The sequence below is a fragment of the Camelus ferus genome, chromosome 25 (genome assembly GCF_009834535.1).
Source record: "Camelus ferus isolate YT-003-E chromosome 25, BCGSAC_Cfer_1.0, whole genome shotgun sequence".
NCBI lineage: Eukaryota > Metazoa > Chordata > Mammalia > Artiodactyla > Camelidae > Camelus > Camelus ferus.
This window is the reverse complement of record NC_045720.1, coordinates 7,005,002-7,146,988: the sequence shown is the minus strand read 5'-3', so window position 1 is coordinate 7,146,988 and position 141,987 is coordinate 7,005,002. Positions and strand designations below refer to the sequence as shown.

Sequence of the window (141,987 nt, the reverse complement as noted above, 5' to 3'; positions counted from 1 at the left end):
GTAAACGTTCTCTGCCAGGATTTGGTCTTTGCAGGTTGGGATCTCGGGACAACAGCAGCAGGAGAGGCTTAGTCTGAGATGGCAGAGGCGAAGGTGGACCACAACCTGGGCCCGTGGCCACAACCGACGTTCTTTTGTCTATTACAAGAAATGAAATATGCAATCGATCCTTCGATGTGGAGTACATGCTGCAGATGATTTTTGGTTGCCCTACATTCAAATCCCCGATGGTATTTAAAGGAAGTTGCTGGAGAAGACTTTGCCTCAATCTATAGAAGCTATTACTCGGTATGTAGTAGGAATATGGGCTCTGGAGAAGACAGACGTGGGTTTGTAAATAATTAACTGAACTCCATGAAACAAGAATTAAAATGGGATCAGAAAACATTCTTGACTGAGATGAAGGCTCAGTGCTAAGAAGAGTCTACTAGAGGAAAGAGAGACACATTTCGTTGACGGCCTCTGTTTTTTTCTTTTAAGATATCTGTTGCATTTTAAATTGTGAAAGTCACACAAATTTGTTGTGGGAAATTTTTTAGATGTAGATATTGTATGAATAAAAAAATTTAAAGTCACCCCAAATCCCCACCCTTCAGCTTCTCCCAGCTTTATAGATGAGGGACACTGAGGCCGGGAGAAAAGAACGGAATTATCCGAGGTATCAAATAAGAATGTAAGCTGGGATTGGAAGCTTCTTCCGAATGGTGTGACTGGCCTGGCTGTATCCTACACCTGCCCGTCAAACAGGTTCATATGAAAGTCTGCGTTTCTCTTTCCACACTAGCCCTCAACCAGGACAGAAAGGGAGTTGATTGATACACATTCCAGGGTCCTCCCTCCGTGGCTGGGGTAATTTGGAGGCGTGGCCTGCACTCTCCCAGATCTTGCCCTGGGGAGGGGAATAGACCCATCCCAGAGGTCCTGCTGTATCCATAGTCCATGGTGTGTGGGATGGGAGGAGGGGGGTTCCCATGCATGTGTGAGACATGTGGATCTGGGCACGCATCCTTGTGTGCGTGTGGGTGGGTGTCCACATCTGTGGGCCAGCCCATAAGTTAAAAATAGGACAGGAAAATGCAAGCAGCTTCTTATGTAAATAGCGGGCAATCGGAATACTTTTCTTTTGCTTCTAGTCATTTCAGTTTCTGAAACTTTGCTGCTCCTCCCCTTGGATGGAGGATTGGAGTGGAGGTGGGGGAAAATGAGGTTATTTTCGTCCTGGGGATTTCAGGGTCCCTCCATTTATGCATGTCTCCCCTCTCTTTCCCACCCACCTGAGCCCCCAGAGGAAAGATCTGCTGAAGAGCAGAAGTTCTTGCCACCTTGGTAAAGCAGGTGGTGCCTCTGCTCCTCTGGACAGCTGAGGACCCCCTGAAAGGCCCTGGATCACCCAGCGGCTCTGCCACCCGCTCCCCACCCTCCCACCATCTTGCGTCTGTTATTCCCACTCCAGGGAAAAGGGGTGGGCGGTGTTGTAGGAACCAGGTCACCTCCATTAGTGACAAAGCTAAGCCATTCACCCTCTCTGAGTCTGAGAAAGCGGGTGGTGGAACCTGCCTCCCGATCCCACAAGGTGGCTGTGAGCCTCGAACGTGCTCAGGAGCCAGTGGAAAGTGTTCAAAAGAGCAGGTCTGAGAACCAAAGAGACATGTGTTCAGATCTTGACTCTGCAGTTCCTCTGACCTTGGGAAGTAAATGAACCTTCTGACTCTGTTTTCCCATCTGTAACATGGTGGTTAGATTAGCTCTCATTTAATTAAATAGGGTAACATATGAGTTATGCAGTCTATTCTCTAGCATGTAAAGTGTGTCCATTTCATCTTTCTGCCTCCCCATCTACTTCCTGGGAGAGCAGGGGAAATAAAACAAGTGTAGGTAGAAAGAAATAGAGTTTTGAAGTATGGAGCATTTTTCTTTGGGTTAACTGATGCAGAACTCATTAGAGTATTAATCTAATATGATTCACAAATTTTTACTGCAGCTGATGATGAAGATAATAGGAGAGGATGAACAGCTGTCATATGCAGAGATCTCTACACCAAATTGACAAGAAAAACGCAAACCACCCAATAAAACGGGTAAACGCATAAAACAAAGCAATCCAAATGAACGAGAAGCATATTAAAAGATAATTAAACTCACTAAACATCAGCGAAGGAAAAATTAATGTAATAATGAGAGCATTTTACATCCACCTGATTGGCACGTCTGAAAAGATCAGTAACACCTGTGGTTGATGAGAATGATATAAAAAGAATGCTTCTTGTTAGCCCTTATATATAAAAATAGATTTTAAAAACTCTTCTGTAGAGCACAGGGAACTATATTCAATATCTTGTAATAACCTTTAATGAAAAAGAATATGAAACAAATATATGTATGTATGTGCATGACTGGGACATTGTGCTGTACACCAGAAATAGACACATTGTAGCTGATTGTACTTCAATTAAAAAAAAAAAGAAAGTTTCTATACGTTGCTGAGGAAGACACAAAATTGTCATAGCAGTTTTACAAAGCAACAAGTCAAGACCTATTAAAAACGTTAAATCATATATTCCTTAAGTCAGTGATTTCACTTTTGGGACTCAATTCCATAGAAATGAAAGAATCAGCACATCAGGGCGCGCGCACACACCCGCGCGCGCGCACACGCACGCACACGCACACGCACATACTCTTAGGTGAATGATTAAATAAATACAGTTGACCCTGAACAACATGGATTTGAACTGTGTGGGTCCACCTATAGGCAGATCTTTTTCGATAAATATGTTGGAATTTTTTTGGAGATTTACAACAATTTGAAAAACACCAACAAGACCCTTGGCCTAGAAATAACTGAAAAAAATTTTTTAAAGTTAGGAATTCCTAAAATATATGCAGGTACTAGTCTATCCTTACACAGGCATGAGGTGAGTGATATTTAATACAACGTTAATAATGTTTTCTTACTGTTTTATAACTCGGCTTTCAAAGAATGACATTACCACATAGTAGGTCTCTCTCATAATTAGAGAAAGGGCCTATTAGCCTGTCATCATAAGTAAATGTATTTTTTAATGTAACAATGTTTCCAATACTGTATAATGAATATGACTGTAATATTGTAAACAATAAAGATTGTTTAATGATGCCTTCATTAGTGTGTAGTCCAGGCCACTGTGAAACAGTCGTATCAATTACCCTAGGCTGCCTGCCATCAAGTAATCACATTGCTGCTTTTTTGTTATCAGTGTACGACTTATTATACCTGTAAATAGATATGAATTTATTTTGCAAGTTAACGTTCCATTTTGGATGCCTGCTGTTAGTACTCTGTATCACACCTACAGTGTTTTGTATCATATAAGAAAATATTGACGCAGATGCTGACAGACGATTCATCTTATAAACAGACAACAGAAAATTAGTGTCAATAAATGTAGTGCTGCACTACAAATGTATTTTTCCTTCTTTATGATTTTTTAATAACATTTTCTTTTCTTTTTTTGAATTATTTACTTACTTATTTATTTTTGAGGATTTTTTTTTTTTTTGGTGGGGGGTAGGTAATTTGGCTTATTTTATGAGGCACTGGGGATTGAACCCAGGACCTCGTGCATGCTAAGCATGCACTCCACCACTTGAACTACACCCTCGCCCAACATTTTCTTTTCTTTAGCTTGCTTTATTGTAAGAATATAGTATATAATACATACAACACACAAAATACGTTGTGTTAATTGACTTTTTATGTTATTGGTAAGACTTCTGGTCAACAATAGGCTATTAAGTAGTACAGTTTTGGGGGAGTAAAAAGTTATTTGTGCATTTTTGACTGTGGAAGGGTTCCATGCCCTTAACCCCTGCATTGTTCAAGGGTCAATGTTAATGCTGCATTATACCATGGAAGACAATGGAAGTATTAAAACCCATATCTGGCAAGACTGGACTATTGTGCCGTACACCAGAAATTGACACAACATTGTAAACTGACTATACTTCAATTAAAAAAATAAGATAATGGAAAAAAGATTTTTAGTATAATAAAAACCATGTTTGATTCTGTCATTTGGATTTATGGGACATATTGCTGAGTGATAAAATTGAGATGCAAAAAGGAATGTCTACATTATATCATGTCATTTTGGTAAAGCAAACAACGATCAAAAACTCTGCATGGACACACGCCTACGTGGCTGATTCTATGAGCAGAGTGGACGGGGGATGAGCATGTCAGGAATCGTACTGATTACTCAGGGTGAGTGGGGTTGAGGGGTGGGGAGCCCTAATGTGAAAGGAAGAGGGTGAAGGAAGCAAGAAGGGCAAGGAAGAAAAAGGCAGGTCAGTGAGACCAAAAGCACGTGCAATACTGTCTCACTTCCATGTGTGTGTGTCTATGTGCATTTGAAAATTCAGGAAAAAATATAAGATTCCATTAGAGGTAAAACCGACTGATTGCATGGAAGGAAATTACACCTTATTGAGTAAAATAAAAGTAATAACTATAGTGAAAATACTGATGAGTGGGGCTGGACCATTAAGGGATGTAGGGAAAGGACAGTCCTGCCAAAGGGAGGAGCAGATGCAGAGACACAGACGTGAAAATGCAGGGTGCGCCCCTAGCTTGGAGAAGCAGGAGAACAGGTTATAGGAGAAACGGCAACAGGAGGGTAATTAAGATCACGGAAGTTTTCCCCTTTTTGTTGGCAATGGAATGGCCAAGAGAAGCTGTGAAAGGGTGGGGAATGGGGGAGCAGAAGGAGTGAGACAGATGTCGGGAGTTTGGGGGGGTTCCCATCCTAAACAATATAAAATTAATAGGCCCCATGCAAATCTGATGAACTGGAAGTTATTAAAAATGAAAAAGAGTGAGAGAGAGAGCCGATGAATGTCCTACCTCTTCATTAACCAGCATCTTCAAATGACTAGAATACTCCAGTTCCCAAATATTCTGGAACTGCAAAGTTCATCACTCCAACTCATTTGCAGACTCATTTGAAATGAACAGGCTTAGAAATCCCACAGATGCCAGTGTATCCTGGGTCAAAAGAAACTTCAGAAGAGGTTTGGATCTCTTATCCCAGGTCTTAGCAAATTCCCCCGTGCTGATTCAACTCCATTCCCTCTCTCTGGCGGATCAATGAGCTGGCTTCCGCTGCCATCCAGGGCGGAAGCTTGGACCAGAATGGTAGGGGTAGGGAAGGAAAGAAACCACTGGGTTCAAGACCCATTGAAAAGGTAAAGTCAAGAGGATTTGTTAAGAAGTTAGAAAAGGAAATGAAGAAACAGCCCCGTTTTTCTGGCATTAGCAAATGAGTAGAGGGTTGTGGCTTTATTATCACGGGAAGACTGTGGGCGGGCCATTTTGGAATTTCCACCAAGAGCTCAGTTTTGAACATGTTGTCCTTGCAATGTCTATTTCATATCCATTAGACACATAAGCCTCACGCTCCCGGGAGAAGGCTTGTCTGGAAGTGCACATCCGAGAGTCTCTGGCATATGGTTGGTACTTAAAAGCACTGGAATGTATGAGGTCACAGATGAAGGCGTGAAGAGGCCCTTAAAAATTTCAAAAACCAACCCACTTATTTCCAAACAAAATACCCAGATCCTCCTGGATTTTTTAAATAAAGGATTTGGCAGGATTTCCTCCGAGGTTCTGGGATCTGCTAATCATCTTTGGCTGCAGGAGTGATGTTGCGGCCCCAGTCCTTGGCTGGCCCACGCGGTGCAAAGCCGGCTTGGAAACCACGTCTCCTCCCACGGTCCCCGTGCCAGGTCCTATGATCCCACTTCACCCCTCTCCCCCTCCTTCCACTCCACCTCTGCCCCGAGACCACGGGACTTTGGTCTTAGAATTATGGAAGGGCTCTAAGGATTCTACGAGACTTTGCCTTCTTGTTCATATACTCCCACGTCAGTTCATATTAGTCACAAGTGTCTAGGATGGAAATGACGAAGCCAGGTCTGTGCGGTTTTGTTTTGGGGAAGCCTCAGTTCCAGAACGAATGGGTGCTGGAGGAGGTCTGGTGAGGGCGACGCAGCATAAGGTAGGGTCTGGTGTCAGGGCAGGTGGAGGTCACTGCAGAGAAAGGAAGATGGTGTGAGCTTCTTTCTCAGGTAGAGCACGGCTGCAGAAAACCAGCTCCCTTTCTGTCTTGCCTCCACGTTCAAGTGTGACGGGACGCCTTGCCCTGCATCACTGGCTGCCTGCCTGGTATTTCCACTCAGGTTGTCTCAGAGGCTACTCACCATTAACACCCGAAACGAAACTCAGGGTGCTTTTTCCCTCTAAAGCTTACCCTCGTTCAGTCTTGCTAATTTCTGTTAATGACACCCTCATTCATCCAACTGCTTCAGTCAGAAGGAAGAGACCCCCTCAGCTGAGATTCCTCCCCCTTCCCCAGCATCCACAGTCAAGCAGTCTGAATTCTCTGCACTCTGACTCCCTGAGGGATGCTCGGGACAGTCCTCTCTGCCCCACACTCCCCATCACTGCCTCAGCCCAGGTTTTCAGCAGCCCTTGCTTGTGTCTCTTTGCCAGGGGGCTCACCACCCTAATTCCCTCCCCCCCCCCCACAATCCATCCTCCACTCGGCTCCCTGATCTTTCTAATTCATCCATCGCATCCTCATTCTCTAATATAAACCCTGCCGGGTCCTCCTATTCCCTTGGGAGAAATTCCAAGTTTCCTAGCGATCCAGAGGCCCCAGTGTCATGGCCACGGCCTGCCTCCCGGTCTTCTCTGCCCCAATTTCCTCCCACACCTCTCTCTTCAGTCTTAGGGAAGTATGTGTGGTTCCCCTGATGCTCACCGTTGTCCTGAGCCTCTGTCTCCGCTCATGTGCTGTTCCTCTTGCCCGGTGCCTGTTCCTCTGGCAACATCCTTCTCCTCCACCCCTGATTTCCTCCCCTTGTCTGACTTAGATGCTTCCTCCTCTGTGACTCTGTTATTATACTGTCCTGACATCTTTCACACTGTGCCGTGTTCTCTAACTTAATCAGCGGCATCCCCTGCCTGCCTGTGTGTTCTGTGAAGGCAGGAGCCAGGCCTTTTTGGACTTTGTGTTTCCAGTGTCTGACACAGAGGGATCATTGATGAGTGTTCATTGGATGAGAGAATGAATAATTGTGGTAACAACTTCATGTGTACCTCTGTCAAGTTTCCTGCAGGAAACAGAAAACACATACAGAGGGGGGTTGGAATTGGCATCAGTGGATAGACCTGGAGATTGTCACTCTAAGTGAAGTAAGTCAGAAAGAGGAAGAAAAATACCATATGATATCGCTTCTATGTGGAATCTAAAAAAAAGACACAAATGAGATTATCTACAAAACAGAAACAGACTCACAGACAGAGAACAAACTTGCGGTCACCAGGGGTAAAGGGGGTGGGAAGGGATAAATTGGGAGTTTGAAATTTGCCCCTCTTGGGGACTGATGGAAATGTCAGCTATCTTGATTGTGGCGGTGGTTTCATTGGTACATACATCTATCAAAATTCATCAACTTGTACATCTGAAATATGCATAGTTTACTGTGCAGGATCCACACCACAATAAAGGTGTTAAAAATAAATCAGCCCTTCTTTCCAGGAGGTGAGGATGCAAAGGTCACTGGAGTTGAAAACGTCAACTGTTTTCTGAACACTTATTCTCTCATTTAATCTGTCCAACGGCTACTCTGAAGTGAGCATTTTTTTCCACTTTGCAGATGAAGAGACTGACAGTCAGAGCAACTGACAGACTCACTGGAAGCCACACACTGAAGTGGCGGACAGGACCTGTACCCACCTGACGCTAACAGCAGCGCTCAGGCCCCCGCGTCATGGCACCCCCTGTTACATTTGGCCTGTGGGGTTGGGCACCTAAGCCAGCTTTCTTTGTCAGTTTCATATGAGCCACTTTTGGCCTCTGTCCTCCCATCTGTGACACAAGTGGATGGTCTCGATACCGCCCCCCAGCTCTCAGCTCCAGTCTGTGACCCACAGCTGGGCTGTGAGTCCCGGGGGGGCCTGAGGCTGGTTCTCACTCCATTCCTGGGATGTTCCGTTGTTCTTCCAGAGTTACTCCTGGCAGGGAAACCAAACCTACAACTCAAGTACGTGAGGTTCAGGAGATTTAAGTCTGAGGTCAAATGCTGGCTTTGGGTGCCTCTCCCCAACCGCAGATCTGCCCCAAGCCCAAGGCAGGCTTGTCTGACTCAATGTCCATGGCAACTTGCATGGCTCATGGGTGAGCTCACAGTGGGCGGCAGTGTGGGGACCACAGGACTGGTTCGGGTGGCTCCAGCACATGGTCCAGCCATGCGAGAGAACCCTCTTCCAGTGCATGGACTGGCCTGAGACCAGGGATTTGCTATAAAGATACAAAAGCCTGGAAAATGTTAACTCTGAGGCATGATCAGCCAGACCTCAGCTCTGGCCATGGTTGGGCCAAGACCGAGACAGGCAGCAGGAAAGAAGGAGAAAAGGGAATCTCATCACCTCATCTTGGAAGCAGAGCAGTGGTGGGAAAGGGGTTGATGTGGGGGTGGGGGCAGGGGGTCCCACAGCCTTCCCTGCTCCTCATTGAGCCCCTATCCAGGCCAATCTTGCTAATTCTGACTGCTCCTTCAGACCCAGTCTGTAGACACCTGATTTCTTTTCTTTTTCCCTCTTTTTTTTTTCTTTAATTGAAGAATAGTTGATTTACAGTGCTGTGTTAGTTTCTGATGTACGTCATAGTGATTCAGTTTTATATATTTATACACACACACACATATGTATTCTTTTTCATTATAGGTTATTACAACATATTGGGTATAGTTCCCTGTGCTGCACAGTAGGACCTTATTGTGTATCTCTTCTGTATATAGTAGCTTGTATCTGCTAATCTCAAACTCCCAATTTATCCCTCCTCCACCCTTTCCCCTTTGGTAACCATTAGTTTGCTTTCTATGTCTGTGAGTCTGTTTCTGTTTTGTAAATAAGTTCAATTGTGCCATTTTCTTATTTTCCACATATAAGTGATATCATATGTATTTGTCTTTCTTTGTCTGACTTACTTCCCTTAGTATGTTCATCTCCAGGTCCATCCATGTTGCTGCAAATGACATTATTTCACCCCTTTTATGGCTGAGTAGTATTCCATTGTGTATATATGCCACAACTTTTTTATCCACTCATCTGTCTATGAATATGTGGGTTGTTTCCATGTCTTGGTTACTGTAAGGACATCTGATTTCTAATGATGATGAGGCTCCATACCATTTATTAAGTAGCAGAATAAACTTTTTTAAGTACCCACAATTGGCATCAGAGTCTCTTCAATTCATTCAGTTCAAGTTATCCTTGCAAAAGATATCTGTGGGGGCCTTTTGATGTGCCTACACTCTTCTGGCCTTTATGGATTTAATAGTAAAGTAACGAAATCTCTGCCCACCTCAAGTTTACCTTCTGATGGAGAATGAGCCAATAATAAACACATAAACTATGCATAATACCGTCATCCCTCGGTATCTGCAGGGTATTGGTACCAGGACCCCTAACAAGGACCACTATCCGTGGATCTCAAGCTCCTTGCATGAAATAGTGGAGTACAGTCAGCCCATCTTACCCTCTGGTTCTGCACCTGCGGATCTAACCAGCCATCTGTGCTTGATGCAGAGAGCCGACTCTATTAGGTAGGAATCAGTGCTTTGCATAAAATAAAGACTAAAGGGTAAAGGGCTAGAGAGGAGGGGGTTGATTTTTGATATGATAATCTGAGAAGTCTCTCTCAGAAGGTCACATTTCAGCACGACTGTTTGTTTAGAAAGCGCCTCTGGTCAGCAGCTTGAGGTCGGTATTGGAAACTGAGGGTGTAAATGAGTAAGAGACAAAGAATCAAAAAGTGTTGGGGTAAAGATGGATGGGGTCAAGGGTCGGGGGGGAAAGGGGAGAGAGAGGCCAGGCCACATGGCAGAGAGGCTGGTGGCCCGGTAAGATGAGGGAGGGGTGTAAGTCTATTTTATTTTGTTTGTGTTACTGTGAACATGTTTCCTTTCATGTTCTCAAAGCTCAGTGATGCGTTCTGCTACACACAGAGGCACCATGTATGCATGTTTGTGTGTGTGCACGTGGGTGTGTTTGCGTGTGTGAAGGAAAGAACGGAGCCCCAAGTCTGCATCCATCCCGGCACAAGTTGCAGGACACAGACCAGAAATACAGAGCGGCAGGGGGAGGTGACGGCTGGAGGCGAACACCTGGTAGAACCAGCCGTCTTTCTGAATGCCTCCTTTATTCTCCGAGGCAGAGGGAGTTCAGTGAGTGTGTCATCCCCACGGACAGTGGGCGTTTTCTGTGGATTTTAAGAAAGGGGATACAGTGGTCAGATTTCTCTTGTAGGCCGATCGCTACGGCAATGGGGAGAGAAGGAATTGGTGGAGCAGGGCTGCAGAAAGATCAGAGGAGCATGCGCTGCGGAGTGAGAGGTGGACACTCTGAGACTGGTCCTGGGAACCCGTCCACGCCCAGCAGGAAGGTGCTTCATCCTGTGTTCATCACTATGTAGTCCTTCCCAGCCCCTAGCAATGTTTCCTGAAGTGTGGAGTAAATACAACCAGAAACACATGGTACTGGGTTTCTTGCATTTAGGAAAACAAAAGCAGATTTACAAGATCAACTTCTGAAATTGTGCTTTGAAGCTCTGGGCCAAGCCCTGAAGGACAGGGAAAAAACAGGATTCTTAGCAAATACCACACTTTTTACCCATGTTTCTGTGGCCTCTCCCCTCACTCTTCTTCTCCCTAAAGCCCTTGATCTTCTCCCCTCCCACCAGGCTGGCCATGTGGGGAGGGAGTGGGTGCAGCTTCTCAGGAGGGCACATCTGCAGCTCCTTAGTGAGATGTGAGCCGTGGGTGGCGAGCAGACTAATAGGTTTCTGGAGGGAGGCCCAGAAGGGAGCAGTGGGGGAACACAAGCCAGGCAGAAATGGAATTTGAGAAACTCAGAGAAATGGACAGAAACCGAAGCCTCAAGCTCCCCAGGAAGGCCTTGTGGATAATGCAATCGTCCTGGACTTTGTTCCCAGACAGACCTGCGTTCACATCCTGAGCGGCACTGGTAGAGTGGTAGGAGGCTGGAAACAAGCTAAGTGTCCAACCATAGGGGATTGTTTTTGTAAGTTACAGTGGGTCAACACACGGGATGTCATCCAGCCAGTTCACACTGGGCCTTCCCAGGAGAGGCGCAAAATGCTTAGCTTTAAAAATCAAGTAAAAAGCAAATAAATAAAAGTAGCAAGACTTCATTTTCTAAATATAGATGTAATATATACACATATATAGAAAAATGACTGAATGTTACTCAAAATGGTAGCCAGGCTCGTCTCTGACCACATCACTGTTCTGTTGACACCTTTTCAGTGGCTCTCTCAGCCCTCAGAGGGACACCACCCCCCTTAGTAGGGCCAGAGGGTTTTTGAGATCTGGCCCTTTTGCATCTTCCCCAACCCCTCTCCTCTCAGAGTCCCCTCCCCAGCCAGGCTGGACTCCCTGTGGCCCACAGAGAAGCAGTGCCCTTCGCTTCCATGTCCCTGGGCCACCTGCCCTTCCTTCTGCCTGGAAAGCCACGTTCTCTTGCTCGGCCTTACTAAGCTCTACCTTTCATGTCTCTGCTTCCTCCACCTGCAAACTCCCACCCACCTCTGACCCCACATCCCACACCACCCCCAGGCTGAGTGTGTCCCCATAATTCCCTGAGTTTGCCTCAATGGCAACCCTGCTGCACAGTATTGAAAGTGACTGCTTCCTAATGTCTTTGGGGGCAAGGGCTGTAACTGGCCACCCTAACCCCAGTTCCTCCTAGTGTCTGGCACATAGTAGGTGCTCAGAGAACAGCAAACAGCAAATGGGAGAATCACCATCAGGCCTGTAGAACACTAGACTGGCATCATGTTAAAGAGGTAGACTTGGAGCCAAGTTCTGTGGGTTCAAATCCCATCTCTGCCACTTACTAGCCATGAAATTTGGGGCATGTGGTTTCATTTATCTGTAAATATAAAATGGAGATAAAAGGATAGCTGTGTTTTGTTTTGCAGTGAAGAATTATTGAATGAATATGTATAAAGTACTTTAAAAGTCACCTGGTACGAACGAAGAGCTCAGTAAATGCAGGACTGCATTGTGAAACTGTGCACTCTTTCCTCCACCTGGAATTCCAGTCCCTCTCCATCCCCTACGTAATGACCAAACTTTTATTCATCCTTACGTGCCCTTTATGGCCTGTACATGGCATTTCGAGATTCGCTCTCCTTGATCCAAGGGACAGGTGACCCCCATCTGCCATACGGGAAGCTGCATGTGGACCTGCTATGATCACCTATGACACTGCAGTGACCAGGACCAAGGCCTGCCCTCTTATTCACCTTGGAGGTCCCCCCTGTAAGTGTGCGCCTGGCTAGTGGGTGGGTCTGTAGACACTGTTGAGTTAAGTTCACTTACTTTACCCAGATGCTAGTGAGAGATTCAGCAGTGGGGAGAACGTTTGAGTTGGTGCAGAACTAACAAGGGTAAGGAGGCTGTCAGCTTTCTTTAGTGACATCTGTGTCTCCAACTCTGTCAAGAAAATGGGACACAGAACTGGAGAAGTTTGAGACCATCTGGTTCTCAACCACCAGATTGCCCAGAGTGCGACATCACTGCTCAGGGACACTGGGAAGAAATCATGCCGTCTCCAGAAGTCCCAGATGGGCTTGGCAGGACAAGGTGCTAAACAGGGATGCTGTCTGACTCCTAGAATCTCTCACGTGTTCAGAACGCAAAGGAATCGTGTGGAAATCCAGCCAGTTGGCCCCTGTGTTGAAGCAAGTGGAGCATCATGCCCAGGGGAGAGAGATCCTTCCAGCCCTGCTGCAGACAGGCCTCGCATCCCCCAGAGCAAGCTCTGCAGAGAGAGCACAAAACCAGTAGCCTCCCAGCTTCCCCAAACCTCAGCCTACACTCTGCTCGGCTGAGTCAAGCGTGGCTGGCCTCGGCCCTGCCTCTCACCACGTCCACTCGCCCGTCCCCGGAGAATGTGCACCGATGACTGATTCAAGGGAATTTGGCGAGAACGCACGCGGGGAGTCGGGGCCAGCCCAGCCGCTCAGACACAGTCAAAACAGACAGGCTCATGAGGATAGAAGGGTGAGTGGGGCACCGACCGTGCCGTGCCGCGTGCGCCTTGGACCAGGGCCGCCTGGGGTGGGGGGAGGGCTGAACCGCCCGAAGGCCTGGGCTCAAGCCCAGCTCTGTTGATTAGCAGGCGTTTGTTATGGGCTGAGTTGAATCCCTCTCTGAAACTGATAGACTGAAGACCTCAGAACGTGACTGTATTTGGAGGCAGGGTCTTCAAAGGGGTGATGAAGTTAAAATGTGACCTCTAGGGTGGGCCCCAATCCAACGTGACCGGCATGTTTCTGAAAGGAGATTGGGAAACAGACCCCTACAGAGAAGACCGTGTGAAGACGGCCAGCTACAAGCCAAAGAGAGAGGCCGCCGAGAAACCCACCCCGTGACATCCTGATCTGGGGCTTCCAGTCTCCAGAAATGGGAGAAAATAAACAAATGTTGGTTATTTAAGACACACAATCTGCGGTACTTTTTAAACAGCAGCCCTAGGAGACACTGTGATCTCCCAGAGCCTCAGTTTCCTCATCTGTAAACTGGGCACCACAATACCTGCTCTCTTAGGTTTGGGTGCGAACAGAATGTGTTGTGAACTTAAAAGTGCCTGGAACGTGGGAGGTCCCCCCCAGATTTTACTTTCTCCTCTTCTTCTCTGTGATCCATTTCTAACGTGTTCTTCTTTTGTTGCTGAGTAGCAGTCCACGGGGTGGCAGACCACAGTTGACTTAAACATCCACCCCTTGAAGGGCATTTTGGGTGTTTCCAATTTGGGGCTATTAACAAACAAAGCAGCTGGGAACCATCCCGCACGGCTTTTTGTGCGGACGTTCCTTTTCCTTCCTCTCCCCTCCCCTCCGCCCCCTCTTTCTCTCGCCCACCCCGCCACCTCCCTCCTCCTTCCCTTTTTCTTTTCCTTCTAGTCTCTTGCTTCTTCTTCTATTTCTCTTCCTCCTTCTTTTTTTGGATCTCTCTTACATTTGTTTTGTGGCCTGGGGTTGCAGACGGGGCGAGGTTAACTGCATTTTCCGGTCTGTGGCTCCCGTCCATCAAGGCTTTCAAAATGCCTGTCTTGGTTTGTTGTGTTCCCCTTCCTCCTGGTCCCACCCGCTCTCCTCTCCTTCACAGCCAAGGGCAGCATTTCTCCCTGTGTCCATGAATAGGGACATATCCTTGTAAAAGAGTGTGGTTTTGTGCATCTGACTTTAATCCACATCAGCAGTGCTGGCCCGAAGCCTCCGTCCCCATAAAGTCTTTCATTCAGCTCTAGGCTGGACATTCTCTCCTGTGGCTCCGGGCACATGTTTCTTCACGGTTTGCATCGTCCACAGTTTACATCCCCATTTTCCCACCACCTCAAACAAAACCTGGAGTAACACCTCCCCACGTAACCTTTTATAATATTTGGAAAATGTCACAAGAGCACTGACACAGGAGTGGGGCTGCCGTAGGGCGCACGCCTGTTTTATTGGTCTTATTAAGAAGTGCCAGATTGCTCTGCGAAGCAGCTGCCCCAGCCCACCCTGGGAGGGGGTCCTGGTCATCTTCAGCTAAAGCTTCATCTTTAGCAGATCATCTCCAGGAAGCAGGGGGAACAGGCGGATATGGCTTTAAGGAGGCAGTGACTCCCAGCTCTTGTTCCCAAGCATCCAACAGTTGACAGACAGGACTACCCATGGCCAACACCCACATTCCCCATCCAGAGCTTGGGATAACCGAGTATGGCGCAAAATGTCGTGGGTCTAGAGTGTCTTTCTCCTTAGAACAGGGATGCGAACCAGGAGGTGTGTGTATGTGTGTGCGCCTCTACTGTGGTCCCGAAAGAAATCCTTTGTCTTTTGCAGCCACAAGGATGCAAACCAAACTCTACACTAAATCCTGGGGTGGCTAGATTAGAATGCAAATTGAATTCACCATCTTGCAAGGAAGAAGAAATGGGGAGACTGGGACCCTCGGTATCAGAATGAGGACACAGGGGAATATTCCAATGAATCTGAGGGCCATGAACGCCCTGCTTCTCTAAGCCTCTTTTTCCACATAGAAACAAGCCTTCCTCCCCATGTGAGGGGGTCATCTGCCCTTGTCTGTAGAGCCCATGAAGAAAGGTTCGGAGGTGGCTGTACGTGAGGGAATGCCAATCGTCCCCACGGTCCGCCTCCACCCCCTCACGTTGCTTCTGGGTTTAGAGCCAGATGCAACCTCCAGCAGCACTAGGGGATACACTCTGTCACCTGTAAAACTTTGCTAATTTCTATCAGCAGGTGCTTGAGTCCTGTGTATGTAAGGGACTCATAAGGATGTGGGATCCGGGTGAAAGGAACACGATCGTGGAGCGGGTCTTACTTGTTGATGTGATCTCACTAACTAGAGATTGTATTTAATGGGACTTAACCTGTCAGCTTAAGCAGCTGCGAGTGATTTTAACAGTTTACTTGGTAAAGTCGCTGAATCCTGGACCCAAAGGTGGCCAAAATGGAAAGAAGTTGGAATGCCAGAATTTCTTTGGTCTTCCATGATGGACTTAGGGAGATGAGGTTGCTGGAAAGAGTTTATTTAAGACTATCTGTTCACCCACCTCTGAGTTATTTTATTTCTCTGAATTCTTTCTGTGAAGAGACAAGAACCTAATCTCTGGCAACAGTCCAGCCCAGCCAAGACCTTGACTTCTGATTGCTGACCCGCAGAACTATGAGAGAATTCATTTCTGTTGTTTTAAGTCACCAAGTTTATGGTCACCTGTTAAAGCAGCGCTAGGAATCTAACGGAGTTGTTTCACGTCATCCTCATGGCCCCAGGGGAACATATCTTATTACCCTGCTCGACAGATGAGAAATCAGAGGCTCAAGAATGTCAACAGCTCCTCCAAGTCCAAACACTGGCAAGAGCTGGGACCAGACCCAGGCCTATGTGCATCACAGCCCAGGCTTGTATACTTTGCCCTGTTTTTCAAAGTAGGCTCCAAGGAAACCACCTTCAGACTCATCAGGAAGCGTTTGTTTAAAAGCAAATTTGCAGCCCCTCCCAGACACACTGACTCAGAACCTCTGGGTTGCAGTCCTGGGAATCCGTACACTTTAAAATCTTCCATGTGAATCCCGTGCACAATGTCTTTAGAGAATGCCCAGTCAATACCGGGCTGCGTCTGAGGCTGGTCGGATGCCCAGACGCTCAAGAACAAAGACAAGCTGGCTCCCCGAGTGTAGCTCAGATGCTGGGGTGTCTCCTGGCACAGGCTGGCGTGGAACCTGCTTCTCCGACATTCCTTCCACGAGTGCTTTGGAAAGCCTCAGTGCCAAGGACAAGTGTAACATGATGCCCCTTCCACAGCAGGGCTGCTCACTGCTTCCCAGCCTGGAGCCCAGCTTCCTTCCTACCCGCTGCCAACCCAAACCTAGTGAGTCGCCACGACCCAGCGTGCACATGGTTTTTCCACCAAACGTGCCCTGGGCTCGAGACCATGCTCTGCCTCCTCTGAGCACTCAAGAGCCCTGGAGCCCTGAGTGCCCCTCCTCCCTGACAAAGGCACTGGCATCCTGGGGTTCCAGCCGAGCTCCACCCGTCATGTGACTTGGGGTCCTTACTTCTATGAACCCAAGTTCCCGCCTCAGTACAGTGGGGATGATGTTAGCACCTGTCTATCCGATGGCTCTGAAGTCGTGAATTAAAACATGAGGAGGAATTAAAACAACAGTGAGATGCTACTACACACCTACTAGCCTGGCCCAAATCTGGGACACTGACAGCATCAAATATTGGGGAGAAGGTGGAGCAACAGGAACGCTCAGGCACTGCTGGTGGGGATGAAAAATGGTCCAGCCGCTTTGGAAGACACTTGGGCAGTTTCTCACCAACCTCTTAACATGCTCTTAAGTACAATCCAGCCCTGGTGCCCCTTGGTATTTACTCAAATGAGTTGAAAAGTTACAGCCACACAAAACCCTGCCCACAATGTGTAGTGCAGCTTTATGCACAATTACCTACAACTGGAAGCAACCGAGATGTCCTTCAGTGGGTGAATGGACGAATAAACTGTGGTGCATCCAAACAATGGAATACTATTCAGCACTAAAAAGAAATGATCTATCAAGTCATTAAAGACAAAGGAGGAAACGCAAATGTGTATTACTAAGTGATGGGAACCAATCTGAACAGGCTACGTACTATGAGATTTCAACCATATGACATTCCAGAAAAGACAGAACCATGGAGACAATAAGAAGATCCGGGGTTGCCAGGGGCTGGTGGGGAGGGAGGATGAACAGATGGGGCGCAGAGGATTTTTAGGGCAATGAAACCACTCTGGACCATTCTATGATGGCCGGTACACGTCATTATACATTTGTCCAAACCCACTGAATGCACAACACCAGGAGTGAACCTAACTTTGGATTCTGGGCGATAATGATACTGAATTGTGAATTTTGGTTCATTCTTGGTTAAAAAAAAAGTACCATTCTGGTGAGTGATCTTTCTAATAGGGGAGGCTATGCATATGTGAGGGAAATGGGCTTATAGGAAATTTCTGTGCCTTCCTCTTGATTTTGTTTTAACCCTATAACTGCTCTAAAAACTAAACTATTGAAAAAAAAAAAAAAACCATGGAAGGGGCTTAGACGAGGATCCAGCACATAGAAGTGGCCTGTGTCAGCTCCTGTCTCAGGGACCTGAGAGATTTGATGCTCACAAAAACCCCAGGAAGTAGATGGCACTATTCCTTTATAAGAAGGTGACGCAGCTTTATTTTTATAACTAATGCCTACTGAGTGACTGCTGAGTGCCCGGCCCAGGGCCAGTTCCCAGGGGGCATAGAGATGACCAGGGTGTCTTGTGGCCTTGTGTCCCTGCCACCACCCACGGCAGAGCCTTGCTTCTGGCCGGAAATCCTTGTGGCTGGAGCCCAGGTCCGGGGCAACGGGAGTGAAAGCCGGACCAGAGGCAGAGTCCCAGCTGCGTCCCCTCCAGCAGAGGACGGGGGGAGCCTGAAGGCCTGGGTCTGTGGCCTCACCACCCAGAACTGGACAGCAGGGACACCACAGATCCAAGGCCGTGCAGACTCACATGGCGATTCCCACAGACACAGAGTCAGAACCAAAGGCAAAAGGGCAGGATCCGGACGCCTCCACGTGTGCCACTCCAGAACAAAGTGAGTCTCTGAGGACAGGGGCCGTAACTGTGACTTCCGGGGGTGAGCACGAACCGGGGAGAGGGTGTGAGGGGCCCTCCTACCTTGGTCTGGGCGAGGAGTCCACGGGCATGCTCCAAATTCATGTGTAAAATTTGTCAAACTTCACTCTTAAGATGTGTGAGTTTCCTGTGCATTATACCTCATTAAATAGTTTTTAAAAGAATGAACTTAAGCATCTGCCTGTTGTAGGGACGGCCCGTGGGGCAGGGAGGGCCCTGCGGAGCCCTGGTCTGGAAAGCCCAGAGACACCCAGATACACCAAGCCAGCGGCCCCCAGACACCCTGCGGTTCTGGGCTGGGAAGGGGGTCTCTGGGTGGGAGAGTTCGGGGAGAATTTGCATCGGGTCCTGAAGGGGCCCTCAGTGAGCTGACCCTGCCTCCCCTCTAGGGGAGGCGCCCCGGGCTGCTGCCAGGACCTTCAGGGAGAGGGTCAGGCCAGGCTGGCCCTGCCGCCTCTGCCTCACTGGTTTTCTTTCTCTTTGCTCCTCAGCACACCCCGCCCCTTCCAATAGGTTTCATCAAAAAGACCAGCAGAAACACACCCTGAGGACTGGGAGGACTGGGAGGTTTTACTGGAAGAGGCGGGGCAGAGAAGAAAAGGGAGCACTGTGTACAAATCTCAGCCATGCTGAGCGGAGAGGAGACCCCTGGGCGGGGGACAAGGGAAGAATATCTGTGATGAAGAGCAAAGAGGAGTGTTAATGCTGCCATTTATTCAGCATCCACCCCACGCTGAGCCCTAGATCCATCTCCAGCTCCACACTGGGAGGCAGCTATTAGCATCACCCCCTTTTTACCGATAGGAAGACTGAGGCTCAGAGAGGTGCAGTGGCTTCCCCAAGGTCTCCCAGCTTGTACATAACAAAGCGAGAGTCTGACACAGGTCTGCCTGACTCTGAAGCCCTTGCCCTTCTCTTCCACCTTCCCAGGTGAGAAATGGGGAGCCCAGGCTGGTGCCAGAGGTGAGTTTCTGCCCAGGGCAGTCATAGAAATGAGTAGCAAGCAAAGGGGCTGGCCAGGGGCTGCCCAGTGACCCTCCCAGAGCAGACCTAGCTGTTGAGACTGGGGCATGTGGGACAGTGACCTTGACCCACTGGCCTCTAGGCAGACCTGGAGCCTGGGGTCACCCTTCATGGATGCCTCCATTCCAGCTGAAGCCCCAGGAAGAGAGGCGGAGCCGCACCTGCACCACTGAGCCAGGCAGACAGGGAGGCGGAGGACAGAGCGGACCAGCCCCACCTCCTCCACTGCCTGCAGCATCCGGGCTGGTTCAGCCCTGGTCTCTGCACCCCTGACTCGGCCTGGGGCGGGGAGGGGGTGTCTGAGTAGCCCTGGGAACTGGCACCGTGCCGCCTGTGCTGTGTGGGCGTGTGCAATCCATGGGACCAATAAATGACACACAAATAGGCTGCGAGCAGATCCGGGGCCTCTGGACGCCTGGTCCCGAGAGTCTCTGGAATCCTCTGTGCATCTGGCTCTGGTCAAGGAGGCCTCACTGTCTGGCGTAGGAATGCTCTCAACTGGGCTCTGTTCTTGAACCCCCTCCACCAGCCCCTCTTTGGAATTTATTTACAGCTGCTGGGGGAGGTCTGTTATGGAAACCGCTGGGAAGCTGCACTCAGATTGAGGGAGAACCCACGAACAGCTGGAGGCGGGGACCCGGGGTGGGAGAGGCGGGAGTGGGAGGCACAGACCCGAGGGGAGGGAGGCCCGAGCCCTACATGGTCCCCACCCAAGCGCCCTGTCTGTCTCCACACACAACCTAAGTGCTCGCTGTGTGTCAAGTTGGGATACCGGGCAGAGAAATGGCCCAGTCCAGACCCTGCCCTTGAAGCGCTCCCACGCAGAGTCCAAGTAGGAATATTCACCATGGGCCAGGGGTTTTACTGAGCATTCATTACGAGCTAAGCATGTTTAATACATCCTTCCACGGCACTTACCCTGTGCCAGGAGCAGTTCAGAGTGATCAGTTACCTCTCATTCCCATTTTAGAGACAAAGGAAACCAGCATACAGAGAGGTTTTGTGACTTCTCCAAGGTCACACAGCGGGTGACTGACCCAGGGAAGGGGTCCAACAGGCAGCACTGAAGCATCTGCCTCACTGCCTCTTTACATACATAATTTCTATGAATCCCATGTTAAATAGGCTGATTTGACTCCAAGGAACAAATTACTCTTCACCTATGACTTAGGGGATATCATCAAATTAGTTCACGCGCCAAAAGTCTGAAGGTCCAGGTTTGGTTCAGTAACACTCGAAGTTCCAAGAGCCGAGGCTCTTTCCCTCCTTCTGCTCTAGCATCCTCAGCATGTAGGCTTTTCATTCTCCAGCTTGTACCTTATACACCCAAAGTGACTGCTGCAGCGCCAGCCATCAACTTTGCCCACAAAGGAAGATGAGAATGGGTAGAGAATTTTTTTTCCTCCTCTCGAGGAACGGAATCCTTTCTGGGAGCCCTGGCAGGTTTCTCTTTATGTCTTGTTGGCTAGAATTGGGTAAGAGGCCCACCCTTAGGTCAATGAATGGAGAGCTCCTCGGAGTCACCTCTTGTGGGGTCACGTCCATGGTCAGAAACTCCTTCCACAGCCACAAGCCTACTGCTACCTATAAGCAGCCATGCATGCTCCAGCAGCCCCCTTGCCTACATTCCAGAAAAGAGAAGAGAAGGACTAACTCTTATGAAAACCACAGGGGGAGAGTTCCCGCTGAGGCCCAGAGATGGGACCTGCTAGGGTGTGCGGGGAACAGCAAGGAGGCCCTCGAGGCCAACGGTTGTGCAGGAGGGGAGAGTGGAAAGAGGAATGATTGGGGAGGCAGCTGGCCTCAGAGGCCACGGCAGGCCTGGGGAGTCCATGCTAAGTCAGCAGGTGGACTTTGGGAGGCTGGACCCAGGAGTGCACCATCACCTTAGTTCCACTCCCCAAGGATCATTCTAGTGGCCCTGAGAAGTGTGGGCAGTAACGTGGAGGGGAGGCTAGGGGACCAGTCAGGACGCTATGGCTGAGGTCCATGCAGGGATGAAGGGGCTGGATGAGAGCAAAACAGGCTGCAAAGGAGACCCCCTCACCAGTGTGGCAAGGGTCCGGCAGGGGGTGAAAACCAGGCACCTGAATCCCACCAAAGACAACAAGGGCCCAGAGACGGGGAGACAGCTCAGCCCCAAAGCTGTCTTTAGGCTAGAGAGCAGGGGAGGAAGGTCCACACACTGGAAACCAGGGCTTCAATCTGTAGCGGAGCCGACGATGGTAACCAGAGTCCCAGCCCTGAGCTCATTTCCCAATTCCTGCCGTTGCTACATCAGTAGACTGAAAGCCATCCTCCTTTGCTTACAGCCAGAGAGAGGAGTGAGAGATGACAAATGCAAACCAGAAGTCAGAGCAGCCTGAGGGGATGGGAGGGAGTTTATTTTTCCCACTGGGAGCACTTTCAAAGCCCCTGCCAGAGGCAGCCCTATAACTGTATCTCCCCAGCCTCCACTCCCACCCTCCCCCATCCCCCCCCTCCACCTTTGAGAAATGCCCAGGCAGGGTGACCCCAGCTCCTTCTGCCAGAGCTCACCGCCCCGGTGTGAAATCACAGCCCTGTAGCTTTCCCTTTAAGAGCTGTCAGAGCCGGGGAGGCCGGCCAAGCTTGGGCTGGAGGTGGGGACAGAGGGAAGAAAGAAAAAAAAGAGAGAGAGAGGCAGGAAAAGTTTTTTTTCAGAGGAAAATGCAGGGTTTGTCCTTAACCCTGACGTCAGATCTTGCTTTAATAAAACCCCCCAAGAGCCGCGGGGAGAGGCGTATCTGGCGCTCCTGATGGGCCGGGTCAGTCTCGGCCCCGCTCCCCCGAGAGGTGGCTGGATCCTCTGGGCTGCTCCGTAGATGCCTTTGCCACTGACTTCCAGGCATGAGGTGGCTCCTGCCCTGGACGCTGGCAGCAGTGACAGCAGCAGTGGGCAGCGCCCTGGCCACGGTGAGTCCTGCCCGGAGGGGAGCAGAGAGGGGTCCCACCTGGTCCTGCTGCCTGGGTGGGTAGCATGAGAAGGGCTGGCACGCTGCAGGGCAGGGAGGTGCCCACTGAGGGGCAAGGGCGAGGCCCAGGATGAGGAGTAGGGCTGCTGGGGACAGCTGATCCTGACTGGGTTAGGAGGCAGGGCCAGCACCTGGGGAAACTAAACAAACAGGACTCCCACGTCCTTTCGTCGCACTGGGAACTTGGCAGAAAGGGGTGCCCGGAGGAACTGGGAGTCAGCAGGCTTTGACTCTGGGCCTAGGTCTGCCCAGACAGGCTGTGTGGCCTTGGGCTAGCTGCTCACCTTCTCTGAGCAGCATAAAGTGAGGAAGACTGTTGTTAGGAGACTTCTAGAGTTCTTGAGCTTGGAAAACAAGTTGCGAAGTGTTGGAGGTGCGACAGGGAGGGGAGACGGAAAACTCCAAGAAAACTTGGAAGGAAAAATGCCACCTTTCAACAAAAGCAGTCACTTGAGCAAACAATACTTGTGGCGAGTCTCTAACCCCAGCTGCTGCCGCCTTGGCCTTACACAGCCCTCTGCAGTTTAGGAAGCGTGCACATTCAGGTCCTGCATAAGAAGCCCGCTGTCTCGGGGCGCCTTGTGTGTTCTGTCTCTCTGACCTCCATCCCAGGGCGCACCGAGGGGAAGGGAGGGAGGTCAGCACCTCCAAGAAGCCAGGGAGTGAGACACGTGGCAGCCCAGAGCCAGCCTGTTGGCTCCCCGTGTGGAGCGGGCACAGGGCGGGCAGGAGGTGGGCAGCTGGGAAGAGCTTCTGGATCCAAGATCCCACAGCCTGGGCCGGGGACTGCTGCCAGTAGTGAGGCCGCGAGACAGAGGGAGGATGGCAAGGGGGAGTTTGCTACCCACTCACACTGACAGCGTTCTCTGGGATCCATGTGTCCCATTGATGGATGAGGAAACTGAGGCTCAAGGGATAAGCTACTTGCCTGTGAGCTCAAAGATGCTGGTTCTGACTCACCCAGATCTGAGGTTGAGAGCTGATGGCTGACCACAGGCCAGATGCTCGTACGTAGGAGCAGGGTGAGAGACATTCCACCAAGTGCAGTAGTCTGTATAATGAGGGCAGGGAGTGTGTCTGTGTGACTCGCTGTTAAATCCTCTGTATCTGGCACGACTCCTGCCCACAGTTGGTGCAGAACCATCCTACTCCCTCCCGCAAAAAAAGGATATTCCACTTTACAAATGAAAGAAATGGAGACAAGGCAAGTAAGGGGCTTGCTCAGGGTCTCAGAGTTAATAAGTGAGAGGGTGCAAATCTTATTCTGCCGAATCCCGCTTTCTTCCAGAGTTTTCCTACAGACTGGAGCAACTAGGAGGTGCCAAATCAGCCTTTATTTCAGGGTTGCTATGTCTGGGAGGACAGGGGGTGGGTGGAGAAGCAGTCAGAGGGGTCGGGTAGCGAGGTCAGAGAGGAAGAGAAGGAGATAAGTATGTGAGGGGTCCAAGTGCACGGGAACCCCACTTACCACCTCAGAGGCTCCAGGGAAGAGGGGTTACAGGCCCCCAGGCTCAGCTAAGGGGACACGCAGCACAGGAGCTGGGAGCCCAGACGGACCCAGGCAGCTGGATGGAAGGAAGGCTTCTGGGAGGAGACGAGGTACCTCTCTTCTGTGCGGCCCCTGCCTGGGGATCTTCTCTGGGGACCCACACTACTCCCCAACACTGTTCTCCAATTCAGGAGCTCCCCGGGCAGAGCCATAACGACCCCAGTGAGAACTGGGGGACAAACGGCAACCCGCACGTTGCTTTAGAGCCAAATTCCATACGTGGCCATCCGCCCCAAACTTACACATAAACAGAGCGTGAGTCTGTGCAGGGTCCCACCGGGAATTTACTGGGAAACATGATTATAGATGTTCATATGGAAGGAAAAGTGTCTAAGATTCGTCAAGAGGGCTTCGAGGAAGTCTAGCTGTGGAGAGGACTTGCCTTATCAGATAGTAAAACATTATCAAAAGGTCCTGTAACTGAAGGAGGACGCCAACCCAGGAAGAGAGAAATCCAGGAGCCCAAAGGCGTAGCCGAGCACCTCCAGGGCTGTGACGCAAGATAGAGGCGTGCTACAGACAGGACCTGGTCCCCCACCTCATCGCTCTTTTCTTCCTTTTACCTGCACTGAGTGCCAGCCACATGTGAAGAAAAAAGCATTTGGTGGGCACTGCCAAGCACTGTGCCAAAGGCTGTATATTTACACACATAACTTCCTCAGTTTATCCAAAGGACATTTATTAACAGTTCTTAAGCATCTCCTAAATCCTCAGCAATCCTATTAAGCAGATGTAATTATCCTCCTTTGTAGATGCAAAAACTGAAGCTCAGAGAAGTTAAGTAATGTGCCTGAGGTCACACAGCTAGTAATCAGCGGAGGTGACATTTGAACCTAGGTCCCGCTCTCAACAATGCAGCCTCCTGGCTCTCTGATCCACATGCTTGTACAGGGTCTGTGCCCCTGCAGAGCTTCCAGGCTGGTGAGGCAGGTGACAGCCACTCACGTGTTGGGATGAGAGGCAACAGGTGTGATGCCATCCAGGAGAAGGAGGCAGGGTGCAGGCTCTGCCACTGGCTGGGCCAGCTTCAGCAAGTCCCCTAACCGCTCAGACCTCCGTGTCCCCTCTTGTTCATCGGGGCTGATGACCTCAGCCCCACTAGGCTCCCTGCTGCTGAGGAGTGAGCACAGGACTGCTTGAGGGAAGCCTCTCAGAAGCGCGGGACTGGTAAACATCGCTGTGCTGATAAATGCCGAGGCACACACTAGGTGCCTGGTAGTCAGTATACGGCTGGGACCCGCATCCCTTCTCCCGCAGCAATGAGTCTGGGTGTGCACAGGTGTATAAGGGTATGTGAGTGATCGTGGCTCGTCTGAACATGTAAATCCCCCTGGTGTGTGTGAGCAGGAGGCGATGCCCATGCTGGGTGTGAAACGTAAACTCATTCTCAGCTCCTCGGACCAACTGCAGAATAACGTGACCCCGGGTACGAGGCACATCCCTTTTAAAAGACGGCAGGACCATAAATGACATGGCTGTTTCACACCTCCTGTCCATAGTGGGGATCTGAGCTAGCACCTCCCCCTCACCCCAGGCCCCACACCACCAGCTCCCTGCTCAGAGCCTCTTCCAGCAACTTGGAGATTCTGTGCCCAGTTCCGGACCTCTCCTGCCACGCTTGTCTAGGACGCTGGCGAGAGCTCGACTTGGACGGGCACTTCCCACCTGGGCCCGGCCCTCAGTGAGGGCTCGCCCTCTGGAATGGGCACGGGAGCGGTGCTCCTTGGGAAACCAGATCCTGACCACGGACAGGGCAGTACCTCCAGACATCAGCAGATTCACCTCCTGTGGTTTTAGAAAAGGCCCCTTGCCCCTTGCCAGCAAAGGAGCTGAATGCCAGGTGGCTGTCTTTATCCAAACAGAAACCCTGGAATTCCTCCCAGGAACTTTTGCCATCTCTCTGAGTGGCTGGGAGGGGCTGCCACACACATGGTGGGTTCCACATGGGAGCAGGGAGGCGAGCCAGCAATGGTCCAGGGTGGGATCCCGGGAGGAGCTGGGGGGGATGCCAGCCACAGCCTGGGAAGCAGAGCAAGGTAGGGAGGCTCACCAGAGAACCGCAAAGCACTGCGGATGTCTGGGGCGGGGCTTCGGCTCGCTGGTCATTCATCCAGCACCTCCTACGGAGCGCCCTCTCTCCCAGGAGCGTGGACGACGATGAAGGCTAACACTGATCCAGTGCTCGCTGTGTTCTGGACAGTGTCCCGAGCATGTGCATATACTGACTCACTTGAAAACCACACACCTACAAGGCAGGCGGCATCATTAGAGTCTAGACCAGCATCGTCCAATTCGTAGCCACTCGCTACGCGAGGCTCCTGAGCACCTGAAATGCAGCTGCTCCCAGCTGAGCTGTAAGAGTAAAATACACACTGGATTTCAAAGGTTTAATGTGAATACAAGAATGTAAAGTTCTCATTATTATTTTTTTTCTTGACTCAGTGTTGGAATAATACCCTTAATATATTGTTAAACATAATAGATTATTAGAATAAATTTCACCTTTACTCTTTTAGTGTGGCTGCTAGAAAAGGTAAACTTCCATCTAGAGCTCACATTATGTTTTACTAGACAGTGCTGGCCTGGAAAGACACAAGGGTACAGAGAAAGGCTGTAACAGGTGGGGAGGGGAACATACTGAGGGCTCTGATCCTAGCTTCTCCACTTCTCAGCTGTGCACCCTTGGACAAGGAACCCAGCCTTTCCAAGCCAGGTTCTTCATAGTAAAGAGGCATAATACTAGTATTTGCTTCTTGGGTACTAATCCTCTCAGGAGGGTTAAAACATGAAAGGGAGGTGAGGCACACGAAGCCCCAGCTCACCCAAAGGGAAATGGGGACTGGTCCCCATGGTTCTGATAGCGGGGCTGGGGGCATGCCAGCTGGAGTCAAAGCAGTGGCTGCAGACAAGTGCCAGCTCCAAACAACTGAGCAAGCAGGGTTTACAAGGACCCCATGTTCAGTACCAGGTGGGCAAGAGGAGGGACAGAGTAATTGGTGGGTTGTGCTGGGCTCAGAGCTGAGGTTGTTCTTCTGAAGATCTCGAGGTTTCCATATCCTGGCCAGCTTCCTGGTACACTTGCAGGGAGTCAGTAAACACGTCTGGATTATCATGTAGGAGAAAGAAATACTGATGATGGTGATGATGACGATGCTGATGGTGGTTATGATGCTGGTTGTGGTGATGCTGGTAGTGATGCTGGTGATGATGGTGGTGGTGATGCTGGTGGTGATGCTGGTGGTGGTGATGTTGGTGGTGGTGTTGCTGGTGATGATGATGGTGGTGGTGATGCTGGTGGTGATGCTGGTGGTGATGATGATGGTTGTGATGCTGGTGGTGATGGTGGTGATGATGATGGTGGTGGTGATGCTGGTTGGTGATGATGGTGGTGGTGATGCTGGTGGTGATGCTGGTGGTGGTGATGCTGGTGATGATGATGGTGGTGGTGATGCTGGTGGTGATGCTGGTGGTGCTGCTGCTGGTGATGATGATGGTGGTGGTGATGCTGGTGGTGATGCTGGTGGTGGTGATGCTGGTGGTGGTGTTGCTGGTGATGATGGTGATGATCTTGTAGGTGAGACTTGTGTCTTACAGCCCCAAGTCAGGGTCCCTTGTCAATGACAGTGGTTTTCACAGCCTATCCACTTCCTTGTTTCATAGATGTTAACACCCCTCCCATGTATCCAGCCCCTTCCTATTTCTAGAGATGTGAGTAACAAAACATTCAGCTCTGTTCCTACCATCGAGGATGGCTCACATGTTAGAGACAGATTTTCACACTAGCACAGGGGACTGTGTTGAAAAATTTGAGAGGGAAGCTTAGAGGGCTGCAGAAGCGAAATGCCAGCTCTGGGGCCCTGAGCTGGAATTTCTGGGGAGGCTTCCCCCCACCCCATCCCCAGGCACCTATACTGTGACTGACACCTTGAGATTCTTATGGGCACTTGATTTCCTGAACCACTGAATTAGAGAGACTCTGGTCTCTCCTCCAGCCTTGACATAATCAGCTCCTTCCATAACAAGGGCAGGGTGGAGGGGGGAAGAGAGAGAGAATCAGAGAAGGAACTGGGCCTCTTAGATGTGAGTAATGAACATTCCAGGGGAGGCGGTAAAGTCTGCCTGCTCACCCCACTCCCCTAATCTGGAGGCAAGTCCAGGCTTGAGGCGTGGACCGTGGCTCTGCTCAGCCTTGGTGGGTGTGTGGGGCGGGAAGGAGAGGAAATGAGAGCCCAGGACCAACGGAGAGGAAGGGAGGGGGAGGGGCCCTCCCCTGCCCCTCCCAGAATCCTGAGTTGAGTCTTGGAGTGGAGAGAAGGGGTGGGCCTGCGCCAGGACCCTGCCCAGGGCTGGGCGGGGAGGAGGAAGGAGGTGGTCTAAGGGTAGAGGAATATTCTGAGCAAGCAGGGACTGGTACCCTCCCCTTGGGGCAGAGGGTCGTCTTGCTCAGACAGCTAGAGGCCCGGGGAGACTCATCACGGAGACTTTAGACAAGCTACTCGCCCTCCTGGTGCTCATCTGCTAATCTTGAAAGTAAGGAGGTTGGACTTGACCCCAGACTCACTTCCAGCTGGAGCCCCTGTAAGACCTAGTGGCCGGCACTCACACACAGGTGGGCCAGCAGCAGGGCGCAGGTGCCCTAATTCCCGTAGGGGAACTCCTGCTAATGACGCTCTGTGAAGGGTATTGTTGGCCTTTGCGCCTGTAAAGAGGTGTCCCATGTTCTGGGATGTCCCTCTAAGTACACTTCCTCCCTTCAAGATGTGCAAACGTCTTCTCCTCTTGGCCCGCATCTCCTCTTTCAGCCCTCAGAGTGCACCCCTGCTCTGGTAAAACTGGAAAGCAGCCACCAGCTTCATCTCTAAGGATCCCACCGTCCTAGTGGTTCCCAGCCAGGCTTGGTCCTTAGATCCCCGGGTGCGGCTGTAAAGAGCAATGCCGGCTCCCCCAGGCCTACTGAGCGGGCTGGCCAGGGGTCCAGGACCCCAGGGTTTTCACACTTTCCACCGCAATTGATTCTCGAGGTCTTGCAAGTTTGGGAAGCATCCTTGTAGATAACAGGTACCACTGGAGAGCTCTGTCCCTGCCCACCTCCCCATCTCAGTGGACAATGCCTCCATCTGCCCTGTCAGCAACCTGGGGCCATCATCCGCCCTTAGCTCCCCAGACAGTGCCTCCAGCTGCCCACTCCTCCCGGCCGCCAGTGGGAGCAGGGCCCTCCTTCGGCAGAACCCTCCCTCCTGTACCTCCACGACGTTCGTCTGGCCTACAGGTTCAAGTCCAATGAACTCTGTCATCAGAATGATGTGGCGTAAACCACAGAGTTTGAATTTAGAAAGGAGATCATATTGAGCCTGTTTCTTAACCTTTCTGAGCCTCAGTTTGCTGGTCTGTGATGTGAGGGCATCTACCTCTGAATGTAGTTGTGCTGGAGGACGGGTCATGTTGAGCACAGAGCCTGCAGCGCACGGGCGCTCCATAAGCATCTCTTTACTGCCTCCTCCAAGACTGGCCCAAGCCTGTTTCCAGCCTCACCCACTGGGGCTGCCCTCCTTCACCTTCTCTCGGACTTCCGTGCTCACATCTGTCCTCCCTGCCGGAGTCCAGGCCCCGTCCAGGAGCAGGGAAGGGAGGTGGGTTGGACTCGGGGCAGTGGAGGGAGGAGAGACCTTATCTGAGGCCCGGCTCAGTCAGAGCTGGAAGGCGCCAGACGGATGGCCTCGCCCCAGCCAGCCCCATCGAGGGGCCACAGTCTCGGCATAGGGGCTCGAGCCCAGGGCCTCTCACTCCAGGTCCAGCCGTAAGAGCTAAAGATGGTCCTCTGGGTCGTACTGGACAGCTGTTCACCTGTCCCTCATATGCAAAGTAGGCCTGAGCTCCACGGAGGACAGTTTCTTCCACCAATGTCTGTCTGGCTGTTACTCCAGGGCTGGTCCCCTCCTTGGTCATCCCACAGAAAGTCTTGGGATGTGAAGGGTCTCAGATCCTTTTGGTGAATCGAATGAACCAGAAATTAGACAAGAACAGGGTCCCTTAGAGGTCATCAGAGGAGTGTGAGATCCAGAGTCAGTGCTGAGTGTGTACTTTCCTTGCTGGTCTCTTAACCTCGATGGGCCTCAGTTTCCCCATCTGTCAAATGGAGACCATCAGTGCTGCCCATGCAGGGGTTTTGCTCCCCTCTGGCACACAGTTTGGCTGACCCAGGAAAGACCCCCATCTTCTCTCAATGGGCGCACACATCCCAGACATGGCCCTCGAGTCCTTTGGCCGTCGCCTCTGACTGCCATCTCCATGTTCTTGGACCCTAAGCCCCAACAACAGTGGCCACTGGTCACACCCCTGCTCATGCTGCTTCTCAGCTTGGATGCTTTCTCTGCCCTGCTGGTCAATTCTCACTTATCCTTTAAGATGAAGAGCAAATGGTTCCTCCTCCAGGAAGCACTCCCTCCTGCTACACCCCCGCCCCTTCCCTTCTCACCTGGCTCTCATAGCCCCCTCCTAGACTCTGCTGAGACACCCTGCAGTGGGGCCCTTGGGTGTGATGCCTTAGGAGACTGATACTGGGTTCAAATCCCAACTGTGCCACTTGCGAGTGGCCTTGGGCAATTGATTGGACCTTTCCATGACTCAGTTTACTCACCTGTAAACTGGGGAAGATGACTGTAAAAGCAGCCTGCCTCTTAGGCTTATTACAAAAATTAGATGACTTAGGGTATAAACTCATCAAAGAGTCATGAAAGGAAAAGTGCAGGACACGGAGACCTCACTTTTGATCTTGATTCAAAGAAACCATCGCTTTTTTTTTTTTTAAAGCTTTGAGATAACCAGTCAAGTCTGAATAGGGACTGAGCGTGCCCTGTAGAGAAAATGACAAAATTGTAACTGATTTTATGGATGTGAGAATGGGGTTGCTTCTTTAAAAAAAATAAAACTTCTCCGTACTTTAGAGACACTCTGTGAAGAATTTCAGGTAAGATCACATGATGTCTGAGATTGCTCTGAAATCCTCAAGAATGAAAAATTACGTGGGTTGGTGGGAACAGAAGAGGAAACAAGATTGACAGGAGTTGATAATTATTGAAGCAGGAATAAGTAAGTGAGGTTCATTATATTATCCTCCCAAATTTGTGAGTATTTGAACACACCTCTAACACAGAATGAACACATTTTAAATGTGATTATATACAGTGCTGATTATATACAAATGCCTGCCACTTGCTCTGAGCTCCACGTCAGCGCTTCTCAATAGCGTGGTCACTCTGTAACGGAAGTTAGTGGATGGCTTCTATAAAAGATCGGGTAGTAAATATTCTCAGCTTTGTGGCCTACAAGCTCTCTGTGGAATATTCTTCTGTTTGTTTGTTTGTTTTTGGTTGTTTTACAACCTTTTAAAAGTGTAGCACGCACTCTTGGCCCTTACACAAGTGCTGCGAGCTCGACGTGCCCGTGGGCTGGTGTCTGGTCCTTGCTTTATAACACAGTCACCTTCTTATAGCCCTGTCTCCTCAGGAGGCTGGGCGCCCCCGAGGCTTTGCACTGGGAACTTTGTAAGACACTTCGTGTATGTTTGATGAATGAATCAATGCATGAGGGCTCATCATCTGGAAAGAAACCTGGCTTCCTGCCCCGTCTACCCTCCGTAGAAAGTCGACTTCCCCAGCCAGAAGCTCACAAGACTGCATGTTTATAAAACCAATTAGCAGAAAATCTCCACAAACCTTCCACATCCCATGATGCGCAGCCCGGCCAGCGCTGAGTCAGCTGCCAGGCCTTCAGTTCCCTGGAGATCCCGCCGGAGATCCAAGCGTGGCAGGCTCCGGGCAGGGCTGGGGCCTCCGAGCACTCAGGCCAGGCGACCTCAGGGGTTTGAAGCTAAGAGCTTCCCCAGACGGCGGCCCCACGGGCAGGGTATTCCCACCAGGGTCCCAGGAACAGATCCCCAGGGGTACACGCCTCAGGTAGTGTCCACCAAGTCGCACTGTGGCTACCTGTGAGTTACACCAGAAATGTGAAAACGAAGCATGGGGCAGGGTGGGCTACAGGGCATCCCCAGCTCTGGGCCCAGGCCCGGGTCCGCCGGGCCTCTCTTTTCAGTAAAGGCCCGAACAGAACCTGTTTCCAGGCAGGGGAGCCCTTTCCTAAAACCCCCAAGGCCCGGCTGGACCGGCTCAGACCATTTCTGTCTCAACCCTGCCCCCTGGTGGAGCATCTGGGTGCGGCCACCCAAACCCAGGCATGCTGTGCTCTCACGACATCCTTTCTGTTCACTGAGCATTGCCTGGGGTCTGCCAGGAGCAGTGCTGGGCCTCCATGAGACGAGAGCTGAGAGGTGAGCAGACAAAACCGGGCAGGAGCCTGAGCGGGCTCTGGATGCCCGGCCCGGGAATCATCAGGGTACCACCTCCACCTTCCCGTCTTCCCCCGTAAACACAGTGGTGTCTGCAGGGAGTCTACTTGCAGAAGCACATCATAAAAAGAGACTTTTATGTGAACAATGGCAATTTGGAAGCGCCCAAGGCTGTCCTCGACTCTCTCTGGCCTTCCCCCCGCTTTCTGCTCGCTTTATGGTTTTCTTTTTTCACTCATAGCTTCTGCTGTGAGAAAAACGATGTAGGCACCCCATGGCAGTGGGTTTGCAATGGCCCCCATACCAAGGCCAAGGGCAGGTGGACAGGTCATGCCATCTTGGGCATTCAAGGTGGCTGATGTCACGTGTGGGTGTGCAGTCACTTTCCCGGGTTGTGGATGTTTGACAAGGCAGCCGGAACTCCAAGGGTCATGCACCAATCCCAGGGGTCCTTAACCCTGCGATCTGAAGGTCTTCCCGCCCTACAAGGACCTTCTCCCGGGATGAAGGTCTGGGAAGTTTTCCACCACTAGATGGCGCCAATGGCAAGGGCTTGGCTCAGCCGAACCAGAGCCCATCCCTCCAGGGCCCCGGGGGTGTCATCACCTACTTTCCTTGTCCAAGGGGGCCTTCTCTGAGCTTCCCTTGAGGAGCTGCATGCCTTGGGGCTCTGGTATGTACTTGGAAAGGAGGCTTCCCTCTGGGGAGCTTTAACTTGGTATGGAGACAGCAGAGTGGATAGTATCCATTAGGAGATGGGAACCTGCCAGATTACAGCCCATCCCAGCTGCACCACAGGCCTCATTCCAGGTCCACAGAGAGAAGTAAAGCTCACATTTTAATAGGGGAGGCAGCACCTGTAACACAACCTGGGAAAGGCATGGAAGGCTTCCTGGAGGAGAGGGCTTTTTTTTATGTCCTCTGCCAACAGTAGGTCCTGGCGGTCTAGGGACTGTCAGAGATGGTCTGGAGGACTCCTAAAGCTCTGGGCCTCCACTGTCACAGATGACAAGGAAAAGGCTCTCTCCATGGGGCCAGAAAGAAGAGTGTGTGTGTATGTGTGTCATTGGTTTCATTGATTTGGAGGTTTGGGGTTTTGTTGTGTCCTGTTGTGTTTTTCGAGGAAAAGCAAATAAGGGCCCGCAAACCAAATGCTTCCCAGGTGAACATAGACTAGCACTTGCCACCCTCCAGAATAATTTGTTCGCTGCCAGCAAATCTGCCTGAAACCAAGCCTAGAGGTAACAAAAGCCTCAAATCAAAATTTGTGTAATGAGCTTTCAGAGGCCTTTTATTTGTCACATCAATATTTACTATACTTGTTATGGGCCAAGCCCAGAACCAGGAGTCCAACTAATCCAGCACTTTGACCTGGACCATCTCTCCTGGCCTCCGATCCTCACAGCCAAGGGCGCATTCACTCACCTCGGCAGAGAGATTGCCGTCCTGGTGTTCAGACAGCCCCCGGGGCTGGCTGGGAAGCCCAGCACTCTGCATGCAGCCTCGCACTGAAACATATCACCTCTCATGACTATCCCTCCTATAAGCTGTGGTCCCATAAGCACAGTAAAATTTTAACTTCATCTTCAAATGCCTATAACTTGAGAGAGATTGTGAGCTCACTCAGCAAATGTTTGTCGAGTGACTGAAAGATCCCAGAGAGGCAGAGGTAAAGGGTGCAGAAATGAAAACTCGGAGAGTCGTTCGTGGCCAGGCCCTGACGTGGGCTGTGTCACCCTGGACATGTCCCTCTGCCTCTTCGAGTCTCGGTTTCCTCCTCAATAAAAGGAAGGAAGAATCTACCTGAATATCTCAGCCTCTGCTGTTCAAGGAATGAAATGCAGATCTATAAATCCACAGAGCAGGGCTCTTCTGCTTCAAGATGGAGGGGGCAACATGTGGGGTCCCCCCACAAGCCCTGGCCCCACCTCCACTAACCTCCGAAATCAGGAGCAATGGTTGAGAAGCCCGGGGACAGGAGGCTCCCTAGTGGGGACCACTGGCCTGGGAGTCAGAAAATGGCCAGAAGCTGCCTTCAGCCCACAGTCTCTGTCCTCAGGCACCGCCCTTCCTCCCTGGGCCTCAGTTTCATCCATTGTAAAGAGTGAGGGGCCGGGATGGCGGTTCAGGGAGGATGCTGAAGGGGGTGGGCAGGTGACTGCATCCCTGAGGTACAGGCAGCTTGAAGCATCTCACACTGGCCTACTCCCCAGAGCAGCTTCCTGTTCTGTTTTTCACGCTGGCCTGTCATCCCGTCCATCATATTTGCCAGATGAAGATGAACATATTGGCTGGGGGATGGGAATGGGTTCTGGCAGGGAGCACAGGTAGGGGGAGTGGAGCGGTCATCCATCACCCTGAGCGCAAAATGAAAAGACCCCCTCTACAAGGCTCGCTCCGGCAAAGGAGCATCACTCCCCTCCCCATGGGGCTCAGGAGCCGTGAGGCTACACACCTGCCACCTGCCGCCACCCACTGCAGCCCTTTCCTGGTGCTCAGAGGGTAAAATAATATTAGGATAATAGGTCAGCTGGCTGAAACCTGGCGTTAAATGTGAGCCAGCTGGCTCTGCGCGCTCTTAAAGGGCCCTTCATGGGGTAGAGAGGGCAGACCTTTAGAGAAGAGCAATGGGGTACTGGCCACACCCCACAGTGTGACTCATCAGAAGGCAGCAACTACAAGCCTCAGCGCCCCCTGTAAAACGAGGACACTCACCACCCTCCCAGTTTGCAGGGTGGTCAGAAGGGAAGGAAACACACGGGGCTCAGAGATCTGGGGGAGAATCTGCGCTCACCACCCACCAGCAGGGGGATTCTGGCAACTGACTTAGCTTCTCTGAACTCCAGGCTCCTCCGTCCTGTTTGTTTCATTGAGGAGAAAGGAAATGTCTGGCTACCAAAAGCACAGTAGAAAAATATAATTTGGTGTAAACCTTTTGAACAGCATGAAGCTGGAAAGATGGCTGCAGGCCTTTGGGCTTTGAAACCCCCGCGGGGCAGCCCCGTTTATATCTGCAATTCCCCCACAGGCCCTCTCTCCAGCCCCCACGGCCATGGCCTCCACTCCGGCACCACTGGAGGACACATCTTCACGCCCCCAGTTCTGCAAGTGGCCGTGTGAGTGCCCGCCGTCCCCGCCCCGCTGCCCGCTGGGGGTCAGCCTCATCACAGATGGCTGTGAATGCTGTAAGATGTGCGCTCAGCAGCTGGGGGACAACTGCACGGAGGCTGCCGTCTGTGACCCCCACCGTGGCCTTTACTGCGACTACAGTGGGGACCGCCCGAGGTACGCAGTAGGAGTGTGTGCACGTAAGTGAGACCCCCCTCCACCTTCTGGCCAGCCCCCAGCACCCCCAGGTCTGGCTCGGGGCCCCCGCCCATAGCCCTTTCTCTGGCCAGGCTCCAGTTTTGTGGGCGGTACCCCCCACCCCCACCCCAGTCCATGATTAGAGGCCAGAGGCTGGGCCCTTCCTGAGCAAGGACGGATGCTGCATTTCTCATGTGTCCAGAACCTGGCTTTCTTTCTCTTCTCCATCCTGGAGACACATCCATGGCTGACTCCAGGGAAGACAGAGTCATCAGGAAAGACCAAAGCCTGATTTTGTCCTCTTAGTGGTAGGACATTTTGCGGGATGCCCATGACCTCCCAGGGGGCACTAGGACCCTGCAGAATTCCAGATATTTCAGTAATATTTTAAATTAAAATAATATGGTTTTAAAACATATAGTAGCCTCGACAGAATAAAAACCAGCAGCCTGCAACCATCCCTTCCTACCACCCACCCCTCTTCCTCCAGTTACTACGGTCACTTTTAACTTTTTAGTCCTTCCTTCTGGTAGTTGTGACTATTCAATATATGTATGTCTTCTGCTATATCTTGACTGGCTTAACTGTGGATAATCTATTAATAGTCCTATATGATAGCTGATAACTTAACTCCATCTTCCAATACCATTGTCAATTTTTGGTTATAAAACACTATCTAACCACTGTTTACAGTATTACGACTTTGTAAATGTTTTTCGCCACAGCATGAGACAGTATATTTGTTTGAATTTCCTTTATGATGAAGCCTTTTGTTTTTCCTGGAGTTTCTAGTTGCCTTTGTTTTTCTTTACTCTCGATCTTTATAACAGCCTCATGTAGGGGGAGAGGCTGTTGTTGTTGTTGTTGTTGTTGTTGTTGTTTGCCCTTCAAGGGCTCTATCATGTCCTTTTTTGTTCCCAGAGACCTCCTTTCTGGGACTTTCTGGTCTCCTGAGTCAGGACTGGTATTCACTTAGCTTGAATCATCCAAGCATTTGTTCAAGATACATGATCTGGCATGATGAAGAGAGGTAACTAGGCATCATGACGCAGAAGCCTAACTTCTGAAAAGTTACACAAAGCCTCATAAACCCAAGAACTCCTTTCTTCCTTCAATGCTGAATCAGGTTTTCCCCATAACTATGACTCTAATACAATCCATTACATATTCCCACACAGCAGAGTCTCTCAAAGCCAGCTAACCCATTATATTTCCTGAAATGGGTTGTTGATGAGGGTTATGCCCATAATTCCAAGTCAGACAATCATGGTTTACCTATGAGCCCTTTCTGCTCTTTTGACATTAGTTCATCCTTCAATTTTGATACCAAGTCATCTGTCTTTAGTTTTCCAAGTAACCGTCATTGATTCTCCCATCTTTCCATTTTTCCCCTCTTTTACTCAGACTCATCAGTAGCCTCACAAAACAGTGTGTTCAAAGAGAACTTGCAACACCATCCACAAAGACACATCTGATGTGTTGATTAAAAATGTGTTTCCTGAGCCCTACCCCAGACTTACTGATTCAAATTCTCTGGAAGTGGGGATGAGACTCTACATCTTTAACAAGCTCCTTCAGTGATTCTCATGCCCAGGTTTGAGCTGATTGCTAATAGATACATCACCCATTGACTCTCCCTTATCCAGGAAAGGAAACCAGGCTGAGCCTTCCTGCACTAGAATCCCCTCCAGTTCTATGAGACTGTCTCATCATCTCTTTCCCCTTTTACAGCTGTTCTTCGAGGTCATTAAAAAGGTAATTCACTGTAATTTTAGTAACCTCTAAAGCTGCATTTATATCTCACCATATGCCTGGCGCCATGCCTTTGTAAACATTCTCTCACAGGCCCAGAGACCGTGCAGCCCCTGGAGCTACCTCTCCTGCCTGCCTTTACCTCCAGGGGCCTGGACAATCCCAACCCACCCCACCCCCACCTCCACTCACCACAGCCTCCCAGCTCCTCCGCGTCGTGGGTCTCGTGTATTTCCTTTCCTGGCCTTTGGAAAGAAAACTATGGTCTTCGAAGGATTTTAATAAGTCTTACACTTGCCAAGGGTCCTCTGGTCATACAGGTTTGCAGACATTGGAATAAATAAAGTTACACAAGTGTTACAGAACTTTTCAGAGGTTTTGTCAAATTCCAAAGGGGAGCCATCGTAGAAAGGCTTTTCTTTCCAAACTTATTTGCACAGTGAGCTCTTGTCCAGGCAGATTTTTACCCAATCAGCCCCCTCCACCATACACACATACACACACACAGAGTCAGATACACACACAGCATGCATACATGTGTAGGTACACACACACACACACACACACAAATTCACTAGTGTTCTACTGAACATCTTCCCAGAAATGCTGCCATTGTGTCTGAATTCGTGGGACCTTAATGCAAGAAAGAGGGGAATCCAGGATCTGAAGTCTATAGAGAAGAAGGTGCTTCAGGGCCAGAGGAGAAAGAGGAATAAAAATTCCTCTACATAAATAATCTTTCAGCAAATGGCCAACAACCAATAGACGCTCCCCAGGACAGGGTAAATCTGTCCTTAGAGGTGTGTATGTAACTAGGCCAGGACAAGGTAGTGAAAATGAGCAATTGCACCAGTAACTCAAAGAAAAGATGGTGGGGACCATGGGAAACTACTGAATGCAAGCTTTGGCTATCGGAGGTCAACCCTACTGGGCTCCAGCCACTGTGGCAGAAAAGTGAGCTCGGTCTGGTCCAGTTCGCTCCATTTTCAAGAGAATCCAGGAATCCAGACTTGTGTATGATTTGGCAACATTGGCAACACATTCAAAAAAAATTTGTAGAACATTCCATGGGCCAAAATAAATACATCTGTGGGTAGAGAGTGACCTCTGAATTAGACTGTTCGGCTATTTTGGCTGTACAAACACGACTCTGCACTCAGTGCAGCTGGGTCAGGCTGGAGGGTGGTGTGGTTTGCTGGAAGGATCATGAAACTTACAGGCAGACAGACTGGGGCTTTGAATCCTGGCCCTGCCACTTGCTGGCTACGTGACCTTGGACATGTCACTTAAGGAGCTCACCTGGCAGTTGAGGATAAACCAAGGATTTTGTTAGAGCCCGAAATGTGATTGCCTGCTTTTGGTTGTTGTCTCATGTGCCTCAACTTTTCTTCATTGAAGTCACTTTAGCCCCATTCGTGGTCACCCTCAGAGTCAGGGGGCAAGTTGGGTTCCAAGCTCGGACTCCCCAGGCTGAAGAGTGAGGGAGCAGAAAACTCACCCATGGTGTTTGGAGCTAGACAACCTAAGTTCAAACCTCAGTGCCATAATTAACTAGTACTTTGGTTTTAGGAAAGCTGCTTAACCTAAGTGTCAGCTTCCTCATCAAGGAAAATGCAGCAAATAATGCCTGCCTCTTTGGGTGGCTGGGAAGCCGCACACTAGACACATGGTAGAAACCCAGTACAGAGTAGGGCTCAGCCCACCTGACATCCATCCACCCATCCATCCACCCATCAGTTCATTCGCATGGTGAATGCAGGTTAGTGATAGTCCAACAATGCGGGTACAAGACATGGCCCACGTCCCTGCTCCCAGGCAGCGGACAGTCCACTGGGGGTTGGTGAGAGGAGGGAAAGTCCAGGCGGCACAGCAAGGCGACCTGAGCTCCTGGAAGTCCTTCAGTAAGAGGAAAGCTCTCCAGGCCGTGCCTGGACTCGCAAGTCTGAGATTAGATAGGAGATGGTGAAGGGAACGTGGCCGGCTTCACCTTCTAGCCTGGAGCTGGTCTTTCAACTAGTTAGAAAGTGAATAAGGGAGGGGCCCCAGAGTCCACCGATGCATAGCGTCCCTCCCTTGCCCCACCCCCAAAGCTCCCAGGAGAGCAGGAGCAACTCTAGATGCAGTGGTTCCCATCCTGGCTGCGAACTAGATTCACTTGGGGAGCTACCAAGGCAAATAAAAAACAACCCCAAAGCCCAGGTCCGCTTCCATATACTGGGGCATGGCGTGGGCATCAGAATTTTCAAGAGCTCCCCCGGGGGCTGCCGTCCTGCAGCTGGAGATGAGAACCACTGTGCTAAGCACTCCCGGGCACCCAGCACTGCCTTCTGCATCCAACGTCCACCCACACAGGGCAGAGACGTGGGCTTTATTTAGCACACTCCCTTCTCCCGCACCACCCTGCCGCCAACACACCCTGGCACAGGCAAGCACACACTCCCTGGAGAGCCAGAGAGTGCCATCAGGGGTGACGCAGAAGGCGAGGACTGGTGATTCACCCCATGCTTCCTCTGCTTTGTTTTGCTCTGTTTTCCTATTTCCACTCCTTTACTGGTGCCTGGTGGAAGGAAATGGACAGTGGAGTCAGAGCCCCTGGGCTTGGGGCACAGCTCCATCCTTCACCAGCTGGGTGACCTTAAGCTGATGAATCACTGTCCCTCCTGGCCTGCCAAAGGAAGACAACAACGCTCTCCTGGTGGAGCCACCGGGAGCACTGTGTGAGAGAATGGATCAGACTGTGCCTGGCCCGAGATCAGATGGGCAGTGATTGTTAGTGCCTTTCCTTCCTGCAATTCCTCCGGCACAGTCACCTCCCAGGAAACCCAGCAGTCGCTAGGACATTCCCACAGGCTGTGATCCTGCCCCTGCTGCTCCACTGAGTCTCGCTCTGCTGCCTTGGGCACATGACTTAACCTCGCTGAGACTTGGTTTTGCCACACATAAAAATGGAGGTGATGACACGGTAGATTTTCCTTATGGGATCAAGTCAGCAGTGCAAGGAAGCCTAACACAAAGCAGGTCAGGCAACCGAGAATCTTCACTCCTGTTGGATATAGGGGTTATTATTATTATTAATAAGCCACCTTCAGGTGACACCAGGAAAAGAGCTGGAACTACTGGCAGATTGCAGATGCCAGACTAGCCCTCCTTGGGGGCATGCCCTTGCTGCCCTGGGCTCTCTGCCTTCACTTCCACTTCTCCTAGGGTGGGACCTTGCATCAAGGGTGGGGATGCTGACCGGGGCCCAGCAGCCCCACATCTCTCCTGGAACTTGCAGAACCAGCTCCACCCGGCCACTCTGATGTCAACCAGGTACCTCATGTCTAGTGAAGAACTTGAGTCACCCCACCCCACCCCAACCCTGCTCTTCTGAGGACAGAGCATCACTCTCCTGCCAGGGCTCAGGACCGGGAACTAGGAGTCACTCTTGACTCCTCCCCTCTCATCCTGGCATCCCATCTGTCAGCGAGCCCTTTCTCTTCAAGACTCTCTGTCCCTCTCTGGTCCAAGCACCACCATCTCTTACTTGGATTACTGCTGTGTCCTTATTCAGTCAATCTAGTCTCAGCTCAGCACCATGAGTGATTTCGTGAAGCATAATGCGTATCCTTGATTCAACAGTTACTGAACACCTACATGTCAGCTTCAATTCTAGGCACCAAGAACTCTGCATTTTCCTCTAAGCTGCAGGGAAGCTGTCTCTCACCGCATCTCCTGCCTCCTGCCTTCTCGCTCTCTCCCCTGCCCTCCCCCACATCCTGGGGTGCTCCCACCTCAGACCTTTACACCTGCAGCCCCCTCCCTGCCTGGAAGGCTCCTCCCCCAACACCTGGGTAGCCTACCTCCTCACCTCTTTCCCATCTTTGCCGAAGCATCATCACCTCAGCAAGGCCTTGCCTGCCCACCGATTTAAATCTGCGACCCCTCCACCTCCCCACCCCCAACTCCCTCCAGCTTTACTTTGCTCCCTAGCACTTGCCCCCATCAACAAGTATGTTGATCTTCTAGAAGGAAGATCTTTTGTCTGTCTTCTGTCACCCCCACTACAACGTAAGCCCTATGAGGCCAATGTAAGCCCTATGAGGCCAAGACAGTCACAGCTAACCCCCCCCCCCCCAGAACACTCGTAGATCTGCACTGGATGAATGAAGTCTTTGTTCCAAAGTGTTGCCGTTGGTTTTACATCATATCTGGCCCTTCTCAGAACCATGATCTAAAAGCAGACAATTACCAGGACTTGGCTTTGTGCCACTTACTGGGGACAGGACAAGGGGCTCGCCATATGAGTCCTGTTGACTGAAAAAAAAAAAAAAGTACAGCCTAAAAGTTAAGAATTATGTTTCATTCAGAGGACTTTCTGAGCACTTCAAGTCCAGGAGGCAGCCCCGCACATCACTCTGAGGGGCTGCTCCGAAGAGGTAAGGGAGGCGCCAGGATGTAGAGGAGATTTTGCAGTAAAGACTGGGTATTTGGAACATCAAAATATAACTGGGAATTAAAGAACACAGACATCTCAAGTTAATTAATTAAGTACTTTTCTATGTGTGGGGAGGTGCAAAGGTCTGGGCTCCCTGAAAACATGCCTTTGATATGCACTTTGGCTATTTAGGGCCACTATCCTGTTCTTTCCCATCCTGAGTCCCCTCGGGGCACTATTGGGGGCAGCTGAAGTGGCTGAGGGCCTGGCAGCCATCCCGACTTCCCCCCAGCGCACATCAGGGGCAGCGGTAGTGGCCAGTGGCTTCATGGCTGTAGCATCCTTTGTTCGCTGATACAGCCATAAACATCTTTCGTTCACGGCCCTTATCCCAGGCATGCGATTGCCTCTCACTCCAAGGCCAGCCCTCCAGTCCGGCACCGGGTGGTATGCCAGGGGTGGCGACTGAAGCTGTACAGGAACTGGCCCTCCGTCTGCTCAAGTCCCACCCAATTCCGCGCCGCGCCACCGCTCCACACTGCTCTGCCTTTGCCCTCGGCCCCTGCCCCTCGGCCCCTGCCCCTCGGCCCCTGCCCCTCCAGGACGGGGGAGCCCTGGAAGGGGGTGGGGGGGTGGGGGCTGGGTCCTGCCGGGCCCCCCCCCCCCCCGAGCCAGCTGGCCTGACGCAGCCGCGCCTGTGTCCGCAGAGGTGGTCGGCGTGGGCTGCGTCTTGGACGGAGTGCGCTACGGCAACGGCCAGTCCTTCCAGCCCAGCTGCAAGTACAACTGCACGTGCGTGGACGGCGCGGTGGGCTGCACGCCGCTGTGCCTGCGGGCGCGCCCCCCGCGCCTCTGGTGCCGCCGCCCGCGCCCGGTGCGCGTGCCGGGCCGCTGCTGCGAGCAGTGGCTGTGCGACGACCACGACGCCAGGAGGCCTCGCAAGACGGCGCCGCGCCACACGGGTGCCTTCGGTGGGTGCGGGGAGTGGGGCTGCGGGGAGGGGCGGGCGGGGTGCTGCCTCGAGCCCCTGAGTCCCATCCCCCGTCCACCACGCAGGAGCGGTGTGACCTCGGGAAAGTCGCATTTCCCCTGGGACCTTATTTCTCCGTGGGTGAAATGAAAATGCTGCCGGCTGTCCTGTCTGTCACATGTGATGCTCCTTGCGGAAAATGAGGAAGTGCTGGGTGAGGGAGGAAGTAGACACCTGCGATTGCCTAGTTTCCTATTTAAGAGGTTAGGTGGGGAGGGGTGGAGGTGGTGTGTGGGTACCCGGAGGAGAGGCTTGAGCAGCAAGTGCAAGGGCAGGAGAGGGAGTCCACGGCTTCCCCCTCACTAGGGATGGATGGACAGGTGAGGCTTCACCAGATAAGCCAGCCCAGAGAAAGCTCCGGAAAGGGAAGACTGGGGCAGGCCTGTTTGTTTCATCCACAGATTATGGAGCCTGCCCAATGCCAGACACTTAGCAGGGACCAAATCAATGTTGGTCATACAGACGGATGAATGAATGCATGCATGCGTGGATGGAGGGGTGGGCTCAGGAGACCTCAACAGGGGCAGTGGGAGCAGAGGCTTTAAGGAAGGAGCAGATGCAAGCGCCATTGCCTGAGTAAGACCGAAGGTCTTGGTGTCAATGCAGTGCGTGGGGTGGAGGAAAGAGAGGGGCAGCAGATGATTCCCAGGGCTGGTGGTTCCCTAGGACAGGATCCAAGGAGTACGTTTGGGAGGAGATCTCCCTTGTTTAAGATGGGTTGAGACTGAGGCTGGGCGGGGTGCCCTGCCCATGGGTAGGATCACCCAGAAGCATCCTTGGGGACAGCATTGGAGGCGGAAAATGGGGTAGAGAGAGAGCTCTGAAGTCACCTGGAGCTGCTGACGGCCTAGGTGTAACGTGTAGATTGAGAGAGAGGGGCCTGGAGTGGACGTCTTGGGGGGCTGACGTGTGAGGGTGGACAGAAGAGGAGGCCGAGAGGGGGACAGGAAGCAGAGCCAGGGATGTTAAGAGGAAGACCAGGAGCATCTGACGACATGGAAGGCAGCAGATGAGGACACTTCTGGAAGGAAAGTGTCTATCAGACAAGTGACATGATGGGGCAAAGAAATGGCAATGGAGTTTGGGGGTTCTGAGGGTACTGGTGACTTTGTACAAATTACAAGTGCACGGAATTGTTCAGGGAGACTGCATAGAGCAGGGTTTCTCAACCTTGGTGTACAAGGGTCAGCCCGGACGGCAGAGACCTGCCCCCAGGCTGCCCGCCTTCTGTGGTCTGACTGGACCAGGAAGGAGGGTGCCCCCCCACCTACCCCTCATACAGGGATGCACAGCCTTTCTGGGTGGGGCTTGGGGTGCCCCCACTAGGCTGAGCAGCCCCATGGAGCAGCAGCCCCCTGTCCCTGTAGTGGGGGGGAGCTCTGTCCCCAGCAGGCCCAGACAGCAGTCCCACCAGGAAACTCAGCAGAGCCACAGGAGGGTCACGGTGGGGGTGGGGGCAGTGGCTGTCTGCCCATTGTGTCATTGTGTGTGGCCCAGTGACCCCATTCTGACCGAGCACAAGCAGAGCCCCTGCCGAGTGGGTGACCCAGAAACCAAAGCTCCTTCATCCTCCGAAGCAAATCCCTCCCCACGGCCTGCCTCCCTCCCTCCCTCCCCCTGGTTCCCAGCCCCAGCTCATCCCAGCCCAGCCCCTCTTCTCTTCTGTGCTCAGAGGCCTCTCTTTTCTTTCTCCTGTCTCTCAGAGGTCCTCTTCTCTCACTCCTTCCTTCCTGCACTCATTCATCCACGTCCCCTGCACACCCATCATCTCTGCCTGCACCTCTCTGGCTTCTGTGCATGTGTGTGTCAAAGTGAGACTGGCTTCTTTGGGTCTTTCTCCTGTGTCTTGTTCCCTCTTTCTGTGGGATCTCACCTTTGTCTTACTGATTTTTTACCTGCCTCTGTGCCTAGCTCACTCCATTCTCCACTTCCATTTTCTTACTAATTGAGCGCCTACCACGCAGAGCAGGATGCCGGGATACACTCATTAACAGAACCATCCAAGAGCTGGTGTTTATTTGGCCAACAGTCAAGCAACTGCACAAGCTCACATTTACCAAGGGCTTACTGAGGGCCAGGGACAGCTTGAGTGCTGTCACATATGTGCGCTGATCTTTTCTGTCCACCGCCAAGGACAGGCGGGAGGGAGGTGCGATTGTCAACCTGGGGCATGGAGGTGGGAGCTAGCTTATTGGAAGCTATCCAGCTACTAAGTGACCACACTCAGAATTGAACCTAGGCCATTTGTCTCTGAAACCTGGGTGTCCCCTGAACCCCTCAACATCACCCAGATGAAATGCTAGTACCAAGGTGCTACTGCGTAGTCTCTCCCCTGTGACCTTCCCCAGGTAAACATAATCTCCGCAGGGACGGGGATGGTGTCTTTTTAACCTTTTATTCCCAGCACCTTGCAGATGTCTGGTGTGTACTCAGTCAATATCGGGACCGTTTTACGGCCATACCAGCCCCACCAGGCAGATGTTACTGCTCCAATGAGGAGCGCGAGGCCCAGAGTGAGTTGTCTAGGATCGCCCAGTCTGTAGGTGGTCGAGCAGGAACTGAACTCTGGTCCACCTGTCTCTTCAGATGGTCTTCTCTCCGGAAAAGCATCAGGAGCTCAAGACAAGTCCTCCTCTCACTGGGAATCCACTCTTGGTGGTGGGAACCCACCCCCTGAGTTAGAGGCCAGCTTGCCCTCCTGTGGGGAGGGGCACCCCACCTCTCTCCTCTCCGAGGTTCAGGGGCCCCAGCCCTTAGGGCGGTGATGGTGGGGACTGGGGGCTGGTGGAGGCGGGAGGCTCACCAGGAATCTGGCCTCCTCCGCAGTGGCCGCAGGTGAGGTAGAGCCCTGGCACAGGAACTGCATATCCTACACCAGCCCCTGGAGCCCCTGTTCCACCAGCTGCGGCCTGGGGGTCTCCACTCGGATCTCCAACGTCAACGCCCGGTGCTGGCCTGAGCAGGAGAGCCGCCTTTGCAACCTGCGGCCGTGTGATGTGGACCTCCAGCCACACATTAAGGTGGGTCCACCTCCCAGGGTGGGGCAGGCATCCTGGATGTAACAGACAAGCCTGGCTTTGAGCCTGGCTCCTGAGCGTCCTTGTGGGGGTCATTTGTAAAGTCGGAATGATCAAGCCCACATTGGAGCAGTTATTTGGGATAGCACGTGTCACCAGGTTGGCTGGGTTGTGAATTTCATTCAGTGGAAGTGGTAACCATGTTATTAGAATCAAGGTCGCTCTGGAGAGAGCCCGGGGATCCTCAGACATGCTCTCCTGAGACGATTCTGAGGGACCCCCCCTGACTGCCCCTCTGCTCCCGGGCCAGCGCACACCCGCGGGCTCGGGCATGACCACCACACTGGGGGTACGGGGCAACAGGGCTCAGGAGGGCTGGAGTCAAATGCCTGTTTGCTGCTGATTGCATGTGCCTGTGGCCAATCTCTTTGCATCTCTGAGCCCCAGTCCCCTCATCGGTAGAATCTTAGAATTGAACTCAGATATCCCTTCTAGCTTTGAGAGTCAAAGATAATTAAAATAAAGGATCAGGGATGTAGCGGAACACAATAGACTAAGACCCAGTTCTCAGAGTTAGAAATGGATCTGATTTTCTTAACTTAGGGCCTCCTCGCTTATGCCTTAGACTGGTGTGATATGTGATATGCCTTGGTATCATTCAAAAAATAAAGAAAAAGAAAAACTCAGCCCTGATTCCATTTTTGGAGCTCCAGTGATTTCTTGGATATGCTGAGGAGATGGTTGCCCTGTGGACAAGACAGCCTGCTTCCCACATTTTCTCCTGGACAATCATCTCCATGGCAGTCAGCTGGGCCCTTCTGCCTCCTCCTTGTCTTTCTCCTCTTTGTCTCGCTTCTTCCTCTCAGATTATTCCCCCTTCCAGACTAGCCTTTGTCGTCTTGGTGCTTGGAGCACAGTTGGTACTCAGCAGACATCTCTGAGTTACCGGCAGCAGGAGAAACAGGAGCAGAGTCCTAAGCTGGGTGAATGCACAGTGCATTCGAGGTAGAGGTGGATTTACCGTAAAGCTAATCCAAATTCCCTGCTGTTGGCTCATGATTTCCATCCAAGTTCATTTCCGTAATTATGTGCCTAAGATGGCTCTTAGATTGTATAAACCTCAGGCCCCAGACTGTAGCCTGGGTCTGCTCTACCTCCATTTCTGGCATGAAGCTGGTACGTTGTAGACCCCAACAACCAGGAGTCCAATGAGTTTAGTAAGTGCCTACTGTATACCAAGCACAAATTAGACTGGAGAGACACAGAAAGAGCCCCACTCTTGAGTGGCCTGCAGCCCAGGGGAGAGACAGAGCTCTCTTTAAATAATGCCAGTCCAGCTGAATCAGTTGCACAGGAAGGGTGTGTGTGAGAGGCTGTGGGAGGCAGAGGAGGAGGGGGTAGGGTAAAACGCACTTCCCCAGTCATGGAGGCCATGCTGGCTCTGCCACTAACTAGCCGGGGGCACTGGGTTGCCTGAAGGAGCCACAAAGGCAGTCTGTGTTGGTGAAACTGATGAGGGACTGGGTGTTGCCGCAGAGGAGATGCAGGAAGGAAGGGAAATTGGAGGTTGAGAGGTACCGTCTCAGCAAGGCTGTCCCTTTCTGTGGTCCTCGGTTTCTTCCCGCATAATACAGCGGGGTCTTGCTGTACTGGGGGCAGTTCTTCCTACTTGGAAGATGCTGCGAATCTGCAAGTCAGGAGTGCGTGGAGAGTGAAAAGGGAAGGCTTGAGGGCTTGGAGGGAAGAAAGTGGTTGTTGATCTCAACTGAAGCCTCCTTTTCCTGCAGGAAGGGAAGAAGTGTTTGGCTGTGTACCAGCCGGAAGCGCCCGTGAACTTTACGCTCGCCGGCTGTGTCAGCGCACGCTCCTACCGGCCCAAGTACTGTGGGGTCTGCACAGACAGCAGGTGCTGCATCCCCTACAAGTCCAAGACCATCGACATCTCCTTCCAATGCCCCGATGGGCCTGGCTTCTCCCGCCAGGCCTTGTGGATCAACGCTTGCTTCTGCAACCTGAGTTGTACGAATCCCAACGATATTTTTGCCGACTTGGACTCCTACCCTGACTTCTCAGAAATTGCCAATTAGGCAGGGACAAAACACGGGCTTGAGACCTGGCCCAGTGCTTGCAAAGCAGCCAGCCTTCTGAGGCCCTCACTGAGCCTTCTTTTGTCCACCTCCCACTCATTTCTAATTACCCTGATCCAGACCCGTGGGCCCCTTTCCTGTCTCCAGCCACCCAAAGCACCCATTATATTATGATGCTGCTGAGGCCCAGACCGTGGGTCCTCTCCTCGGCAGCATTCTCCATACCCTTCAAAGAAAGTGGCTGTCTCCAGCTGTTCTGGACAGTACCCAAGCTGGATCCGGCCCATCCAAGTCTCTGCAAGTCCTCCTGGATCTTGCCCAAGTCCCAAGGAACAGGATCAGCTAGACATTCAGTATCACTCGTTCCCTCTTTAGATGCCAGGCCACTAGGCTCCTTGGGTCCATTCAGAAGGACAGATGGGGTTTAGGACAGCAGAACGGTCCATTATTTGCCAAGCAGCACTCTAACAGACAGTGCTGACTGCAGCACACCAAAGTGTCTCTCATTCCAAAGATTTGTGCATCCTAAGGTCCCCAGGCACATGCCAAGTGAGGTGAATGGTTGTTTGGTTTTGTTTTTTAGTGGAAAATTGTATTCATTAATCTGGGCATTGTTGAAGTTAAGTTTCTCTTCACCCTTACACTGTGAAGGGTGTAAATTGGGTTCATCTCAGTCAGAAAGGCAACTCGAGAAACTTCATTCTTATTCCTGGGAAAAGCTCCCAGTCAATACTCCAGGGTCAGAGCAAGGCCAGTTTTCAGAAGGAGCGATTGAACTCAGCACTGGATCTGCCGCTCGTGGACAGGGCGTTGGGCAACTAGCCAGGCTCTTCCTCACATCTGGCCCCTCTCCCTGCTTGGGGGCTCGTGGGAGTTGGTGGAGTCCCCTGGGATGATGTCTCTGACTCCTATGACATTTCTCTGCTTTTGGGGAGTCTTGGGAGAGGCCAGACCTGCCTGCAATGATGGAGACAGGTCCAGGTGAGGTTGAATTAAACCAAGAAGTGGGTCTCTTTCTGCCTCAGTGACCCATTTCACAGACTGTGGGTCTGCTGACCCAAACAACCCAGTTCTGGTGTGAAGACAGAGGTTTACCAGTTGTTCTGAAACAGAATTTTATTTAACAGGGATGAAAAGCCAAAAGGGTTTGAAGCTAAAAGGAAGAGAAAGTTGTTATTAATGGAAATGAGGCTGTTATTTATTTTATTAGTAACGCATAGGTACTTACGGCCGGAGTTCTCTTATTTAATACCTTCTGCACATCAGATGTTGTTCTCAGCGCTTCACATACGCCATTACCCTAGCTCATGGGAACTTCGAGGTCATGTTGAAAAGTGTCTGTTGTTATTTCTGTTCTTACAAATGTGAAATGGAAGCTCAGAAAGATAAGGGAGCTTGACTAAAGACACCCAGCGGGTCAGTGGGGGAGTTAGTCCAAGTCAGGCTGACTCTGTAACCCATATTTCCCCCCTATTTTTAGAGCTTCCAAATGTGTCTGAGCAGGAAAACATGCTGGGCTGAGCGACTTCTCGCTGTCGTTGTTGGCTCTTATTCCTGTCTTTCTAGCTCCTTTCCCAAGACAAGAGAATGTCTGATTATTTAGGTCCCTACTCACCAAACAAAATATGGGATTAAACAAAAATCCATGAACCCCCAGCACATCGTCCCCTCCTTCCGAGCAGAACCAGCTCTCATCACACATTTAAAAGGATGATTTTGTTTATCCAGGGCTGCAGACCCAGTGAAGCTGCAGTTACCCATGAGGGAGCTCTGGGTGGTGTGCGGAGGGATTTCTAGACAGGGAACAAGGACTGAGAATGTGCTCGCCTTACTGTGACCTCCTGAATGCCCAGTGCAAGGCATACAGTGGTGCTTAATATGTATCTGATGAATAAAGGAAATTGTATGTGTTCCTGCTTGCATTCAGGTCTCTTCTTCCAAAGGTACATGACAATCTAATTTTTATCAGCCAAATCTTAAATGCCAAAGAAAAAGAGATGTTTAATATTAAAGAAATGCACATTTTTATTGAAAAGAAAAACACCTCAGGAATTCTTGTGCAAAGAAAATTTATCCCATGAATAATCTCCACTATAAGTCTATGTGGCTCATGTTGGATTTTCTTAGAGTGACATCACCTACCATCTACAAATTACAAGGACCAGGTGAGGACTAATCTCATTTGAAATTTAGCAGACACCCAAGAGCTAGGTCCTTACTGAATCTGCATCCCAATTTGGGTAAGTGAGCATAGCTTCCAAGAACACGGAAGCCTGGTTGGAGGAATTGGGAGTGATCCTGAGAGTGGGTTGGATGGGGTGGCTGGAACACCCCCGTTTGAGAAACGAATCTGTCCTATGCAAGCCCCAGAGGGCAAGTCTCAGCTCTGTGCTTGGAAGTCACAGAGAAGGAGACATGGGCCCAATGTAAGGAAGCTCTTGCTGGCAGTCAGAATTATCCAGCACGGGTGTGACCTGCTTCAATAAAAGTTAAGAATAATAATCATATCTAATTCTATGACCTAGCTTAAGCAACTCTTCCCTGTATTTTCATGGAAACTCTGAGATGCAAAGAGGCTGAGAAATCAGTCCGAAAAAATGGAAGCCCAAATCCTGGCTCATTCCACTCTGCCTTGTCCTCAGGGAGGCCTCCAGGCAGAGCTCGAATGAACCCTATTGGAGTGCCACATTGGCAAGGGGACCAAATAGAGCCGAAAGATCGCCTCTCTAGTCCCTGGTAACTCCAAGTTCAGGGATAAGGGAGGGTGCGCCAAAGATTAGTCAACCTTTGGTGAAGAAATCCACGCAAGTGCTTAAAGTGAATTTCTCTTGCGTGTTTCAGTGTGGGAGAAAAAGGAAACCTGAATTTACCAAACCACTAATGTTTGCTAAATCTTATCATTAGCATTTAATGAGCACTTACCAGGCCTTATGCTAGGTGCTTCACTGCCATATCTTATTTAATCCTCAGAGCAAACCTATGAGATGTTATTTCCCCATTTTAGAGATAAGATAGCTGAGGCTCATAGAGGTTACATTATTTGCTCAATGTCTTACCAGTTAATGAACTGCAGACCAGGATTGCAAACCAAGGTTAGTCTGACACCTGAGCCATCTCTCCTCACCCCAAGCCCGGTCAGCCTGCCTCCCCAAAATCAGAAGGTAGAAGAGATGCTTTACTGATAACAGCTTCAATTTTAACTTTGAAAGTGAGTCAGACTGTGATCAAAGCAGGTAGATTCAAATGCTATGATTGCCTATAATCTCGTTAACATGGTACGTATTTTGTATAGATAGAATTGTGGGACATAATGCTGCCCGTGATTATTAGATTGACTTGGGTCACTGATTTATAAAGACCTTTGATCCAAAGCAACTGCAGTGAAAACCTTGCACAGCTGGGAATCACGGATGGCGAGAATGGTCAGCTGTGTAGCTCTGCACATACACATATGCATGTGTTCGTATATACATAGGTATATATCTATTTTCAAACTGTGACTCAATATTTAAGTATTCCTACTGCCATTTTTGTAAGCAACTAAAAATGCATATGAAGAAATGTCTTGGAATTTCCCAACAGAGGAAGAATAGCGCTTGGGCAATCTGTCATGTTTTACAGCGTTCCTCATTTTTCTCATGATTTGTGTAGCGTGGAACGTGTTTATTCAAAGTGAACGGTTTTCATTGCTCAGATTCCCTGTTTATAGCCTTTTTGCCTTAAAGCAATAAATCATCAGTAAAGTGACTTACTGGATTTGATGAGTTTTCTTGTAGATTCACTTATGAGGAAATGATGGAACATTGAACACACTCAATAAATGTGCGGATGGTGGAAATTAGGTCCCGGATATTTTATATATGGCAATAAAAATAGCTGAAAGTTTGGAAATGCACCAAGAAATATGATTTCTGGCATTCAGAAAAGACCAGGGGTACACCATGTGTCCAAGCTGGAAGTCATCTCACGTAAATCTAAAATGAACATTTTGGCATTCATTCATTCACTCACTTACTCATTTACTCAGTGCCTTTATATATCCCCAGCTACCCTGTGGGTACCTAGAGGTCAGGGACCTTGAGTGCATCCTCTGAGCCCAGCACATGTAAGGGAATGGGGAGCAGGGGTTTGATGGATGGAGAGATGGGTAGATAGAGTAACTGTTGCCAGCTGCCTTAGGAACCAAAAGGAATAAAATGAAGTATAAGGGAGGTTGCATCATACAATGGGAACAGTTCTGACCATGGGAGTCAAGAGGGTCTTTATATACTTTATTCTTTACTGGAATTCCTCACTTACCCTATCTATGCCTCTGTTTCCTCAGCTGTGAAATGCAAAAAACCAAATGATTGTATTTTCCTTACTGAGGGTGATGACGTGATGACGAGAATGCATATGGCAGGCAGAGTTTTAGACTAGAGCTTGGCACATGGTGAGCACTTAGCAAACATGTCTATTATTAGCTGAGTCTCAGTTTCCTCAAGAGCCAGGGATAATCCACAAGGCTATAGTAAGAATTCAACTCAATATATTTTGTGTCTGTATATTTTACTGATTTAGTCAGATAGTAAATATAAAGAACAAATGTCACCAATAGTTGAATGCTTTTGTACTTTAATCATAGGCCGCTTGATCCCTTGATTTTTTATCTTTATCTTTTCATATTATGCTGTAATTTGATTAAACACCCAGTTTCTTTAAGGCAGGAAGGATGACATGCTTTTCTGTGTCTCCCAAATCCAGCACAAAGCATGGCACACACTCAACTACTTGAACAGATATGCAGATGACTGAGTAAATGAAGTGAATGACACATTCAATACCTTTCGGCTAAGTCCACCTCATCCAAATGCCCCCCCAAAGCACATTATGCTGTTATAATAAACTGCAGGAGAGAATCGATTCCAATACAAAAATGATTGTCACATGAATTATTTCCAAGAACACATCCATCCTGGAGCATCCTTCTTTTTCAAAATTGAAAGTTAGATTGTGGAGTCCAATGGATGCCTCAGATGAAGGTGAATGTGTAGACTTGGGGAGAAATTTCTGATGCTATCATGTGGTTGAAGTTTTGGGAAAATGGGATTCAGGGAAAATGGCCAAAGCATTTGATTATAAAAGTAAGAAAGCAGATAGCAGAGAAGCCATGCTCTCTTCCGCCCCAACTATGAAATAAAAACGCCAAAGTGTCCTCTGTGTTCAGAGGTCCAGGTTCCAGCCACAGCTGGGTTCTTTCCAACATAGAACTGAGCAAAAATGATTCCTAAAGAGATGAAAAAGCCAGCACCAAGCCCCTGTACAGTTTCATATATTACATTCTGTAAAGAATGCTTCCAGATCTCTGTGCTAAATCTTGTTTTTCACACAACGCTAACAAAAGTGGGTTTCTTGGTCCAGCCCATAAAGAGGAAGATGCTGAAGTCAGGCTAATTGATAGCGATGAGAACAATGTCCTCCTGCCAGCAGAGACAGAACTAAGAAGCCATAGAAAATGTGGTAAAAGCAGGTCACCTGAGCCCTGGTGGGACTATTTAATGGAGGGACATATACCCCCTCAGGCAATAAAAGGCTTAAATTCCTCCACGTTGTCGGTCCCAGGAACTAACCAGTGTTCTAGGATCCCAAGACATCAGCAGGTGGTTGCATAGCTCTGTGCTTGGCCACTGGTTGGATTCATTTACTTATTATTTACTATTTATTTATTACTGAAGTACAGGTGATATAAAATGTGTTCATTTCTAGTGTACAGCATAGAGATTCATTTATACCTATATATTTATATATTCCTTTTCACATTCTTTTTATTTCCCCCTGGTAACCATAAGTTTGTTTTCTGTGTCTGTGAGTCTGTTTCTGTTTTGTAAGTTTGTACGTGCCTTTTTTTTTTTTAAGATTCCATTTATAAGTGATATATGGTATTTTTCTTTCTCTCTCTGGCTCACTTCCCTTAGAATGACGATCTCCAGGTCCATTCATGTTGCTGCAAATGGCATTTTATTCTTTTTTATGGCTGAGTAGAATTCCATTGTGTGTGTGTGTGTGTTTATACATACACTACATCTTTATCCAGTCATCTGCTGATGGACATTTAAGTTGCTTCCATGTCTTGGCTATTGTAAATAGTGCTGCTATGAACATTGGGGTGCAGGTGTCTTTTCAAATTAGAGTTTCCTCTGGATGTAGGCCCAGGAGTGGGATTGTTGGATCATAGTGTAAGTCTATTTTTAACTTTTTTAAGGAATCTCCATACTGTTCTCCATAGTAGCTGCACCAAACTACATTCCCACCAACAGTGTAGGAGGGTTCCCTTCTCTCCACACCCTCTCCCGCATTTATCATTTATGGATTTTTAATGATTCAGCTATGTGTTACAAAAGGCAGCAGGGATGTGTTCCATTTTAGAAATAGCTGGACAAACCATTTCTTCTCTGCAAGACTTCGCTTCCTCATCTATAGAGCAAGGATAACGCATCCTCACAGGTAAAGATAAAAAGGGAAAAGAAACTATAATATATGTTAAATAGAACTATTATTCCATCTCTGCAGGGTGCCCCTGTCATGAGGTCACATAGTCAGTGCTTCCTGGGGAAGGCTGGCCATTCAGGAAACATTTCTCAGGGCGGAGATGAGGAAGGGCTTTTCCTGCAACAGTCTGGCTGTCAATAGATTTAATTGCAAAGGACATAGAAATTCACTTGCTACAACTACATCAATTGCCAGGAGCCATGTGTATGTGGGGGAGGGGCGGGAGTAGTATGAACCCTGTCACAGTTGATTGGACAGCAAATGGACCCCTGAATCAAGCTGAGCCAATGCAATTCTTCCTCTTTAGAGACACAAGACCTGATTGGTTCCAGATCCAAGAACCAGAAGGGTAAGTAGCCTTTGGGTCGGGACCACCGACTTGTGCTTTGGAGAAGCGGGGAAATCTGATCTTAGAAAGAAGGAGGCTGATCTGCTCCCTGGGTTTCCTCCCTAATCCCATCTCCAATCCCATAAGGCCAAGCTTCCCCTTTTGCCCTTGAATTCCATTTGGAACACAGTTGAAGGGTTTCCTCGCAGCCTGAGAAGCCCAAGATGGATTTAGGCCACATTTAGGGGCCAATGAATGACCAATAGTGAGACTGTGAGAAAGGGAATGAGGAAGGTGGCAGACGGGGGTCTTAGTTGTTCCTGCATCGCTTGCACATGGTTGATGCTGGTGCACACTTGGTCTCTCAGCTGCCACTAAAACCCAAGGGTTCGGGGATCGAAACCAAAACAAGCAGCTAGGAGAACAGAAATAGATCCCCAGCTGGCACAACAGCCTCTGGGCATGGCTTCTCTAAATAGCATCCCGTCCATGCAAACACCTGCAGCAGTTCATCGCCCTCAGTGGAAGCCTGAGCTCCACAGAGCCCACTACAGCAGATCCGGGGGGTCTCTGTGCCACGTATGCACCCACAGCTAGGATGATTACTTGCTGGCCCTTCTATGCCTGCCTTTCCTTTTATTTCAGACCCTCACACAGATCCCGACACAGAAAAGCACTTACTGTGAATGTAGAAATAAGGATGAGCCTGCCTGCTTCTCCTGCATCTAAAGCAGGGCTCCTTAACCTGGGGTCCTTGGGACCAGAGATCCACGGGTTAACGCAGGGGCCGTGTGCTTGGATGCGGCGAGGGCATGCATCTTTGTTCTTATTAACCTCTAATTGCAGCTTAGCATTTCGTCCTATCTAAACATGGGCCACAAACCCTAATCTCACCAGCTGACGTCACGTATAGTTTTCTTATCACCGTTGCGGCAGTTACCTCGAGACGCTGTTATGCTGTCACGCTCAGCGCTACCTTGAAGTTATACTGAAACCTGCCCCTGCACTACTATTTAACGTATGAATAAAGAAGCACGTGCTATATGTCACATAGTTGTACCGTTTGGATAATTATTGTAAATGATCTCTTTTGCAGTATTATGTGTTGTATTTTATGCATTTAACACTCTTCCCGCCTCCCTTCCTGCTGTGCGAGGCACATGTGATCACCCTGCTCACCCTTCCCTGCCGTCAGCTCCTCCTCCGTATCCCAAACCTCTCCCTCAGACATCAGGGTCAGTGAGCTCGCAGATCCCCTCGCTCCCTTGCAGCATGGTGATGCAGACTGCAGAAGTCTTTACAGCCAATCACACACTCTAACCAACTCCTCAAGGTAAGCAAAAGAAAACCAAAAAAATGAAGCGATGTGATAGCTAGGCGGCGGGTCTTAAGTGTGGGCTGCAGTTAGCAACTTGCTTCAAAAGGAGTCTGGAAAAGCAGAAAAAGTAACTTGACAATGGAGACACCTGGCAAACACTACCTCAGCCAGGGGCTCAAGGTCAACCACATCCTTAAAAAACCACGTCAACCCATCACGCTGATAGCACAAGGCAATAAGAATGACACTGAGCCTCTGTGGTCTTCATGCCGAAAACTCAGAACCCCAATTGAACCGTGAGAAAAACATCCACACAAACCTCAGAGGAGGGCCATTCTACAAAACGCCTCCCCAGGGCTTCTCAAACCTGCCAAGGTCGTCAAAAGCAAGGAACATCTGAGAAACTGTTCTAGACCATAGGAAGCTAAGGAGCCAGGAGACCAAATATAACACGGTACGTGGATGGGATCCTGGGGCAGAAAAAGGACAACGGGGAAAAACCAGTGAAATCCCAAGAAAGTATGGAGCTTAGTCAATGGTAATGCAGCAATGCTGACTTCTTAGTTGTGACCAATGTGCCACAGAAACACGATGCCAATAATAATAGGGGAAACTAGGTGTAAGGTATACGGAAACTCTCTGTACTATCTTTGCTATTGTTTTGTAAATTTTAAACTAATCTTAAAGAAAGACAGGAAGTTATACTGAAACCTATTGTGTTTACATTTTTTTTTTTTAAGTACAAAAGCAGAAAGCATGGCTGTGGTTGTCAACCGGTGGACTTTCCACATGCTTTTCTATAATGGAAATAAAATACAAAAAAAGATATTTTCTTCTAAATTATAGGCTGAAAAGCCTTGTCCCTTCGTCACTGTATTATTCAGCTACCGAGCACTTGAAACGGAACTGGTCTGAATTGAGATGCGCTGTGATGTGAAATATGTACTGGATTTTTTAGTAGGAAGATGAAAAGAATGCAAAATAACAATAATTATCATACTGATTCTATGTTGAAAAGGTAATATTTTGGATATGCTGGGTTAAATGTATGATAAAAATTAGTCCCACGTGTTTCTTTCCACCTTTATTGATGTGGCTACTTCAAAACTGAGAGCTGCATCTGTGGTTCGCAGTACATTTTTGTCGGACAGCGATGCTCTAAAGCAAAGAATTCCAAAGGTGAGGGGCTTGTGGCAGGAGGCCCCCCCGGCAAGGTAGGACCCATCCCAGTGGACCATCTCTCAGGTAGAGGAAAAAGACACAAACCACTGCAAAGTTACAAATTTATTGGTCTGGAAATAAATACAAATATCTCATTAAGAAACTCCTCTGGAAAGACTTGTACACAATGGATTCTTGTTCTGATTCAGCCACTCCTGTCTCCCAGGTGGTAGGTGGCAGGTAAACTGAGTCAGGACCCCTCGAGGTACCTAGAAGGCTTGACTACATCCTCCCAGTGACCACTAGACCCCAGCGGCTGATTCACAATGTTCCATTCTCTCAACTCAAACTTCCTATAAGGAGATCCATGGTTAGCCAAAATGAAAATCAAAAGGCAGAGTAGTACAGGAACTTGACAGCAACGCTGACGTTGCCCAGAAATGTCAGTGGTGCCACCCCATCCAGCGGAAGGTTAGAGGGGCCAGGAAGAGGGAAAGGCAGGAGAGGGAAGGAAATCCCATGGACTCCACATCCCAGAGTCCTTACATCTTCCAGGCCACTGCTCCCCATGCGAATCCCCACCCCACCAAGAGCAAACAGTTCTATCTGAAGATCCGGGAAGGTCACTAAGTCAGAAACGTTTGGCCGTCAAGTTCAGACTCAACCCCGGTTGCCAAAGATTGGAAGCTGGATTTAACTCAATTGGACATGATTTCTGGGAACCAGATGGGATCAAGCGAAATCACGACTGCTTTGGATTCCATCACAACCACAAGGAATCCTTTACATCTAATCACCAAAACGCCACCCACCCCGATGCCCCTGCCCCCGCTGCACAGAGCTGCATCCCCGCCAGGCACAGCTGTTTGCAATCTTTCCCTCCACGTCAAGGAAAGCAACTGCGAATCTCAGTGATCTTCTCCATGAATGAAAGAATCACTCATTCATGTTTTGGGGGTGGGATGTAGGGGCCGTGGAGGAGGCAGGCAGGCAGCAGAGCCAAAGCCTTAAACCACGATGCCAAACGTCTGCCAAGACCATTTCTTTGAAAAACTGGGAGATGTGGTTGCCTGCTTTTATTGTCCTTAAAAAAAAAAAAAAGCCAGAAAAACAGGCTTGTAGGTTTCAACAATAAAAAATGTATATATGCACAAATGTTAAAAATCTATTTCTTCAAGTGAACTACGTAGGTTTGCTTTTCCAAACTCTCTCGGGCCTCTGCACAAATCCCACCTCACTCCCCCACTTCCTGTTTGGCCTGGTTAAATGAGCTTCCCGCAGTTCGCTGCTCTCCCCCTCCCCAAATCAGAAAAGGGGTTGGTTTCCAGAAACTGAGTCTGTTTCATCTTTCCTTGGAGAGGAGACAGGAAGTAGGTGGGCTGGGCTTCCAATCAAATGTCCCTTCGAACCAGGATGCTCAGGTCAGTCTAAGCTTGGATTTACGAAGTGTTTACTGCTGCATTTCTTGTTTTTGGCAGTTTGGCGTCTCGGAGGGAAGGTAAGAGAGTGGCCACTAGGCCCCTCGTTAGTGGAAACAGAACAATGAGATGCTTCTTTCCCTCTGGTCCAGCCCATCCCTCCCTCGGCCAAAAGGGTGCCCTCCACAAACCCAATCTAACTTTGTTGTCACCAGAGCTCACTTGTCCAAAATAAGCTTTGGATTAATACCGAGTTACGTGCGGTCGGCAGGCAGGGGTGGGGAGGGGCCGGAGGAGGGACAGCTACGGCGACTGATCCCAGAGTCCAGGGGGCGGCCATCCCCGCAGTGCAGGCCGCCTAGCAGGACACTTCTGTGGAGTTGGGCCCGGCGCTGTTCCCAGTGCCGCCCGAGTTGGGGATGATGTCCAGGCGGGTACCCTCGCTGGTGTGGGAGCGGCTGCGGGTGCCCTCGCTGGTGTGGGAGCGGCTGCGGGCGCCCTCCAGGGATGTGACGCTGGAGCCTGAGGCCGTACGGGACCTCATCAAGCGGGTCATGCTGGCCGAGGGCACTGGGGAGAGGAGAGAGAGGCCGGTGAGGGACGGGAGAACACTGGAGGCACCTGCACGCCGGCAATGGTGACTGCTGCATGCCCGACCTGGCCGGACACATTTGTTCCTGTCCATCCTCGTGGTGATCCAGCTGTCGGGCTCCCCATCACTTCTGTATCCGCTCCCAGAGGTGGAAAGCGAGGTGCAGATGGGGTAAGGACTTTCTGCAACCCCACAGCGGCTAGAACCCACAGCTGGGTCTGAATCCCAGCTCTGTTACTTGCTTAATAGCTGTGTGACTTTGGGAGTGTCCCTCTGGCCCCACCTGTAAAATGAGAATCCTAACACTGACCCCCTGGTGTCAGCACCCGAATGTGTGCCCACCACCCAGTACGGTCAGCAGTCCTAGAGCATGGAGGATGTTAAGGGTCAGCCAGGCTAATCCCTGCAGATCACAGGCCAGAAACCCCGGCCACACAGAAGTGTCAGCTGTCACCTCTTCCCTTGAGAAGCCTGTGAGCTCCCAGGAATGCTCCATGGCATTGTCCAGTCCAAAGGACTTCAAATGCCCTTGAACACAGCAGGTGGCTAGTAAGGTGGAATAAAGAGAAAAATCCCCCCCAACTGTCCTGGGTTGAATAGCATCTCCACCCTCCCCCCCAAACTCATGTCCACTGGAACCACAGACTGTAACCTTATTTGGAAATAGGGTCTTTGCTGACCTATTTAGTTAAGATGAGGTCATCCTGGGTTAGGGTGGGCACCAATGCAATGGCTGGTTTCCTCATAAGAAGAGGAGACAGACACACACCCAGAAGAAGCCAGGTGAAGACAGGGCAGAGACCAGAGTGACGCAGCTACAAGCCAAGGAACACCAAGGGCTGTCGGCAACCATAGAAGCTGGGGTGAGGCAAGGAAGGATTTTTCTAGAACCTCCAGAGGTGTATGCCCCTGCCTACACCTTGATTTAGCCTTGAGAACTGTAGTTCTGTGAGAGAATACATTTCCGCTGTTTTAAGCCACTCAGTTGGTGGGGATTTGTTACGGCGGCCACAGGAAGCTACTGCACCACCCAGGTGAAGCATCACTGCCAAGGCCATGTTGAAAAACGGACGTCACGCACTGAGGCAGCTACATGGAAGCGTTACATTATTTGCTCAGTGAGCATATGTGTCGGCTTTCTTCAGCAGACACCCACAAACAGAATTAATTCTTGCCGTATGGACTCCCTTTCTTAAAGAGCTAGTTATTAGATGTAGAAAAAATCGGGATCGAGTCCACCTCTGTTGCTCAGATATTTTTTCTGAGCCCCTATTTCTTGAGCCCCGATCTGGTGTCTAACCGACCTTGCAGGGTGACTACAGCATGCTGTCGCAGATGCTAAGGGCTCCACCACAGGGAGCAGGCATTCAGTAAACGGCCACTCTCCTTGTCTTTGGTTGATGCCTGAAGGACAACAGCTCTGCCTGTTGTCTTTCCTACAACCTGCAGGACGCTGCTGATGGGGGGAAAAATACAAGGCCTGCCTTCCACCTCTTTTCTCCCCAGAATGCACTTTCAAAGCAGAAATCCAAGCCCAGGGCAGGTCCAAGACAAACGAGTCACAATTCATGCCTGCCAGGTGAACGATGGCTTTCTCTGGTTACCACCTTCGCCCACACACTTCCCCAGAGAGAAAGAGGCTTGAAAGGCAGGAGCCCCACAGGCAGAAGTTTCCTGTTGGAAGAGGGCAGTTTGGGACACGGATCTTGCCCGAAGCATGTAAATCAGGCTTGCAGGCTCTCAGCCGCACTAGAAGTCAAACGCCTGAGGCCAATCTTAAGACTGCGGTCAGTTTACTAAACATAACATGACTATTTTAAACGAGCAAACACTTGGAAGTCTCAGAGAAAACAAAAATGGAAGTGGTTAGATGTTCAGACTTCCTACTTAAGATGGGCACATGAATTATAACTCCAGGCAGGAGGCAGAAAGAGCCAAAGGAACCACATCAGGGCCAGAACCGTGGCCGACACCACCGTGTAGCAGCGGCGGCTGCCGCCCAACAGGGCGCTTAAACTGGGTGTTGTCTGTCCTGGTCATGGGACTGCAGCTCTGAAAAGGGCTGCATGTGTCTATGAATAAACTATAACCATAACGGAAGAGGCTTCAAGTTCTCTAATAGTGCTTCTTTTTATCTTTCAATTCCCAGTCTAATGATTTAGCAAAGACATGCCCTGTCTTGAATATAAAGCTACTTTATCACCCACCTACTCAGAGCTTCACAGTTTCCAAAGAACTTTCACACATCCCCACTCTGCTCCTTGCTTAATATCTCAAAGTTTCAGTTTCATCATTTGTAAAATGAGGTTAAGAGTCTCTCATAGGATTATTGTGAAGATTAAATGAGCAAAACACAAAGGATTTATTAATCTTTCACCATTACCACCATCATCACCGCCATCACTGCCACCACCATCATCACCACCATCACTGCCACCACCATCATCACCACCACCACCACCATCATCACCACTACGAGGGGAAATCTCTTAGAAAGCATGTAATCAAAATTAAAAAGATTTTCGTGGTTTCACTGTTTGTTGCCTTCTTGGTGTTTAAAAGGACAGTCCTCACCTAAACCTTACAACAATTCCCTGGTGTGAAACAGCTTCTGCTCAGCCATGGAGGGAGAAGGAGCCACTATGCTGTGAGGAGATACCGGAACCTCTGCACTGCTGCCCACCCTTCATGCACCTAAACCCTTCTTCCCTGACCTGCTCAATTTGCAAAAAGCTGAAGCTGGCCAAGGTGAGACAGAATACTCATCCGAACCTGGTTCCAATCCCCATACCTGCCCCTCGACCCACCGCCTGCTGGGAAAGGCCGTACTCACTGTAGCCCATGCCCTGCACGAAGTACTTGAAGGCCTCGGCAAGCTTGGCTGGCTGCAAGAAAGAAAAGGGAACACGCAGTCAGTCACTGCAGGTCCAGACCACGCGTGGCCACGTGGAGCTGTGCCCGAGGTCACCTTCATTAAAGAGCTTGGCCCAAGACAGAAAGCCATCATGGGTTGATAGGACCAAGAAAAAAAGTAAAGAAAGACTATGGGATAATTCTGGAGACTAAAATTAGCTTTGGCCAGGAAGAAAAGGTTCAAATTCATTTCATAGCTGGGGGACCTTACCCAAGTTACAGGACCAGTCTGAGTAACAGGTCCACAAAGTGTCATCAAATGTCATAGTGAGGTGGGGGGTGAGCAGGCAGTGAAGGAAAAGGGGTCACAGGCCCCAGAGGCCCAGGCCCTCCACCTGGGGAGTGGGGACAGGTGTGACTCACCTGAGAGATCTGTGGGAGGCCGCCGCAATCTGCCATCTGGGAGAGAGAAAAGGTGGTTAACGTCAAATGCCTTGGCGGGGAGATCCCAGCTCCATGGACCAGCTCCCCATGGGCATCCACTCTGCCCACTGCCCTGCCCCGGCCAGGCCCTGTTGAGGGGGCGTGGCCATATTACAGGCGGGGAAACGCCCACCCCACCTAGCAAGGCTGCTCTGATTACTGTCTGTCTTGGCATTGAACTCAGTCTTCTCGGCAACTGATACTTGCAGCTTATGATAGACCAGGCGCTGTGATAGGCCCTGTAGATGGTTTCAATCCATTCCCCAAGAATGCTGGAAGGTTCTTATTTTAGAGGCAGAAACTGGGCCAGGGAGAACTTGAGGAATTTGTGAAGTTCTGTCCAGGGTCTCTCTGGCCAGAGAACATTCACTGCATGAGGCCCTGTATACACCATCTGTTCAAAGACCCCTTAGAAGAAAACTGCTAGATTCAAGGCTACAGGTCTGATGGGGTTGGCCACCCTTGGTAAATGCTGCAACTTCCGAAGTTCCTACTAAATCACCAAACCCAAAGCCATTACTGCTTAAAGCCATTCCAGGCAGGTGTGAATATCAAAGCCCAGGGCCCCGGAGCACTTGGGCAGCAGGGTGTGGATGGGGTGAGGATGAAGGAAAAGAACTGGGAGGTCTTGGTGAGGGTGGGTGAGGCTGTGGCCATCCTACAGCCCAGTCTCAAGACTAAATCCCAGAGGCCAGCCTCAAGGTCAGCTAACCTGGGGCAGTCCTCAGCCCCACGAGAATGCAGAGACAAGATACTGGAATTGAACTCCGGGGGCCCATTCAGCAGGGCTGGGGGTGCAGGGGGGAGAGTCTGTTTAGAATCAGGCCCCGCCCACACAATTCCTGTCCATCTCTTTCAGAGTGCTGTAGCCAGCAGCCCATAAACTCCTGGGGTCCCAGAAGAGGGATCCCCTCATCTCTATAGCCTTAGATTATCAGTCAGCGAGCACTCAATAGATGTTTGTAAACAGATACATTAAATAATCATGTCTGTGGTTTCTGACCACCAGCTTCACCTTAATCAGGCACAATGCAAGTTAGCAGAAAACTCAAGGGTTTCTAAGAACAAATGCAAATCCCCATCAATTTCCCTGTACCTTGAGGAGAGTGGTCTTCGTCGGGTCCAGCTTAGAGTTGCACTCCACCTGCACAAGGAGAACGAGAAGAAATTTGCTAATTTTCTACCTGGTGCCAAAGTCATAACCTTTCCCCACTCCTGCCACTATCATCGGAAACTCCAATGTTCCTACGGGCACAGAAGAAAGAATGTAGGCTTTGAGATCAAATATAAGTGGCTTTAAATTCCAGCCCCGCCATTACTAGCTGGGTGACCTTGGACTAGTTACTTAACTTCTCTGAGCCTTGATTTCCTCATTAATGAAATAGGGATAATCTCTTTTTCAAAGTGTGGTGATGAAGATTAGCTAAAATGTAAAAGATGCTCCAGAAATAGTTGCTAAATGAATGGCCTTGTTTAACCAGCTGCTGCCAGTGATTCTATGGATTCAACATCCTCAGTCCCAACAGTTATTCTTCATATGAAATCACATCCACCAAGATGGTTTCTTTCTTCAGTTTGTCAATGGCCCTCTTAAAAGTACATCCAGAAGTGAGTAAAATACCCATATATAACCTGTGATGTTCAACATGCCTACAGTAGAACTGTCACCTCCCCTAATGTGAACAATATATCTTTATTGATGCATCCTATGATTGTGTCCAGTGGGTTAGATTACAAGAAATTCATGTTTCATTAAGACACTCCAGGTCTTTACTAAATGAACTTTTGCAGACCCTGCTCTAGCCCACTGCACAAGACATGTCACCACTCTAGGACTCTGCTCAATAGCCCCCAAGTCTCCCATGTCCCCAGCTATGGCAATATTGGAAAGATGGAGGCCTTGTTTTGCCCCCACAATATCACAGGTGGGAATTAAGGGGTGAAATGAGCCAGAAAGTCTTTCCTAAGCCCTGCTCCCCAGGTGCCTCTCTGCCCTGCCAGATGATCAGGCACCAAGCAGGTCTGAAAGCTCCACCTGATTCCCAAATGGTCTCCTCACCAGGAAGTCAAGTGGCAACACGCCCATATAAACAAGCCAATGGGAGGCAGATGGGCAGGTGAGGGGGCCTGGGAGAGGAGATAAAGGGCCCACTGCCAAGCAACTAGGGCTGGCAGTCACCAGGGAAAGAAGCTGGCAGCTGGGGACTCTGCCCAAAGGCTAATATGGCATCGAGAAGATGTCACCTGTCCTGATGAGAGCAGAGTTGGGAAGCAGGGTGAACAGGGAGACTTCCTACAAAGTCAGCAAGATTTGGACTGTTGCATTTAGCCCAGAAGCCAGTGGGTGATTTCTACATACCACAGCGTCCACAGCAGGAGAACTGTCCCCAACCACCAACAAAGCAGGACACCTGGGGGCAGGGAGAGAAGAGGGAGTTAACGCAATGTTCACTGAAAGATTCTCACACTCCTGGGCCTGCCAGGCTGGGATCAGAATGCTAAAAAAAATTTATTTTGTTTTCCCCAGTACCATTTGCTTTTTTTTACTTCCTTTTTTCTCTTTCCTCTGCTATGTTCTTAGGATAAAATGGCTTAAGTAGTCATTTACACCTTAGTATGAATTATGGCCAGAGAATTTCTGCTCCCTGGTGTTTTATTTTCAAGAACTCTCTCCTCAAAGAAGGATGAGTAGGACTTCACCAGCAATCAAGATCAGAGACAAAAAGGACATGCCTGACAAAGGACATGGCATGTGCCAAGATCAGGTGTTAAACATTACAGTTCAATTAAGGAACGGAAAAAAAAAAATCCAGTTGATGTATCCCTGACTGTCTTTTCCTTCTAGCTTTCTATAGCACTTTACGGTGGGTCCTGTGTCTTACTCATCTCCAAGTTCAATGAAGCAAAGCCATAGAGTAGGTGCTTCATGAATTCTGTCTCATGTGGTTAGCATTCCTTGTCTGAGATCCGAGTCACCCCTCTGGATCCTGGGGGCACCCTACAAACCAAACTCCTATATGAGGAGATGAACGAGGCTGTGCCTAATTCCTGGGTGGAATCCATCCAGTTCTCACTGACTGCGCTGTCCTAGGGCAAGGGGGGCAGTCCTGCCAAACTCAGAGCCAAGGTGCTGCCGGCATCTGTGAGCCAGGCTAAAGGGACAGGGCGGGAGGGAAGGAAGAGCACTCACTGCAGGGTGACTGTGTGGGCTCCGGGCATCGGCCGCTCAATCTCCAGGTCCCGCCGGCTATGGACAAGCGACAAACAAATGCATCAGCAGAGCCTCCCCTGGAGGAAGGCCCCTCCCACCGAGCCAATCCCAGGAGGTCCTGCCATTGGCCGTTCTGGCAGACACCCACATCCAGCCTCTTAGGGTCCATACAAGTGGTTTCAGGGAGAGCAGGACTCACGCATTTCCGGTGGAGCCGCTTCACTGTCCCCAAAGTGTGTGTGTGTGTGTGTATGTTTCTTTTTATTGGAGTAGAAATCACACCTTCATCTACAGAGGATCCGTACCTCCCGTCCCGTTGTCACCACCTCCCACATGGTCTCCAGCCTCTACTCTTAGTCTCAGTCTCACTCTCGCCTCCGACTCTGAGTCCTCTATTTAGTAAACAAGACCATCTTTTTAGAACTCAGACCGGATCCTTTCACTTCCTCATTTTAAATCCTCCTACAGTTCCCCACTGTCCTGTAAGGCCCAGTGTGGCCCCCAGCACTCTTACCTGGAGATGTACCCCAGCCTCTCACTGCCTGGCAGCTCTCATCGTGAGATACCCTTTCCCGGCTCACAGCCTGGAGCCAGACCAGCTGGATTCAAATCACCCTCCTCTGCTCCCTAGCTGTGTGACCTTGGGCAGAATGCTGAACCTCTCTGTGCCTTTACTTCCTCAGCAGGAAACAATGGTGACAGCACCCTAGTCATAGGGTGTTTCAGAGGAATCAGTCCATTCCTGCAGTATGTGGGGCCGTGGGGGTTGCTGCTGGTCTCCTCTGGGTGCTCACTGCCAGGACGAAAGCCCACCCACTCCAGTTCTCATTTAGTGCTGGCTGAATAAGCAAACAGCTCAGCCTCTGTCTTCAGTTACACCCTGGGGATGTCACCAGTCCCTCCTGCACTGAGAGGCGGGGAGGAGAGGAAGAGGGAACAGACTCCAGCGCCCTTCATGAAGTCAGGTGATTAACATGTGGGGAGACAGAGCCCAGGAGGCTCCTCCCTGTCCTCTGTGGGAGCACAGCGGGCGGAGTTCACTGGGCACTCCAGGTCCTCATCCTTGGAATGACTCCCTCGCCTCCCAGCAGCCTCCCTGGATTCCCCCCCGCCCTCCCCCAGCGCCCTGCAGCTCTCCCTCTCAGCTTTCCTCACATCTGGCCTCTCCTGAGAGTCAGCCACAGCACAGGCATTTCCTGGAAACCCTCTGAGGTGTGACTGTGTCCCACTCAAGCCTGCACCCCTGGTGGGCTGGAGTGGAAGTTCAGCTCCTTGCAAAACTCTGGGAGGCAACTCACTTCCCCGGGGTCCTTACCGCGCACTCCTGTTCTGGTCATCTATTTCCTCAGGGGCTGCATTTTCTACTAATTTTGTCATCCCCCCTCTCTTGCCCCATGTTCGCTCCAGGCCTACAGAAGGAGCCGGACGTGTGTCCCCCGCGTGGCCCCGCAGCGTCCCGGTACCTGTTGTAGGCGTTGATGAACAGGTGCAGGTTGCCGGGGTTCATGTCGTTCACGATGTGCTGGCGGTAGGTGTGGACCACCTCCACGTTATTCTGCATCTCCTCCTGCGTGGAGAGAGGGGGAAATGTCATTGTGGGGACTGTGTCCCCGGGCCAGTCTCTACCCTCACCATTCTTCAGGTGATTCAGAGACAACAGACTAATGCCTTCTCCACGAGCCTGCTCTGGAGCCTAAGGGCACCTCTGGGAAAGCGGAAACCGCTGCCCAGGTGCAGACTGATGTCTGGGTATCAGCCAGGAGCAGAAGGAACGCAGACCTGGAGAGACAAGCCCGCCCTGCTGGGCTCAGACTTCAGGCATCTTAATGTGAGGTCAGTCAGATCGGGAGCTTGGCTCCATCACTGCCCCTTTACTGGGCAAGTACTTCACCTCCCTGAGCCTCTGTTCCCTTAAAAAAAAAAAAAAAAAAAAAAAGACTGGATGATATTACCCACCTCACCAACGGTGGGATTTAATAGCGTTTGAGCACTCTGGAAAGCCCACTGTAAACCGTAAAAAATTGATGCAACTGTTAGCAATTATTATGCTTTTAATGGGAAGAGTTGAAAAGAAGTCCATGTTTGAAAAACAAAACCAATTCATGCAATGGGAAATTTCTAGAAAAAAGGGCGATCTTGAATCCCATGAGGGCCAATGAGACCCATGCAGAAGGCCAGCCTCAGCCTTCCCTCTCGCTGGCTCCTTCCAGAGTGTGATTTGGGACACAGACAAGTTATTGGGGTGCTCTGTTTCTCATCTGTGCAACGTCAGAGGCTGTAGGTTTCACAGAATGGCCTGATGTGATCCAGGCCAAGAAGAGCAGGAGTGGGAGGGAGCTAAGGGGGCCCAGGGTCAGCCCTGAGCTGTGTCAAAAGAGTCCACGATCCTTGAAGCAACAGAGACTAAACAGCTATTCAAAAAAAAAAAAAAAATCAGGAAAAAAATAGTCCGAGGAATCGTGCTGGGGTTACAGATCACTGAAACACAACCGCAGAAACTGAGAGGCACCAACAGATACCCTGAGTAATGTGGGGTACAGTCAGGCCAGACTCACCCTGTGCCTGACACCCCTCTTCCAAGAAAATACAGACAGACATTGGTTCTGATCTTTCCCATATTCCTATCAGGTTCAGATTAGACACTCAGAGTGGAGAAAATACGCTGCAGACTGTGAAATGAAGCATACGAAAGGAAGGAGGACTAGTGGACTGAAAGGCCGCCCTAAAAGGTATGCCCACATCAAATTCCTGGACCCCTGAAGTGTTTACTTATTTGGAAAAAAGGTCTTTGCAGACGTAATTTAGAATCCAGAGACGAGGTCATCCTGAATCATCCTGGTGAATCCTAAACCCAACGACAAGCGTCCTTGTAAGAGACAGGCAGAAAGAGATTTGAAACAAAGATGGAGGCAGTGATGAGCATGAGTGGGACAAGCCAAGGGGCGCTGCAGCTACCAGAAGTCGGAAGAAGCACAGAAGGAGGACCCTCCCCTAGAGCTGCTGGGGGGAGTGTGGCCCAGCCAGCACATGATTTCAGACCTGGGAAAGAACATATTTCTGTTGTTTTAAGCCACCCAGCTGGCCTTGCTTTGTTACAGCATCCACAGGAAACTAATACAGAGACCAAATATGGTGGGCACAGTTCATCAACTCCAGCGGAACATCTGTTTCCCTGGGAATCATACAATCACATGCCAGATGGCCCCACTCTTCTGCTCAGGAGCAAACCGTGGTGTGTGGACTACACACAGTAAACAGAGCAAGACACTTCGAGCTGGGCAGCTGAGGGGTACTTCAGACCCTAGAGTTGCAGGAGAGCCCCAGCACATCCTCCAGCCCAGCAGGAGGCGCAAAGCCAGGGCGAGGGGCCACGCTGGCCGGCTGCCAGGGCAGGGCCACACACCACTTGCAGGCTGCACAGGGCTTGGCTTGGCCCGTCCTCTGTGGGGCACCTGCGGGATAATCCATCTGAGAGCCAGGCGCCGGCAGAAGCACAGATGGCCAGCATCCTGCATAACTTACAGGAACCACAATGGAACCAGAGTCATGGGTTCCAATCCCAGCCTTCTCTCCCTGGCTGTGAGACTCACACTGGTCCCTCAACCTCTCTGGCCTCAGTCTCCTTAGCCACAACATCAAATAAAAACTATTTCTCACATGGCTCATAGAGTTCTTAGGACCAAGCCTGACACACAGCAAACTCCGTGGATATGTTTGCCGTAGGTGTGATGTGTCAGAGTGCAGAACTGGAAATAATCCAAGTGTCCATCAACAGGTGAATGTAGAGGTGAACTGCAGTACATCCATCCCACAGAACATCACTCAGCACTAAAAAGGGATGAACTCCTCATATACCCAAAACAAAGACAGATCACAAAATAATTATCTGAATGAAAGAAACCAGATTAAAAAAACCCCAGCGCATACTGTATGATGCTGTTTACGTAAACACCAACGAATCAACAGTGACTGAAGGCAGAGGAGGGAGAGAAGGCTTGCCCCGCAGCACAGGGGAAGACCTGGGGGTGATGGTATGTTGTTCATTATCTGGGTTATTGGTGTCCACGTATGTCAAAATGTATCAGATTTTCTACTTTCACTATGTGCAGTGTATCGTGCATCAATAAAGCTGTCAAAAGAGACCTCTATTACAGGGAGAGGGAGAGAGAAGGAATGACTTGACGATCGTGGATGAATGATGACGCAGGATTTGGGGAGGGTCAAATGGGGCACCCCCTTGCCGCGTCTGGTTCGTCTCTGAGCCCTGCGTGCCAGGCAGCACATGACTGCTCGATGTCAACAACAGAAGGCCAGGCCATGCTGCTCACCTTTCCGAAGAAGTGGGATATCACCATGTCTGGAAGGGCTTGGGTCCATCCGGAGATCTGAGGGGACAGAGGCAGGCGGGATTAGAAAGCGGGTGTTTGCAGTCATGACCCCACTGCCCTGGGCTGTAGCAGCAGTGCTGGGCTCCCCAGCATCCAGGTCTGAGGACACCCCCTTGACGGGGATGCCGTTACCTGGTAGACCTGGGGCTGCGGGAGGCAGGGCCTGGCCCTCCATCAGTTTCTTACTCTCAGAGCCCCGTGCACAGGAGATGCACGGAAATGTGTGTGAACAAAGGCCCTACGTGCTCCCAGCTTTCGCCATGCCACAGCTCACCAAGTCCTCAGCAAGGGGACCCGTCTGTTGCCTGTAAACACACACTGAGCTCTCCCGGCCTATGTGACAAGAGCTGCTTACTTCGAATTATTCTTTCTGTGTCCTCCTCGAGATGGTCCCTTTCAAGCCAGTTTTCTCTCGGAATATACTGAAGTCACTAAAGATACTGGCGACCTTCTCTTCTCTACCTCTCCCCCCGAATAATGCTCGGTATACAGCAGGAACTCTGCAAATGCTCGGCATACAGCAGGAGCTCCATAAATGTGTGTTGACCAACTTCAGTCTCAGCCAGGGACTGGTAGGGGAGAGAAGCTCTAGATGCAGGGCTCCTAGGCTGACCCGACTGCCACCTCCGAGCTGTGTGGCCCTGGAAGAGCTGTGTGGCAGAGCTGCTGGACCTGAGACCTGTCATCTGTAACCAGGGTGCCAGGAATTTCAGAGTCGCAAGGCCAAGGTGAAGGTCACACAAGGTAACTACACATGTCCCAGGGTCCGACCCCAGTGCCTGACACACACTAGACCCCTGAGAGAGGCCTTTTCCTACCAGGGCTGGGGTTGAAAAGAAAGGATACGATGTAGATACCAAAGCCCCACAAACAGTCCTCAGGCTCCATGGTAGCCAGTGGTCAGCACCCCAGGCCCCCACATTTGGCTCAGAAGCCAACTGGCCAACTGCAACACCATTCCCTTTACTGGAAAATAATATAAAAAACAGGGAGTGTGTTCTGCCCCTGAATATCAGGCCAGCAGGAGGAAAGGGCTCCCGCGCATTCTGGCGGGGTGCTCCAGGAAGAAATGCAGTATCAGAGTGGCCGGGATGGGGTGGGGGGAGGAGCACGACTCCTGCGAACCCCTTGTCCCCAGCAGCCACCCCAAGCTTGGGAAAAACACTTTTAAAATGAGAAGCCAGAATCACCCCCAGCTTGAAAGTCTTTGTCCTGTTTCCATTGGAATGGTTTCTCCTCTCCTTGGCAAAGACTAGGGACTTTATGAAAAAAAAATCATTTTTAAAAGATAAACAAGGAACCCGAGGACACCAGCCAGAGCAGAGCTTCCTGAGACAGCTTGGGCCGCCTTTCCAGGCAGGGGTGTGTCCTACTCGCTCTGCGCTCCCAGACCTGCGCTGCTGAGGTCAAAGCGGGCATTCGATGCCTGCTGGAGAGACGGGGCAGGCAATGAGTCCAGCTCGGAGGTGATGTCATGGAGCACAGAGTCCAAGGAAACTGCATTCACCCCCAGTTCTCCCACTGTCTGGCCTTGTGCCACCCTGGATCCCTGGATTCCTAATCCCTGCAACTCTCAGTTTTCCTCCTCTGTAAAATGGGTATAACAATCTCCACCTCCTACAGTGACCGTGAGTATTGAATGAAGTCACACACGCATAGCCACAGAGAGCACAAAGGGAAACTGATCAACGTTCAGTACATATTAGTTATTATTGTCGTAAAACTAAGTGGCATAGAGTCAGTGCCTAATACATATTTCTTTTTCAGTAGTAATATGTAGGTAACCGGGGTGAGAGGCATCTGTCTTGTTCATCTTTTTATTCTCAGCATCATGATCTAAGCCCAGCATATGCTAAGTCCCCGGTAAATACCTCTTAACCCAGGCTGTGCTGATCAAAGCGGGCTGGGGACCCAAGTCCCACTGGTATTGCCGGCTTGGGCAAGGATGTCCTATTGGAAACTGAATGGCACACGGCTGAGGTCACTTTCACTATTCAAAGCCAAGCAGAGCCAAGCAATCTGCTTTCTTTGCTGGGGGTGATGGAAGGGTAGGGCTTGGAGAGGTCTCTTGACTGTGTCCTCCAGGAAGGGTGGGGCACACCTGTCCCTCTGCAGGCTGGGACAATCCCTGCCCAATCCAAGCCCCCAGCCTCACCTTGGAGGCGGCCCAGTCCATCCAGCCTTCCGCACAAGGGTTCACGTTGATGAGGACGAGGCCTTCCACCATCTCAGGGTTGTTCAGCTGCAATTCAAGATACAGAATGAGAGAGACAACCCTGCCATCTGAGATACTGAGAACTTTAAAAGTCAAACCGAAGATTGAGAAAAGCACCAGAAGAGAGCCCCTGTGGTCCCCAGAGCAGGCCGCTGCTTTCAGCGCCCCGGCCCTGCCGGGTGAGGCTCCCACTTAGCAGACACTACACTGTCCCTAGGGACACTGTCCCTAGGGAAATGGGAAGAGAACATCGTAGAAGTAGAGCATGTGCGTTTGGCAGACTTGTGGGACAAGTCACTTCACTCCACTGTCCCTCAGCTTCCCCAGCTGTGAACTGGGTGTGCCATACCATTGACCTCATAAATCAGACGGGGCACTCAGATGTCCCTCAGTCATCAGTAAGAATTCTATTACTTCTCGGAGACTGAGGGATAGAAATCTGAGATACAGCTGAGAGCTGATTTCATCTGCTCAGAGCCTAGAGAGCCAGACCATTTTGGGTTCACGTCGGCATTGCTAACCTCTAGCAAAGTCCCGCAAGTAACAGGCAGTCGGAATACAAAGTTGAGCATCACTGCATTTTTAAACAATTGTTTGGTAAGGATACAAAGGGCCTGGCAGCACCCACTGGGACCTACAGTGATCATGTTACCACGTGGATCTCTGATTCTAGTTTGGGATCAGCCAGGGTCCAAGAGTTCCCTGACTACAACAACGGGGCGGCTATCACGAGGAAGTAGCAGAGTAGAACAGTCAGCGACGTGAGGACCCGGCCACAATCACCACGAAGTGAGCAAAGACGATGATAAAAATATGTATGGAACAGCATCTCAGTGAAGGAAAAAGAGTCCACTGGTGAGTATGGCACCCCCGCACCCCCATGTGCGTGTGGAACTCCGGACGACACACCCCAATGTGAACTGCGGTTCTCCTTTGAGAAATGGAATTATGGGTCATTTTTTTCCCTTTTGGGATTTTGGGGTGCTTTTTCCAAATTCCTTCCTTAATCTTGAATTAATTTTATTTAAAACCTATTTTTTTTAATGCCAAAGAACTCACAGCGAATCGAGTGAGGATGTAGGCTCCTGCTCCAGTTCCCATGCCGATAATGCTTTTCAGCCTGGAAGCAGAAACAAAAAAGATTCATGTCTTAGAAGGAGAGAATGAGCGGAGCCCGCACAACCCTTTGAGAACCTAGCTCCCCCTTGCTCTGAGGAACCTTGCCTGCCCCAGCGTCTGTCTTGGGCCTCACTGGGGGTGCTGGCAGGCTAGCCAAAGGGGAACCCACTGCCGTACGCGCCCTGGAGGACCTGCAGTGCACCATGCTTTATAAGGCTTGACAGAAGCCCATGACCTTGGAGAGACTCGCCCCTTTCCACACTGCTCTCCCGACCGCGGCCAGGCTCTGAGAGCCCGGCTGTCGTTTACGAGAAGGCCTATTTCCTGCACTGCTTCTTCCTGCTCCTGAGCTTTAGTTTGGATTCTAGAACTTGGAATGCTAATATATAGCACAGGGAACAACATTCCATATCTTGTAATTGCCTACAATGAAAAAGAATATGAAAAAGAATATATATATGTACACCAGAAACTAACACAACATTGTAAATCAACTAAACTTCAATTAAAAAAACAAAAAAAAATTTTTTTAATTTAAATTAAAATAAATAAATAAATTGGGCAAGAACTCTGAGGTGTTATCATCATACAAAAGCCTTGAGAAAGAAGGAAATGAGCACTAAAGAAATAAGGGCCTGGATGGAGAAGTTGAGGGCTCACGCAACCCTATTCCAGAATGTTCCATGGGAAAAAGAAAGCAATGAAAGAAGAGAGGGGAGGAAAGGATGGGTGGGGTGGCTGTCATCAGGCGATGGAGTCACCTAGGAGAAAAACTCAACTTGCAAGAGGCAGACGGGAGTAAAGCGGCTGCGGGAGAAAGTGTTTGCAGAGCGTGACAAGCTGATTTCTTCCCTGATCCTTAAACGTTAACCGAAATTGCAGCGGGTGGGGCCAGGGCAAGGCCGCAGGAGAGGCAGCAGCTAGAGGTCACCCTTGTCTGCAAGCTGGTGGGGAAGGGGATCCCGACTCTTACCCAAACTGGTGAAGGACTCCAGGGAGCATTTCGGCCAGCTGATCCATGGAGGGGTACATGTACCTTGGGAGAGGCCAGGGGGAGGCAGTTAGTGAGAGCCCGGACCCCAGGGGAATGAACGGCGCAAACAGGAATGTGCTTGGAGGGCAGGGCCTGTGCAGCAACCAGCCCCGAGCGCCCAGACTCCCCAGTCTTGTCTCCGTGGCCCCTGTTCCCAGCACCCCGCCCCACAGGCTACACGGCCTGCTCCCCTGAGCAAGGATGCTCTCCATCCTGATTCCCCCACCTTTTGTTTGTAGAGTGACCCTTTACAAACTGCTTGTGCCATGTTCCAGGCCCAACCCTAGGCCTCCATTAGCATTATAGGCTCATTTAATCTTCACAACAACTCTGTGAGGCTTTGAGGATGTCCCCCTTGGAAAAGTTGCAAACATCACCTATCACATAGGCTAAGGATAAGCAACTTGGCTTCAGGGGACAGGCAGGACTTGGAGTTCTTGGGATTTCAAGGCCCATGCACTCACTTACGACCCCAAAGGAGGTCTCCTGGCAGCCCTCCCGTGGAGCATTTCTGACCTTCAGGAAGCCCTTCCCTCTCTTATCTCCTCTCCCCAAGAGATGCTTAGGAAGGAGCTTGGGAGAGGAGATAGAAAAGGCCAGCCACCCTGATCTGCTGGACCCGGTGGGCTGCTGGGCTTTGGGAAACGGATTCCCAGGGGGATTTTAAGGCACAAGGATGCCTCGACTCACACATCCTCCGGGACCACAGCTCCTGTTATCAGAGGGCTGAGGGAGCTCCCCTCGGCTCAAAACTGGTCCATGACAGCAGGTACAGAGGAGGGTGATCGCAGTGAGGACACACATATGGGTGATTAGGGAGCTGGCAGGTGGCCTGGGTGCACATTAAGGCGAGAGCTTCCCCTTTGCTGGATGCAGGACACAACAGAGTCTCCAACCACCACTCCTTAGCAGGGCCGGGAAAGGGTCTCTTGCTCCCACGGTGCCCGCCTTTCCAACGCGGATGCCAGTGGCCAACCCCCGGCAGCATATGGAGCCACTTTCCACACTGGCTCCTCCCCCTGGGCCAGCAGCAACCGCACCCACCGTGTCTCTCCGAACCCAGGTTTCTCCTTCCCGATTATCTACAGTGTCTAAGCTGGCTGTCCTCTTGGCCTTTGTACCTGCTGTTCCCTCTGCCTCCCCATAAGCAAGTGTGCCTTCATCTCCCCTGAATTTCCAAAAAGGAGCCCAAGGACCTCTGCTCCACCAGGTGCCAACAACCCCAGCCAGCGTTCTTGCCATTTTTTTTTCTGTGTTCCCAGGAGGAACTCAAAGAATTGTCCCTTTCACCAAGGCTGTGGCTGTCATCAGGGAGCCTGGCCCTTTTCATCGAAAGCAGGTCCACCTGAAATGCTGTGTGAGAAGCCAGCTCCTGCGAATGTCCCTGATCCAGCCGGCGGGTCCCTGGGAGAGCCATCAAGATGCCTCACCAGACCCAGATGGTCCAGGTGCTGCGGGGAGCGGGGATGGCACTGACCAGAGGCATTCTCCAATGCCGACCTCGGGGCAGAGGACTCAGAGCGGGCAGGAAGGGTTCCCTTCTGGTCAACAAGGGAGTCATTGGCCTTTCCGCATGCCAGCCTCCTGGCGAGGCAACAGGAGGGCCCCCGTAAGCAAGGCAGACACAGTCCTGTGCAGGAGCCGGGCAGGGAGTCCGCAGAAGCAGGTGAGTGTGACTAATAACAACGGTGACCACGAGGGAGGTAAAGAGTCTGAGAGGGGGAGATCGAAACAGGGAGATCTGATCACGTGGTCAGGGAGGGCTTCTTGGAAGAAGTGATGTTGAAGGGGACATGGCGGGGAGCTTGAGGACTGAAGAGCGCAGGGAACACATTCTAGGCAGGGGGACCAATGTGTGCGAAAGGCAAGAGCCAGGAAGACCCTGGCTGGTGTGGCTGCACATAAATGGAGACATTTTCTTTCTGAAATGGCTATGGCTCGGGTGGGGCCAGCAGCCCCCAGAGAGTGATAGTGGGGGAGCCACCTGACTCTGCGACTTCTTTCCTCACTGCTCTTGGGGGTCAAGTTCACATTCTACTCACAAGATCCCCACTCATCCAAGCTGACTCCAGAGCTGGGAGGAACCCAGCCAGGGACCCCCACCCCTGCTCTGCCATCTCAGCCTCTGGATGGAGAGAGAGAGTGCATCCTAGAGGGGCCAGGAGACCCTCAACCACGGGAGGCAGAGCAAGCCAGGCCCCATTCAGACAGCAGTTCCCACCAGCCATCCACTGAAGTCACCTGGAGACATGAGGGAACAAATACCCTGCACCAGGCCTCCAGGACGACTGAATAAAAGTCCCTGGGAATGGGGCCCAGGTTTCAGAATATTTTTTAAATTTCCCCTTGGGGAGCTAAGAGCCATAGGGTGACCTCCAGGTCTTTCAGACAATTGTTCCAACCAAAGATGGACACACTGACACGTCTGTCTTAATCCACTGTTGTGCTAAGAAGCTTTCAACTCTTAACATAGGTCTCGGTGTCCCTTCCCTTCCTCTGATAAAGGTTAGTTATTAAAGATGATTCAGAACACTAACAAAAAAGGAGATCTATTTGTGGATACCAGGAAGGCCCCTTGTAGGAGACTTGAAGCCCAAGAACCTGCTCCTACTTTGGTTTGATGGCAGCATGGCGGGGGGCCTCTGAGAGGTCTGCCTCCCCGACGTGACCCAGACTGTCCAGTGCACTCTGTAATTCTGGCCTCAGCCTCACAATGAGAACTGAAAGGCCACGCCAGCCACACGCTGCGGAGGAGCAGGCAGTGACAACACCCAAGAACAAGGCAGCCTGACATTCCAAAGAGAATACAAGTCAGAGTCCGCAGATGGGCTCAAACCCGACTCCCCCAGTTAAACTAGCCAGGCAACCCTGAGCAAGGTCGTGAACCCCTCCACACCTCAGTCTCTCCATCTAGAGAATGGGCCAGCAGTACTAGCCACGTAAGGATTAAATGCAGATAACATTTGTAAATAAAGATTATTAAGCCTGGCCCACAGGACGTACCTCATCAATATGATTTTCAATCATGTCCTCCCTTTTTCTTTCCAACTTTTGAGATCTTTCTACTATTTAGTCTTGTCAAGGCCCTCTCCCACTTCGGTCCTGCCCGGGCCGTGTACACCTATTAAAAATCCAGCCCAGCCAGGTGGGCGTGGGGCGGAGTCTGAGGCAGGGGGCAGCGGGGAGGGGCGCGGAATGGGGAGTTGTTGTTTGATGAGCACAAAGTTTCAGTTTAGGCTAATGAGAAAGTCCTGGAAACAGATGGTGGGTTGCACCATAATGTGAACGTCCTTAATGTCACTGAACTGTACAATTAGAAACGGTTAAAATGGTAAAGCTCAGGTTATATATGTTTTACCACAATTTAAAAAAAAAAAGTATTAAAAGCCATCCACTGCGTCCCCCACCAGCTGTTTGCACCCTGCGTGGCTGTCCGACCCCTGCCCTGGGGCCCGAGGCTCCGTCCTCTTACCCCACGGGGAAGGAGGCAGCCCCGTCCTGCTGGCCGGGCGCGTCCACGTGGCAGACGGCGAAGTGCTGGGTGATCTCCTGCATGTCCTCGGAGTTGAAGAGGGGGTTGTAGCAGGTTTTGTCTGGAGAGCGGGCAGGCGGGAGAGAAGAGGAAGAAGTCAGGGAAGAACAGGCAGCAGCTCATCCTGTCTGCTTCAGGCCCACTCAGTAGGGGGACGGGACTTCCGAGAAAGAGACATCTTTTCTTTACCACTTTCCTCTGCAGATAAAAGGCAAGACTAAGTCACGGGGCAAGGGCGTGAGCATGGAGGTGGACACGGTCAACGACGCTGCTGCCCACGCTGGCGGATGTCCTTAAGCCTCCAGTCAGCACTGGCAGGGGATCCCGTCCCAGCCGCTTCCCCCTCTTCCTCCCGTCCGTCACGGCCTGATGGTCCTCCAGTGAGGTGGGGTCACTCCATTGACCCTCTCTTTCTCTCTGGGTCTCCTAAACCCTCACCTCAGGGATACTGGCCAGGGCACACATGACTTTCAAACAAGCAGGAGTATTCTTATGTGGCCGGGGATGAGTCTCCTAATTGCTAACGGCCTGAGGCAAAGATGGCCAGCTGGTCACCAAACCCTTTCCCTTTTCTTCCCGGACACACAGCTGGACTACACTTCCCAGCCTCCCTTGTGATCAGAGGCCATCGGGTTCTGGACAATAGCAGGTGGGGCTCAGCGTTCCCTCAAGACACCTGCCACCCAGTCCTCTAGGTTTCGCGCCCTTCCCTTTCTGCCAGATGTGGAGGAGCCAACAGAGGCCTTAGTGACCCCAGGGGATGGCGGAGTCACAGCTAGAAGGAGCCTGGGTCCCCGAATCCCCACGTGGAAGGTGTCCCACAGAACGCTCACTGAGTTGTTCTACGAGTGGGAAGTGAACATATATTGTGTTAAGCCACAGAGGCCTTCGGTCCCTCATTACAGCACTGATGGCACTGTAACAGCGGGGCGTGATACGTTGACACTATCCATCACCCCACGTCCTCCCCAGAGCCCAGTGGAATGAGGTGGTGCAAATCGAAGTACCTCACATGGCACCCGGTACGTAATGATCACAAGGGGGACACACAGGGCAAGAAGAGAGAGAAAAGTGAGAGTGAAAGAGAAAAATAGTTTTCAGTGGCTGACATCATTCCCAGCCTCAAGGAATTACAAGCTGTAGGGGGAAAAAAACAATGTAAATCAGCAGTCTGTCAATCAAAGTGCAAGCAAGCATCCAGCTTGCAATATTCACTGGACCAGGAAGGCAGTAAGTGCCTTCTGAATCATCACAGAATCATTTCTGTCCTGTGTAATTTTAATATTAAGAAGATCTTACTCCATTCCCATCTGTGAAAAATCTACATCTGGTAACACTTTCTGATAATCTTAAAAATCCGCAGTCTACACATTCACAGCGGCAGTGTTCAGCACAGTGGGGACGTGGGAGCAAGCCACACGCCCATTAACTGAGACGAGATAAACAGAATGTGGTGCATTCATACCATGGAATATCTGCCATTCAGCCAAAGAATGGAGGACAGATACATGGTGTAATGTGGATAAACCTTGAAAACATTCTGAAAGAAGCCAGTCACAAAAGACCACATATTGTGTGATTCCATTGATAAAAGAATGTCCAGAACAGGCATATCCTCAGAGACAGAAGGTAGACCAGTGGTTGCCAGGGGCTGAGGGGTGTGGGAGATTGGGGGGATGACAGATAAGAAGACAGGATTTCTTTTCAGTGTAAAAATGTTCTCAAATGGATTGTGCTGATGGTTGCACCACCCCGTGAATATACTAAAAACCATTGCAGGCATTCATTAAAAGAAGTCCCTGTCACACAGACAGACGGCGGAGGAAGGCAGTGCATTCCAGGCTCTTCCAGTCTGTGGCAAGAGTTCTTCCCAGAACAGCTCCAGGAAGTCTCAGCAAAAAAAAGAACCAGACTCCCCACCACCCACCATCCTGGTCCTCCAGCCCCGGCGGGAACCGGCTCCCCGGGGGCACCTCGGGACTTACGGTTCATGCCAATGTCGTGGTACGTGAGGATGACGGGCCGGTTTCCCTTGGGCGTCCCGCACAGTGTGACATGAATGGAGCCATGCAAGGTCTCGATGTCCTGCTCCTGGGGGGAGACAGCAGACAGTCGGGGCTGTCATGGGGGACGTACTGCTGCAGACCCCCAGCACGCATCCCACTGCGTTCCGAGGCAGCTTCTCATCCGGCGGTGGGAGCACTGAGTTTCAGGTGGCAGGCCTCTCTGGCCAGAGGAGCCACTCCGAGCAGCAGACACGGAAGGGGGGTGAGAGCTCAACCAGAGAAAGGGGGTTTAACCCACCAGGGGGCCTGCAGGGCCAGGGTAGGAGGGGACCGAGGTAGTCAGCCCCCCATCCTTTGATGTCAGTGGTTGTCAATCAAAAGAACTTGGCTCAAAAATAAAGAAATACACCCCAATTCTCAGGCTCTACCTCGAGAGTGGGAAAGTTCAGTATCTGTACTTTCAACGAAAACTGGCTCCCTTCTCCATCCCAGGCAGAGCGAGGCCAGGGCTTCCCAGGGCCCTGCTCTGAAGACCCCTGTAGCATCCCCTGGGATGCCTGGGGAACGGCAAGTGCTTTAGGCGGGATGGCGATGGGTAGAAACAGGCACGAGGATGGAGGGGGCTCTGCTCCCTGTCAGGGCCCAGGCCCACCCCAGCACACTGGTCCTCTTGGCCCACCTGCCTAATCACCCAGCACAATGAGTGCCCTGAACACAGAGCCTCCCGTCTCCCCCGGCCTCTCTCCTTCCTCCTCTCAGTGCCTGTTCGCTCCTGCCTATACAAGCGCTGGAAAAATCCACAGACGATGGAGCGACAGCCTGGCCCCCAGTGGGGGCCACAGATCATCTGCTGGGCCCAGCCTTGGCCCTGAAGCCGCTGTGGGAACAATGGTCCACTGTGGGGGCCACATTCTCTATTGTCTGCCCAGCTGACCCACACGGCGCCGTCTAAAAATAGGCCCGGCCAGGCAGTGTCCTGGAACTGGCCTGGGGCATCAGGGTTCAAATCCAAGCTCTGCCTTTCCTCAAGCCCTCTGAGCCCCCAGGCCCCACCTGTAAGATGGGGGCCAGCCACCTCCCCCCGGGTTCCTCTGCGGAGGAGACAAACCTGGTCAGAACACAGCCCCAGGAGGGATGGGCGTGCTCGGTGCACGGTGGCAGAGGGTTTAATGAGGTGCTTGGGCACCACGCTGGTGGCAGATATGGGATGTCCAACCCTGGTTGGCATCAGGGTTGCGTCTGGCAGCCCCTAGGCATGGGGATGGGTAACAGATGTTGACTGATCTCTTTGGAGGCCTTAAAGTTACAAAGCTGCGGAACCAGAGCTAAATTTGTCCAAGAAAGAAGGGCCTGCCTCTGTCCTGTTTACTGTGATATCGTCGGGCCCCCGCACAGCTCAGGATCTGTTGGATAAAGACCTGAGGCTCGCACGATCACAGGAAACATAATGTCTCTAGAAAGTCTGTTGGCGCATTTTGGATTCTGGCTACATTCTGCCCCTTAACTAGCTGTGAGAGTCTCAGCAAGCCCCCTCCACGTAAGTCCCAGTGTTGGCGTGAGACCTCCCAGGACTGGCACGAGCCTCATGGGGCACTGACACTTCACTCTCACGAAGCACCAGGGAAGTGCTGTGACCGTGGCCCTCTGCCTCGCATCACCTGGAACTTCAGCACCGTGGTTAGCCTTACTTGGAAGGGTAAAGAACCCAGTCTCAGAAAGTGGAAGTGGGTGCGGCACGGTCCCCTCCATGCAGGTGGGCTCAGGTAAGGGATACAATTTGCGAAGCGCCCACCAAGAGTCAGGTGAGCAGTCCCATTTTATAGACTAAGAAATTGAGGTGAGTTCCCCCAGAGCACCCAGCTTGTCGAATGAACCAGGATTACAGTTCACTTCCTCTGGGTCCTCATACTGGTGTCGGCCCCCATCAGCTCTCCTCTGAGTTCTGTGCCCACCAGCCCTCACAGGGAGGGGGAGGGAAGGCAAGTGTGATCTCTCCCGGGCCCGAGACCCAGTCCTGAAGTCTCCTGCGCATGCACACAAGTTCTCAGCCCGCCCTGATGCTCTCTCCCTACTGGCCCAAACTAAGAAGACAGGCTCTAAGATTGGATGGAGGAATTAAAACACCCACAGACACATCCGTTTGTCCTCTTCAGTCCCTGAGGAACATTCTGTCCTGTCCCTGTGGGGATGAATCACCCAGTTTCGCAGGGGGAGGAATCCACCCTGCACCTCCCCACATTCCCCTAAAGAACGGGCACCAAGGGACCCAGGACGTCAGAGCTGCACGGTGCACCTTGCGTCCTCTTGCCTGGTGGGGAAAGGCCCGTCTCGGGGCTCATCGGGGTTCCTGGTCTGGCTAGGACAGTGGCTAGAAACACTGGTAAGACCCCTCCGCCCTCCAGATAGCCAGCCTTGGCTCTTCCAAGTTCAGAGCCAGATCTCAGAAGGCCCTGCTCACAGAGTTTTGACCCAGTCAGGGGCCATGCAAAAGAGAGAGAAATCCAGGCTGCATGGGTTTTCCTCTCACCTCCTCTGGAAGAGTCTAGAAAGCCACTCTCTCAGGGTGCAGAGGGGAGGGCAGGAGGGTGGCAATAATCACTGTTTCAGACCCTGCTCCAACCTTTTTACACTCGCTCCCTCCTTGAATCCACACAACGACCCCACTGGTTAGGGATGGTCCACATCTCCCAGATGAGGAGACTGAGGCCGAGAGAGGGGAATTTGCTCAAGGTCGCACAGCTGGAACGGCGCAGCTGGATCTGAATCTGAAACTGCCCGAGTCCAAAGCCTGTGCTCTTTGATGTCTCCATTTTAACACCCTGTGCCAGGTGTCCCGCGAAGAAAGAAAACCTTTAATGTGCAACGTGCGCTGTGACTCTCTAAAGAGGGATGCAGGAAGTCAGGTCCCCACTGATGTGACTGTAGGTTGCTTTCTATCTCTCCAGCTTCTCCAAAAACCAGCAATCCATGGGTCACATGCTGGGATATACTGGGCTGTAGACCAGAAAAATAATCTGCTCCTCTCATCCCCCTCAAGTTGCATCTGCCCCCACCAGCCGGAACGTACAGCAGTGCGTCACACTTGGAAAAGCCTCGGCACAAACATCACTTCCTGGGGGTGGCCCTTCCTGCCACCCACTGCACACGGGGCTCGTGGTTCTTGTTCCCTCGGCTGTAGCACCTGCCACAATGACATATCTCTGTCTCAGCTGCCTCCTCAACCTGACTGTGGATTCCCAGGGAGAAAGGCTGGCTCTGCCCTAAACGGTCTGATCTGCAGGAGATACATAGAGATGTACGCATTTCACACTACCTGTAAGCCAGCAAGTTGTGAAACGGCACCTATGCCGGCTGTCTGCATGCTTATAAGCTGCTGAAAACAGTACCTACCACTAAGTATTCCTCAAAGATTTCAGCCATTTGGCTGCCGGTTCTGGCTTGGAAGCTTTGTGAGCTATGTTGTGAGCAGACTATATTGGTGAGCTTTCCAGACATTTGTTTCCTTCTTTATGACAGGATTCCCAGCAATGCACCTCAGAAAAGTCTCCACTTCTCCATCTCCCTTGTAGCCAAGGGTGGTCAGAAGACTCAGTTCTGACCAATGAGATGCAGAACTTGCTGGAGACTTGAGGAGAATATTTTTTAAAGAATCAAACTTGGCCTTTTGATTATTCCCTTTCCCTCTTCCACCTGCTTACTACCTGGAACATGGGTGAGATGCTTGGGGGTTCAGCAGCCATTTTATGAGCATGAGGACAAAAGCTACATGCTCAGGATGGCACATCAGGAAGCTGGAAGGAGTCTAAGACTGGGTGACATTCATAGCCTGCTATACTAGACCTTCTAGGTCAGCAAAAATGTCAAACATTTCCTTATTCAGGGTACTGTTGATTAATATTAATTCTAATGAGACACCCACCATGTGACCTAGGCCAAATTACCAGACTTCTCTGAGAATTCCTTCCCTCAGCTGTAAACTGAGATCAGTAGCAAACATACCTGCTTACGGAGATGCTCCCAAAACTAAAACCATGGTAGGGACTGGAGAGTGTTGCAAATTGCAGTGTTTCCCTCCATGCTGGTTCTTACAGACGCCTACCCCAGAGGTGATTACTGTGAAGCCACAAGGGCCAGCCCCCATGGTTTAAGTCAACTGGCTGGATGATCTAGAGGAGCTCTGAGACCAGCTGCTGTCGCCTCCCTCTGTAATCCGCCCACCCAGCAGGCCCCAGGGAGACGCTGAACACTTGGGACTAAGAGGATGACACACTTAACCAGGCTCTAAGTCAGCTGGGGAGCCAGGCTGCCCCTCCCCTCAGTCCAGCAAGCTTTGGTCAAGGCATGGCCTGAGGGTGGAGGGTGACCTTTGGAATAACAGGCAAAGAAAGCTGATTTTGGCTCATCAGACGCAGCATGACATCAGGGCTCACTGAGGCAAGAAAGGCAAATCACGAGAACAGAGACTCAAGATAAAACGCCGAAGGCTTGTCCCACCTTTTTATAAAATAACGTACCCCTCCCCATCTTCCTGGTCCATCTCCTGTGCCCACAGCGGGGGAGGGTGGGTCAGGCTGTGCCACAGACCTTGCCCTTCCCACTGGGTAAGGAGCACACGAATCACGAAGAACGATGGGGAGGGATGCGTGTGTGGAAGGAACACAACTGTATCTGCACCGAAGGACAGCCATCCCCTTCCTGGGCAGACTCTACACAGCCAGGTCTGACCCCTGTGCTATCAGGTCAGCCACTTCCCAGATGGCCTCTGGGGCTGAAGCCCAGCTCCCAAAGGTGCACAGCTGCGAGGAGTAGAGTTAAGATTCGCGACAGACCCTGGGGCCCCCAAGTTCTGATCCCTGGCCAGCTGGGACATCTAGAAGAGAAGAAGATCTCAAAGAGGTCAACCCCCACCATTTCTCAGCTTTCCTTAATGTTGTTGTCACACCGAGAAACAGAAGAGTAGTGACAGTCAGGAAACGATGCATAGTGTGTAGGAAGGCGTCAGCCTGGGGATACAGCAGCTGGAACCCACGCCGAGGATGCGCATCTCCAAGCCAGAGAGAATCAGGAGGAACGTCTGTCTGGCGTTAGGGAAAAGAGCAGGAATGGAAGGAGGGCCATCCACGGAGCAGAGGGAGGCAAAGGAGGCCCGCCTGCTGAGTCTGATGCTGAGTTCACATCATAATCGTGACATCTCGGGGACAGAGATACGGTCCCCATTTTTACAGAATAGAAGATGAAGCCTGCAGGAGGTCAGGTGACTGGCCAAGGGCACGGGGCTAGCAGAGACGGAGCTGATCCCAACCCGCAGTCCACTGCACCCATTCTGCGACACCCGGAGATGGGCGTCCACACTAGGTCAGCCTGGTGGCCTGGGCTGGACAGCCCTAGGGAGGCGATCAAAGCCTCACCACAGGGGGGCTGGCAGGTGGGGTGTCCTGTCACCTCCACCAGGAGGGCCTTCCCAGGAAACCCACAGAGGAGAGCAGGAGAGGCAAAGACTCATTTGGCGCTGACCCAGATGCATGCCACCGCCATCTGTTACTCGGAGTTTGCTATAAGTCCCCATGGCTTCCTCGGAAGTGAGGCTGGGGGCGGGCAGGGACGGGAAATGGTGGAGTGGGCTGAGGATTTCCAAGCCTCTGAGTTCTGCCCACCTTCAGTCGGGGGCATGAAAACAAGAAGCAACTGTGTACAAAGAAGGAAATTCGCAAAAGGGCATCATTTCTGTTTTCCCTGTGAGCTGGTCTACTTCCAAGAGAGGGGAAAAAAATCACTGCCCTCACGACGAGGATCAGACATCCCCCCAGGCCCAGCTCCACCAGACTGGGTGTTCCAGAGCGGGAGCCAGACCCCGGGAGACCCTCCAGCCCACCACCCTTCCTGCCCCAGGCCCCTCCATCCCTTCTACCCGAGGGCCCGCCGGTTAACATCAGCTCATTGCCCAGAGATCCCTGGTAAATACACAAACAGAGATTCCCATGGAAACCAAATCAAATCAAACTATCTGAATAGCTAAAGATCTAGGTGGAAGGAATGAGAAATAGCAAATCCACCAGGAGAGGTGATCTGGGGCCAAAGGAAGTTACCCAGCCCACGAGCAGGGATTGATGAGCAGCGGACTCAACTCTGCCGCCCCCACATCACCCCGCCCCCACCAATTATACGGACTCTGGCTCTGCACTTGGGCTCCAGACTGACTCAGGCTTTTCATCTATCTCATCTTTGTGTGACACTGGACAAATCCCTTAAGCCAGCTCAGAGCCTTGTCTCTTCAACAAGGATGGCAACAATATCTTCTCCAAAGGGAGGACTGAATGAAATGATGCAGGAAAAGAGGTCAGCGCAGTTTCTGACATACAGTTAGTGCTCGAGAGACGTCAGCTCTCACCACCCCCATGATTATTATGTATCTAACAGTCCGATGGGCTGAAATTCAGGGCTATCTCTTAGAACCCTTTGGCAAGTTTCTTAACATCTCCAAACTGGTCCCTCATCTGCAAAGGAGAATATCACTTCCTACCTAGCAAGGGAGCCTTGCACGATGGGTGGGCACACAAATACTCATTCACTCCCTCCCCTCCCTCCCCTCCCTTCCCCTCAGGGGCCTTTGACAAAGCCTCCCCACCTGAAGCAGAAGGGGTAGGGCTGGATCCTAAAGCATCTGCCAGCTCTGATATTCTTGGATTCTAGGATTCTAGCCAAAAAAAATAAACCAGAACCCCAAATACTCCCACTTTCCGTACTCATCAAATTTGCAAACACAACTGCCTAGTCTGATGCCAGAAACTTCTCTGCAGAGCCAGATCAAGCCACTTCCTTCCTGCAGCCCCAGCATCTCATACTACTATTAGTTTGGAACTACAGTCCCTAAAAACAGGGCTCACTGCCTGTCACGCTCACCCTAGAGCCCCAGCACCTAAGACAATGCCAGGCACAAAGCAGGCATCTGTTAAGAACAAAGAGAACAAAGGAATGCATGATCAGAAAGATGCCTCCACCTCACAGGAGAGCTCTTGGGATTGGCTGGGCGGGCTCAGCCCAGGCTGGTGCACGATGTTGATGAACCTCATCTTGCTCCCCAGCCCCACGCCGAGGCTTCCCTCTGTGGTCTCCAGGTCCTCACTTTGCTGAGTTCAGAGGACGTAGCACCCCACCCACCCCAGACCAAGTGACCTTCAAGTTGACTTGCACAGATAGATGGCACCAAACTCCTGTTCTCTGCTTTGCCTATTATCTGTGCCTGGGGATAGGAGCGCGTAAAGTGCTTTGCAAACTATCAAGAGGGATATAAAAGTGAGGAACTATCTTCCCAAGGAGCAGATAAACTAGGCTTTCTAGGTTTCTCTGATGAGCAAGATTTTGGAAATCTACAATAACCATATGACCCAACCATTCCTCTTCTGGGTTTACACCCCGAAGAACTGGAAACAGAGTCATTAACAGGCAGTGTGCACCCCTGTTCACAGCAGCACTATTCACAATGGCCAAATGTTGGAAGCAGCCTAAGTGTCAACTGATGGATGAATGGATAAGCAAAATGTGGTCCAGATGTGTAACGGAGCATTATTCAGCCTTAAAAAGGAAGGCCATTCTGACACATGCTTCAGCATGGATGAAACTTGACGACATCGTGTTAAGTGAAATAAGCCAATCACAAAAGGACAAGCACCGTGATTCCACTTATGTGAGTTACCTAGAGGAGTTAAATTCATAGAAACAGAAAGAAGAAGGGTGGTTGACGGGGGCTGGGAGGAGGGGAATGGGGAATGAGTGTCTTACGGGGACAGTTCCAGTTTTGCAAGATGGAAAGAGTTCCAGAGATGGATGGTGGTGATGGCTGCACAGTATTTTTTCACAACAGAGTTGGCAGACATGCCGTGTCATTGAGTCAACACTGGGGAACATCACATCAGGGTCCTCGTCATCACTGTCCTCCCTACACTGCCACTTACACAAGGTTGGAGCGACTTTCCCCGCTTTGCAGATGAGGACACAGAGGCTGAAAGGAGGGGGAGCATCTTGCTCTGGGTCAAACAGCCACAAAGAGGGCAAACCCAGCTGCTGAACGCCTAGTCTGGGGGAATCTGCGGGCTTGAACTTGCGGGGGCCGGACATCACAGGGCTGCCGCAGGAAGACAAAACCACAGAGCTAAAGGCTGCTTCCTTGGCGGTAGGGTCACAAAAAGCTAACATTTCAATGGCAAAGAAAGTAGGTTAGCGGCTCCCCCTCCTCCCAGGGCCTCGCCCAGCCCAGCCCTGAATGATCCTCCCGTCCCTGGGGCTGCCACTCACAGACTCAAGTCCCTAGAGCCAATCCAACCGCCAGGCCATGGCTGCAGCATCTGTCCAGCTCCACTGCCCTGTGACCCGCCTCTCCCTGTTCTCAGGAGGGTGGGAAAGGACCAGCTGTAGGATCAGATGTCATCACTCCTTGCCGCCCACTGCACAGCCCTGGACAAATGAGTCCCCTTGCTCTCTGTCCTTCCGTTTCCCCAGCTGTAAAACGAGGGGCTGCATGAGATAAACCTAGGGCCCCTGGGGACCGATTCACCTCCTGCTTTCCCAGAACATCCCCCGCATGCCCAGAGTCCTGGGAGACAGAGACCAACGTACGGAGCTCTAGCCTGGGGAAGGGAGAAGCAGAGACGGCACAGTAAGAAGGCAGGCTTCCTTCCCGCTCAGGCAAACGTGGGTGTGAGTCCCAATCCCAACACTCTGGGGTCAGTTTCCCCATCGGAACGAAGAGGATAATAGTACCTCTGCCTATGCTGTTGTTGCGGTGTTGCATGAGATTTTGGCTAGGAAGCCCTTAGCACAGGGTCTGGCTCGCAGGAAGCACCACTAAACCCGCCTCATCAGGCGTGGGCAGAACAGGAAGCTCTCAGGGCTCGGAGAGGGAGGGCCCAGGGTCTGGTGCCACCCTCCCGTCACTGCAGGGTGACCTGGGGCAAGCAACCTACCAACTCTGACTCTCTTCTTAAACAAGCATAATAAAGAGTAGAACCAGAGGCCACGTTCCATGAGACCACACCCTCCTTGAAGGCCACAGTCAGTGTCCTCGGTGCTAATGCAGCCAATGACATGACCGGCTCGGGTCCCTCCCTCCTCTGATGGCCTACAAGGTGCAGGGACCTGATGGTCTGAGTCACAGGGGAACGAGCCAGACAGACACAGTCAGTGATGGGGTGGGGGGAGTGACTAGCTTGGGGCCTAGGCTACTCAGAGCTCCCTCCCTGGGAGGGACATAGACCCAGGGAGCTGCCCCACCCATCCCAGGCCCCTCTCCCGTTTCTATGCACAAAGGTGGGCTGAGCCCGCCAGGTAGCCCTGCTTCCAGCTCCAGTGGAGCTGCAGACTGAGCCAGGACCACCCCGCTGCACTCCTACCCAGTGACCCCAGAGGAGAAACTGTGCCTGGAGGTCTGACCATGTCTCCTCTCACCCCCAGGCATGGTGGCTCAGGGGTCCCCAGACCCCAGAGTTTAAGGGTCACTTCCACACATCCATCCATGCCTGTAACCTGCATTGTTGCAGACAGTGTGGCCTTTGCTTTCTAAGCAATGAGCTCGGCTGTGAACAGCACTGGTGTCGGCGTTATCACAGGGGGTGGGGGGCTCAGGGGACCTGAAAGCTGGGGGCCTCCCTGGCTGTGCGACCTGAAGGCCCTTGTATTAGGTGATACCAGAACCCCAGGCCCCCTAGGGCTCTTGTGGAGATTAAATGAGTGCCTTTAATTCGATAAATACAATTAAAGGCAGCATGCTTAGAACAGTGCCTCCGCACATAGTGAGTGCTCAGGAGCATTAATTCTTACTGTTAGGCTAATTTTACAGATGGAGGGTCACTTGTTCAAGGGCACACACTTTGCAAGGGTCAGCTAGGATTAAATCTGGTTGGCCCGACACAAAAAAAAAAAGAGAAAAAAGATGCTTTTGTTCGAGATGGCATGATGTCTCTGCCATGGCCTGACTGTGGCAAGTTTCACTGTCCAGGTGGCTCAGTTTCCTCATTCATAAAGTGGGGAGAAGCCAGCCCTGGTCCGAGCTCACCCACCGCAGGGGCGTGGGGATGCTGGGGCAGCAGCGAAGCTCTAAACCCAGGGCTGAGTCGGAAATTCTTCTGAGGGATGAGGGCGTCTCCGTGCTCAGCTGCTTTTAATCACAGACTTCAGGGGTCAACATCCACCCTATCCCTAGGAGGCTGTCAAAGGAGGTTTCATGGTCAAGTTGCACAGGGCACTATGCTAGCCATGCGACCGAGAGCCAGGCATGCTTGGCCTCTGAGCCTCAGTTTTCCCAGCTTTAAGAATGGAGACAGCGATCTTCACTGTATAACTCGGTTGGCGTTAAGTGGGGTGTCCCCCGCAGAGTACAGGTGCCACGCGTCTGTCTGGGTGTCCAGGGGGTGCACAGTGGTGGTGTAGTAAGTGTGTTCTGAACAAGCTGATGTTACACAGTGGGATGTACTGGCCTCAGAGAACAAATGCCAGGGACAGAAACCAATACCTCGGGCACACCCCAGGGGTTCCACAGGGCCCGAGGTCAGGGTGGCCCCCAGGTACAGCCGGGATGACGCGTAAGCACATTAAAGCCCACACACCTTGCGTGTGCTGTTCAAGGCCCCCAGGACCTCAGACCAGCCAATGATTCCAACTCCTCCCTCTCTCCCTACTTCCTTCCAAAGACAGCGCCAAGATCCCCGCCTCCGATGGATGGTGGGCCAAACACTGAAATACGAGATTTAGGAGGAAGAGTGAAGCTATTTTGGGGGGATGGCGATGAAATCTGTGATGGAGACGCGGAGCTCGGAATGGGCCGGGAGCCGGGGACACCTGTGTGACATGCAGGGAGAGGTGCAGGTGAGCTTGTCAGCCGGCATCTGGTTTGTCTTCTCCCGGGAGCCTACAAGACCCAGATGTGCCCAGGCTTCCGGCCCCACCCCCAGAGCCTGGCCCAGCGTGGGGCCCACGTGGCTATGGGACAACGAGTCCAGGATCTACAGTTCCTGAGGTTCTGACCCACCCCTCGGCCAAGAGAGGCCAACTGGCTCTCCTGAAAGCTAGTTCTTGAACACAATTCCAGACACCACCCCCACCTTGCTCTCACACCAACCCGGAGCAGAGGTGGAGCCAGAAAACCACGGGGAAGGCTCGTTTCACTTCCCAAGCAGAGCCAAGAACATCAAGCCTTTGCTTCCGTCCCCTCCCACCGCAGGGTCCCAAGCCCACCCAATGCCTCGCCATTTGCCCCGCACTCGCCCCACAGCTCTGCCCAGCTCTGCAGGGTCAAAGGGGGCCATATCTGACCCGCTTTCACAGTGGGTAACTGGCTTGCTGCTTCCTTGGCCAGAACTCAAACCAGCTTTTCTCTGGGGAGAAGGCCCTGAGTGTGGGGAACCAGCTGAGCTCACTTGCTTCTCTCCCTTCACCCCTAAGGTCTGAACACGAATCTACTTCAAACCAATGGGAGAAGGAGGGAAAGAGAAGACAGAGCAAGAAAGGGGGAAGGGAAGCCACTTCTTCTACTTGCCTGAACATCAAACTCTTGCAGGAGGCCGCTGATGGTCTGTGGAGAGAAAAGAGAGACAGTTTGATCAGTTTCCTGGGGAAGAGATGGAATGTCAGAACACAAGGACCTCTCCACGCCCTGAATCTATTGTATCTACCCAACGGCCTCTGTGGGGCTTCTCTAATTCCTTACAGAGAGACACTTTTCGCCGCAAAGAATAGCAACCTCGCAGAAAAGTAGACACATTAGCTGGATTCTGTTCTGACTGCAGCCTTGGTGAAAAAAAAGATCTGAAGGTCTAAGCATACCACAAGCTTGAGAGATACAAGACTGTAATTGCCTATTAACTGATGTCTCTGTCTCCACCCATGTACTACACCTTTAAAATTCAAACCTGACCATGTCACTGTCTTTACATTTCTTCCACAATAGCCCATCATCTGGATTAAAATCCAGTTTCTCGTGGATGGAGGAGGAGAGCAGAGCACTTCCCTCAATCCAATAATTCTGAGTTTCCAGCCCAAATTCCATCTTTCACCAGAGTTGTCAGTGGCAGGCCAGGCCGAGGAAGACAGCAATAGGGCGCTTGTCACCTGGGTAGCAGTGAAAATCCCACTCAGAGTTGGAGCGGGAGCCATGCTTGGCCAGTGTTTCCAAGAAATGTTGCTGGCACGTGTTCCTCCCGACTCAGAGATGGAGTTCAAACACCCTCTGAAAGCAGAACCCCAGCAAGACCTACCACCACTCACCATGAAAGAAGACAGCTCAGCAGAGCCAAGGGCAAAAGAGGTGAAGGAAGGGGAAGGGGGCCCCTCGGGCTAGCCAGGAGCTGGGAGATAAGACGGTAACAAACGCCTGCTGAAGGAGATTAAAATAACTTCACATCTCCTGGTCTGGGGTTAAGAACGTCAGGGAGGTCTGCTAAATTCAGGTGGAAGCAAATGTGACCAACAACACTTTGTGTGGTGTGTCTGTGTGTGTCTGTGTCTCTGTATTGGTAGGAGGGAGTAGACCAGCTACTGTGTACAACCCTAATCTTCAAAATGTCAACAGGAGTGCAGTGGCCATCCAGACTGAGGACAGACATCAGGGAGAACTTCCCAACAGCTAGCCTAATTAAAAACACTTTGCTGAGTCAATCCAAGGAATCGGAAGGTTTACTTCCATCTAAACCTTGAAAGAAAAGGTAAATATCTACTTAGAGATAGACTGACATGTGACCTGGAGTTGATAATCTCTTAGATATTTGTTTCAGGAATAAAATTCTCCAAGGATGCCACTAGACTGCCTGAAATATATAAATGCTGTGTTTAAAAATGCATTTGCCCTCGGACCCAGTGATGCCACTTGGGGAATTTATCTTTGAGATGCACCTGCCATGTGTATGAAATGATGTAGACGAAGGATCCAATGAGCATATGAACACTGTGTAGCACTGCTGGTAACGGTAACGTGGACCCAAGGGTCCACATACAGGGCACTGGTCAAATAAACGTGGTGGAATCCTGCGGCACTGGAAAGAGAGAAACAGGTGCTCTATGGACTGATGTCGGAAAGGTCTCCAACATGTGTGGCTGAATAAATAAAGCAAAGTGTGGAATAGTCTGTCATGTGCTTTTTCAAAAGGGGGAGATAAGACTATGTTGATATGTATTTGTATCACCTAGAGGGGTTTTGTTTGTTTGCTTTTTAAGATGATGTCAAAGACCCCGACGGAAGACAAATAGGTTTGGAGCATGCATAGTGAATAGTATGACCCTCTACCTTCCTCCCCCTGTTGTTGTGAGTAAAGCTTTATTGGAACACAGCAAGCCCGTTCACTTACACATTGTCGAGGGCTGCTTTCATGATGTAACTGTAAAGCAGAGTGGTCGCAACAAAGACCATGTGGTCCTCAAAGCCTAAGATATTTGCCTCTGGCCCTTTATGCAGAAGACATCTGCAGACCCCTGGCATGGCAATGACATCAAGCACTCTGCAGCTTCCCCTGGCCTGGCTTCTACTCCTGGACTCAGCTTCCTCTTCTGGAAAATGGGAACAATCACAGAACCTAGTCTAATCAACCAGTCTTATCCTTTCATTTAGCACAAGATAACCCACGAAATACGACTGGCCCAGAGACAGGCATGCAGGATGTGGTCCGTGTGTGTTAACAAGTATTTTTCGAAAGCGTTTAGTTGCCCTTGGAGTAACTTCACTTTTGAACCTGAGCTTTCCTTTTTAAAAACGGTGTCTCATCACAGGCAGTTATAAGTCTCAGTGAGGACGGCGATGTGAACATAGTTTAAAAATACAACGTCAACTGTGCAAATGAAAAGGCTTTTCGCATCCATCATCAGAACAACCAGTCCCGGATGGATCATGCCAGGCCAGGCTGCAGGGCAGGGGCTTCTGTTTCCAAAAGAAACTGCCATGAAAAGCTTTGACCAAAAAGATGGTAATAATTACAGCAGCAAGAGCTCCTGTGCCCTGCTGGTTCCCTCTGAGGCAGGCATTCCCTCTGCGTGAATTAAACCACTCTATCCTCTCCCTGGCCCCACGATGTAAGTCCCTGTGTCACTGTTTTAAAGTTGGGTATCTGGAGCATGATGAGATCGAAGGATTTGCCAGTGGTCACAAAGCTGCCAAGTGTCACAGGCAGGATCTGAACCCAGGTGGTCTGGCCCCAGAGTGTGTGGCCTTAACCTTGAAGCTATGGGGCAGACAGAGCCAATGGGCAATGGGCCTCACGCTGCAGGTTCTAGAAACACAGGTTGTCAGAGGTGGAGGTGCTGGGAGGAACTCTGGTTCAATGCTCCTACTTTACAACTGAGATCAGGGAGGTAGGAGCGAAAAAGCCAGAGGTGGGCGAGAGGTCGGGTCCACAGTGCCCTAGCACTCTGTGGCCACACTGGGACTTGAACTGTTACCTCTTGTCCCTTTGCATCCCTGGACAAGCTGACCTGTGGGAACAAGGAAGCGTGGACATGGGTGTGTGTGTGCTCACGTGTGTACGTGGATGTGTGCTGCATTGTGCACACATGCACGCCTGTGTGTGAGTGTGTATGGGGTGGGGGGAGCCAGGAACATCTCCACTCACCTCCCCTTTCTCCACCAAAGGCTTCACCTCAGCAAGGTCCACGTCCTGCAGCTCCCGAGACATGTCCCCACTGTCACCGGCCTGCAAAGGAACAGAGGCCAGGAGGTTAGCACTTCTGGCTGAGAGATGTTTCCAGAAGGGAGCAAATCTGAGATCAGGGAATGAGGCTTCACTGGGCCCGGCCCAGCAGCTCCTACCTCCTGCCCACGGCCCCATCCCACTCTTGTCCCTGAGGGCCCGGGTAGGAGATTTCCTGCAATGGCGGGAAACTGAGGCTTAGGGATGAAAGTACCCTCAAAATCAGATCCTCACACCCAGTCGAGGCTCACTACCACACTAGGGACGTTTCTCCTGCATTTTAGAAGGAGACCCACATCTTTGATCCCCAAGTCAGGCAGTCCCAGGTTGAGAACCAAAAGGAGACAAAAGGTCACGGAGGCAGCTTCATCCTACATCCTCCTCAAACCAGCTCCAGCAGAGGGGTGGCTGCACAGATACCTCGCGTCCACCTCTGTGCTGGGTGTCCTGCTCCACGCTGGGGGGAAGAGGGGTTGGGGCGGGGAGCACCTTAAGCCAAGGGGGCCAACAGAACTGAACACTCAGTAGGATTTTGAAAGAAAAAGGAACTTTGAGGGAAAAAGCACCTCATGAGTCAGAGCAGGGATGGGGAAGAAGGGTGGGGGGGCGGGCGGACAGGGTGGGAGGGCAGGGGTGGGGGACAAGGGTGAGGGGTAGAGGCCGGGGTGGGCCAGAAGAGGTCCTCCTCGGCTCTGGCACGGGGCAGGTGCAGAAGGACCAGGAGAGCTGGACTGGGCAGAGTTAGGGATGCTGGGGTGCCGCCGTAATTCAGTCCCTGGGGAGCGAGGTTTGAGTGGTAATGTGCACTATGTGCACTTCCGGGAGCTTAACTGGGGACCAGGAGACGTAAACACCTCTTCTTACTGATGGATAGTCAAACTGGAAGGATGAGGTGCCCACCAGTACCGGGGGGAGGCACAAAGGGCCCAGAATGAGGGTCCAGTGCTTCAGGCAGACGCAGAAGAGACGGGGGAAGGAGCAACAGAATCCCTGGTTCACAGACTCAGACCTTCTGAATCGGGAACCTCAGCGAAAACCATTCTGATCGAGGCCATCACAGTATTTTCCAGAGTGGGAGCCTGGCCCCAGGCTCACCAGGGCCCCACAGATGTAACAGCCAGAGAGAGTGCAAGCCTCTGAACTTCCAGCCCAGCGCTCCTCTGAAGACCCAGCTCCCCGAACCCAGAAGAACCCTCTTTGTGAAACACCTCTCAGAGCTCGGCGGGCACCAGAGCCGGGGCCGCCCCGCACCCAGCCCCGTGCCAGCACGTGGCATTCCGTGGGCAGATCCCCTGGGATGCTCTGGTCTGCGGCCCCAGCATGATTTTCCCCTGCAGATAACCAGCCCCACAAGAATGCCTTTATGCAGCCTTTGGAGTCTAGGCTCCAGAACATTCCGAAAACAAAGTCGGTTTTATATCTGTGAGCATTCCTGGGCCGCTGCCAGCTCGGAGGCAGGAGGCATGAAAAGCCAAGGTCTGCTGGCCTTGCTAATTCAGCGAGTTCATGGTCCCGAGACCCTGGCCGTGGGACACCTCGCCTACACAGCCCAGAGAGTTTTCCAGAAGCCCAGGGCTCTGGCAGTGCCACCCTTCGTGCTGAGAGTGAAAAGACTTCACATTTCCCAGGGGCCCTTTCAGAACCTGGGGGTGAAGTCACAGTCTCCCACTGCCCCGTGGGCGGGTCCCGGCGGGCATCTTCAGCCCCACCTGGGAGCTCCCAGGGCAGGCAGCCCACCTGGCTCGCTCCCTTCCCTACCTGTAGCTCCTAGCGTCATGGCCAGGTGCAAAGTCCAACCTCGACTTGCTTGTTGAATAGACAGATGAACAGGTTTTATGCAGCCTCATAAGCGATGTCTGTATTAAATTCACTCTTCCGTGGTCACTAAACCACAAGAGTGAAACGCCGTGAAAACAAGCCTACATTTATAAGGCCTCGAGCACAGGCTGCAGTTCAGCCCAAGATGGTCAGTTGTCCTTGACTCCCAGACGCTGCGATCCTGTTAGAGTTAGCCTCCACCCGCCCCACCCACCATGCTCCTCTAGAACAGGAAAGAGTTCAGTTCCAGCCTTCACCACTTCGCTGATGTGCTCCTGGCGAACTCTCTTTACCCCCCAGTTTCTTTCCCTTCCTACGACCCAGCTTCCCAGGCCCCGTGAGACAGTGGGTTGAAAATTGGCCAGCCTCCCTTCAGTATCAGTGTTTGAGAGTCGCTGCTTTGAGGAGTGGGAGGGGGCCTCGTGGAACCCCGCCCCGGGTGTGCTCAGGCTCTGGGGAGGCTCAGAGGCGACACCAGGGATAACCCTCACAGTGTTTGTCTACACCAGGGTGATTTTGTCCCCCAGGGGACATTCGGCAGTGTCTGGGGACATTTTTGATTGTTGCGACTGGGAGATGCTACTGGCGTCTCATGAGTGGTGGCCAGGGAGGCAGCTCTCACCCTGCCGAGCATAGGACACCCCGGCAGCAGAATCGTCTGGTCTCAGTGGTGAGGAGGCTGAGACACTCTGGCCGAGACCAAGAAGCAGCCAGTAAGGGATCCGGGACTCTGAAGTCTGCAGGGAGACTGGATAAAGCAGAGAGAGCATCAGGCGGGACTCCTTGTACCTGGGGGAATCTGCAGCTGATAACCACAAATGTGCTGGCAGGGAGAGCTCGGCCAGGCCCTCCGCCTAGGTCACGGTCTGCAATCACCAAGGCTGCCCAAACTGGCTGCAGAAGGTGGTCTCTGCGTCTTGGTGGTCAGCCTGCAAGGGGCAGGGGGACAGCTGGCTGCCCTCCGCCCAGTTCTGCCCGCTTAGGCCAGCTGAGGGCCAGCCCTTACCCTGTCTCTGTTGCCTCAATCCAAGAACTTTGCAAACTTTTGTTTCAGAAGCTGTTTGTCTAAAGGAAATCTTACAAGGAAGCTCAATACATAAAATCAGGTTTGTTATTTAAAGAAGATGACAGTCTTTGGATGAAACCAGGGACACCTTCCAGCAGCCCCTCATGCTCCCCTCCCCTCCCTCTGCCCCTCCCCACTCCCCATGCAGCGAGACCAGCCCTCAAAGACCATCTGAGTTCCAGGAAGTCCAGATTGACACCGCGATTTACTCAGAGGTGGCTTCCTGCACACAAGGCTCTCACGCACCAGATGCTGAGCAAAGCGAGAAAGTACCAAAAATAGTTTTGTTGACAAAATTCTACAATGTGACAAGTTGGGGACAGGGCCATAGATGAAAAGACTCGGTCCTGAGCCCAGAGTTCGCCGAGTCCTGGGGCCGGGTGCCCCACCCCTGGGTCCCGCAGCACCTGCTCGCCCACCAAGCCCAGTCACAACCATCCATCTCTGCAGGAGGGAAAGCTCCGCCCAGGGCAGGGGGGCTGTGGTCCTCCCCACACCTCTCCTTAGGTGCAGCCTCTCCACCTGCACCGCTCATCATTCTGGGCTGTGGAGGCTCTCACGGCACTGCAGGAGGTTGATGGATGGGAGGTGACCTGGCTGGGTGCTCTAGCTGGTGCCCCTGCCCCTCCTAGGTGCCACTCAGAGCCCACAGCAAGATCCTTCCCTGGGCTTGAGGCCGAGCGCTGGATGCCCGTCCCTGCCCCTCTCCTCTGCCTCCTGGAAAGTCCCGGTGCGGAGTGTCGGACTGAGAAGGGCCGAGGCAGTCGTTCAGTGGACACGGGGTGACATGGCAAGGCCATGTAGGGCACAGGGCACAGTGGGTGGGAGCCCAGGGGTCTGACTGTTGGCTGTCTGCTCTACCCTGCAAGACGGGGGATGGTGGGGCACCCGCCAACCATGTCTCAGCACAGAGGGAAGCCACTCCAGATAGGAAATTAGCGATGCTGGTCAGTGAGTAACGAAGGCCCAAGTCGGGGGCAGGCAAATGCCTTTCTAGTTCAACATACCCAGGAGACAGTCAGCAATTGGCCAGGCCTCACGGGTCCAGGGGAGCCAAACCTCAGATTTGCCTGGAGGAGGGAAGAAGGTGACCCTGGGAACTGGGAGGCTGGCGGGCAGAGGCATCTCAGGCAATGAGGTCACGTGAAAGCTGTTAAGCAGTCACTAAGAGAGTGAGGGGACACACGGAGCCTGGGATTCTTAAAAGCCCTGGTGGAGCAGCAGGAACACTGGCTTAGGAGTGGGGCCGTGGGAGCCCTGCCCCTCTCGCCACGTGACTTTCACCAAGTCATTCATCCCCTCCCTGGACCTTGACTTCCCATCTGCAAAATATGCAGTGTGTGTTCTACGAACATCACATGGTCCCAAAGACACTCAGGGAGGACAGGAGCCCAGGCTGGAAAATGCTGCACCCTGACCAAAGGGCCATGCACCCTGGGGTCTTACCAGGGCCCCACATGGCTCGACTCTGCCTGGATCCGCCTGCCCTGGGGCCCTGGAAGAGGCTCTCCTTCCAGCCTCAACCCCTTCCTGTCCATGAGACCTGAGTGTGTAAAACCAAGACCTCCAGCTCTGGCTTCCTCTAACAAGCCACTTGAGGGGACCCAATCTGCTTTCCCTCTTGAGCAAGTTCTCTGGGGCCCCTAGAACTCCCCCAAGGCAGGGCAGAGGTAGGTGTCCAGCAGAGAAACAACCAGGATGTGTCCTGGGAACCCCAAGATGCACCCACCTCGGCAAGAGTGACTGAAACCCAGCACAGACAGAGCACGATACAGCAACACTCCAATGGTGCCTCCCGGGCTCCAAACTCTGTCCTTCCTTTGAGTTTCCCAGGAACCCACACTGTTCTGTGTGTTCCTCAAGGAGGAACTGGCAGACGGTGGGTGTGACCCTCCCAGCTGACAGACAGGTCACTTAAGGCTCAAACGCCAAGGCCCCCAGGACTTCCTAAAGGCCTAGACTCCATCCTTCGATGTGGGTGCAGGTGCTCAGGGAAGGGGTGGGCAGACCACAGCCTCCCAGAAGTCCTTCAGTGAAGCAGAGAAAGAGAGGGACCAGGGACTGTTGATAAGTTTGCATCGATTGTGACTGTCAGGAACTGGCCCAGATTTTGTCCCCTCCAGAACACGCCTGGTTTCCAAGCCACATGAAAGCACTGTTCTTTCCAGCACACTGGGCTCTTTATAGAACAGAATTTAAAAGGGGGTGGGGCAGGGGGATCAATGCACGCTACTGCTGTCTGCTCTAACATCTCCCCCGAATACAGCAGTCCCCAGAAGATTCCAGAGAACAGTCCCATGTCCGCCTCAACCTCAAGGAGAGTAGCCTTGGGGTACGCCTTGCCTCCCCGATTGCTGTGGATGCGTGTGGTCCTTTCTTTGCCAGAGAGATTTTGATATCAAGTTACCAGGCAGTTCCCGGGTTCTCTTGATGTTTTCTGGACCTTTTGAAACCCAAGGCTCTGGGGAGGGTGAGGAAGTTGGTGGCCTTAACTCTCAATGTTTTTCTTACGTAATCAACCTAGTAAACATGGGTGGACTCACTGGACCTTCAAGAAAGTTCCCCCGTCGAGGGCAAGGGAAGTCAAAACCAGGGCCTTCAAAAGCCAGTAAAATGGTGCAGATGCTACTGCCGGAAAGACCAGCAGACCATCCCAACTCCTCGCTTTGCACGGAGGCTGCAGCTCAGGAGCCTCTCACCGACTGTCTGATATGGAAAGAATGCGAAGGGAATCACTAAGGAGGAAGCAGACCCCAGCTGCCTCCTTCCCTGGGTACCAAGCTGTAGCTGGAATGGAACTTCTCTGTGTTCAGCCAGAACACAGAACTAGCGAGAAGGTCAGGCAGTGGATCTGGAACACAATAGCAGGAAGAGGGAGGGGTCAGCGATTCGTCCTCGCCCACCCCCTTCCCTGCACCACCCAGGATCTTCCTGTAGGTTCACAGCGGGAGTTTTGGCAGCCCAGCACTTGTTTGGCAGAAAGATCAGACCATCCGCAGGGACAAGCAGAATAAAGAAAGTCCGAAGGAGGATGCTGGTTGGGTAGCGGATTTTTCTGTGAATCTATGGGAGAAGCATGAGCGGCACCGGCTGGTCTGTGACATCATTTGTTGAAAGCACACAGACAGAGCCAATACTAGCAAAGGACATGGATGGAGACGCGTCCTACAAAACCCTTTGTCCCCGAGATGGGATGATCGCCATGCTGACAGGATTCTTCTCCGAACTGGTCTTGCTGCTTCTGTCCTCTGGAGGATCTGTTAATCTTTCCCACACAAGATGACCCAAGTTATTTCTTTAATAAATGGAGGTCTCTTTTGGACCAACGTTAATTGAGTGCCTGTTAAGTCCCAGGCTCTCAGGTCTCCAGGAAAAAAAGGGTAAAAAAGGAAACACAGCCCAGAATGATCCAAGAAGGGCGTGCAACCCAGCTTGCCTGCCTGGAGGGGAAAACCAGGGGGGGCTTTCCGGAGAAGGAGGTGAGTTCAATGATTAATGAGAGAGGGGAGGAGGTGAGGGTTCCCAGCTGGGAGAATCTTCAGAATTACCTCCCTCTTAAGAATGCCTCACACTCACATCCCAAAAGTGCTGCTCAGAACCTTCTCAAAGCCAGCAGGGTGGAGTTGGGGGTCAAGATGGGGGAACAGGATGGAGCCCTGGTCCCCATCCACCTCTTTGAGCAGAGCTGCACATGGGTGTAAAATTTATACTTGGACAGAGGTTTCCACAGGTTTAGGTGGGGCAGGAGAGGGGGTGGGAATCTATAAAACAAAAGATGAGATCCCCAGACTGCTAATGAGCCTCATTTCCCAACACTTGGGTTGGAGGAACATCCCACTGGACTGGAGATGCCTGGAGATGGAGCCTGGCGGGGCAGGGTTGGGAGGTCTTCAGTAGATATTCGGTATGAAAGTCAAAGACTGGGTCAGAGAGAGACCTGTGTGGGGACCCGGATTCTGTAATCTGATCTGCAATGCCAAGCCAGACTCCCCAGGACTTCCTGGTTCTCTTCTCAAGGTGCCTACCCTGGAGAACTGGGATTCGCGCACACTAGATCAGAGTCCCCGGCCTGCCCTGCACACCCTCCTCCAAACAGCCTGGGCTGGCACAGCAGGGGCCAAGTGAATGCTCAGGGAGTTAACCACTTCGGGCTCTGCAGCAGGGATGACCGTCCCATCCATCTCTGTCCCTGAACTTAAAGAGCAAGTGGAAGGGCGGGGGCTGGGACCAGACTGAGATCAGGGAGGCAGAAAGGGCAGTCTGAGCTGAGTCCAAGAACCCAAGTTCATGCTCCAGAAGGGTATGGACAATCTCAAAGGGCAACACTGCGCGGGAAAGTCTGGGATGGCTCACTTTGAACAGGACCCCATCATTTGATTCTGGACAAGCAAGTTACCTGCCGGGAAAGTCTGGGATGGCTCACTTCGAACAGGACCCCATCATTTGATTCTGGACAAGCAAGTTACCTGCCCGAGCTTCAGTCTTCTGACCTGAGAAATGGCAAAGATGTCTCCTAGCTCAACTGAATGAGGCGATGCCCTGAAATCACAAGGCACTTTAGATAGATAAGAGCTGCTGATGGAGCGCTGTGTCCCCAGACCCTAGAGGTTTGGGAAAAAAGAGTCACTGCTGCCCTATTTGTCTCCCCTGTCCATCATTCTGGAACAGATACCCTCTACTCTGGCTTCCTTCAGTACACCCTACTCCCAACCCAGCCCAGGGAGCTTTGAAACAATGCAGATTCCTGGCCTATCCCAGATCCACCAGGCCTGGAAATCTGCATTTCAGACAAGAGTCCCATTATATTTTTGTGAAATCTGCATAAGCCTAGCTTTTTGGAAAAACTTTAAGAAGCAAACCATGAGCCTGGCATTTGGAAGCACTCCCACTGGCCTGGGTAAGTTTAGAACAAAGGTCTCTGACACTGAATGCCAAGAAAATGCCTTGAGAATGTCATTTGTGGAAATGATTGACAGCAAACTCCCACCTGGTGTCCCCACGTGCCGAGTCCAGGTCTGAGCTCCTTCCATGGATTAGTTCTATTAATATTTACACGTCCCGGTGAGACAGTGTCTGTTATTCCCATTTTACAGAGGAGGAAGCTGAGGCCCAAAGCTCCTGATTGCCACCCTGTACTTTTCACTCAAGCCTTTCTGCAGTCACCCCAACATGCTGACATGACAAAGAACAAAGGCTTTGAAGTCTGACTCTCTGGATCCTAAGCCTGGCTCGCCCCCTTTTAGTCATGTGGCCACAGCCAAGTCCCTTCAATATTCTTGGCTTTGGTTTTCTCATCCATTCAGTGGTGCCAATCCAGCCCAGGCAGAGCTCCTGCAAGGATCAGAGGTGATGCAGCTGATCTGGAGAGAGAGGTCCTGCCCCACCCTGGCCCTTCTGCCTGAGTCAGGCCCCCTCCTTGCTAGAATCTTAGATGCTGAGTCATCATCTTGGCTTCCCTTCTGAAGCCCAGGGCCTTTTGAGTCATGCCTTGGATAGGAATCTCTGGAGTGAGATCCCAAGGAAGGACAGCAGCTTCAGGCCATCAGGAAAACACAATGTGATCTTTCTTCCCCATCCACACCAAGGCAGCTGGGCCAGGAGATTTCAGTGCACTGAGGGAAGAAGAGGGGATCCCGGCTCTTCTGAGTTCTGTGGTCCAGCCTGGAGGGGGCAGTCCAAACCCCATCCACCACCACTTAGCAGGGCTGTAGCCCCTTCTCACTAGACTGATTCTGCTAATCTCTAAAGAACATGCAATCTACACTTAAAATCAACCAATCACCCACATTTTGACTGGAAAGTTTCCTCACTAGAAACTCAGTGGAGATCCAATTTATTTTTATCCCTCTGACAAAAGAGGGACACAAATCAAGACTGAGACCTCCGTGCACCACCTTCAGTCCCAACCAGGAAACCCCCGGAAAAGGTTCTAGAGAGCCGATGTCCAGTTTTAGCTCATCCTTGGCAAGTTGTTCCCTGTCTCTGGACCTCAGTTTCCATCTGTATAATGGGAAGAAGTCGGACCAGGAACTTGGGTGAGTTTTTAATTCTATTCCAAATGATCAAACCAACCATTAGTGATCCCGGACTTGCTTCTCAGGAGAGGAGACCCCAACAGATGCTCCGAGGTCTCCTTGGAAAGCCCAGTCACATGTTACCACCCAGAAGGTCAACTGCCTCCTTGGGACTCTAGCTGTGGGATCAGAGGGGAATAGGGCAGAAGGGAAAGAGCCTTTCAATTCATTCCATGTCTGTATTCCATCTCCTCCCAACTGCCTGGCCCTGGGTCAGGTGCCAGGGTACAGGGCGAGGCAGGCAACGTCTTTCTTCTCACTCTCTAATGGGAGACAAGGACCCGGAAAGCTAAGAAGTCACAGGTCTGGAGACAGCCCAGGTTTTGCTCCTTATACCAGAGCACTGTCTCTTTGGAGGTTCCCCATCACTTCCTGACCACCTGTACCTCACCTACTCCCCTGACCCCCACCCTATACCACCCCAGCACTTACACCACAGAGGGCTGTGCTCTGCACCTTCACCTCAGTCACTCCCTGGCTGGTGGGCCCCGAGCAGGCAGGTGCTGGGGTTTGCATTCTCTGCACATTGTTTATTTCCATTCATGTTTGTGAAACTCAGTAAAGACTCAGGAATTTGTACATAGGAGGAGGTCGGGGTGTAAGATTTGTCTTGAAACTGCATTTTTCACAGCAAGAACACAGTTTGTGTTTAGAGATTTTGTTCATTAGGAGAAGATGAAATATGGCTGAGGGACATTACCGGGAGGCTAAAGCCCTCCTGCGTGGCCACTGGCTGAACTGTCTTCTAATCTTTCATCTTTCCTAGTAACTCAAAGGAACCAAACAAACTGAAGTGCCCGGGACATCTGTGAAGAAGAGTTCGTTTTCCACACAAGATAACCGGGCCCTCCCCCACCAGCTGCCAGGCACCTCCCCCTTCCAAGCCACAGACCGGTGCTGCCCCTGACCCACAGGAACATCTGACAGCAGAGGCGACAGACGGGAGAGTGGGGGAGGTGGTGGGGAGTAAGGGAAAGATCCACTAAATCCCAGCGTCAGCCACTAATTTGACCCAAACGGGGACAGCGCGTTTCCCCCGGAGCCCACCACGTCGCACTCGCCCTGCCCAAGGGTGAATCAGAGACCGCGGCGGATCTCCCGGGAACGTCGGAGCAACTCCAGCTGTTCTCCTCCCTCGAGGGCAGGAGACGCTGGCCCCGGAGGTAGGGGAGAGAAGGAAAGCGGGGGAGGGTGGGCGGAGGCGAAAATGACGCCACTCCAAGCCCCAGCCAGCGCAGGGCCGCCAGATGCCCACACGACCCCCAGGCCCAGGCCACCTCTTCTGAGCTGCCACGGCGGGGGGACGCACCCTGCCCAGCCGCGCTCCTGCGCGTGTCGCACGCGCTGTAACACACTTCGGACCCTCCTCCAACACACACACACACACACACACACACACACACACACACACACACACACGAGCGCGGGCCCCACTCGGGCTTCTAGTCTGAATCGGCCCCCGCCCCTCAGAAGCACACTGGTTCTGGGCACAGTCTGGGAACCAGACGTACCCACGCCCCCTTCTCCAGCCTCAGCCCCAGCGCCTCACCCCTCCCCACCTCCTTTTTACACACGGGCGCTCAATCTCTCCTTCCGCAGACACCCCACCCCAGGGACACACCCCATCCCATCACACACACACACACACACACACACACACTCCAAGTCCCTCCTCCACCTCCCATTTCCAGCGCGCCTCCCGACCCATGACGCCAGCTGCGCTCTGGAAGGGCCTCGGGAAGCGCGATCAAGGTGTTCCCCGCGCGGCTCTCCTCCACCCCTCCCCGACCCTCAGAATCCCACTTCCTCAGCTGGGGGAAAGCTGAGCAGGGACCTTTTTTTCTCCTCCCTCCAAATCGAAACACTCTATTCCAGCAGTGCCCGCGCCCCGAAGCCCCTCCTCGAGCTCGTGCCACGGGTTCCCCAAGCGCTCGCAGCTCGGAGGGACCACAAAGGGCGGTCCAGGAGCTGCAGCAGCACTCACGGGCGACCGATCCCTCCCTGCCTGGCAAGAAGAGGGCGTCGGGCTTACCGAAGGTAGAGAAAAAAGGTAAAAGGAGCCGGAGCTAGGCTGAGACGTCCAGAGCGGACGAGGAGAGCCGCGAGGATGGGCGTGTGATTCCGAGCCGGAGCGCGGAGCCAGGCGAGGTTTGTTTATGCCCGGGAGGAGGGCGACTTTATAGGCGCCGCGGCCCCGCCCCCGCGCCTCGCCCCGCCCCGCCCCGCCCCGGCCCTCTCGGGCCCGGCCCGCAGCCGGGACACACCCCTCGCCCGCTCCCTCTTCCCCGGCGCTCCTCCCGCTCCCTCCCGCGCGCCTGACGGTGCAGGGGCCGCGCGCGGCTGGCGCCCGCCGAAGCCGCCGCCTGTTGCGCAAGCCTGAGTAGGGGCGCGGCGGGGAGGGGCCTCCTGGCGTAGGCTGCGGTGCGCCTCTGCTGTCCCCTCCCTCGCCCGGAAGGCCGGGGCCTCGGCGTGTGCCACGGGAGTGTGTGCACTGGGGATGCGTTTGTGCGCGGGTGCGTGTGCATCAGGACTTCCGTGTGTCTCTGTATGACCGAGCAGCCTCCATGTGCGTCTCAGAGTTTCTTCTTTCGAACCCCATTGCGCCACGCCCTGACATCCCTTGTGACCGACTCCCCTACTTCCTCCAGATCTTAGCTCCCGAGACCCAAGCGTCCGTCGGCTGCCTTCTCGCCGCTGCCTCCTTTGCTTCCCAGACCCGCTCCCTGCGATTCTCACCCTATGCCCCTTCCTTGTTGCGTCAGCTCTCCGCTGAAATCCTCGCTCCCTTGAATCAAGTCCATCTTGCTCATCCCGCCCTAACGCCTGGGACCCCATTCTTCCCATCCACCTCCCTTTTCTAAGCCTACTCGCCCTTTCCCGCCCAGGGGACCTTCTCACCGCCCCCAGGACTAGGGCTGGAAGGGAAGAGTCTCACTCTTTCCTCGCCCGATTCCCAGAACTTGTACTGAGAACCCTTTCCATGCTTAGCTGCCTTCTCTGCTGTCTGTTTTTTGCCTCTGTGTTCTCAACCCGCTCTGCACAGCAGAATCCCGGGCGGAACCTTTTTTTTAGATGATCCGTGCCCAGGCTCCACCCCAGGACAATTTGATCAGGGATTGCAGACCAGGCATTGGGGTGTTTTAAGAGCTTCCCAGATGGTTCTAATGTGCAGCCCGGGTGAGAATCACTGCACTGGGAGAACATCATTTTATGGGTAAAGAAAGACCCTGTTATTGTCCCCAGGCCCTTTGCCCAGACTTGTGTTAGGAGGTACCTGCGCCCCTCTCCAACCCTCCCTCTGCCTGCTGATGGTGAATCTCCTCCCTTCATCAGCCTAGGTTTTGCTTAAGGCAGGGAAACTGCTCTCCTCTGTGCATCCCATTTGCCTCCATACACCCTGATATTTACCTGTTCTGTCATTCCATGTTGAGTTGCTGCTGGGAGCCAGGTCCTGTGCTCAGCTGCTTGGAAAAGGACTGAGAAAACAAGGTCCTTTCCCGTGGGGTCATTTCATAGGAGTCTCAAGTCTCAGTTTCCCCATCCACACAACAAGAAGGTTAAGCTGAGCACCTTCATTCCGTAACTGGATTGAGCACTAACTATGTCCAGTCTCTGTTCTAGACACCGGGGACATGGTCATGAACAAAGAGTTTGCCACCTCCAGAGCGTCTCTGTTGTCTGAAGACCCTCCCAGATCCAGCAGTCAGTAGGACAGCTTTCTTTTATCCCCCTCACATTCATCCATTTCCCCACATTTTGGCTCAACATTTATTGAGCCTGGCAAATATATAGAGGGTAAAGTTCAAAAGAAGAGTAGGCTGCCTACTCCTTCAGAAACAACTGGGTGCCTTTGTGTGAAGGCTGCAGAAAAGCTTTTTCCCAGGGGAAGCCACTCCCTCCCCTTTAAGGAGGTCTGGGGGGCAGAGCACACAGAGCAGCCTGGGCCTGCAGCAGGGCCTACAGCAGGAGGCTAGGCTTGGTTTAAGAAACCCCAACCTTCTTGAAGACAACATGCAGAGAGCAAGTTAGGGGACAGGGGAGACAAGCAGCCAGAGGCACAGAGAGGAGACGAGAAGAATAGTAACAGGGGAGTAGAATTTTCTGAGAAGGGTGGCATTCTAAAACCAGAGTGAAAGGAGATCGTTGCAGAGTCCAAATCAGCCTGGAAAAGTTCTGACGAAGGTGTCATTTGGATCCTACACTCCCTCTCACAGGCCCAGCACAGCCAGGTTTTCCTTCAGGGCTGCGTGCTTTATTGGTTCTTCCCTGAGCACCCGATGAAGAGGTTTTATTTGCATTTCACTGTAGAAAGGACTGAATCTGGTGCAACCTTGGAAGCACACGTGGGTAGAAGATACTCATCTCATGGAGTGGCCTCAGGGAACTGAGAGCTACCCCACCTCCTCCTCCCCCAGCCCAGGCCAGCTGAGGCAGCAGAAGCTCTTGGGGCCAAATGTGGGTGCAATTGTATTGAGCTATTTAAATGATTTCTCTTTCTCTCTGGTCAGCAATAGAATCAGATTTGCTTAGTAAATGCACATGAGCTGCAAATCCATCACAGGATGAGATTGGATTTTCTGGATGAATGTCCCTGGAAATTTCTATTTATCAACACCTTACATTTTTGCAGAGAATCTTCTAACTAAAAGGACCATAGGGCTTATCCATTCCCAACCTTCTTTCTTGGAATGTATGGGTACCCAGGGTTGCAAGAGACTCAGGAGAAAGCTAGAGTTCCGAGGAAGAGCACCTGATATCAAGGTGGTACCTTGGGCAGTTACCCTGCCTCTCTCTGCATCCATTTCCTCCACATGAACATGGAGGAAACAGTTAAGAGTAGCCATAAGACCTTCTGACCACAATTTATGAGCCACTGTTGCAGTTCCATATTGTTCCCTCCCGTCAAGATGAGAAAGTGTCCCCGAAAAGCCAGCATCTCCCAGCTCTAGACCTGGGCTCCCCCTCCATCTCTTAGCTGCTCCAGAAGCCGTATCTCCCTCTCTTGTGGGTCATTTCTAATCGCCAGTTACATGTTCACAGCCATCAATGGCCCAAGCTGACAGCCCTCTCTTACTCCAAGCCCCCCTCCTGTTACTGCAGCCATATCTGCTCCCCCTTCCTCCTCAAACTTCTCTAAATAGATGCCCATCCACATAGTCTCCACTTCCTCATCTCCCCTTCCTTTTACTTTTTAGTGTTTAATTTATCCAGTTCCTCATGGGTTACTCTTGGCTTAATAATTCTACAAAGCTTGTTAGGAAAAACATAGCCTTTACTGCTTCCTCACCAACCCCCCACTTTCTCACTTCCCCCCCCTCCTCGGAAGCCTCTCTTCCATCTCTTTGCAGGTTGTTTGTGTCTCTTCTCTGCCACTCACCAGCTCTCTACCCCTGGGAAAGCTCTAGAATTTCCTGCCTCAGCTTCCTCATATAGAGGATACATATCATAATAGAGTTAACATCTAGCATCGTTGTAAGAAATATATAAGTTAATCCATGGAAGGCACTTAGAACAGTGCCTGGCACATAGAGAGCGCTTGATAAAATGTTAGCCACCATCATCATCATCACCACCACATCCCATCTCTCCTGGTGTCTAGCATAGTATCTGACTCATACAGAAATCCAGTAAATATTGGTTGAATAAGTGAGGGAATGCAAGTGTTTCCCTCTGACCTCTCCCTACTTTTTGCAGCCTTGCTTGGGCTTCGTTGGGAGGGAAAGGGACCTTTCTACTTGCTTCAGGAGCCCAAGTCAGAGAATCTGTATGTGTGGACCTAAGGAAACTCTCCTGATCCTCTGAGAGCATCCTGACCTATAATAGCCAGTTGTAAGCAATGGGGAAGATCTCCAAAAGAAAAACAATTCCAAATGAGGTTGGATGTTAGCCTACGCTCAGGGTTCCTAGTGATTCTTTTACTTTGAGCAGAAATGAAGAGACATACAGTGTTTAGCCCATAAAAATATCGATTTCTCTCTGCTCCTGGTTTGTAACAGTTTGTCAGGGCTGCCGTAACGAATGACCACAAACTGGATGGCTTAAAACAACAGAGATGTATAGTCTCACAGTTCTGGAGGCCAGAAGTCCAAAATCAAGGTGTCAGCAGGGCTGTGCTCCCTCTGAAGTCTCCAGGGTAGAACCCTTCCCTGCCTCTTCCAGCTCCTGGTGCTGGCGGGCAATCCTTGGTGTCCCCTGGTTTGGAGCTGCGGCCCTCTGACCTCCACCTCTGTCATCACCCAGCCTTCATCTCTTCTGTCTTTGTCTGTCTCTGCATCACTCCTCTTCTTATGAGGACACCAGTCATATTCGTTTAAGGGCCCACCCTAATTCAGTATGACCTCATCTGAACCTAACTCATTACATCTGCAAAGACTGTATTTCCCAATAAGGTTACATTCTGAGGTTCCGGGTGGAAATGAGTTGGGGTGGAGGGGGGCAACAGGAGTCAAATATTTTTCACATATTTGCAGAGAGACCTCCTTACTGGCCTGCTCAGGGCGGCCCTGTTGAAGCAAGCTGCTCTCAGACGGCCTTGCAGTGACTCGCCCCGTGTCCCAACAGCCTCCCCACTTTTGTTGTCTGCCCTCCCCAGTTCCCTTCACCCCATGCTTGGCTGTTACCTTGAATAACCCAAATCACAGGTCCTGCCTAATTAAACCTTCGACTGCTCTTGCTGCCTGCCAAGTGCACCACCCGTCCCCAGGGTGGCAATGGAAGTGTCTCCCATCACATGTCCGGACTTCTCTCCCCCTCCTTCAGTCACAGGGTTACTCACTGCTTTCCCTTGAATAGAGCCTGCACGTCGTCACCTCTGAATCTTTGGCCAAGTTGTTTTCTTCTTCTAGAAAGCCCTCCCACAGCCCCTTCACCTGTGGAGGAGTCTGGGGAAAACACTGATTTAATCTAGAAAGGACCCGCCTGAGAACAAAGCTAGCGTGCAGTAGAACAGATCTGGGAGATACTGAGATCAGATCGTTTGCCACCATTTCAGCTCTTCCACTTCCTGCCCTCCCTCCCTCCCTGAAATCAGGCACGTCCGTGAATGGGGAGCGGAAGTGATGTGTGTCACTTCTGGGTGGGAACTCTAGCAGCCAGCCTGTGATTCACCGCACTGTCTTCATGCTCACTTTTTCACTCCCGCCACACAGACCACTCCAGATGGTGGAGGCTCCACCCCCTGGGCCCTGGAAGGAGGAAACTCGGGGCAGGGTCCCCAGCTGATCAAAATGGACATGTGACAAGGGAAAGAAATAAACCCTGTTGCCGTGTGCCACTGGGATGCTGAGGGGGTTTGTCGCTGCAGCCCAACACAGTCCTCCAAGGCTGTGCCAGACACCAGCTCTTCCAGTAAACCTCTCTTGTTCTTCTCCAGCTAGATTCACTCTTAAAAAAAATTCAGTGGTTAGTTGTTGACCATTTAAAATCCATCCTGCACTGTGTGCAGTGCTAGGAATAAAGAATGAATGAAAAAAAAAATTGGAATTGTGACAAGTGTTAAGAACACAGGATATTAGAAGACTCTATGACCCGAGATCTCATCTACACTGGAGGTTCTGGAAAAGCCCTCCAGCAAAAGAGATATTTGACGCAGGCAGCCATTAAATTAGGCAAAGTTGAGCATGCCCTTACCATCTTCTGACCACAGAGCATTACGTGTTTTTCCTTTCTTGTTACCAGCTAGAACTCTTTAGTGTATATGTGGCATACATATAATTTCAAATGGCTTAAGCAATAAAAGAGGAGCATACGTACAGACTCATATAGCAGTAATATCCAGAGAGGCGTTAGCTTCGGGCACGGCTGGATCTAGGGCCTGAGATCTCAGTCTCTCTAACTCCTAGATCAGTTTTAGTCCATGTTGGCTTGGTTCTCAGGCAGGTCCTTTCTAGATTAAATCAGAAGGCTGTCGAGTAAATTTAGGTCGGTTGGTTAGAGAAACTGCTAAACTCCAAGGAGGACAGGGCCCTGGGAAACTTCCCTCATCTTCTCTGAGAGGTCCTGGGAGCTTCAAGGAACCTGTATGTATGTTTGGCAGCCACTCATCCTGAAGTCGCTGGCCCTTCCCTTTCTGCCCACCTTTCTGGCTTGACCGTCTGTCTCCACCACCAGCTCCAACTGCACCTTCCAGCCTAATCTGCCTGCCTACCTGCCCAGTCATTTCGACTCCTTTATCCTCTGCACTTTGCTCGTACCTCTGCAGACAGCGCTCCTTGCAAACAGGGACAGCAGCTCCTCCATCTTGGGACCCCCTTGCCACACCTCGCACAGAATGGGCAAGACTTAAATATTTGCTAATTGAATGCAAGGAAGGAGGAAGCAAGGAAGGGAAAGAAGGAAGAAGATTTGAACTTATGTACAGACAATTCACTTCAAACTACTGTAACCGAGCAGGACCCTACGGGGCCTTCCAGGGACAGACACCCACCCTGCCATGTCCTCCACCTGCCTCTGTAGAAAAACTTTAACCAAAGAATAAATTTAATCAGAGAAATGAGAAAAAGCAAAGGAAAGCAATCGAACAAGACAAAATAATAATAAGTTAGCCATTAAACAAAGTCAAGGACCTTTAGTTCCTCCCCAAGGGCTATAGATAGCTGAGCCGTTGAGCTGTTTTTCAGAGCCTGAAACCCCCACCAGGTGGAAGAAGTTAACTATACGCTGACCACAGGCACATAGCCCCCAGACTGGCTGCAACTAGAAGGTTGATGATGGTAACTCCTGGTTGCCGCACCACCAGCCAATCAGAAGAATGTCCAGGAGATGATCACACACCCTGCAACCCTCTCCTCAGCACGTAGCCTTTTTCCTCTTTTCTCTGTGTAATCTCCGAGCAAAACCTGGGGAGTAGGGATTTGGTTTTTTAAGACAAGAGTCCACCTTCTCCCCAGGATTGCCGGCTTCTTCTATAAAGCTGTCTCTGTTTTACCCAACGCTCATCTCTCCATATTGGATTCCTGAGCAACAAACAGACAGACCTGACTGGGTGCCACTACCATCATTCATCCAGTGTTAGAAGATAAGATGCTTCTCCAGCATTTCCTAAACTCAAATCTGCTCTTTCTGCCTCTGAGGCTGCATTTACCTTATCCCTGCAGGTGCTTGCTGATGTTCCATGCAAATCATTGGATTGTCTTAGTTAGCACAGAAATTAGACCTGAGTATATCTCCCTGCTGGCTCCTGGCTGAGAATTCCCCACCCACCATCACCTGGGACCTGGTTCAAGAAATGCAAAAGGATTTTTTTGGTAGCAACCATGAAATTTATCTCCCAGCAAGATTAGGTAAGGACTATCACATGACTTTGCATTCCTTGTGTTAAATTAAATCTCAGTCAGACCTCCTTTGCTGGTCCTAGTGGCAAATTCCACATTGGTCAATAAATTATCCTTCTTGGACCAGTGTCATTACAGTCAGGAAGGGGAGTCTACAAGTCTACTGCCCTTTTTTTTTTTTTTTTGCTTTGCAATGCTTTCTAAAATTAAACCTGGGTGACTCTCAGGTTCACCCCTTGCTAGGAGTGTCCTTACCCACAGCTCAGCCCAGCCCTGAATCTGCAGGGACCTGTTGCTTCCTCTTTCTGGACAGAGACTGAAATCTTCACCTCACCTCAGGCGTTCAAGCAAGGTGTTCCTCTGACCATCATCAGGGGGCTCTGCAACCCCCACCCCCACTTGGGGGAACACGGTACCAGGATTGCCCCTGCGAGCTGCAAAGAACCAGATAAAAGAGGTGTGCCTGTACAGGGGAGGGAGGCTGGGGCAGGAGGCATTATGCTACTTTCAAGGTATAAAGCAGACAAGGCAGAGCTGCCAGGTTCTTAAGCAAAGAAGGGGGGTATGTGTGGAGAAACCAACAAGCCTTTATTTATAACCCAACTGGGTTCAAAGAGTTCACCTGAGCAGGGAGACAGATTTGTACCTCATATGCTTTCTGCAAGTGCAGAGCACAGACTTATCAGAGCGAAGTGCCACCTCTGATTAGCCTCATTTCACAGATAAGGAAGCTCAGTCCCAGATTTGGCTGATGCCACAGAGCAATCCAACACTTGGCCCAGGCCTGAGAAGGTGGCCCTGGTGACCCACAGGTTGCATGGCTGCTGGGCAGGGAGTTGGTCACCTGAGCAGGCTGCCTCCGAGGAGGAAGACAGCCAGGGAGTGTCTGGAGAAGAGAAAAGGTGGCTGCTGTGGTCCCACGGGAAGGCAGGGGACAGAGCCCCCCAGAGCCAGATCTGGGTAGGGGCAGCGGGTGGAGCCTGAGTCGCCCAGTCTGCCAACAACAGACAAACAAGCCCTTGTTTATATCAAGTTCAAGGGCACATTTGCCCAGGTAGATGCTGACTTCTCCTTCAGCACATGAGCACCAGCATCAGTGGACCATGGCTTAATCCTGAGCCTGTTATGAACCAGAGAATGCTACAGAGGGGGTGTTACTCCCATAATAAAGAAATAAAAATTGTTTCAGAAACAAATGCCCCATGTAGAACTATTAGAAAATGCAGATAAGCCCTAAATATATACACACATACACACACAAAAATTACAAAACATCAAAATAAACAAACCACCACCCAGAAATAATCTCTATTATTATAGTGTCCTTCCAGACATCTTCCTATGGGTGTGTGTGACTGTAAATATGCATTTACAATTGCATGACAATGTTTAATTGCAAATAGATGTTTTGGTGACAGCGTCTTAAAATGCTATCATATTATATTTTATACATTATATATAATATATGTATATGTATGCTTTTTACACAGAGCCATACAAGATAAACATCCTTGCATTTAAAAAAATCAGCCCACATATTTTTTTACTTTCTAATTATAAAATACAGAATGCATAAAGCAGAAAATGCATCAAACAGAATAATTATAAAATGAACACTCAAGAATATGGCACCCACCAGGCGCCTAGACAGGGCACACAGCGGCCCCATGGACGCTCCCCATGTCCACCACCACCACCCACCGGGCTATGCGATCTTTCCTAATGACACATAGTATTTATTCCATTTCATGGATGGACCGCGCTTCATTTAACATGTCCCAGATTGTTGGACATTCTGGGTGTTTCCGGTTTTCCCCTAGAGTGACCATCCCTGTACATGCCTCCCCAAACCCATCTTTGTATAAAGCTGTAGAGCAAAATCTCCTGGCCAGCAGGTACACACACACACACATACACACACACACATCCAGGTTGATGGAGAGAATGCTTCACACCTGTCTAGGAGGCTCTCCCTGATGGAAACTCAGAATGTCTAACCTCAGGGCTCTTGGAAGAAAAGAACGAGGAGAAGGGGCTTTCAGTGACTAAATGTCAGTTCTGCCCCAGGGTCTTTATGTACCTCTTCTCATGCAAGTAACAGTCCAGCTGCAAAGAAGGGTTCTGTCCCCGTTTTGCAGATGGGAAAGCTAGGCTCCAGACAGGTAAAGTCTGGGGCCAAGGATTCACGGCTGATGAGACGAGCTGATATCTCTTAAGCCCACAAGCGCTGGGGACTGTTGTAAACCATCTGCATGTACTAACTATGATCTTCACTACATCTCCACAACTTAAGGTCCTATGTTTGTCATTTCTAGTTCATAATTGGAAACACCAAGGCAGAAAGAAAGCCAGTCATTTTCCCAAGATGGCTTGGCTTGGATGGAAGAGCTGGGATTCAAACCCAGGTGTTCTGCCTCCCAAGTTTGTCCCTAACCACTGTGTCTGGAGGACCCCTAAACCCACCTTTTTTCCTAAACCACCAAGTGCCTTCTAAATGCAAGGGACACTACAGACCCTCTTTTCTGTAACATTGGTGGGGAGATGCTTGGAGCCAACACTTTTTCCTCTGTAGCTGGAGGATTTTGACAATCAGAGAGAGTGCACTGGGCCCCCGGTCCCAGGTCCTGGGACTCTGAATCCTGTCTTACTGCAATCCTGGCCCACACCACCTCTTCTCAAAGCAGAAGAGGGTGTTTTTGGTGATGTTACCCCTCCCTGCCCCGCCAGGGCTGCGGGGCGGTACTCTGAGAAGGAGTGATAATGTGTTTAATCATTAAGTGAGTAACTCTAGGACTTTCTGTGGCTGAATATTAATAGAAGCTGGGGAAGATGGTATGCTCAGCCACAAGCCAGCGGTTTCTGGAGTCACCTGGATGATTCAGACTCCAGGCCGTCTCCTGTGATGTGCTCCCTCAGCTGAAGGCTTGGCCTCTTGCCTCTGAGACACCCCAATCCCCAAAGCAAATTGCTGTCTCACCTCCCTTCTTGCTCCTCATTTACATCATCTGTTCACAGGCTGGCTGTCGGAACTAAATCTCCCCATCATTGAGACTTGGGTTTAAATCCGAGGTGACCTTGGCCAAATGATCTAACCTCTTGGAATCTCAGTTTCTTCACCTTTGAAATGGGCACACTGACATCTAAGTCATGAGGATTAGCAGAAATACTCACAGAGCAGACAGTCAGCGAGCTGCCACCAGTAAGATGAGCTCTTCTGAGGCTGCCCCCCTGGAGTGTGGTTGCGGAGGGGCTTAACGGCCTCTGTCCATTTGCACATGCATTTCCCTTTGCTGTGAGAGTCTTTTCCTGGCCTCCCACTTTGTTTCTCCATGTAGGGCATTACAGTTTCATGAGGAAATATAATTCCTTGCAATATTAAATAGTAGGGTTTTTTTTTTTTTTTTTTTAGTAGGATTCTAGGGAAAAATAGCCCAGCCATTGTGAGACTTCTGGATCCAGCGTTAGGGTTACTGGGCCCAAAACAAGACACAGCCCTTGCTGGCTTTTGTTTTTGTAAAGCCTGAAGCAAGAAAGATTTTGTGGTAAAAATATCGGAAGGGAACAAGAGAAGCTAGAAGGTGGAGGGGGAAGACCTTTCTGCCTTGGATGGGTTCTCTTAGCAGCCGGGACCCTTGACCCCACGTCTTGAGGAGAGGCGGTGGGGGGTCCATCCTCTGCAGTGGGTCCTGGTGTCCAGGCGGCAACCCCTGCCTGGAAGGAAGCTTGGGTTACCCAGGGTGAATCCTAGAACCCTGGCATGATGCTGGCGTGGGGGGCACAGGACTGAGACCAAACTTCCCCCAGAGATGGCAGAATAGGGGCCGCCAATCAAATTTAATTTGATTTAAAGAAAATAAGGAAATAGACTTCTCCTGTGCACCCGAGCATGTAGCCTGAGATGTCAACACCATACCCACGGCAGGGCACCCACATCCCTGCAGGAGACCAAACACCCGGGCACAGGGTGCTCCTGGAGAGAGTGTGCCTTGAGGACAAACCTGTCGGGAAATAGGGTGGCTGCAGGTCTGATGAGGTGGCTTCCTCGATGCTAGCCCTGCCTTGTCTGATACACTAGCTGGCAGCTACAGGTGGCTATTTTGAAATTAATTCCAATGAAATGAAATGAAAGACTAACCACATTTCAAGTGCCCGATAATAGCGCCATGTGACCAGTGGCTCCTGTCCCAGCCAGCACATAGTTCCATCATCACAGGAGGTTCTGGGTCGCCGGTGATCTGGACAGTTCCCTGGGAGCAATGGGAAAAAAACCGTCTCCTCTCTGCTTGATGACAGGAGAAGACCTCCTACCATTTTCAGGGACAGTTTTAATGATTTCCAATAATCATCATAGAAGAAGAGGCTTGGAAAAAGCCTGGGGCACAATTAAAATTTGTGCAGCGGAAGTGTTCATGTAAACAGTCTCTACCTGGCCTGCATATGTATCTGTGGCCCTCTTGTTCTTTGAGACGCATCTGCGGGTCCCTCCTTCTCAGGGCCTTCTGGGATGCTGTCTGGGATGAGGTCTCCATTGCCATGTCCCCCCGTGGCGCCCCTGAAGATGGTTTTCTGGGATGACAGTGTTACAATGAAGCCTTAATTTTTTGTTTGCAGGGCTGTCTCTTCTTTCTGGGTGCAAGCTCTTTGAGAAAAATCTCCTGGTCCCCAGTGTGTCCCCAACACCCAAAGCCTGGCTGGCACACAGAAGACGCTTCATAAACATTGACAGCATGGATGGATACATCCCTGGATGGCAGGCTGGCTGGGGGTGGCTGGCTCTGATCTCCGATATAACTAGATTTAAACCTCATCCTCTCCCGGAAATCTCTGCTGACCACAACCCCCAACTCTGGGCAGAAGAATCCTGTATATTTAAGAGCCAGAAGCGTGCTCTGTAAGGATCCAAGATTTCTCCATTGCTTTCTTGGGTTCACAGAACTGGCTTTGGGGTTACAGGTAGGAGACAGATAGATAGATCAGTGACCAGAAAACGGGAAGAGAGGGTTGAAACTCAATAGCCAATGAGAAGGAGAAAGATCGATCAACAGGGCGGGGCCTTTGGGGTGGCCAGGCCCTTGGGTCTGGACAGGTGCCAGCACTGTGCTCGGCTGGGCTGGACAGGCGTCTCGCCAGCTTCCCTGACATCCCCACCCTGTCCGCATGCTCAGTCACGTCCTGCCCATTGGCCACGCTCTCCACGCTCGCTGCGTCAGCCTCACAAGATGCAGGTAAGCCTCTGGCCCAGGCGCAGGTGAGTCTGGCAAGGGTCCCCTACTGGGTAGGGATAACTGTGAGTGTCACTGCCTCTCCTCCTGCCAAATACAGAAACCCCCCATTTCCACACGGGGGCACTCACTCTGTCCGCAAGCGTTTCCATCTAGATGTTAGGTGTCAATTAAAAACAATTTCACGGCATTTTTATCCTGCCTCTTTCCAAGAAGCATTTGAAACCTCATTCGTCACCCATTTGCCCAACAATTCAAGGAGCGGAGTATTCTATGTTTCACTGAGTGCAGGAGATGGAGGACGGCTAGGGAACCTCCACCCTTGGTATCTGGTGGGGCAGGTGGGCGGGTCGTCACCACCCTAATTACAGTTTCCCCTACCCGGGTGCTGATCCCACGTCAGGCCCTGTTCTTAGGGCTTTCCATATTTGAAGCCTCAAAACATTCTTGTGAGGGAGATACTATTATGCGTCCAATTTTATGAGGAAAATGGGCACAGAGAATTTATGTGAAAAAATGTCACACAGCGTGTTGTTTGGTAGGGTTGCCATGGAGAAGGAACACAGCCTGGGCGGCCAGAGCCTCAGAGATGTAATTTTCACGGTTCTGGAGGTTAAAAGTCCAAGATCAAGGTGTGGCAGGACTGGTTTCTTTTGAGGTGTCTCTCCCTGGCTTACAGATGGCTGTCCTCTCTCACCGTCTTCCCTCTGTATGTCCGTGTCCTCCTCTCCTCCTCTGATAAAGGGCCCCTGTCATATTGGATCAGGGCCCACCCTAATAACCTGCTTTGAACTCGATTAACGCTGTAGAGACCCTGTCTCTACATACAGCCCCATTTTGAAGTCCTAGAGATTAAGACGTTAACATATGAGTTTTGGGGGCCACAGGGGCAGAGCCAGGATTTGACCCCAGGTGGGCAGCTCCAGAATTCACGTGCTTGGGCCATGAGCTGCCTCTGCGCTTTGTATCAGCTAGTGATGTCTGCCCTGGACAAAGTGCAGAAGTGTGACCGGATACACATGGTCGGAGTATTTGCCACCCCTGGGTTAGTCCCTTCCCACCATCTGATTAAACCTTGTAAAGTTAGCCAATAGCCAGGTAATAGCTCAGAGAGCTCCACTTGGTGAAGTTCTCCTCCAGGCAGAGCTGGAAGGGAAATACACGTTGATACATGGATCCTCTGATAAGTTGTCCAGAATTGAGCCCAGAAGTCTAAACACTTTACATACTTGGTTTTTTGTTTTGGGGGGCTCTTTGGTGTGTGTTGTGTTTTTTTGTTTTTGTTATTTCCCTTTAATAGAGGTACTGGGGATCGAACCCAGGACCTCCATGTGCTCTACCACTGAGCTGTCACCCTCCCCCCACCCCCGACACTGGACATTGTTTCTGATCTTCCCAACAACTCTACAGCGGAGCAAGAGCACACCGTTGTACAGACTAGGAAACTGAGTTTCGGAGGGTTTAAGTGACTTGCCAGAAGTTTACTGAATTGTTGAGTGGCAGAGCTGGAGGCGGCCATTCAGCCAGATTGTGTTCCCACGGGGCAGAGGGGAGGACCATCCCGCTGGGCAGTTATGGAAGCTCGCTTCTCCTTGGCCCTCCCGAGCAACCTCCTCAGCCTCCATTTGGCTTTGGCCCTGGGACTCAGCCTTGACTCTCACCAGACAGTTGGGTGGTTCTTCCAGGGGTTGGGAAATGCCGGTGTTTTGTCCCAGAGAGTTCAGCTTGGGCTGCAAGCACGTTCTCCACGGACTCACTTTTAGAGAGTCATTCCTCTGCATGCAGGGGCAGGGCCGGGTGCTGACTCAGGGCAGCCTGGATGGTCGGGGTTGCTTATTCTAGTAGAATGGGGAGTGTTAATACCTGTGTGCCCTGCACCAGCTCCTCGCCTGCAGGGCAAGAATCTGAGGGCTCTTAGCAGGTTCACTGTGGGAACTCAGGTGCCCTCTCTCCCCATCACCCGCACCCCTTCTTTGTATGACCTTTGTGCTAATTTTGCAAGTGTTTTAATGTTTAACGTTAAGTAACTTTGAATAGGGAATACATTTTAATAGGTTAAAAAATAAACGATATAAAAAGTACAAAGGAAAATTCTGATTCCCACGCCTGTCCCAACCATTGAGTTCCCTCACTTCCATCATAATAAATAACCACTTTTGTTACCTTTGTGTGTGTCTTTTCTGAGTTTCCTAGAGAAAACCCTCACATATATGAACATATATGCTTATCACCCCACTTCTGCTGGGCAAAAGTTAGCAGTTCTGTATATATCACCTTGGACCTTGTTTATTTCAAGTAACAATATATTCCCGAGGCTTTTCCCTTACAAAACATAAAGCATGTCCTCCTTCTTTGTGACATTGCATAAATTCTATTGAACAGATTACTGGGGTATTTGGTTAGTATTTACTTGGTAGATATCAGATATGTTTCTAACTTTTTGCTACAAATATTGTTGTAATAATACATGTCACATGGTAACTGAGCAAGATTATCAGTTGGATAAATTCCAAGAAGTGGGATTGCTGGTTCAAAGTGTATGTGCTTTTATAATTTTGCTAGTATTGCCAAATTGCCCTCCATAAAATGTGTGCTAATTTACATAGTCACCAGCAATGAACCAGTTTCCATCCAATCTCACCAACACAATGTATTATTAATATTTAAAATTTTAAATAAACCCAATAGGTGAAAAGTGGTATCTCAGTATTATTTTAATTTCATTTTCTCTTATTTTGTGTCAAGAGCTACATCTTTTTCATATTTTAAAAGTTATTTATGTTTTATGTCATTATGCATTTGTCAAAACCCATAGAATGTACAACATCAAGAGTGAACCCTAATGTAAACTATGGACTTTGGTTGATAATAATGTATCCATGCTGGTTCCTCAGTTGTATCAAATATGCCACACTGATGAGGGATGCTGAGGGTAGGGGAGTATGTATGTGTGGGTGGGGAGGGCTATGTGCAAACTCTCTGTATTTTCTGCTCAATTCTGCTGTGAACCTGAAACTCCTCTAAAAAAATAGTCTATTATTTTTCAAAAAAGTCATTTATGTATTTTATTAAGAACTATATATCCATATCTTTTGCCCATTTTGGGGTTATTAGTCTTTTTCTTGTTACTTCTGAGAGATCTTTACATTTTTGAAAAATTAAAAGCTTAGTCTATAACATGCATTGCAAATATTTTGCCCAGTTTGAGGTTTTGTTTTGTTTTGGTTTGTTTTTGGGGTTTTTTTTTTTTTTGGCCTTTTGACTTTTCTAAAGGTTTTTATTTTCCTATGCAGAAATTTTAAAAGATTTTATATAATAACATTTATCAATCAATTATTTTATGAACATTAGATTTTGGACCATACTTAAATCAGCTGCTTACCCCATATTTTCTTCTAGAGCTATTATAGTTTACAATTTTACATTTAAGTATTTTACTCATTTTGAGTGTATTGTAGTGTATGAAGTAAGATGTTTAGAAAGATGTCCACACTTGTCTCACTATTTTTTACACTGTTTTCCTTTGCTGATTTAAGAAGCCATCTTTGCCTTATACTAAGTTACAGAATATGTTTGGTTCTAATTATCAACTTCCTGTGCTGTTCAGTTGGACTTTATGTCTCAGTACCACCCTAACTTAATTAACAATAATTAATTGATTATTGAGTTTCATTACACATTTTAATATCTGAGAGGACGGGACCTCCCTCATTGTTCTTATTTTTTGATCAGATTTTTCCTTGTTTGTTTTCAATATGAACTTTAGAATCATCTAGCCTACTTCTCAAACTGAAATGAAAATTTGGCATTTTTATTGAGATTACATTAAATTTAGAAATCCACCTAGAGAGAATCGTCGTTGTTACGAAGGGGAATCTGCCTTACCGAGGGCAGGGTGGCTATTCATCTGTTCAAGTCCACCTCTGTGTGTCTCAGCAGAGCTTTATATTTTCTCCATAAGAGCTCTTGCTTGTTTCCTTTCAAGTTTATTACTAGATATTTTACCTTTTTATTGTAATCGTAAAATTGTTTTTTCTTCTACTATGTCTATTTTATGAGTCAGGATTAGTCAGTCAGTAAAAAGAAATCCTGTTTGGCATTTTATTCGAGAGAATTTACTACGGGAATTTGTTTCAGAATTACTGGAAGTGCTGCTGAGGAGCCAAAGAGAAGGGGTTTTACTTTGAGATCAGGAAGCTGCTCACGCCAGAGGGGAGAGCTCAGAGCCTGCTCTGCCGCTTACATGGGGGGCGGGGGTGGGGGGGAAGCCTGCTGCTGTCAGGTGCCAGGCAGAGGGGGGTCCCTGAAGATTTTAGCTGCCCCAGCCAGGCTGCTGCTAGTGCACTAAGGCATCTGCCAGGGGCACTTTGCCTCTCCCGCCCTGCAACGCCAGTCTCTGCCAGTGCCTCCTACTAACAGGACCTAATAGGAAGTAGGCTCCAAGGAGCCTGGAAAACGTAGCTTTTGGTCTTCTAGCCCTCAAAGTTCAGAACGGAGTATAGAAGGGAGGCTAAGAGATAAAGTTGTTTGTTTTTTTTTTAAAGTTTATCTTCTCACTGTATATAGGTCTGTGTGAAAATTATTTATTTTTATAGTACTTTTTTCCTGACCACTTTACTGAATCCTCATCATGTTTGTTAATAGTGGCTCATTTGGATGCCTTCTTTTTCCAGATATGTTTTCATATTTTCTTCAGAGTCATTGTTTTATTTTTTCCTTTCCCAAACTTCCCTCTCTACATTTCTTTTAGAAATGCTAATCGTGTAATGAATTGCCTTGTACCATCAATAAGACACTAACTAAAATTGGCAACAGTGAATTTAGTTATAAATTCACAATAGCAATATTGAAAACATTGGCAATAGTGAAATAAAATTGGCAATTTTCACAAAATTGGCAATAGTGAGAATAGTTAGCCTGACTTACTGCCTTTAACAGGATCGTATCTGTTTCCTCATTAAGTGTGATGTGACTTTTAGAGACACATTTTACCATGTTAAAGAAATACTCATCCATTCCTATAGTATTACTTTAAAAACATTCAAATTGCTGCATTTGTCAGATGGATTTTCCGTTTCTGTAAAAATGAACTTACGAGGTTTTCTCCTAGGTCAATTAATGTAATAAATTAAGAGAGTTTACATTTAAGAGTATTTAACACATTCTTAAATTTTTGGATAAATTTTATCTAGTCAGTGTATCATTCTTTTAATGTCCTGTTAGATTTCATTTGTTAGTGTATTATTTAAAAGTTCTGCACTGACATCCGTTAGTGAGACTTGTCTCTTTGCATGGAGCTGGGCTGTCAGGAGCACATGGCCTGCAAGGTTGCAGTAACAGGAGAAAAAGGAGGAGGGGGGATGACTTCACACCAACACAAATCACTTTTGCTCACAGTCCATTGGCCAGAAGTAGATATAGGGTCCCAAACAAAGTAAAAAGGGTCATGTCCGTATGGGGCGAGCATTAACATCTTCTGCCGCAGGTGTGATGGGCGGGGTACGTATGTTATAGTGGGACCACTGTTAACAGTGGGAGTCCAAAATGCTTTCTGCTTTGGGGGCGGGGAGGGGATAATAAAAATTGTTTTATGGAAGACGTGTTAACTCGTTTGACCCTCACTGCCCCTCAAACGAGGTAGGCCAGATTGTGACCCTTGTGCACAGCTGACTAAATGAGGGAGATTGAAATTAGAGAAGCTTCTCTAGATCATTTTCCAGTGAGATGCAGCCAGGTCACAGGGGCCAGCACCTCTCAGGAAGGCTCACGGCACATGGGTGATGAGAGCCGGCTGTCTGATTCCACACTCCCTCCTGCCTCATCTGTCCTGTCTCACAACTTCCTTTCCCAGCTGATGACTTCACTCTCCCCTTGGGGCTTATGGGCGTTGTCCTCTGGCTGGAATTTGGCAAACCCCAGGTCTTAGCTAAAGAAACAATGGGCCCCAAGAAGTCAGATCTTAGCCCAAGGAAGCGTCCCAGGGATTAACTGTGGAAGTTTTATGAAGTCGGAAAGCCAGGCAGGGAGGTGTCTCTTCTTCCAAAGCTACTTCCCAAATGCACAGATAAAACAGCCAGCTCTGTTGCCCAAGGACACGGTAGACTCTGCAGAGCCGTCTGAGGGCGGGTCCCCAACTTTTCCAGGAGAGGGTGAGTCACTCTTGGGGAATCTACGCTGAGGTCGGCTCCAGGTGGCACCCCCAGAGCTTTCCCTGCCTGGCTGCCAGCACAGTATAGTGCACACGCGGGCACCCCTTGCTCGGACAAAAACCCCCTTGCACGTCCTGGGGCTGGGGAGTGGGAGCAGTAGGACCGCCTGGGGAGCTGGGCTGGATTAGGGTCCAGTCCCACGGAGCTGATCTGGGGGCAACCATGGGCACTCTTGGGGCCTCAGTTACCCATCTCAAAAACGGGCATAGTATCACTCATCTCCCGGGGCTTGTACGAGATTAAACTCAGGGGTTCATTTATTTTTTCAGTTATTCCTTCATCTGTTTGCTCATTTGCCTTGAGGCTGACCATGTGCCAGGCATGGAGACTCCAGTGGAGACGTGGAGGACAAGGGCTCGCCCTAGGGAACCCGTGTTCCAGCGGGAGGAGACTGGTTTGATAAGATGATCTGGGAAGCCAGGGAAGCTAGAAGGGAAACAGAGTGAGAGTGGGTGGCTGGGGGACCACCTTCCATGAGATGCTGAAGGGACCCAAAGGACAAGAGGCATCCCATGGGGTGGAACAGAGAAAGGTTCTGGAAAGAAGAGAAAAGGAGGCAGCGGGTGGGCTGCAGTGCAGGCAGGAGGGGCTGGGTGGGTTGAGAGGGAGGCTCCCCAGGCCATGGTCATGGCCAGGAGCATGGGTTCCCTCCCAGGGTCCAGGGGGGCCTGGAGGTCCACAGCAGGGGAGCTGGGAGATGATGTGAATGCTGTGTGCAGGTGTGGGGCAAGGGTGGAAATGCCAGGATCAGTGAGGAGACCACCGCAGCCGTCCTGGTGAGAGGGGACAGTGCGAGCCCCAGCCTAGGGTGGGCAGTGGACGGAGAAGGAAGGGATGGAGATACATTTGGAGATACATTTTTGGCTCTACATAGACCCTGGTGCATAACAGGTGCTCATTAAACATTATTTCCCTCTGCTGTGGGCTCTGAACATGATTCATTTCCACATTCTCCCTGCCTAGCTCGGCCCTTGCATACAGTAGATGCTCATGGGCATTTGTCGTGCTGAACTAAACACCTTTTACCTGCGTGACCTCAAGGAAGTCCAGTAACCTCTCCATGCCTCAGTTTCCTCATCTGTAAACAGGGCACAATACCAGGACGAACCTCATAGTGTCACTGTGAGCATCCAAGGAGTTAATAGAACAGTCCCTGATACCTGGTAAAGATTATCAAATGGCAGTGGTTATTTTTATTATCATTATTTACCATTATTTACATCTCCCCTTCACTCCCACCCTCACATACACCATGCTTGGGCTAAGGTGAATAACCTAGAAATGCTACCATTCCCAGCATGGTCTATTGTACAACAAAGTTTACCCCACACCCCGCCCCACTTAAAAATCTCCCACTGGACATCCACACAAGTAAAACAGTTTCTTATCATGATCTGAGCCCAGAACCTACTTCCATTTTGCATAGACTCTCAAAGCAGTTCATATTTTCTGAATTTTCTGGACTGTAGCTACCATGCAAATCAAGGGAAATTTGTGCTTTGTTGGTTTTGGGGTCCTTTCAAGTGTTGCCTACTGTTTTGGAAAATCACATTGCTCCGAGAAGCGCTTTGCGTCACCGACAGAACACACCCAGCCTGGCCGGCATTTGTAATTATTCTTGGTGATTTTTTTTTATTTATAGGTGTAGGCGATCTGACTGCTTCCTTATGTTTTCTAGTACAACCCTGCCCGAGTATTTGCATATTGAAATACGTATCATTGAACTGCAAAACATTTCCTTTTTATTCCCCCTTTGTATTCAAGTTAGAGCATCATATGTATTTTCTTAAAATCATCTGTACAAGCAGATTATAATATGATTTTGATTTCAAGATAATACAACGTACTTTTAAAGGGGGACACGGAGCCGTGAGTTTTTTCTAGGAAATAAGTGGGTCAGGAAGAGGAAGTGCCTTGGGAGAGGATCATGGAATTTCAGGCATGTAAACATCCCTTGGGGAAGTTACTTGGTGCTCCTCCAGTAATTCCTCCCCAGCCTCTGCTGCGCTTTCTGCTGGCTGCTAAGACTCCGGCAACATCCATGTGGATGTTTTAAGGACTTTTTGCCCTTAAAAGTCTTTAGAAATAAGTTGTTTTGCTCTTCAGGATACGGGTTGTGGATGTTTGTCTTTCATAAAGAAAGGTGCCCAGCTGGCAGGTGGAAGACCTCAATTTGAGTCCCCCTGTGCCACTAATCTTGAGACATTGCCCTTCTCTGAGCTTCTGTTGTCTCATCTGTAAAATCGAGACTAATAGTCCTATCTCTGAAAGGGAAGCATTTTGAGGTCTGTAAGGAGCCATATGAACACGAAGCAGCTTACCCAGGAGGCTGAGCCCACAGGCCCTGCAGGGAGTAAGGCCCCCCCTCCGCCAACCCCCGGAGAGCAAGGCACGCTGGGAAGGCCTCAGGACTGGCTCTGTCCACCAGCTGGTCCTGCCACCCTGGGGTCTGAGCTCTTACCCTCAGTTTCCCCATCTGCAAATTGGGTGCAGGACCCAACTCACCAGATATGTCCTAAGGCCTATTTGTCCCCCACAGTCCCGTGAAATTACTTTAAGGTTAAACATGTTCGCAGAAAGGAGGAATCCATTTATTCAGAAAAAATAATGGAAAGAAGCTAAACCCCAAATATTCCATGTGTCTATAGAAATAGCCTCGGAAGGAAAAATTACTTCCAGAGAGGAAGGTGATGGCCATCATTTCCATGTGCTGTGTAAGCTCTCAGGCAGGGCCCCTGTGTCTGGAGCGGTGAGCAAAGGGCTTTCCCTCCTCACATATTGGGTCAGCACAGGGCCCGCCATCTGTTTTGATTAGCACCTTCCCTGAGCAGACCCCTCGGCTTGCTCCCAGTCAGTGACGAGATGGGTACAGAGGACAGCTAAGCGCAGGCTTGTACGCTATCTGGATGTGTGAGGGAGCCCCCAGAGCTGTGGGAGCACCAGGCAGGGCCACCTAACCCAGGCAGGACAGGCGGGTGTTATGGGAGGTGCTGAAGAGCCCACGGCACCTGAAATAACTGTTTTACATGAAGGGATGGATTAGAAAGCATGGTAGTTCCAGGCAGTGGGAACAGCCTGTGCAGAGGCATGGAGGCATGAGAAAATGTGGTGTGCTTTCAGATTGATTAGTAATAGATTTACTGAGCATATAGTATGGGGGTTGGAAAATCTAGATTTGATCTTGACTGGGTAGATGGGGGCAACCAGGAAGGCCCTTATAAACTCTTATAAGGAATTTTCATTGCCTTTCAAGCAAAGAATACCATTGTGGGATTGCAAGCAAGAGAGGACATAGATTTATGTTTTCAAAAGAGCTTGATGTCTCCCGTTGTGTGATGGAAGAACCAGAGCAGGGAGAAATGGTTGGTGGCCTGTTATAAAGGGAGAAACAATGACAATTAAACTGGGGCTCTGGACGTGGATGTCAATAAGAGGCGACTGGGCTGAAACATGCTGAGGGAGGCAGGAGAGGAAGGAGTGACTGGAGTAAGCCGAGATGGCTGTGGCCAACAGGTCCCTGGGCAGAGAACTTTAGCCCAGAGGTATGGAGGACAAAGCTTAGGCACTTGAGATTGCAAGATGATGAGTTTTATATGGGTGGCAACTGATGTGGGGCAATGTCACTGGAATCTTTGGACCAATCCTGAGAGTTAGTTGGCCCTGGGATATTTGTTCTTCAGAGAGAGAAAGTGACTTGTTCAAGGTCACATCTCTAGAAACCAAGCTATGATTACATCTGCTTATTAACCGAGACACTGAAGGACAGAGGTTTGAGAGGCCCTCCCAGAACTCTCGACTGCCTGGCACTGTGTCACTGAAATGTGTTTCAGCATCTAAGGAAGGGTGTGGGCTGTCCTCATGGAAGCCCTGCCTGGAAATCATCGCATCAGGAACCCCATGAGCTATCCCAGGAAAGGATAAAGCATTGAGCAGAAGGGCCTTTGGTTACTATGGTGACAGGGTAGGGATGGTGAGAGAAGCTTCTTGTTCTGGATGAAAAAAGAAAAAAGACCCACACACAAACGAGGTGTGGTTCCTTCTGTGATAAGCTGTAAAATGCATTCACATATTCTTCCCCAATATGGAAGCCTCTCTTCTCTTATCTCTTCCCTTTGGCTTGCAAATTTCATTCCTGCTAAATAGGTCAGTTGAGTTGGAAACATTAATTGTTTGTGATGTTGGATGCCAAGGTTCCTGCCCGGGCTTCCTCGCCTGGCCCAAGTCACACACCCTTCAAAGCCCAGCTCAGATGTCCCCTTCTCCTCGAAACCCCCCACCTCCTGCTTGCCCACTCCATGGCCCCTACAGCGTGCCCTAGGTGGACCGAGGATGTCACTGACTCTTGAACCCTCCTGCAGTGCTAAAGTGCCTTTTCCTGTGGGTTCTCCCCTAGACTCTGAGTATTCCGTTCTTTGTATTGTCCCACCTGGGATGTGACTGCCACCAAATTGTTGAATGACTCAATGAACAAATGGATCAATCTATGCGTGAATTTAAAGGATGCTAGTAAGATACTGTAATGAAAACCCTGTCTTTGATACATTTTAAATGTTTTATTATAATATAATTTTTTATGAAACATGCATACTGGGTCCCAGAAAAATCCTATGGTGCCTGTTTTAGTTTGTTCAGGCTACTGTAACCAAAATACCATAGGCTGGGTGACTTCAGCAAGAAGCCTTTCTCTCTTACAGTTCTGGAGGCTATGGAGTCCAAGATCAAGGTCCTGGCAGATTCACGACCTGGTGAAAGCTTGCTTCCTGGTTCACAGATGACTATCTTTTCACTGTGTCTTCACGTGGTGGAAGAGGGTCAGGGAGCCCTTCGAGGTCTTTTATATAAGGGCACCAATCTCATTCACCAGGGCCCCACCCTCATGGTCTAATCACCACAAAGGCCCCCATCTCCTAATATCATCATGTTGGGGGTTAGAATTTCAATACATGAATTTGGAGGGGGACAAACATTCAGTCCATACAGTTCTCAGGGCATAAAATGAAAAATAAGTCTTTCTTTCACCTCCTAGTACCACTCCCCAGATGTTCCAACCCTGAAAATGATTTCTTGTATTTTTAGAAATGTCCATTTTGTATGTCTTATGTGACTGGGGACAAGTTATTCAATTAGAAGAAATAAACAGAACAAAACAAAATGAAGTAAAATTTTTTTATTCTTATAGCAAGTACCATGGAGATAGATCAGTCTCTATTCAGAGTTATATAGAGACCCATTTTATGGTTACACCATAATTTATTTGATGAGTTTCTTTTTTTTTGTTGGTTTTTTTTTGGGGGGGGGTAAGTATTAGGTTTGTTTGTTTGTTCGTTTGTTTGTTTAATGGAGGCAGTGGGGATTGAACCCAGGACCTCATGCATGCTAAGCATGTGCTCTACTGCCGAGCTACACCCTCCCCCCTATTTAATGAGTTTCTTTCGGAAGACGAGGGTGATAAGCCAATTTACAGGTTCACCTTGAACCTGTTTGCCTTCATCCTCACCAGTATTAGGTACTATTTTATTCATTTGGGGGCCTCATGGGGGTTCTGAATGAAAGAAGTGGGTTGTCAATGTGTATCCATCCTTGTTACTCACATTGTGTCATACTTAGCAATTAACATGCCTAGTCACTGTCTCCAAAGACTGTGAAAACGCTTCAGAGGCAGGGGCTGTATCATGCTCCCGTGTGACTCTCAACATGTTTGTGGAACGAATGAGTAAACGAACATATGAGCTGGGTGATGTGAGGCAGGAAGGGTGGCCAAATATTTCCTGACGCAAGGTCAGTGGCATAAATGCCAAGTCCGTTAAGATCTCGTTTCCTGCATTGTGTTCCACCAAGTCAGTGCGACAATTTATTTAGTCCACTATTCGAGTTCCTTTCAATCTTTTACTTGCTAAACAACACTGTACACTTCTCCGAGTATTACCTTGCTAAAATATCTTAGAAAATCCAAAATATGGAATTGTTGAATCAAAAGATTCACCACTCTTAGAGATTTTTGATACCTCTTATCAAAATTTCCCTCTGGGAAATGTACAGAAGTTTCCACGCCAACAGTTCTCTGTGAGTCTTGGCAATGCCTTCTTCCGTTCCTGGGTCGGGAAAAATTAGATGAAATTTAAAGGCGTATTTCTCCAGTTATTAGCTGGGTTGAATACATTTTTATATGTTTGTCAGTGATTTGTATTTTTTACGTGAATTATGTGTTGTCTTCCGCTGCCAGTTTTTCTGTTGGGATTTTGTTGAGTTTCTCATTGTGGCAGAAGGTTCCTTTGGCATTTCTGGTGAACCATGTCTCCTGGCAGTCATGTCTCTGCTCCCTTCTCCCCTGAATCTGGGCTGCTTGGGTGACCTACTTGAACCAACAGAATGAGGCAGGAGTGACACTGGGACAGTGTCAGGGCTCAGCCTTCAGAGAGTCTAGCAGCTTCTGCTTTGGCTGTCTTGGAAGCCAGCTGCCAGGCAACTAGTCCCACCACCATGACACCCCCATACTGCCGGAGGCCCCTTCTGGTTACACGAACCAGCTGTAGAAGAACGAAAGGAAGAAAATCGAGGCTTCATCTCACAGCTCTGGCTCTGGCAGCCGGCCAGGTGTGTGGCCACCTTGGAGGTGGGTCCTGTAGCCAGTCCAGCTCTACTTTGATGACCGAAGCACAGAGCAGAGGGAGACAGCCCTGTCCTGCCAAGCCCTGTCCAGCCACAGAAGCAATAGCAAATATTTAAAACAATTCTTGTTTCAAGCCACTCATTTGGAGTAACTTATTATACCTCAATCGAAAGCCAAAAATGCCTACTATTTATACAAATTGTACAGATTAAATCTTATACATTGAAGATACGAAGTGTCAACAGTTAACCATGGTTAACTATAGCTCATTTTATTTTCCCAGATTTTGTTTGGCTCTCTATTATAGCTGATTGATTTAGCCAAATCCATTCCTTTTTCTCTGCACAGTTTCAGCTTTTGAGGTCATGCTGAAAGCTCTGACTCACCTCGGTGAAGTGCAGTAATGCTGTATCTCTAATTTGGTTTTATTTATTTATCTATTTACTTTTCGACGTGATACTGAACATTTCTGTTAATCTAGAGCTTACACTGAACCAAGGCAGGGTTAGAGGATGGGTACCCAGGGTTTTTCCCAGACCTGAGATGAGAAGAACCGGGAGGCAGAAGCTGTGTGAGGCAGCACCAGCGGCTGGAGGCAGGGGCAAGTGATGCGGGTGGGCGGGAGCCAGGAGCGCTCCAGATGCCCCCACCTGCCCAGGTCCTCTGAGTTCACTCCGATGTGACAGTGGTGCCTCATCCCCAGAGCCTGTCTTCTGCTCAGTTCCCCCTTGGGTCCCCACGGCCAGTGCTGACAGGGTCACAGAGTGTCCCTCACTAACACCACCAGCCGTAACTCGCCCTGGAATGGGCTGCACTCAGGCCCATCTGGGAGCCACTTCCAGGTGGATGAGGGGACTGTGAACAAGCCTAGGGTGTGAGGAATCCTTCATGATGTCTGGCCTGATCCTGACCAGCAGCCAGAGTCAGGGGAAAAATACAGAACACAAGAGGTGCAGGCAGGAGACCCAGTTCTGGATTAAAACACTTACGATGCACCGTACGGAGCACACTGCATGAATCTTGGTCAGGTTCTGATTGGGGGAAAAAGAAATTATAAAAGTTATTTGGGTGACCATTCTACACATTTGACTGTGGGCTGGATATTAAATGATATTAGGAATTTATCATTAATTATCTGAAATGAGAAGATGGAATGTGGTTACGTTGAGACAAGGCCCTTATTGTTAGGAGATAATTTGTTGAAGCATTTGAGGGTAGGTGATCATGAGATCTGCATCTTACTTTCCAAAGGTCCAGCCAACAAAAGCAGCAATAAAAGTAAACCGCAAAGGGTCCTGAGTCTCAAGTAGTTAGAAGAGTGATCACTGTATTGTTTTCAAAAATAAAAAATAAGAGGCAGGCTTGGTGCCAAGGAAAATGAGATACAGTCTCTGGGTTCTCACTCGGGATTTTGTTACGATTCTTGAGAAACTGCTGGTCGGTCTCAGTGGTGCAGGCCCACCCCAGGGCCGAGTTCAAAGTGGGTTGGTGGCAGCCCAGCCTCAGGGTCTGGGCGGGGCCGGGGAGCGTCCTCCCTCATGGAGCTGAGCTTCAGGTCCCAAGTATCCTATGAATTCATCCCCGGCAGCCCTCAGATGCAATTTATGGAAACTCTGGGGACTGGACCAGCCTGGACTGGGAGCCCAGCAAACCTGCTACCAAGGCGAGCTGAATGGAAGGGTGTAGACGTACGTGGTATTCCCTCGCCCACTGTAGGCGCCATGGTGCGAACCAGGGCCTGGCCCTAGTGACCGCTCTGGCCTCCTTCCTCTGTCCTGCTGAGCTGTCCGGTCCATCGATCACTCTGTCATGCACTTGTGCCTGGCAGTTGTTCTCTAGGGCATGACTTAGAAAGTGGGACAGGGATCAGGATTGACCGGTGAAGACCAAGAGCACTTCCCCACGGGGCTGGAAAGGTCATTGGCAGTTTATTTATTCATTCACCCATTTAGTCATTCATTCAAGATCATGGCTCTGATCAAGCGCTGGTGACCTGGAGGCTGGAAGATACAGGAGGCCCGGTGTCTGCCGTGGCGGCACTCTCGTTCTTCACAAGCCCAGCATGGGCTGTGCCTTTCGAGGTAAGCATGGCATGGGCGAAGAAGGAGGAGGCGTCCTACCAACCAGGGTGACGCAGGGAGAGGGCGGAGGCAGGCAGCGAGGCTGGTGTCATGAATGCTCACGCTGATCTTCACCGATGTCCTTCCTCAGGACCGTGAAGCGCAAGCATCGTCTTCCTTAACCCTCCCCACGACCCTGAGAAGAAGCTCTTGTTCTCGTCCCCCATCACCCAGACAAGGCTTCGAGGCTGAAAGAGGTTAGGTAACTTCCCCTAACAGGTAAGCCACACAGAGGAGATCTGAACCCACACATGAGGCTGCCCACTGCCATGTGGAAAGGGCAGGTGTGGCCCAGACAGGAATACAAAAGCCCAGAGGGGGAGAGCTGCCCATTAGAAGGGCAATGAGTTTGGCAGAGCAGGGCAAGGAAGGCGAATGGTTGTGAGCTAAGAGGGCTCAGGCCACAAACCCTTTATGAACTCACTTTGCAGAAGTGGAGACTGGGCTCAGAGAGGTTAAGAGAGTTGCCAAAGACACACGGCCCCAGTGGCAGAGCAAGAATTTAGACCCACACTCTCAGCATGAGGACCTGTGGCTTTTTCCCCTACTAGGGTGGCCTGAATGACCTTGGTCTTGAGTGGAGCCAAGGTCAGCTGGGTAGTAGGGCGGAAGCGGGTATAGGGGGAGGGGAGGGAGCAAGTATCTCTTTTTTTCCGTTTCTAGGTAAATAAAAAACTGGGTAACAAAAGTGCTGCCTAAGCGTAAGCCCATGTGTGCTCAAGGCCACGTACAAATGTGTTGGCTGGGCTGACTGGTCCAACTCCTCTGAGATGGGGCCAAAGCAGGCAAATATTTAACCAAGGAGGGGAATGTATGTCCCGTGGTTGCCAGATCCTGCAGGACTCAGCTCCAGTGCTGACCCCAGGCACTCCTGAAAAGTGCTTTGTGAGGTCCCTGCCTGGGGCTGCCTTCCCTCCTCCCTCTCACCTGCCCTGGAGGGTGCTACCCGGCAGCTCCCAGCCAATAGGGTGCAGGCTCTAGCCTTTTCTGGGGCCTCAGAGCTGGTCAGCTAAGGCGAAGTCATCTCCTATAGTCAGGTCAGAAACCCTGATATGTACAGATGGGGAAACTGAGGCCCAGAGCAGGCAACCCCTTGCCTAGTGTCACACCAGCAGAAGAGGGATGCAAACTGCATCTCCCGACACCCATTCATGGGCCTCACTCTTCCTGCCTTCACCTGCTCAGGTTGTTATAACAACAAGTGTTGATTCCGCACACTTCTGCAATTGGGAAGTCCGAGATCAAGGCAGGTTAGGTTCCTGGCGAGAGCCCTCTTCCTGGTTTGCAGATTTCCACCTTCTCACAGGTGTCCTCACAAGGTGGAAAGAGAGTTTCCTGTCTCTTCCACTTTGTATAAGGGCACTAATCCCATCATGAGGGCTCCACCCTCAAGACCTGATCTAACCTGGATGACTTTCCAAAGGCCTCACCTCCACATATCACCACATTGGGGTTAGGACTTCAACGTGAATTCTGAGGGGATGTGTTCACTCCAAAGCACTCCCCAAGATTTGGAGGACACCTCAGGCCCCTTGGCTTCTTCATTCTTCTGCAAATTCTCCAGCCCACCTCTCTTACTATCTAAAACGTTCTGCTTTCTCCCTGGACTCCAGTTCCCTCCTCAGGGGATGCAAAACCTCTTCATTCATCTGCGCAGCTCTGGAGCTGGCCCAGGGCCTGGTACAGGGTGGGTGCTGAGTAAATAGCTGTTAAATTCATTTAACTTTTTCCTTTAATGCATCCTACATTCTGCTTCCAGATTAATCTTTCTGTGGCTATGCTGGGGGAAGTGCACAGAGTACTGCAGCCTGTACAAAGGCCCTGGGGCACAAGTATTCACAATCAGTGAATTTGGAGGAACTTGGAGGCCAGTGTCTGGAGATGAGAGCAAAGGGGAGAGTCATAGGGCAGTGTGCCAGTGTGCCAGGGCCTCCAAGAATAAGGCATCAGAGACTCGGTGGTTTAAACAACTGAAGTCTTACAGACCAGAGGCTCAAAGTCTGAGATCAATGTGTCAGTGTGGTTGATTCCTTCTAAAGCAGCTCTCCATGCTTGTAGATCATCATTTTCTCCCTGCTGTGCCTCCATAAAGTCTTGTGTGTGTGTGTGTGTGTGTGTGTGTTTGTGTGTTTGTGTGTGTGCTGTGTGTCTGTGTCCTAAACTCTTCTTCTTATAAGGACAACTATCATATTGGACTAGGGACCCCCTTAATGATCTCATTTTACCTTAAAGACCATGTCTCCAAATATAGTCACATTCTGAGGTTCTGGGAGTCAGAATTTCAAAGTACGGGTTTGGGGGAAGGGAACACATTTAGCCAATAACAGGCAGGGTCTTGGAAGGCCTTGTAGGGCCAGAAAGGGAGGATGGACTTTATTCTAAATTGGTCTGAAGCCAGCAGAAGGTTGGGAATAAAATGGTACATGGCTGACGGAGGAGGGGCAATGGCTGGATTTGAGGGATGTTTTGAAGACAGAAATGATGACAGTACCCGCTGACAGGTGACCAGGTGTGGGATGTGAGAGACAGAAGTTATGAAGAACATCTGGGTTTTTGTCACCAGTCATTGGGTGGGTAGGTGCACTTACACACCAGGTCCCACATACTTTACAAAACCCACCTCCTCCATGAAGCCTTCCTTGATTTCCAGCAGCAGTTTATCTGCCCTCACCTTGCTGGTTATTTTCATCCACCATGCGCTTCTGCTCTGAGGCAAGGACTCTGGCTTTTTTATGCCATCCCAACTTCAGCACTTGGTCAAATGCCTCGCACGTATTAGATGGTCAATGAATATTCCCTAAATAAATGAAGGGACATCTCTTTGACTTCTACAGCATTTGAAAATGCAAATACTTAGGAATGAGGGTCTGGGTCCTTATTTAAGCGCTCTCCGTCACTCACACTTTAATCAGAATTAGTTTTGCACTGATCTCCTAGCTCCTAGCTGGGATGAGTCACTTTGAGTGATGAGGGTTTTGACTGAGTCAGGGTGTTAAAATAAAAACGTATGTTGCCCGGCAGGGTACCTAGCACTCAAAATGTGAACACCTACTCTGTGCCAATCACTCAACCGCGAGATCTGTGTACCACACACTTAGCTTTCCTGTGACGTGGGCTCTGTTACGCCCATTCAGCATTCAAGGACAGTGAGCTTCGGAGTGAGTAAATAAAAAATAACCACATAGCAAACAAGTAGCAGAAACAGAATTCGTCACGGGTCCCCTGGGGCCCAAACCCATGAGACTGATGGGGCTCAGTCTTTGTGGGAAGGTCCCTGCACATGGGAGAATGGGGATGGGCGGAGAGCCCAGAATGAGGAGCCCCAGGGAGGTAAGAAGGAAGAGGGGAAGCTAGGGCCTCCTCGCCAAGTCTGACCTACTTCTCCGTTTTGCTGAGAGCAGCGCTCGACACCGGCACCGTCTGGCCTGGACGGGCCTTCCCCAGGCTGGCTCTGAGCGAGGCTATAGTAGGTCAGGCCCGTGCGGGGCCAAGTCCACCCATCGACCTGCCCTGATAAAGCTGGAGCAGATGTGGGGAGCGGGGTGGGGGAGGGGTGGGAAATGATCTCTGGGGTCCCAGGCTGTCTCTGCAGCAGACCTCGAGGCAAGGCCATGCCCACAGGGCAGTGGTGCCCCAAGGGTCTCTATTTGCTCTTTCTCTCCACTTAGTGTTAGAAAACGCTTCTGCCCTGGGATCCTGGCTCCCCTGGGGTGGCCTGCCTGAGTGGAGCAGCTCAGGAAGAATAAAAGACACTGCACGTGCCTGTTGTTGCGAGGCCCAGGTGTAGCCATCGGAGGAAACTCACAGCAGCCAGGAAAGGCGAGGAGGGAAGTGAACACATCACCCAGGAGCCCGTGGGCCGGAGACCGCCACTGCTGACAAGCGCACGCCTTTCCCCGTGTACCTTTTCTTGATGCAGCAAGGGAAAGCGGAAGTCATTCACTCATTCATTCATTCTGCTGGGCACCAGGGACTGTTCTAGACTCAGGGAATGTGTAGTATCAAGTCTCTTCTCTGGGACAAATTTGAATTCAACTCAGCCTCCCGGTGGCCAGGTGACTCTGGGAGGTGACTTCGTGTCTCTGGACCTGTGGTAAAGTCTGTAAAGTCAGAATCAGGAGGCCCAACTCACTGCATCGCCAGCAGCGTGGGAGGTGATGCCTGGCCCGTGCCTCGTGGATGTGCACCCAGGGTCACAATGGAGACCCTCCCCAGGCTGGGCCTCGGTCTTGGTGCCCACAGTGGAGCTGGTCTGGCCCCAGCAGGCAGCCTGCCTCTGTGCCTTTGGGTTCCGGAGTCTCTGTTAGATTTTGAATCCTGGGCTGCCCCTTGGACAATGTCTACCCTTGTCCCTCATTTTATGTCTTTGGGTCACAAGAGCCAGTCCACACCTGTTCACTTTCCACGGCAGGACCCCATGAAGTCAGAGATTTGAATCCTGGCCTTGGATCCTAGAGACGGTGACCCTGGCTTTCTCATCACCCTCTCTGAGTCTTCCTCTCCTCAGACCTAAAATAAGGAGAATGATAATGACCTCGCGGGCCACTGTGAAGAGTGAGTGAAATAAAGCCTGCAAAACAGTTAAATTAGCACGTGGGAGACACCTGAGAAAGGCTGGAGATTTTATTATCTTAATTCCACTTGGGAGCAAAACGAAAGCTATCAAAGCTCTGCCTGGGAGGCCTCTTACAAGTGTTAGGCTGGGGAGCATGCGTTTAGTGGGTCTCTCGGCTTTACGTTATCATCACCTCCAGTCAGAGCAGCGATGGCTGTGTCTGGGCTGTGATTAGTACCATTTTCAAGGTCGCTGGTCCCGTCTCCATCCTGAAGACATGCTTCCTGTGACCAGCGTCCCAGCGTCTCCCTCTCGCCCTGGCTACCATAGGCCACACCAGAGGCCGGCACCGAAGTCCCCTCCCAGGGCCCCTCCCCAAAGTTGGAGGAGTCTGTGGTCCCTCCCAAGGGCCCTCAGAACTACCCCCTCCTGATAAGTGGTCACTTCCCGTCGCCCAGGACAGACCTGGTGAGGGGTGGGGTCGGGCACAGCCTCTGCTGGGCCCACAGGCCTCTGCCTACGGAGATATGGTTGGGGCTCCCCGACATCAAGTTCAAGGCGGTGAATAAGATCAAACCGCAGAGGACAAACATTATTCCCAGATTAATTCCTTAAATCCTCCCGTTTCCGTCAAGGAGCAGGTCTCAGTTCGGTGTCAGCATTACCACTTCTCTGACAAGGAAAAAGCAGCCTCTGTGCTCAGAACCTTCCCGGGCAGCTGTGTTCAGCTTGAATTTAATACCTCGTTTGCTTTTGATTGTGTTTATTTTTTACTGATGATTTCAGTTTATGACCTGCAAAATGGCTTCTCAACTAAGAACGCTGATGCAACGTTGTCCTTTAATTTTTATGTTTCAGTTTATATAAGGGAGTCCATTAAATTTTTTTTTAATGTGAAGAAATAAATCTTACAAAATGTGCTTGGATTATGGCAAAAACCATAAATGTAAGATGCCAAAGACTACCATTTGGGAAACATTATTCAGACACAAACAGGAATCCAGGCGGGGAGTTATGAGGACACCAGGCAACTAGGATGCGAAGGAGCTGGGACCACCTGGGGAGTCACATTTCTTAGGCACCTACTTTCTCTGTTACTCTTTGCCACCAGCTTGCAAGATGCATTTTCCCTGTTGTGGTTGTGAAAACTAGGTTTCAGAGAGGTTAAGTGACTTTCCCAAAGTCACACAGCTATTTGAAGTAGAGACAGGCCTGGGTCGGTGCCCTTTCCACCTGGCCTGAAGCCTCCCCCATCAAGCTCCCTCTCCCCTCCCCTGCACCTTTGGGGAGCTGAGTTTGCAAGCTCTGAGCTGTTCTTTCTGAACAAGTCTCTGTCCTCAGTCCTTGACCAAGCCCTGATTACTGTGTCTCAACGTGAAGGGGAGGATTCCTCCTGGTGCTGACCAGTCATGAAGCACTGATCCACCTCCTAGAACCGCGTGGGACTCGGGTTTCTCTGGCCAGGGCCGTGCCTGGCCCACCCAGAATTCTCGCAACCAAGGAGCACCTGCTCGCACCCCGGGGCCTTATTTACAGTATGTGACTGAGCATGCCTACAACCTCGTGTGTTTCCACATTTTAAACCTGAGTGCAGAGGCCCAGAGTGGCTCTGTCACTTATCCACTCATCCAGCAGGGAAGGGGAAGAGCTGGCATTCCAGCTTGGTCCGCCTGCCCTTGACTTCCAATTTCAGAGAAGCTCCCATCTCCCTTGACCCTAGTGTCTCTGTAAAAGCCAGAGTCCCTTACCTCCTGGGGCTGGAAACCTCGGCTACTTGATGCACGAGCACTGGTCACCCGCTGTCACCACGGATACCTGGGAAGAGATGGGACTGGGGGATGGAGCGGAAGCAGGAGCACCTGGTTCCTCTCCAGAAAGACCCTGCCCCTGGGAGTACAGACCCTTGGCCTCAAGGGCAGAATTGAGGGAAGAGTCTGCACTCGGAGATCGGACGCCTCTATCCTGGCTCTCTCACTCGTTCTTAATGACCATTGGCAAGCTGTAGCCCCTCAGTTTACACATCTGTAAAATGGGGAGGAGCTTTGGTAATTGTGAACTCAGGGGCTTTATGTGGCCCACAAACATCTGTTTGTTCCTTCCTGTCTTTGTGTTCCATCTCCCACAGCAATTTAAAAAATCAAAATATGTCATAAAAATCCAGCTGTCTGGATTTTTGCTAGAAAAGTGTGATGCTGGCATCACCAGGCTCATCTCCCGCAGGGCAGAAGGTGGCTGGAGTAGGGTTTTGGCCGCCCCTGGGTATGGGATGCTGGATCTCAGGCCTCCCCACCCCCGCTACCCCTTGGGGTCCCCAGGCCAAGTGCCCGCTGTCCTCAGTAGCTCGCTTGTCCCTATTACAAGAGAGGGATATTCCTCAGGATCTGTGTCTTTCTAAAGTGAGAGGGAAAAAGCTAAACAGAGAGTCCACCTAGGATGGGGACATTTTCCCTTTCTCTCTTTTACAATTTTTTTACATTATTTTGTTTGGGGGGAGGTGTGTGTGGGTGTGTGTGTGTGCACGCGTACACGCACGCGTGCACGTGTGTCTGGAAAAGACAGCTCTTCCTGTTTAATATGCAAAGTGGGCCCCTGGTTTCCGTGGTCAGCCGTCTGGCCCTGGAGGCCCTGGAGAAGGCTGGGCTGGAGGGGGGAGGCAGAGGTCCCCTCCAGGGGGACAAGCTCTGCAGCGGCTGGCGGACCACATGGCCGCCCAGAGGGTCAGCCGCCTGGAGGCTGAGTCCAGAACACACTGTTTTGTTGTGTAATTAACACACAGTGTTCATTTTTCGGGCCTGACTTGGGTCTGAGAGCCAAGAGCATTCCTAAGGGGTCAGGAGGGAGCGTGTTTACTGTCAGGCTGTAGAAGGACCTTCCTCCGCTAAGCCCTTGGGTGATGCTATCCAGATCCAGGACTCAGCAAATTCTCCTCAGGCACCTTCTTTGTGCAGGCCCTAAACCAGGCCTGGAGAGCAGGGCCATCCATTAGATGCAATCCCTGTCTTAGACAGCTCCTGGGGCTGTGGGGAGGCTGATCTGCAAAGGGACAAGCCCGGGGGCTAGAACAGTGGTGGGCACAGGGAACTGGGGGTGAGGGGCAGGGAGGCCCGGCAGCCTAGTGGGGTGAATCCAGGGACGGCGGCAGAAGGAAGCACTGACCTCTCCGGCAGGGCCGTGGGCAAGTGTCTTCTTTTGGAATCAATTATTTCTTTTCCCAACTGCAAGTGTAATTCGTTCTTTTTTCCAAAAATGTCAAGTGATACAAAACGTGTAAGTTCAACTGTAAACCATCAGAGACAACTGATGAACAACGTTGGCTGTGTACGTTTCTCTAGCATTTTCTTCCAGGCTTCAGCATAACTGAAACCCCTGAGGGCTCACTTCTCTTCAGGCCTGAAAGTGTCACATGGTTTCACCTATTTAATCCCCTCAACAGCTCCATGGCACGCAGACTACATGCCCATTTCTACACGGGGAAACTGAGGCACAGCGAGCGTTCACACAGGAAGGATGCGGCAGAACCAGGACACCCGGCTCTGAGTCTGCGCCCTTAACCCTGAGACACAGGAAGTCGAGTGACTCCCCCATCCTCTCCCACACTCACCCAGCTGGTTCGGGAGCCGAGGTTGCCACCCAAGCAGGCTTGGACTTAACCCCACTCTCTGCTGCCTTCGACACGATGATTAAACACATACACCTCCATTAAAATATTATTTGCCCAAACCGTCTCAAGGTATGCTCAACATCCCACACGTGGGGTAGAGCTTCTGCCACTTTCACTGTTATTAACAAGCGTATCTGCCGCCTTCATTTAGAAATCTGTTGGGTACTCCAAACTCGAACCTACCGTAATTGATTTGACCCATCTCTTCTTTATGGTTTTTTGGGTGGGTTTCCAATTTTCTGCTCTTACACGCAGTGCTCCCAAGTAGACCTTGGCCAAGGATGATGAACATTTCAGCTGGACTAGTTCCTAGAAGAGGGGCTGCCAGGTCAACAGTGTGGACACACAGCCCAGATGGGCCTGCCAAGCCGCCCGCTGGAAAGACGGCTCCAGGGCTCACTTCCGTCTACTGGAGGAGGAAAGTCTGAGCTGGGTAGTGTTTAAATACCTTTTCCCAGCCTCTATGCACTTTGTGTTTTGATCTGTGTGCTTAGATGGCTTTGGGAAGGTCATTAAAAAATCAATCATGCAAATAACAAAAGCCACAATGTGGTCAGCAGCTGTGGTTCCCAGGAGGACAGGTCGGTTTGGCGGTCCTCGTGTGTAAGGTACATGAAGGTGCCCCTTCCTCCGGGCAGTCCCGGGCCAGCAGAAGCAGCCCAGAGAGCAGAACTGGAGCTGGACTTCAGCCTCCACGTGCACCTCCATGCAGGGCACAGC

General features: G+C 50.8%; 2 protein-coding genes and 2 long non-coding RNA genes across 5 annotated transcripts; 2 read left to right on the top strand and 2 right to left on the bottom strand.

The window, feature by feature from the left end:
- Nucleotides 1-21,952: 21,952 nt before the first annotated feature.
- On the top strand, nucleotides 21,953-49,734 carry CCN4 (cellular communication network factor 4). Of its 2 annotated transcripts, XM_032467746.1 has the most exons (5): nucleotides 21,953-22,251; nucleotides 35,232-35,511; nucleotides 42,386-42,649; nucleotides 45,535-45,728; nucleotides 47,513-49,734. In XM_032467746.1, the coding sequence occupies exons 1-5, from the start codon at nucleotides 22,186-22,188 to the stop codon at nucleotides 47,810-47,812; spliced, it is 1,104 nt and encodes a 367-aa protein (XP_032323637.1). In that variant the 5' UTR covers nucleotides 21,953-22,185; the 3' UTR covers nucleotides 47,813-49,734. The 2 variants fall into 2 exon arrangements, with proteins under 2 accessions (XP_032323637.1, XP_032323638.1); XM_032467747.1 differs by lacking the exon at nucleotides 42,386-42,649.
- Nucleotides 49,735-57,255: 7,521 nt separating this feature from the next.
- On the bottom strand, nucleotides 57,256-105,804 carry NDRG1 (N-myc downstream regulated 1). The gene is made up of 16 exons (XM_032468012.1): nucleotides 105,651-105,804; nucleotides 94,583-94,663; nucleotides 91,525-91,560; nucleotides 79,977-80,082; nucleotides 77,932-78,052; nucleotides 74,400-74,462; nucleotides 73,367-73,427; nucleotides 72,248-72,334; nucleotides 70,033-70,089; nucleotides 67,168-67,271; nucleotides 65,684-65,740; nucleotides 64,853-64,904; nucleotides 63,590-63,637; nucleotides 62,434-62,469; nucleotides 61,991-62,042; nucleotides 57,256-59,135 (listed from the first exon to the last, which is right to left on the bottom strand). Exons 2-16 carry the CDS (start codon nucleotides 94,643-94,645, stop codon nucleotides 58,924-58,926), a joined length of 1,155 nt encoding a protein of 384 aa, XP_032323903.1. The 5' UTR covers nucleotides 94,646-94,663; nucleotides 105,651-105,804; the 3' UTR covers nucleotides 57,256-58,923.
- A 26,591-nt stretch (nucleotides 105,805-132,395) lies between these two features.
- LOC116659812 lies at nucleotides 132,396-139,336 on the top strand. The gene is made up of 3 exons (XR_004315175.1): nucleotides 132,396-133,012; nucleotides 133,143-133,270; nucleotides 136,720-139,336. It is a non-coding gene; the product is annotated as an uncharacterized LOC116659812 (long non-coding RNA).
- On the bottom strand, nucleotides 137,453-141,656 carry LOC116659814. Its single transcript, XR_004315176.1, has 3 exons — nucleotides 141,451-141,656; nucleotides 139,355-139,421; nucleotides 137,453-137,560 (listed from the first exon to the last, which is right to left on the bottom strand). It is a non-coding gene; the product is annotated as an uncharacterized LOC116659814 (long non-coding RNA).
- Between the last annotated feature and the right edge of the window lie 331 nt (nucleotides 141,657-141,987).

Bases quoted from the DNA above. Each gene is read 5' to 3' on its own strand.
- CCN4 (XM_032467746.1), top strand. From the start codon at position 22,186: ATGAGGTGGCTCCTGCCCTGGACGCTGGCAGCAGTGACAGCAGCAGTG. The intron at 35,512-42,385 runs GTAAGTGAGACC...CTGTGTCCGCAG, and splicing joins CGCAGTAGGAGTGTGTGCAC to AGGTGGTCGGCGTGGGCTGC. The intron at 45,729-47,512 runs GTGGGTCCACCT...CTTTTCCTGCAG, and splicing joins ACCTCCAGCCACACATTAAG to GAAGGGAAGAAGTGTTTGGC.
- NDRG1 (XM_032468012.1), bottom strand. From the start codon at position 94,645: ATGTCTCGGGAGCTGCAGGACGTGGACCTTGCTGAGGTGAAGCCTTTG. The intron at 65,741-67,167 runs GTACCGGGACGC...GCTTGTCCATAG, and splicing joins TTCATCAACGCCTACAACAG to CCGGCGGGACCTGGAGATTG. The intron at 62,470-63,589 runs GTACAGGGAAAT...TCTCTCTCCCAG, and splicing joins CGAAGACCACTCTCCTCAAG to ATGGCAGATTGCGGCGGCCT.